General features: G+C 31.3%; 2 protein-coding genes across 2 annotated transcripts; both read right to left on the minus strand.

The window, feature by feature from the left end:
- Positions 1–2438: 2438 nt before the first annotated feature.
- Positions 2439–9090, minus strand: LOC142240008 (uncharacterized). The gene is made up of 4 exons (XM_075311727.1): positions 8832–9090; positions 8535–8706; positions 3460–3494; positions 2439–2733 (listed from the first exon to the last, which is right to left on the minus strand). The coding sequence occupies exons 1-4, from the start codon at positions 9088–9090 to the stop codon at positions 2501–2503; spliced, it is 699 nt and encodes a 232-aa protein (XP_075167842.1). The 3' UTR covers positions 2439–2500.
- Positions 9091–23618: 14528 nt separating this feature from the next.
- Lapsyn (Leucine-rich repeat activity-regulated protein at synapses) lies at positions 23619–100977 on the minus strand. The gene is made up of 7 exons (XM_075311773.1): positions 100412–100977; positions 38429–38615; positions 30159–30302; positions 29599–29809; positions 29344–29529; positions 24894–25049; positions 23619–24808 (listed from the first exon to the last, which is right to left on the minus strand). Exons 2-7 carry the CDS (start codon positions 38612–38614, stop codon positions 24639–24641), a joined length of 1053 nt encoding a protein of 350 aa, XP_075167888.1. The 5' UTR covers position 38615; positions 100412–100977; the 3' UTR covers positions 23619–24638.
- Between the last annotated feature and the right edge of the window lie 14705 nt (positions 100978–115682).

Here is a 115682-nt window from a genome sequence, read left to right on the forward strand (position 1 = left end):
CGCGCGGCACCCATTTTGCACAGAGCTTCCGCATATCCAAATATTGATGAATGATCAATTGATTGATGACCAACACGTTCCTTTGATATCTTTAAGGCCTCTGCTATCTCGATCAACTTCATTTTACGGTCATTCATTCAAAATCATTCTGTGGATTTTTTTTCCACTGCGTTCACCGTCCTCCGTGCTCATTTCACCACGCTTGAATTTTGCATACCAATTAATTATTATTGATTTCCCTGGGGCAGAGTCCGGAAACTCATTATCAAGCCAAGTTTTTGCTTCCACCGTATTTTTTCCCTTCAGAAAATAGTATTTTATCAAAACACGAAATTCCTTTTTTCCATTTTTTTTCACAATAACAAAAGTCGCTCTATCTCACAAACTAATTGACTTATAGACGTCAAATTATGACACGAATTGTTTGAAGGTTGGGACTATATAAAAATAATATGCATTTAATACTAACGACGCCATCTATGTGTCAGACCGGGGACTTATCAGCCAACCTGTTATTTTTGAATATAGTCGATAAATTTGTCCAATAAGTTTCCTTGAAGTCTGCGAAAAAGTTTCGATGACATCGATGATCACTTCGTTCGTTTATGACAAAACTTTGTATAGAAAAAATTTTGTATAGAAATAAAATTTTGGCAAAGTTTTCTATAGAAATAAAATTTTGACAAAATTTTCTATGGACATACAATTTTTGCAAAATGTTCTATGGACATAAAATTTTTGCAAAATGTTCTATGGACATAAATAAATAAAATTTTGACAAAATTTTCCATAGAAATACAATATAGACAAAATTTTCTATAGAAATAAAAATTTGTATAGAAAATTTGAGAAAATTTTGTATAGAAATAAAATTTTGGTAATGTTTTCTATAGAAATAAAATTTTGACAACATTTTCTATAGAAATAAAATTTTTGCCAAAATTTCTTTTCTTTTGTGTATAGATATAAAATTTTTTATAGAAATAAAATTTTGAGAAAATTTTCTATAGAAATACAATTTTGACAAAATAATATAATTTTGACAAAAGAAATAACATTTTGACTAAATTTTCTATAGAAATAAAATTTTGACAAAATTTTCTATAGAAATAAAAAATTGTACAGAAAATTTGACAAAATTTTGTATGGAAATAAAGTTTTGACAAAATTTTCCATAGAAATACAATATAGATAAAATTTTCAATAGAAATAACATTTTGACAAAATTTTCTATAGAAATAAAAATTTGTATAGAAAATTTGAAAAAAATTTTGTATAGAAATAAAATTTTGGTAATGTTTTCTATAGAAATGAAATTTTGACAAAATTTTCTATAGAAATAAAATTTTTGCCAAAATTTCATTTTTTGGTGTATAGATATAAAATTTTTTATAGAAATAAAATTTTGAGAAAATTTTCTATAGAAATAAAATTTTGACAAAATATTCTATAGAAATAACATTTTGACAAAATTTTCTATAAAAATAAAAATTTGTATAGAAAATTTGACATGGAAATAAAATTTTGACAAAAATTTCCATAGAAATACAATATAGACAAAATTTTCTATAGAAATAAAATTTTGACAAAATTTTCTATAGAAATAAAAATTTGTATAGAAAATTTGACAAAATTTTGTATAGAATTAAAATTGTGGTAATGCTTTCTATAGAAATAAAATTTTGACAAAATTTTCTATAGAAATAAAATTTTTGCCAAAATTTCCTTGTTTTTTGTGTATAGATATAAAATTTTTTATAGAAATAAAATTTTTAAAAAAATTTTCTATAGAAATAAAATTTTGACAAAATATTCTATAGAAATAACATTTTGACAAAATTTTCTATAGAAATAAAATTTTGACAAAATTTTCTATAGAAATAAAATTGTGACAAAATTTTCTATAGAAATAGAAATAAAATGTTGACAATATTTTCTACAGAAATAAAATTTTGTATGGAAATAAAATTTTGACAAATAAAATTTTCTATAGAAATAAAATTTTTGCAAAATTAGTTTGGAAAGACAATTTTGACAAAATTTTCTTTTCATTGTGCCTTAAATGAATACATTCACTTTATAATTATTTTTGTCTATTGTTTCCTTTAAAATTATAATATTTTCTCTTAATTCTTTAATTGTATTTTCAGATTGTTTTTTGCCTTTCTTTATTTATTTGAACCTAAGGTAACTTTTCACTAAATTACTAAGAGGAAATACCTTTTAATCAAAATTCCTGTACAGTAAATATAAGTCGTAAGTCTTGTTGTGCAGGATAAATAAATAAATAAAATGTTGACAAAATCTTCTATAGAAATAAAATTTTGAAAATTTTCTTAATTGATTACATTTTCAACTTCAATCATCCTTTTGATTGGAAATATGTTGGTGATATATTTTTTTGTGTACATTGTAAATAGTTTTGTTTTTTTCCTTCTTCAATATTTTAGTTTATTAAATTTTTATGGTCTGTAAATATATGTCTATAAGCCATCATCATTTATTCTATATCCATATCATCTAGACGAGATCGTACACGATTTTTTCTTTTATTCTTCTTAGGTGGCGGTGGTAAAAAGTTCTCTAGAAATTCAATAGTGTTCCGTATGGTCTCTGTACTGATATTGCCTATGTGGTCACGATCGAAGTATACAACGGGCACGGGAGCCTCGGTGGATATTAGATTTGCACATTGACAACGTTGTGGAGCCGAAGTGATCACATCTAAGTTGACTGGAGTAGGTGTTGGTGCTGTAATGGAAACAGAATTATATTAATATTCCTTATACAAGTATAAAAGGACTATGATCACTTCAAATATGTTTCAAGAGCATAATGTTATTTTTGGATTGGGAACATGGAACATTTTTGTCGCAACAGTATTTCCTTGTCACAAAACTTATATTATACTCTTGAAACATATTTAAGATGATTTCATATTCCGTCTCTGGGTGTATGTTAACTTGGTTATTTTGGTAATGGATATGAAATGGAATGGTCATGTCCACCGCGGAATGTGTAATTTTGATATTCACTTCTGGTTCTATGATACTTCATAGAAACCAAATATCAAAATAATATTTTTAATGATTATCTATAATTAAGGAGCCTCTAAAGGTAATGTAGTTTCAATGCACGCAGAGGGATTTTGATTCTAAAAAAAATTATTAAAAATCTTCAACGATATTTCAACAAAATTCCAAATTTCCACCCTATTGTAAACAAATAACAGTTTACTTGAATCCAACTATTTTGACATTCCCCTAAGGATTTTAGTATTTTAGTATTTAGAGCCAAAGATGCGGCTTCTTGAAAATTAAGACATTTTTTCGAAGCTATCAAGCTGTAAATCGAAGTTCAAAATAATTGATATAAACAATTTTACACAATTTTCGCATGGAAATAAAAGCCAGTTTATAAATTCAAATTATAACAGCTGATTAGGTTAGGTTGGCTGACATACATCTAAGTCAGTATTCGGCTTACTGTTCGCTCTAACTCTTTTTATACCCTCCACCATAGGATGGGGGTATATTAACTTTGTCATTCCGTTTGTAACACATCGAAATATTGTTCTAAGACCCCATAAAGTATATATATTCTGGGTCGTGGTGAAATTCTGAGTCGATCTAAGCATGTCCGTCCGTCTGTTGAAATCACGCTAACTTCCGAACGAAACAAGCTATCGACTTGAAACTTGGCACAAGTAGTTGTTATTGATGTAAGTCGGATGGTATTGCAAATGCGCCATATTGGTCCACTTTTACGTATAGCCCTCAGATTTGGCTTGTGGAGCCTCTAAGAAGCATATTTCATCCGATCTGGCTGGACGCTAAAATTCGTCCACATCGGTTCATAATTATATATATATATATATATATATATATATATATATATATATATATATATATATATATATATATATATATATATATATATATATATATATATATATATATATATATATATATATATATATATATATATATATATATATATATATATATATATATAGCCCCCATATAAACCGATCCCCAGATTTGGCTTGCGGAGCCTCAAAGAGAAGCAAATTTCATGCGATTCGCCTGAAATTTGGTACATGATGTTGGTATATGGTGTCTAACAACCGTGCAAAAATTGGTCCACATCGGTTAATAATTATATATAGCTCCCATATAAACCGATCCCCAGATTTGGCTTGCGAAATCTCCAAGAGAAGCAAATTTCATCAAATCCGGTTTTAATTTGGAGCATAGTGTTAGTATATGATGTTTAACAACCGTGCCAGAATTGGTCCATATCGGTCCATAATTATATATAGCCCCCATATAAAACGTTCTCCAGATTTGACCTCCGGAGCCTCTTGGAAGAGCAAAATTCATCCGATTCGGTTCAAATTTGGAACGTAGTGTTAGTATATGGCCGCTAACAACCATACCAAAATTGGTCCATATCGGTCTATAGTTATATATAGCTGATCTCCAACTACACAAAAATTGGTCCATATCGGTTCATAATCATGGTTGCCACTCGAGCCAAAAATAATCTACCAAAATTTTATTTCTATGGAAAATTTTGTCACAATTTTATTTCTACAGAAAATTTTGTCAAAATTTTATTTCTATAGAAAATTTTGTTAAAATATTATTTCTATAGAAAATTTTGTTAAAATATTATTTCTATAGAAAATTTTGTCAAAATTTTATGTCTATAGAAAATTTTGTCAAACTGAATTATATACGTATTTGATCGATCTTTTTTGATTTAATATATACCACGTAGGGACTTACATACAATTTAGAAGACGGTGTTAGGAGGTTTTAATATACCTTGCCATCGGCAAGCGTTACCGCAACTTAAGTAATTCGATTGTGGATGGCAGTGTTTAGAAGAAGTTTCTACGCAATCCATGGTGGAGGATACATAAGCTTCAGCCTGGCCGAACTTACGGCCGTATATACTTGTTTTGCCGTCATACCCTTCTTTTATTCCAGCAACTCTGTGTATATAACGAATTTCCTAATTTGTTTCCAGGCCCTGTTTCCAAGCTGGATCAGGTCCCAAATAACCACTTCGCGGATATGGTGAACTCTTTGTCTAGTAAAAGCAGGGCAGTGACATAGCTCCTATATATTGCTCCTATTCAGCTTAGATCTGCTCTCAATTCTAGGTGCCCGGAGGACCGTGGGAATAATGAACCACTCCTATAGTAGTTAGTAGGGCAGCGACAAAGGCAGTGTTCCAAGGTCTCATTGTCCTCAAAACACGCCCTATATGCACCAAATCTGCTGCTCCTATTCGGCTTAGATCTGCTTTCAATTCTCTGTGAGAATAATGAACGGAGTACTTTTTTAGTCTTTTTTTATATGGGTCCCATAGTGTTCTAGTCGCCCATTCGTCCAACTCGGAGTTGTCTCTATTGGTTTTGTGTTCTCTAATTTCAATTCCCTATGAGTCCTAGCTCTTATCGCCATTTCATTTGCCTTTACGTTTCCTCTTATTCCGGCATGTCCTGGTAGCCATATGATGCTGATCATGGTGTATTCCTAGTATTTGTTGATAATGCTTTTGTATACAAATACCGTTCGCGATTGAACCGTAATGACCGCTATTGCATTCATTGGACAGGAAAAAATATTTTTTGTCCTCAATCACATTGATTCAATTAATTTTTAATTGAAATGTTTTCAATCACGAAAATGATAGTATCAATCGCCAAATTCAATTAAAAAATTAATTGATACAATTAATTTTGTGATTGATTTTTGTTTCAATCAAAAATTTGTTGAATCAATTAGATTTTTAATTGACTATTTTAAAATTGAATTAAAATTTTACTTGGATTGGATTTTCTGATATTTTTTTTCTTTATGCCCTCCGGCATTCTCTGAAAATGTTCACATTTAGCGTCCACGTGTAATTTCCATTTGTCATTTAAAACATTCTGTTATGGCATGCACTTCTGCCTGCAGGATTGTGCTGTAATTCCCTGTAATCGGAATAGGATCTCGGTGCACATATGCCCACATAGTCCCATCCTCTCATCCGTCTTTGATCCATTAGTGTAGCAGTTATTCTTTCTGGTATCAGTTCTGGGGTCCTATTTTCCGATAACCATCTTACACGGCAGCTATGGTCACCTCAGATATACGGTGGATTGTTGCTGCATCCGACATTTCACCTATCGCCTCCCCTATTATCCTTTGGTAGTTCGTAAAGTTTTGCGTTTCCGTCCATTCTCCCAATATCTTCAATCTAATCGCAGCCGTGGCGGTTTTGCATAAATCCAGTATTGTCTCCAAGGCTCGGGTCGACATGGTCTTCATTGACCCCAAGACAACACGTCCGTTGGACCGTATGTCAAGATTGGCCTTATTGGCCGTTCTCATATATTCAGTGCGTCAACTTTTAATTCACGGCCCATTTAGAGTCCACCGCTCTTCTGCATAGTAATCAACATCTATAGGCTTTCTCTCTCCCTCCTTGACGTGACTCTTCCAATTCAGATTCCTTTCTAAGTTTACACCGAAGTACTGCATTTTATCAGACACTGGTATCGTCATGCCCAAAAAACTATGTTCAATATATTTGCAATTTCAGTCCTTCTAGTGAATAGGCATAATTTTGTCTAAAATTTAGGTTGTATTAACTTTCATATTACATCAATATTTTTCAGTGTAGATATAAAAACTGTCGAACAATGATGCAATCGCTACCAACTAGGCCTATTTTCCAGAGAAGGTCACATTTTGTCAGACGCGTTGGAGGATCGCTGGGGCAATAACATAGAGTTAAAGGACGGAAAAATAATTCGTTCCTTTTCCAATTACTATTTTTTTGTGGTCTCAACACTAATCAGACCATCCTCGCAGTTATATTTTTATACCCTCCACCATAGGATGGGGGTATATTATTATACCCTTCACCGTTTGTAACACATCGAAATATTGCTCTAAGACCCCATAAAGTATATATATTCTGGGTCGTGGTGAAATTCTGAGTCGATCTGAGTATGTCCGTCCGTCCGTCCGTCTGTTGAAATCACGCTAACTTCCGAACGAAACAAGCTATCGACTTGAAACTTGGCACAAGTAGTTATTATTGATGTAGGTCGGATGGTATTGCAAATGGGCCATATCGGTCCACTTTTACGTATAGCCCCCATATAAACGGACCTCCAAATTTGGCTTGTGATTTCTCTAAGAGAAGCAAATTTCATCCGATTCGGCTGAAATTTGGTATATGGTGTTAGTATAAGGTCTCTAACAACCGTGCAAAAATTGGTTCACATCGGTTCATAATTACATATAGCCCCCATATAAACCGATCCCCCGATTTGGTTTCCGGAGCCTCTAAGAGAAGCAAATTTCATCCGATCCAGTTGAAATTTGGTACATGGTGTTAGTATATGTTCTCTAATGACCATGAAAAAAATTGGTTCCCATCGGTCCATAATTATATATAGCCCCCATATAAACCGATCCCCCTATTTGGCTTGCGGAGCCTCTAAGAGAAGCAAATTTCTTCCGATCCGGCTGAAATTTGGTACATGGTGTTAGTATATGGTCTCTAATGACCATGCAAAAATTGGTCCACATCGGTCCATAATTATATATAGGCCCCATATAAACCGATCACCAGATTTGACCTCCGGAGCTTCTTGGAAGACCAAAATCCATCTGATTCAGTTTCGGTACGTGGTGTTAATATATGGCCTCAAACACCCATGCTAAAATTTTTCGAAATCGGTCAATAATTATATATAGGCCCCATATAAACCGATCCCTAGATTTGACCTCTGGTGTCTTTTGGAGAAGCAAAATTCATCCGATCTGGTTGAAATTTGGTACGTGGTGGTAGAATATGACATTTAACAACCATGCCAAAAGTAGTCCATATCAGTCCATAATCATATATAGCCCCCATATAAACCGATCCCGAGATTTGGTTTTGGAGCCTCTTGAAGGAGCAAATTTCATCAGAGTCATTTGAAATTTGGTACATTGTACTAGTATATGGCCGTTAACAACCATGCCTAACTAGGTCCATATCGGTCTATAGTTATTTATAGCCCTCAGATAAATTTGGGGATCGATTTATCTGAGGGCTAAAATTACACAAAAATTATTTGTAGACTTACCTATACATAAATTTTTTATCTAATATATACCACGTATGGACTGACTCACAATTTAGAAAACGATGTTAAGAAGATTGTGGATGACAGTCTTTCGTAGAAGTTTCTACGCAATCCATGGTGGAGGGTACATAAGATTCGGCCTGGCCGAACTTACGGCCGTATATACTTGTTTGAGTTGTTTTTAAATTTTGGGTAACCAAAATTGTCTCGGTATTGACAATTTTTGAAATAAAAGGGATAATATAGGGATAAATAGCCCATTTAAAATAGTGGATAGCTTCAATGAATTTCAGGTTTAATCAGCCTCTAGACTTTCCGATCACTTTACATTTTTTTTTTGATATATATTTTTTTGTATATTTTTTCAATTTAAATTCCAACGACAAATTTTTACTTACAAAATATTGGTCGAAAGCATTCTTTCACTTGTATCCATTTTTGGCAAAATTGCTTTATGAATGAATCATTCTGACTGAATAGAGTCCTGGCAGCAACATCAACGCGATTTTGCATCATGGGCGGTATGAAAGGCCATTTGCCTTTGGCAGCGAAAAAACAAATAATATCTATGTACAAAAACGACAACAACAACAACAGCAAATGCAATCGCAAATGGTAAATGAAACAATGATGTGTGAGTGAATGAAGTTTCCTTGAAAGGGGGGGATATCTCTAGAGCTCAACTGCTTACATGGAACATTGAAAATTTTCAAAAATCCTTTATGTTGATCCAAACGTTGCAATCCATAAATTCCACTATGGCCATCTTCGCCAGATGGACGTTTCAAAGGACTTCCTCGGCTACGATTAATATTACGCATCCTCAGGGCAAAAGGTATTTCCTCAATGCGAACACTATTCATGTAGGCCGAGCAATAGAGCATTTCATTGACCACAGCCACCAGATAAAATGGTGCAATGAACGACACAAGTTTGGTTTTTAACAACATTGTAGTCGTTTTGTTTTTTTTTTTGTTTACTGTTCCGCTTCTGAATTCAGCTAAACTAAACGGGTTAAGGACTTACAATGGACTAAATATGTGAAATGAAATTTCATATTTAGTCCAGGGGAAAATATTCTGAAGGATATGTTAGTGTAATGTTAATAGGTTTTTATGTTGGCTTCTGTTTACCTGCATATACATACGGGTATTTATAAATTGCATGACAAATTCTATTTTGATTTATGCAAATGACATTAAAAGGCTTTTAAAATAACGATACATAATTCATAGACGTAGCAGTTGTAAAGAGGATTAAGGCGAATAAAATATATAACTTAATAACAATCAAAACTATAATTATAAGCAAAAGAAAATAATAAATAAATTACGTCATACCATAAATAAGGAGATTGAACTGATAAATATTTAGCTTAAAACTTGACTCAGCATACATTTATTATACCCTAAACCACATAGTGGTCAGGGTATAATAAGTTTGTTCGGCCAAAAAATGTGCCTACCAGAAATATTGATTTTAGACCCCATAAAATATATACCGATCGACTCAGAATCACCTCCTGAGTCGATCTAGCGCTTGGTGTCCGTCCGTCCGTCCGTCTTTCCATGTATTTGTTGTTCACAGGATTCCGGTCGCAATTATTAACCGATTTTGATGAAATTTGGTATAGGGAGTTTTTTGGGCACAAGGACAAACGCTCTTGAATTTGGAAGAAATCGGATCAAATTTAGATATAGCTCCCATATATATGTATCGCCCGATTTCGACAAATGGGGTCACGTTGCGCGTTGTTTCAAACGGATCGTCACCAAATTTGGCAAAAGGTAATCTTTTGCATCGCCCTTCAAGTCTGCAAAATTTTATCCAAATCGGTTCAGATTTAGATATAGCTCCCATATATATGTATCGCCCGATTTCCCCAAATTTGGCCACAAAACCTTTATTTATCAACCGATCTTACTCAAAGTTGGCTAAATATAATCTTCTATAGCACTAACTATATGTGCAAAAAATCATCGAAATCGGTTCAGATTTAGCTATAGCTCCCATATATATGTACCGCCCGATTTTTCTAAATTTGGCAATAAAACCCTTATTTATAGACCGATCTTAACCAAATTTGGCTAAATGTAGTCTTCTATAGCACTAACTATATGTGCAAAAAATCGTCTAAATCGGTTCAGATTTAGATATAGCTCCCATATATATGTATAGCCCGATTTTCCCAAATTTGACCATATAACCCTTATTTATTAACCGATCTTACTAAAAGTTGGCTAGATCCAGTCCTCTATAGTACTAACTATATGTGGAAAATTTCATCGAAATCGGTTCACATTTAGATATAGCTCCCATATATGTATCGCCCGATTTTGAAAAATTCGCCCTTATAACCTTATGTTTGACCATACAGGCCTCATTTCGTAACTGATCTTACTCAAATCTTGCACAAGGTAACCTTTTGTGGTATTAATCAAACCCGCAAAATATTATGCAAATTGGTTCAGATTTAGATATAGCTTCCATATATATGCATCGCTCGATTTTCCCAAATTTGGCCATAGTACTCTTATTTATTAACCAATGTTACTCAAATTTCAAATTTTGATGTAGTAGCCGATCGTACTTATACGTACTTGTAGCTCTTACATAAGAATATTGCTCGAATTTTACAAATTTGTATTTATTACCCACACTAATTTAACGATTTTCTCTTTTTTAATAATGGGCTCAATATTAGTGGCATACTAACTCCGTAGGCGCAATATCAACACAGCCAGTGTTGCTAGAAGTATGGGAAATTCCCTATATGTAGGGTTTTTCTAATATTTAGCGTCTTGTAGGGACGTAGGGCCACAATGTAGGACATTTTCACTCAACACAATTTGTAATAATTTTTACATTTTGGTGGCTCTAGAGGAGAAAATTAGAAGCAGGCAAGGCTTGATCTTTAACAATGTGTGGTAAACTTTATTCCTGTAGAAAATTTTGTCAACATTTTATTTCTATAGAACATTTTGTCAAAATTGTATTTCTGTGGAATTTTTTCTCAAAATTTTATTTCTATAGAATTTATTGTCAAAATTTTATTTCTATAGAAAAATTTCTCACAAAAATTTGTTTATAGAAACTTTTTCCAAAATTTTATTTTTATAGAGATTTAACAAAAAAGATTACTAATTTGGGTAGAATTCTACCAACTGTGGCAACCGTGGTAGTTATACAAATTTATATTCTAAGTTATATACGTTGCATATTCATGTTTTAAGATAATAAAGTACTTAGAACCATTTTTGTTTTGTAAATTTTTTTTAATTTAACGAAAAATATAGTAGGGAAAATTGTTTGGGAATGTATGGGAAAGTAGGGAACTTTTTTTGTCCTTGTAGGGTAAACCGAACATTTTCTCTATGAGCTATAGTCAGATTGACACAAAGCAACCATAGACATGTACCCCTTAATTTTCTTAAATATGGAACTGAGGTTTATCTCCCAGACCTATATGGTACCCCACAAATGCTTATGATTACTAATTCTGTAATGGTGGTTTAGGGTATGATATAGTCGGCCCCGCCCGACTTTCTACTTTCCTTACTTGTTTTTTTTTTAACGGAAACCTAATAAGAAATACAAAACAAAACAAGTGAGTAAAGCAGAAAGTCGGGCGGGACCGACTATATCATACTCTAAACCACCCCTACTGAATTAGTAAACATTGTTTGTGGGGTATCAATTAAAAGATTAATTTATTCCATTTTTGTCATCCAAATTTTCACTCGGTGCTTTCAGCTTCTTCAGGGATGGTGTTTTTATTGAATCGATAAAAAAGAAAACAAACACTGAGAGAGTTTCCGTTACCATCAACATGAGTTGCATGCGTCTAATATCCACTTTCTCTCCTTGCTCTACAGGTTATTTTATTATCATCCAAAAACTAAACTAACAGTTCGGTTTTCATGCTCGTACCGTACAGATCGTGTTGTGTGTTATGAAAATTTGCTATTTTTTATAGTGGTGTGTGTGTGTTTTTTTTTTTATTTCTTCTGAAGACTATATAAGTTAACAGTGTTAAAGAACTGTACACATGACAAACATACTCGCCAAATAATTTGAATAAATCCAATTGGGGCTTTACATGTACGTTTGTTTATTGTTCAAAGTTTTTTAAAATACATAAATTTGTTGTTAATGGAGAAATTCATTTTGTCCAATACATAACTGTTATATCATTTACGTGCTGTATTTTTGTGGAAGTAGTTGTGATGAGTAAGAAATTGTGCGTTATTTACTAGAAAATATCTAGTAGAAATACAACATCAACCATAAGTTGTTCTTGTGGTTGGAAAATAAAATAAGATTTGTATATCTTTACACACACATACAAGCTTGAGCATATATTGCTTGTGGTCTACCGTTCAACTCAATTCAGCATTGCTTAACAGTGTTTACCACAACAATAAAAAATTGTGAGAGAACATAATAGTGAATAAAGTGGAGAATTTACAGACAGTGTTGCCAATTTGGTGCTTTTAGCACCAAATTTAGTGCTTTTTGATTTCTAAAAAGCACCAAATTGCCTTTTTGGTGCCTTTTCAAAAAAAGCACCAACTTGGTGCTTTCTGGCATTTTCATTTAGTGCTTTTGGTGCTTTTTTATTTTGAACAGTATTAAGTTTAATTGATACAAAAATTTTGATTAGACTTTCAAGAGCCGAAGAAACTCAAATTTATTGCCAAATATAGAATTTGATTGTTAGGAAGTTGGTATTAATTATTTTTTAATTAATATTGTTATTTAGGGTATTCTGTAGGAAAGTCGAGCGACGAGTGTCGAATTTTTGAATTTGGTAAAGATTTCATTAAAAACGTTTGTATTAAATTCACAAAAGCACGCACAAATGAAATAAGCAATAGACTCCTTCCATATATTAATATTTTGTAAGGTGAAAAACATCACTGATCAAAATGAATTGGACGAAAGCATTAAAACTGATCAAGGTGTATACTTGAATAGCGGTTCATAATGGTGAGTACTAAGTTTGAGCTTTGCCGCTAAAGTGAAAACTATATCAGTAAAAATGGGCATAAAATTATGCATATTTGCTGCAAATTTTATTATTACTTGATGGGGAATAACCAAAAGCAAATTTTCACAAAGTTTGTATTCCTTAAAATGATTTATTAAAGAAAAGTAATTGTGAAAAAAAATGACTATTTTAGCGGCTAAACTCGATCTAATACCCATCTTAATACGTCTTCGGAAGTTTTTTTTTTTTTTTTTTTTTTTTAGTAGAGCATTTAATTTTCGATTTTGTGGTGGAAGGTGGTATGTTAGAATTTATAATATTTTTTTGGTGCTTTTTGGCCTTGGGGAGTTGGCAACACTGTTTACAGAGCATCAACAACGTTTACAAGGGAAGACCGCCAAAATAAATGAACAATGGTGTTGTGGTCAGGGCTGCCAATAAAATTTCAAGAAGAATCGTCACTTTTTTCGATAAAAATCGTCATAATCGGCACTTGCTTTTTAAAAATCGTCAAAAAATCGGAAATGTAAATAATATTAAAATCAAACATTTTTTTGGGTAAACACAAGACAAAAACAAACAAGAAAATTAATGTACACAACAATGCATATCCATAAAAAAAACATAACGAAGTCAGTTTTGGAGAACAATAAGATCAACATAAAATTCATTTTCTAAAACAAACAAAACAAAATATTTCGTAATTTATGTGTAAAAAAACTATATTTTTCTAAAAAAATTGTTATTAATTCAGTAGCATTTTTATTTAAAAATAAAACATTGTGAAATTCAAGAAAAAGTCCCGTGCTTTCCATAGCAGGTGATTTTTTATGATGTAGGGTTTCCATATGAATAATTTTCAAAAGAGAACTTTAGCTTTACAAAAAGAAAACATTTTAACTAAAACAGAGTTTACAATAAAAAATTCTTTATTAAATAATTATTTTTTGATCTTAAATTTAATTTGATGTTAAAATTAAAATAATAATAGTTTCTAATGATAGAAACAACGAAATAAATATATAATAAAACAATAAAAAACAAAAAGAATCACATTTTCTTAAAAAATAAACAAAATAAATTGACGACGACAACGTATTGGCGTATTTACGTCGTACGTTCAATTACATCTATTTCTAATTTTTACGCCGTACGTCGAAACGTCGCAATTGTGTTCTGGCCTTTAATTTGTCAACAGATTTAACCCAGTAAACAATTAGTGGCGAACAATTGTGGCGAATTCCTATTAAATAAATAAAATTCCATCAATCTAGGATTTTTTTGAAATAGAGTACATAAAGAGCACGGTTGAACATAAAAATACGGCACTAAAAAAGAGAGTGAACAAAAAGATATGAACACAAAAAGATATGAACACAAAAAGAGAACATGTTCTCTTTAAAAGAGATGTAATGGACAGCCTATTATGATGTATCCGATAGATATGTCTATATGTGGTTATTTATTTATTTTTTTTTTGTACTGTACTAGAATTTCATCATAATTAGTAAAAGTTTCTATTGCACATTCTGAGTAAATCATTATCAATTTTGGCATTAAAACAACTTGAATAATTAAATTTTAGGTCATGTTTTGAACAGAATATTCCTTCCAATAAATTATTTTCCAGATATCATCTAATTTTAGTTTACCTGATTAAAAATGTCTACGTTTGCTGTGGAGTGTGGAGGAATCATGATTATTTGTCCGAATTTTGACAAAACTCGTAAAGCCAAAGTAGTCCACGTTTTATTGCCGGATTTTTTTTGTCAACAATTTTTAAATTTATTTTAATATTTTCAAAAATTTCTTCATATGTAAAAAGTTTAACTCCTTAAACTATATGTATTGTCAAAATCGGAAAAAATCGGAGTTCTCCATTTTTTGAGTAAAAAATCGTCAAAATGCCGATAAATCGGCAAAATTGGCAGCCCTGGGTGTGGTTATAAATTTGGAAATATTAATATTTAGAGGGAGTCTATTTCTTATTTCAATTATGAGTGCTTTTGTGAATTTAATACAAAGTTCAGAAATTCTGCACTCGTCGCTAGACTTTTCAAAAGAATACCCTAAATAACAATATTGATTAAAAAAGGATCAATACCACCTTCACAACAGTCAAATTCTATATTTGACAATATAGTGGAGTTTCTTAAACTTTTGACAGCCTAATCTGAATTTTTGTATGAAAAGTTTGTCGTCGAAAAAACCAGAAAGCACCAAGTGCTTTTTTGGAAAAGGCACTAAAAAGGTGCTAAAAGACCAACTTACCCATTACTCTCTTTTTATACCCACCACCATAGAATGGCGGAATATCCAGTCCTTTTGGAAAAGTTCACAAACATTTCTTTTAAAGCGCATCTCGGGATCCCTTATCGATTTTTATACCCACTACCATATAATGGTGACGGGGGTATAATAAGTTTGTCATGCCGTTTGTAACACATCGAAATATCGATTTCCGACTATATAAAGTATATATATTCTTGATCAGGGAGAAATTCTAAGACGATATAAGCATGTCCGTCTGTCTGTTGTAATCATGTTACAGCCTTTAATAATGGGGCTATCCTCCTGACAGATTTGGGACAGATTCGTTTTTTGTTTGCAGGCAGGTCAAGTTCGAAGATGGGCTATATCGGTCTAATTTTTCATATAGTCCCCATATAAACCGACCTCCCGATTTGGGGTGTGAACTTATAAAAACCGTAGTTTTTAACCAATTTGCCTGAAATTGGAAATCTAGAGGTATTTTAGGACCATTAATAAGTGTGGCAAAAATGGGGCGTATGGGTCCATCTTTTGGTGTAGCCCCTATATAGACCGATCTCCCGATTTTATTTCTTGGGCTTCTAGAAACTGTATTTGCTTTTCGATTTGCCTGAAATTGGAAATGAAATAAAAAGGTGTTCCGAAAACGGTGTCTATCGGTCCATGTTTCGATATATTCCCCATATAGACCGATCTCCCGATTTTACTTCTTGGGCTTCCAGAAACTGTATTTACTATCCGATTTGCCTGAAATTTAAAATCTAAAGGTATTTATAAATTGGTGTGTCGAAAATGGGGTGTATCGGTCCATGTTTTGGTATAGCCTCCATATAGACCGATCTCCCGATTTTACTTCTTGGGCTTCCAGAAACTGTATTTACTATCGGTCAATGTTTCGATATATTCCCCATATAGACCGATCACCCGATTTTACTTCTTGGGCTTCCAGAAACTGTATTTACTATCCGATTTGCCTGAAATTAAAAATCATAAGGTATTTATAGATTGGTGTGTCGAAAATGGGGTGTATCGGTCCTTGTTTTGGTATAGCCTCCATATAGACCGATCTCCCGATTTTACTTCTTGGGCTTCTAAAAACCGTATTATCAATCGGATTTACCTGAAATTTGAAATCTAGAGGAAAAATATGTATTTAATAAAAAAGTTTCCGCTGGTCAGATTTGAACAAGTGTTCTTTATTTTTTCATTCATAATAATAAAGAACATCTCAGGAAGTAGTTATAGTGTCATGCCGTGTTGTCATCTTAGGTTCATGTCACAAACATTTGAATAGACGTTTTGATGCATCATGTTCAATGGCGTTTGTGGCTGAATGTGCTAGGGCGTTATGTTATGGTGCCAAGAGACCCAAGTTCAACCCCCGTTGGAAGTTTTCCAATTTGTAAAAATTAGATAATAAGAAAATAAAAGTGTAATAAAAAATATTGATAAAAATAAAAAGTGAAATGGTGGACATTTTTTTGTTGTTGTTTAAATTCCTTAATTAGAATGAACTTCCAAAGAACAACTTCTAAAGAAATACAAAGGATCCAAAAACGAAGTTCTTCCGTCCTATGATAAGTAAAATTCATTGGAGATGATCCAAGTTTGCACTACTTCCGGATCACATGTTCGGGATCCAAACTACTTTTTTGGAAGCTCTGGTTTTGCTGGGAAATTTGTAACACTTCGAAATATCGATTTCCGACTATATAAAGTATATATTCATAGGTTAGGTTAGGTGGCAGCCCGATGTATCAGGCTCACTTAGACTATTCAGTCCAGTGTGATACTTTTCTCTTATCACTGAGTGCTGCCCGATTCCATGTTAAGCTCAATGACAAGGGACCTCCTTTTATACTCGAGTCCGAACGGCGTTCCACATTGCAGTGAAACCACTTAGAGAAGCTTTGAAACCCTCAGAAATGTCACCAGCTTTACTGAGGTGGGATAATCAACCGCTAAAAATTTTTTTGGTGTTCGGTCGAAGCAGGAATCGAACCTACGACCTTGTGTATGTAAGGCGGGCATGAAAACCATTGCACCACGTTGGCTCTTGATCAGGGATAAATTGTAAGACGATATAAGCATGTCCGTCTATCCGTCTGGCCATCTGTCTGTCTATTGTAATCACGCACATATTGTCTTTTGTCTGCACGCAGGCCAAGTTCGAAAAGGGGCTACATCGGGCCAGGTTTAGATATAGCTCCCATATCAACCGATCCCCCGATTTGGGGCCTTGGTCGTCTAGAAACCCTAGTTTTTATTCGATTTGTCTGAAATTGGAAATCTAGGACCACAATGAGGAGTGTCGCAAATGGTGTATAGAGTTCCATGTTTTGGTATAGCCGCCATATTTTACTCTTGGGCTTCTAGAAACCGTAGTTTTTAACCGATTTGCCTGAAATTGGAAATCTAGAGGTATTTTAGGACCACAAATAGGTATGTCGAAAAGTGTCGGTCCATGTTTTGGTATATCCAAAAATTAGTAAAATTTTAATTATTTAATTAGCACAATTTTAATTATTTAATGGAAATCTAATAACAAATACAAAATCAAGAAAGGAAATGAAATTCAGAGATAATTTTACAAGCCCTAAAAGTACCACCAAGATGGACAAAAAAATTAAATTTTTCTCCTGTTTTACAAACTTTTGCAAAAATAACGTTACATTTTCAAAGTTTCAAAATTACAAAAAAAAAAAATAAATTCAGTGATCTTATTTTTATTACAATTCCTCAATTTTTATTACAATTCCTCAAAGTACCACCAAGACGACCAAAAAGGCAAATTTAAATTTAAATAAAAAATTCAACGAATAATGTTAATTTCTAAAGTTTGAAAGTTTTATTTTTATGTATGATAGTTAACAATAAACATAAACTAAAATCGAAAACTCAAACCTCATAAAATTAACAAAAAAAAAAAATACTCCAAAACCAAAATATTTTAAAAATAATTCTAATCAAAGATAGCAGAATTTAATTTCTTGGTTAAATAATATACTCTATAATCAAAAAATTGTGAGAATAGAATAGTTAGAAATTGAGAGATATATTTTTTTGCGTCCTTGGTAAATTATCCTTTTGGGATAGAAAAATCCCAAAACTTTAAAAAATTTTAGTTTGCCCAAATTTATTTTTTTGTTTTAGTTCGAAAACCACCATCAATACCTACACAAAATATTAACTTGGCTAAAATAGAACCATTTGTTCTTTTCCACGTTATTTAACCCCATTTCGACTAAAAAAGTATAAAATTTAAAAATTTTTTTAAATAGTCAATTATAGCAAAATTTTGTTTTTGTATTCGAAGCTCCACATCATAGAAATTAGAATAAATATCGGAGTACATATTTTTTGCAGCTGTCAGAGCACTGTGGCACAGTCCCATTGTGTTGCAGATCAAAGTCTATAGTAATTTATCTATTCACCCCTAGCGATGAGTAGCAGAATATAGTAAATAAGAGGGAAACGCCAGCAGGTGGCATTGTGGTACAGCTTGCGGTTGTAGACTACGCTAAACGATTTTTCAATATGAATCTTCATTGGCTATTAAAGAATAACGAAGAATTCATCATATTCTATACACAAACCAGTGTTGGTGGATGATTTTTCGACCTCCCCAAATCTTAAAAATCGATCCAATTAGTCTAGTTATACCCTCCACCATAAGATGGGGGTATATTAACTTCGTCATTCCGTTTGTAACACATCGAAATATTGCTCTAAGACCCCATATTCTGCGTCGTGGTGAAATTCTGAGTCGGTGTTAATATGGTGTTAATATATGGCCTCAAACACCCATGCAAAAATTGGTCGAAATCGGTCCATAATTATATATAGCCCCCATATAAACCGATCCACAGATTTGACCTCCGGAGCCCCTTGGAAGAGCAAAATTCATCCGATTCGGTTGAAATTTGATACGTGAATTAATATATGATATTTAACAACCATGCTAAAAGTGGCACATATCAGTCCATAATCATATATAGCCCCCATATAAACCGATCCAGAGATTTGGTTTTGGAGTCACTTGGAGGAGCAAATTTCATCCGAGTCAGTTGAAATTTGATATATTTTGCTAGTATATGACCGTTAACAACCATGCCTAACTAGGTCCATATCGGTCTATAGTTATATATAGCCCTCAGATAAATAGATCCCCAATCACACAAAAATTGGTCTATACCAAGTTCATAATTGTATATAGCCCACATATAAGCGACCCCATATTTCAATTCTGGCTCTCTACGTACCGTGCAAATGTCCATATCGATTCGTAATTATTTGTAGACTTACCTATACATAACTTTTTTGTCTAATATATACCACGTATGGACTAACTCACAATTTAGAAAACGATGTTAAGAAGTTTTAAGATACCACAACCCAATTAATTCCATTGTGGATGACAGTCTTTCGTAGAAGTTTCTACGCTATCCATGATGGAGGGTACACAAGATTCGGCCTGGCCGAACTTACGGCCGTATATACTTGTTTTTTTTTATCAAAACCTCCATTAAAAATGTAAATAGGTAGAAAATGGGTTTCCAAATTTGTGAAAAAAAATCCTGAAGTGATGCACTTCAAAAATTCATTCAACAAAAAAATGTAATAGCACAATAACGGTTGGCTGATAAGTCCCCGGTCTGACACATAGATGGCGTCGCTAGTATTAAATACATATTATTTTTATATAGTACCAACCTTCAAATGATTCGTGTCAAAATTTGACGTGTGTAAGTCAATTAGTTTGTGATATAGAGCGTCTTTTGTGAAGCAACTTTTGTTATTGTGAAAAAAAATAGAAAAAAGTAATTTCGTGTTTTGATAAAAATACTGTTTTCTGAAGGGAAAAAAATACGGTGGAAGCAAAAACTTGGCTTGATAATGAGTTTCCGGACTCTGCCCCAGGAAAATCAACAATAATTGATTGGTATGCAAAATTCAAGCGTGGTGAAATGAGCACCGAGGACGGTGAACGCAGTGGACGCCCGAAAGAGGTGGTTACCGACGAAAACATCAAAAAAATCCACAAAATCCACAAAATGATTTTGAATGACCGTAAAATGAAGTTGATCGAGATAGCAGAGGCCTTAAATATATCAAAGGAACGTGTTGGTCATATCATTCATCAATATTTGGATATGCGGAAGCTCTGTGGAAAATGGGTGCCGCGCGAGCTCACATTTGACCAAAAACAACGACGTGTTGATGATTCTGAGCGGTGTTTGCAGCTGTTAACTCGTAATATACCCGAGTTTTCCGTCGATATGTGACAATGGATGAAACATGGCTCCATCACTACACTCCTGAGTCCAATCGACAGTCGGCTGAGTGGACAGCGACCGGTGAATCGTCTCCGAAGCGTGGAAAGACTCAAAAGTCCGCTGGCAAAGTACAGGCCTCTGTTTTTTGGGATGCGCATGGAATAATTTTTATCGATTATATTGAGAAGAATCGATTATCTTAGGAAGAAACCATCAACAGTGACTATTATATGGCGTTATTGGAGCGTTTGAAGGTCGAAATCGCGGCAAAACGGCCCCGTATGTAGAAGAAAAAAGTGTTGTTGCACCAAGACAACGCACTGTGACACAAGTCATTGAGAACGATGGTAAAAATTCATGAATTGGGCTTCGAATTGCTTCCCCACCCACCGTATTCTCCAGATCTGGCACCCAGCGACTTTTTCTTGTTCTCAGACCTCAACATCCTTTCGCAGGGAAAAATTTTGGCTGCAATGAAGAGGTTATCGCCGAAACTGAGGCCTATTTTGAGGCAAAACCGAAGGAGTACTACCAAAATGGTATCAGAAAATTGGAAGGTCGTTATAATTGTTGTATCGCTCTTGATGGGAACTATGTTGAATAATAAAAACGAATTTTGACAAAAAAATGTGTTTTTCTTTGTTAAACCGTGGACCTATCAGCCAACCTGTTATATTTCCCAAATTTCCAAAATTTATTTTATTACCCACACTAATTTAGCGATTTCCACTTTTTTAATAAAGAATAAAAAGAAATTTATATCAGGGAATGACGTAGAACAATCGGTCAAAAGTTTCTCATTATTATTTACACAAAATTTAACATCATTTGCGAGTTTTTAACAAAAAATATTGCAAATTAAAAATGAACGAACGTGTATGTATCGAACACCGTAAATGCAACTTTTGGTATGACGTCGCCCATTTTCCAATCTTCCTTTTCTATTGTTTTTGATTGATACCCTGAAATGTTTACTCAGTACGAGGGCGGTTCGGAAACTTCTTAGCCTATCAATGAAAGAGAATAGTTAGTTTTTCAAAAATATTTTTATTTTTCAATATAATCTCCTGAAACTTCAATACACTTGCTTTTCTAGCAATTCTATCCCTTGATTAAAATAGTTTTCCTCAAGGTCTTCAAAATAGTCGTTTACAACTGTAATTGCATCTTCATTTGAGGTAAAACGCTTGCCAGCAAGGATATTTTTTTTAGATTTGGGAACATGTAAAAGTCACTGGGAGCTAAATCAGGAGAATAAGGTGGGTGGTCAAGTAACTCCTACTTTAATTCGTCGATTTTAGCCATTGTTAGATCACCCCAGCAAAAAATGGAGCACTATTTCAGCATAATTGTAAGGGAGAGAGGCAGTACGAACTGCTTACAATACAACCGAATCAGCGCTGATTTTTGTGGGCGATGTCCCGATTTATAGCAGCTTCAACATAGCGCTGATATAATTGCTCATTTTAATAACAATATTGCTCAGAAGTGAGCAATACTGTTATTGGTATGAAGGAAAACAGCACTACCTTTCGCGCATCTATACTGCATGAATTGGTTGCAATAACGTAAACGAATGATCATAAACTAGTTTGATTACACGTTTACGTTATTGCCGCCGATACATGCAGTGTGGATGCACTGCCCACTTCATTGTATACCAAAAAGCGCAACTAAACTTTACTGCTGAAATATTTTTTGCTGGGACTCTTGTGCGCTGGTGCGTTGTCTTGATGAAAAATTGTTTTTTTTTGTGTTGTAAGCCAGGACATTTTTTCGAATTTGTACACTTAATTGATCCAAAAGATTGCAATAGTACTCTGAATTTATTGTTCTACCCTTTTGCAGATAGTCAATCAATAAAATACCTTTGAAGTCCCAAAAAATCGTTGCCATAACCTTACCAGCCGATTGAATTGTTTTTGCTTTCTTTGGGGGCACTTCTTCCAACTTCAGTCCATTGTTTGGATTGTTCTTTTGTCTCTGGAGTATAGTGGTGGATCCGTGTCTCCTCAACAGTTATGAAACGACGTTTAAAATCCATTTTATTTCGCTTAAAACGATCCAAACAAGCTTGAGAAATATTCATTCTTATGCGTTTCTGATCGACTGTTAACAAATGCGGCGCCCATCTTGTAGAAAGCTTTTTCATCTGTAGTTCTTCATGCAAAATTAAATGGACTCGATCATTTGAGATGCCCATGATATTAGCAATTTCACGCAATTTCATTTAATACCATATCAGGCACTTTGGCTACAATTTCTGTTGTTGTTGGTGTTTTTAGACGTCCACTACGTGGTTCATCTTCAATGCTTGTACGACCACGTTTAAATTTAGCAACCCAATTTTTTACTGTTGCATATGAAGGAGCACTTTCACCTAACACATTCACCATATCATTATGAATTTCTTGTCCCGATAAACCTTTTTTATGTAAATATTTAATGACAGCACGCATTTCTAATTTTTCCATTGTAAAAAAATTGCGGATGCGTCTTTTTTGAACACCTGTTTCTATATGAAGGAGTTGCCAGATCGAAACAAAATTTAACATGTGTTCATAACAGAGATGGAAGTTTCCAAAACACTTAACTTTTTTTCTGTTTATACGGCGCTTTTTGTGCTAGGCTAAGAAGTTTCCGAACTGCCCTCGTAGTGGTGGTTTAGTCGGTCCCGCCCAACTTTCTACTTTACTCACTTGATTATTATAATTTCCCCCCTCTTAACCTACGCCTTAGCCAGACAGAATATTCTAGATTTGCGATTAGCTTGTAACAACAGCAATTAAGGACATTGAACTGTTTATAGATGGCACACATTGGCATATACATATGTATGTACATGTGTCTACATATATGGCAAATACACGTAAACGTAAGGGAATATGTATGTAGTCCAAAAGGAATGTAAAAATCATAAAGTAAAAGAAAAAACATTAGGTTTATATTTTATATTAAATTTTTATTGTCTGGTTCTCTATCAGGACCTTTTTTCTTGTTGAATATTATTTTCGAAAATTATCGGTTACTGGGAACGGAAAAGAAGACTTATACTAAAGATATTTACATACATTATTTTAACACATTCAAGTATATACAAAAATATATGCATGTGATGTTGTTACATTTTGGTTTTTGTAAAAAAAAACATAAATGATAAATAATTAAATTACTTAGATAAGGCACCTTTACGATTGGCTTTCATTTTGTATTTTTTATACAAAACTTGGTTATAGACTATAATTATTTTTATTTAATCTATGGTTTTGTTTTATTTAAAATTTATTTGTCATCGTCAAAAAATCACTATTTTCTCTGGCACATTTATATAAAACTAAAATTTCATTAATAATACTACTTATAGTCTCTTATTTGATGTCTTAATTCTAAGATAATAGCAAATCATTGCAAAAAAAAAAATAAATAAAAATATACTAAAACTAGTTTCTATTAAACAGTAATTTAATATTTGAGGCACTTGTTGAAAAGACTCCCACAGATCGAAAATATTTCTAAGTTTTTGTATAAACATTTTTTGGTTCGTTAAAATGTAATTAATGGAACGAATTCATAATTATAATGTAAGTTTTCAAAAAATATGATGAATTTAATGCTGTTAATGAAAAATGTTTTAATGAAAATATTTCATTGAAAATCCACCACATTCTTATTTCGAATGTCGTTATCTATTTTTGTTTTTAAGACATGACATCTTGGTGTGTATAGTAACCCCTGCGAGGTTTTCATATTCGATGGATATTTTAGACAGACTTCTGTGTCGATGATCGCCTATTGTAGACATTTTCAAATTCAATTAATATGACACTTGAACAAAAAAATGTTACGATTTTTTCTATGTATACAACATGATCTGGGGTCCTTCATTCTTATATCCTAAGCGTAAGACTAGACTTTAGTAGACAAAGTCCTGTTTTTTTCGCTTTTATGTGCAGGTTTTTTTTTAGGCAGTATCACAGCACAATAGTTCATCGTTTTGATTATAATGGAATTCTTTGTCTCCCTTATTTATGGCATTTTTCGGTGATATCACCAGGGTCTTACGACGCATAGCGGTTTCACGTAATTTCTTATTACGTCTTTTACGTTTTCGATGTATACAATACCAGGCCACTATAGAAATTTTAAGAAAAAAAAAAACAATTTACAAGGTTATTGAAAAGTTCATCTGATTACATTTGATGATTATGGAACTTACATAGAAGTACTACGAGTATACCACCGGCACATCCAGCTATAAATATCCACAAACTTCGTGCCTCCGCTTTGGCTACCGATGTTTTGCATGTTTGAAATGTTTCCGAATCGATGGTTAAATTATATGGCAGTGGACAAATGGAGGGATCGAAAGTCTCTGAAATTTAGGACAATATTTAATGATTAATTAGTTGTAAAGGATGAAGAGGATATATGAAGGATATTAGGTAGATTTTTTACTGTATTTTGGTAGATTTTGCAAAATATTTCTCTCCAACAAAGAAGTATTTCACAATTTTTTATAGAAGTAATTTTCTACAGAAATAACATTTTGACAAAATTTTCTATAGAAATAAAATTTGGACAAAATTTTCTGTGCGAATAACATTTTGACAAAATTCTCTATAGAAATGAAATTTTAAAAAAATTTTCTATAGAAATGAAATTTTAACAAAATTTTCTATAGAAATAAAATGTTGACAAAATTTTCTATAGAAATAAAATTTTGACAAAGTTTTCTATAGAAATAAAATTTTGACAAAATTTTCTATAGAAATAAAATTTTGACAAAATTTTCTATAGAAATAAAATTTTGACAAAATTTTCTATAGAAAAAAAATTTTGACAAAATTTTCTATGGAAATAAAATTTTGACAAAATTTTCTATAGAAATAAAATTTTGACAAAATTTTCTATAGAAATAAAATGTTGACAAAATTTTCTATAGAAATAAAATGTTAACAAAATTTTCTATAGAAATGAAATATTAACAAAATTTTCCATAGAAATAAAATTTTGACAAAATTTTAATGAAAACAAAAATTTTGACAAAATTTTCTATAGAAATAAAATTTTGACAAAATTTTCTATAGACATAAAATTTTAATGAAAACAAAAATTTTGACAAAATTTTCTATAGAAATAAAATTTTGACAAAATTTTCTATAGACATAAAATTTTGACAAAATTTTTTATAGAAATAAAATTTTGACAAAATTTTCTATAGAAATAAAATTTTGACAAATTTTTCTATAGAAATAAAATTTGGACAAAATTTTCTGTGGGAATAAAATTTTGAGAAAATTTTCTATAGAAATGAAATTTTAACAAAATTTTCCATAGAAATAGAGTGTTGACAAAATTTTCTTTAGAAATAAAATTTTGACAAAATTTTCTATAGAAATAAAATGTTGACAAAATTTGGTATAGAAATAAAATTTTGACAAAATGTTTATGGAAACAAAAATTTTGACAAAATTGTCTATAGAAATAAAATGTTGACAAAATTTTCTATAGGAATTAAATGTGGACAAAATTTTCTGTAGAAATTAAATTTTAACAAAATTTTCTACAGAAATAAAATTTGACAAAATGTTTATGGAAACAAAAATTTTGCCAAAATTGTCTATAGAAATAAAATGTGACAAAATTTTCTATAGAAATAAAATGTTGACAAAATTTGGTATAGAAATAAAATTTTGACAAAATGTTTATGGAAACAAAAATTTTGACAAAATTGTCTATAGAAATAAAATGTTGACAAAATTTTCTATAGGAATTAAATGTGGACAAAATTTTCTGTAGAAATGAAATTTTAACAAAATTTTCTATAGAAACAAAATTTTGACAAAATTTTCTACAGAAATAAAATTTTAACAAAATTTTAATGAAAACAAAAATTTTGACAAAATTTTCCATAGAAATCAAATTTGGACAAAATTTTCCATAGAAACAGAGTGTAGACAAAATTTTCTTTAGAAATACAATTTTAACAAAATTTTGTATAGAAATAAAATTTGGACAACATTTTCTACAGAAATTAAATTTGACAAAATGTTTATGGAAACAAAAATTTTGCCAAAATTGTCTATAGAAATAAAATGTTGACAAAATTTTCTATAGAAATAAAATGTGGACAAAATTTTCTGTAGAAATGAAATTTTAACAAAATTTGCTATAGAAACAAAATTTTGACAAAATTTTCTACAGAACTAAAATTTTAACAAAATTTTAATGAAAACAAAAATTTTGACAAAATTTTCCATAGAAATAAAATTTGGACAAAATTTTCCATAGAAATAAAATTTTGACAAAATTTTCCATAGAAATAAAATTTGGACAAAATTTTCCATAGAAACAGAGTGTAGACAAAATTTTCTTTAGAAATACAATTTTAACAAAATTTTGTATAGAAATAAAATTTTGACAAAATTTACTACCGAAATTAAATTTGACAAAATGTTTATGGAAACAAAAATTTTGACAAAATTTTCTATGGAAATAAAATTTTGGCAAAATTTTCTATAGAAATAAAATTTTGACAAAATTTTCTGTAGAAATAAAATTTTGACAAAATTTTCTATAGAAATAAAATTTTAACAAAATTTTCTGCAAAAACTCTAGAATTAAAATTTAAATCGGCTAACGCCCTGGGATGAAACACAATGTTAGTAAAAAATATGGGAAATATGAAGCGATAGAAATTTTAATGCAATTGTACAAAAGAGATTTATGATTTTTCAGACGATACATATGTATTCGAGACACTGAAAAAACAGTGAACCCACCAGGAAGAAAAGTTTCGGTTAATTTTAGAAAATTTTGAACATTTGTAGAAAATTTTAACTGAACAGTATTACAAACGTTGGCATCACGCCGATGTCATAAAAATAAGTAAATATTTTTCGACAAATTCAAGAAAATTTATTAGACACAACTAAGTTTTTTCACTTGTTAAAGAAAATTTTGTAGTTTGAAGGAAAAACTTGGAGTTCAAAATTGCAAGAATGTCTTTAGTGATATACGAAGTTCATGATGGACGCATTTTTGGTAAAATTTACAAATTTAAAGAAATTCTGAACTATTTTGTGGAAGGTACGAATTTAGTTAATCATTATGCTTCATTTGAGTTCATTTTTTTCCTCGGTTTTAGTTAATTTAACTAACGTAAACAAAAAATTATTAGAGTAAAGGAAACTTTCTCCAAACATAATAATTCCATGAACTAAAATAAATTGGCTTTATTGAAATAGAGAGTTCACTTTTTTTTGAGTGGATATAGGACAATTTGAGTAATATTTACAATTTTTGCTACTCAGCAGTGGCGATTTTACAAGGTTAGATCTCGCCAAGATATGTGGTCAAGTGTGGGTTGTGATATATTATTTGGTCTAGTCGGGCGACTTTGAGCCTTATTTAAAACTCATCCGTTCTGTGGAAATTTTGGCATTGCAGTGTGTAGGATATGGCTAAGATATGGGAAAATCATCACAGAATTTTGTGTAAAGTGTGAGAATTTTGGCCATATTTGTATTCTCTGAGGAATCTATCCAGTCAATTGGAGGAAAATCCCATTGAAAATGGGTCTAAAATATGAAACAGTCGACCATATTTCCCCAACTCTGGTGTACGTATATATGGGAGCTATGTACAATCTGAACCAATTTTGACTAAATTTGACATGCATAGTTAGTATAATAATTCTGCTATCTATGCGAAATTTCACGTAAATGGGAGTATAACTTTGGTCCTTCTGGTCATATGAGTGCAAATCGGACGCGAGATATATATGTGAGCCATATCTAAATCTGAACCGATTTCAACCAAATTTGCCACAATTACCTATACTACTAAACGTACTCCTTGTGCGAAATTTGAAGTAAATCACGGCGAAACCCTGGATTTTGAGGCCATATAAGTTCAAATCGGACAAAATATATATGGGAGCTATATCCAAATCTGAATCGATTTTGACCATATTTGGCACATACAATAGTATCGTTAAAAGTATCGCTTGTGTAAAATTTGAAGTAAGTCAGGGCAAAACTCTGGCTTTTGTGGCCTTATAAGTTCAAATCGGACGAAAGATATATATATGGGAGCTATATCTAAATTTGAACCGATTTCAATCAAATTTACCAAGCATTGGTAGAATGTCAATACTACCCTCTGTGCAAAATTTCACGAAGATCGGTAGTAAACTTTGGCCTCTGTGGTCATATGAGCCTAAATCGGACGAAATATATATATGGGAGCTATATCTAAATCTGAACCAATTTGGCTGATATTTCGCAAGATTTTCCATATTTGGATGTACGGAATTTCAAGAAAATCGGTTGATAAACACGCTAACTATGACCACATCGGGGATAAATATATATGGCAGCTATATCTAAATCTGAACCGATTTTTTCCAAAACCAATAGCGATTGTCTCTGTCCCAAGAAAGGGCCCTATGCCAAATTTGAGGACGATCGGACTTAAATTGCGAGCTGTACTTTGTGCACAAAATTACATATACAGGCAGACGGACGGACAGACAGACAGACGGACATCGCTAAAAGGTGGGTCTATGACCACTATTTCTTGGCGTTACATACAAATGCACAAACTTATTATACCCTGTACCACAGTAGTGGTGAAGGGTATAATTATTACCGATTTGAACTTACCTAAACAAACGGGAACAAATTTCGTTTTGGCCGATATCGCCCTTAAATGATTATTAACCTGTTGACATTGACACTGGGTCAATTTGGTTTGTGTTAAATCGATACTTTTTAAATTGCACATATTTGCAAAACGATCGATACTAAAATCCATCAAGGGATTCATGGAGGCATTTATGTGCCATAGTTCTGAAAGAGATTTAAGTTTTTTATAAAAAATATTGAAAAAAATCCATTTAAAATTCCCATTGAACTTACTTGGTAATATACCAAAATCAGGTAGATCTTGCAAGCCACAGTCAGCCACATTGATATATTCTAAGGGTGCCTTAATAGGTGTCTCTAAAGCCTCCAGATCACGTTCCAAATGTTGCAGATCATTACTGTCAATATAGAGATTTCTTAATGAAGGTAACTGTAATAACTCCAGAGGTATTGTCAAAAGGCCATTATTCGAGAGATCAATTTCCTATAAAAAATTAAAAATAGATCATAAGAGATTATTCATGGTATTGTAAACGTGATTAAATTGATTCGTGCGAATCATTAATGAGAATTGTGGCTAAATGAATGAATGGCTCGTGTAATTAATGTCAAAAGTGTCATATTCATTGTAAAGTTATACTAGCGTGTAACTTCAATTGTCAATGTGACAATTGCATGTTCTACAATGATTTGTTAATAATTTTTTTCCTAAAACAATACAATGAATGCGTGAGTAAATTAATTTTCCATAGATATTAGGCTATTATTCAATATTAGAGATGCTATGATAGGTTAATGGATATTTAGCGTTACTTCAATTACTTGAGACTTACCTGTAATGATCTGAGATCCGAAAAAGTTCCCGGTTCAACGGACTGTATCATATTATCATAGAGCAATAGGAATTTGATACTTTTGTAAGGTTGAAATGAGCTGCGTTTAAGTTTCCTAATGCGATTGTACGATAAATCTAAAACCTGAAAGAAGAGGAAGGAGAAATATTGGGGATTAGAAAATATAATGTAAAAATTTGGAATCGTTTAATATCTGGAAAATATGGATATTTTGCATTGGAATAGATTGAGAAGAGGAAATGCATTCCAGCAACTTTTGTTGGTCAACATATAATAAGGCCAAGATACTTCCGCAGCTTTGGGAGGAACGGCAGGTCGTATTCCTAGCTGGCGGATATAGTGATGGCTGCACTATTTCCCTAGCCGGATACGGGAGTGTCATTTACCGTCAGGCACAAAAACTAGTAGATGGAGATTATGTCCTTTCTCCCTTGGAAGGGAGGTAGAGAGGAATTGTAGAAAAAGACAATTCCGAAGGCGACGATGCTCCGAGAGAGAAGCTTGAGACTCCACGGGACCGAGGAGGTAGAGATTTGGTATGTCCACATCTATGTGTACAGGGAATCTGATGGCTGCAGATTAAAATGTCACGAAATCATCGAGGAATATCTGCGAAATGTCGAAGAACTCCTGTACGTAAATGTCAATAGGTGTCTGTAGTCGTAGGAAATGCTACTTGCCAAGGGACCAAAGGAGCAAAATTTTGAAATCCCCATATTCCAATATACTGCAACCCCAAATGCTGCACCCAAATATTTTAAACGAAAGCGTTAATATTATCATATTGGCGAGATAAAAGTATGTCGTGGTCAATAATATGGAACATAAGGGCAACGGAGGTAGAGAGGAATTGTCGAAAATGACAATTCCGAAGGCGACGACGCTCCAAGAGAGAAGCTTGAGACTCCACGGGACCGAGGAGGTAGAGATTTGGTATGTCCACCTCTATGTCTACAGGGAATCTGATGGCTGCAGATTAAAATGTCACGAAATCATCGAGGAATACCTGCGAAATGTCGAGGGACTCCTGTACGTAAATGTCAATAGGTGTTTGTAGTCGTAGGAAATGCTACTTTCCAAGGGACCAAAGGAGCAAAATTTTGAAATCCCCATATTCCAATATACTGTAACCCCAAACACTGCATCCAAATATTTCAAACAAAAGCGTTAATATTATCATATTGGCGAGATAAATGTATGTCGTGGTCAATAATATGGAACATAAGGGCAACGGAGGTAAAGAGGAATTGTTGAAAACGACAATTCCGAAGGCGACGGCGCTCCGAGAGAGAAGCTTGAGACTCCACGGGACAAAGGAGGTAGGTATTTGGTATGTCCACCTCTATGTGTACAGGGAATCTGATGGCTGCAGATTAAAATGTCACGAAATCATCGAGGAATACCTGCGAAATGTCGAGGGACTCTTGTACGTAAATGTCAATAGGTGTTTGTAGTCGTAGGAAATGCTACTTTCCAAGGGACCAAAGGAGCAAAATTTTGAAATCCCCATATTCCAATATACTGTAACCCCAAACACTGCATCCAAATATTTCAAACGAAAGCGTTAATATTATCATCTTGGCGAGATCAAAGTATGTCGTGGTCAATAATATGGAACATAAGGGCAACGTTAACATTTATACATAAAAAGGCGGAAATTCTCATCGGTACAGAAATTGGAGGTAAAAAGATTGAAATGACGATTAAGAGCTCCGAATAATAAGCTGGGGTCTCTTTCCGAAGAGCAGAATTTTGAAATGCACAAGCCAAATGCTGCCCCCAATAGAGTCTCAAATAAACGAATTTCGTAGTAAGATCGGATCATCCGATCCGATCATTTAAGGCAAAACCTTCTGCAAGGAGGGAGAAGATGGATGGACAGACATAAAACTTTCTTTCCAAGAAATAGCAGAGAGACTCCTTAGGAGTAATTCAAGTCAGAAGGTAGTTGTTGGAGCCAGTGGGAGACAAGAAAATCAACGAGTCGTACTAATTGCACTACATGAAGTAAAATGGAATCGGGCAGCACTCAGTTATAATATAGACGTTCATCAATATGGTATCACTATGGACTGAATAGTGTAAGTGTGCCTTAAATATCGGGCTGCCACCTAACCTAACATGGTCCAAGTTATCCATCTTGGTCCTAGTTGGGAAGAAGGATTGGAAAATAATTGGGTAACTCGTTAAGAGTACCAAAACTAAAAGAAGTGTACAATGAAAAGGGTTTTGAGCGCATAACAATCCGCATAATGGTTTAGATGTGTGGTCATATCTTCCACTAAGGTGCTCATATTCGGTCAGCTATAATTCAAAATATCCACAATCATCATGAGATATCTGCAGGACCATGTTGCAGTTCAGCAGTAGATACGCGATATCGAGCTCTGTGTCCAATATACCAGTCATATGTTAGCAAATTTTGGACTCTATCACCCTTCCTTACGAAAACAACGAAAATCCCTCAACGAGATGACTGAACAGTTGTACAGTCACATAATATGGGTACCTGTCCATAATACATATAAGGGAATTTCAAAACGGATTGGTAATTAAGATTGAGAAGAAATTTGAATTTTTCAGAGGAACTAAAATCTGTGGATTACTGTAGAATAGGTGGCGAGAAACATACGGAATATTTACTTAAAAGAATTTAAAATAAAATGACTGTTGAGTATGATGTCACGATGCAGACGAAAACAAATTGATGGATATTTACTTAAGGACATACTAATGGCAACTGCTATGGTTTTTGGAACTATCAAGATTGTCCCACTTAGAAGCCAATCATGACGTCATTGCCCAAGTCACATTTTATCCCCTTTAACCTTTCATAAACTACACATAAATTCATCTTTTATGGATCACAGCGTATGTGTCTGGCAGCTTCTGGTATATACCATCAATAACTTCTCTTCTCATTTCGTCTGGCAAAGTTCAAAACAAATGAAATTGGACATTAGTTACTCTCTACTCTACCAGTATCCTTCATATGTGGACATTATTTATCAATTAAGACCAATTGAGCTTCATTTGTGGCCTCGCCATGTACATTTCAACCAAGGCTGTGACTGAACTTCATCTCCTGCATTGTAATTCATAGAAATGCGAATGAACAGCAAGCAGTAGCACACCATCAATTGAAAAAATCTCCCAAAACAAGAAACCACAACAAAACCTCGGAAATTTCGAAAGAATGCACGTCACATCATATTTAGTTTCATTGGAATAAATTGACGATGACCACGATGTGGTATTGTATGTTGGGATATATATGCGTGTGGTATATCAGAGGTCGAGAATATTCTATGATTCTCATATTTCTGTTAAGTCCTTAGATATAAACGTTCTTATGCGAATGTGGGAGGTCATGAAATTCTAATTGAGTGAGGACATATCAGCATCTAGGGAGAGAAGGTGGTATATTGGCTATAATGCCGCTTTGCATACAAAGGGGTCATTAGTTCAATCCCAGCTTCGACCAAACAGTTTTTCAGCGGTTGATTTGTCGCTCTCATTAATGCTCGTGACATCTCTGAATGGCCCGTTCAAGGAACAATCATACAGAACATTTTTTTAATTAGATGAGGGACCAACACTTTGGAAAGTTATATAAACTCTCCTAAACTTCCATGCGCATGCTGTGAGATGGATATAATTATGTTAGTTCAAAATTGAGGGCTGCCATGGAACCTGCGGTGGCGTCCAGGTGATGCGAATCGCCATTATCTTGGGTTTCCAATTCAATTAAAGTTCATATATTATTATCTGGTATTGCTCTCATACTCATTCGGAAGTCTGTGAATATATTCACCATCATCGGGATTGTGTTTGTACTGAGTGAGTCATAAAAATTCCGCTATTGGTCGGAACTCCGATCAATTCCACAATATTGAACACAAATCTTGGTGTTTGAGACTATCACCAATCCCGTCCTCTCCCCTATGCTTCGTGGTATATCATTTGGTGTTCTGTTGTTCCGCTAGTCCATACATGTTTTTCTTCTTGATTATATGGTCCTGTAATTCTGCCGTTCTATTACCAGAGTTTCATCTGATGGATCGTCCTCCAGCTACTGGGACAGTCTTTCTGCAGAATTTTGGTTAATTTTTTTCTTGTTAATAAAGATATTTCCGCCTTTAGCTGAAACAATCATACACAATTTTTAAGCCTCACTCAGATATTCTAAAAAGCAATTTAATATCCGCTTCCAACAGGCGCAAGTCTCTCGTCGGTCGGTATAGCATTGCGATGATGCCATTTAGCTTTAATCTGAACTGGCGTGTTTTTCTTAATTGCATTATTTCAATTTAGCGCAATCGGTACTTATTACGAATTTCAAGTGGTAGGTCACAACCTTGCATCGAAATTCAACGTCATCCAGGGATGACGGGGGCCACCGTGGTGCAATGGTTAGCATGCCCGCCTTGCATACACAAGGTTGTGGGTTCGATTCCTGCCTCGACCGAACACCAAAAAGTTTTTCAGCGGTGGATTGTCCCACCTCAGTAATGCTGGTGACATTTCTGAGGGTTTCAAAGATTCTCTAAGTGTTTTAACTGCTTCTCTAAGTGTTTTATAGCCGAGTCCGAACGGCGTTCCACGGACTCGGCTATAAAAAGAAGGTCCGTTGTCATTGAGCTTAACATGGAATCGGGCAGCACTCAGTGATAAGAGAGAAGTTCACCAATGTGGTACCACAATGGACTGAATAGTCTAAGTGAGCCTGATGCATCGGGCTGCCACCTAACCTAACCTAACGTCATCCACTGGTCTGCCAACTTCAGGGCCCAGTGTACGAGTTTCGACTGAAGTTCACAATTTGGGCAATGACTAAGAGTAAGGCCCCTTAGTCGACAGACTGCGACAGCTCCTTGGAAAGTCGAACATTTCCTAAGTTAACGACTTCGAAAGGTGGTAATCACTAAAGAAAGAGGTTTAAGGGACGCAAAATGCGTTGTGTATCATGAAGAAATTAGGATCAGTCAATCCAAGCGCAATGACGACTATGCAAAACAGTTCCTTAAAATGGGCGCAATGAATTCTCGAAGCCGGCAGAAAGGAACGATCGTCAGATAAGTTACCAGCTTATATGAATTCTCGAAGCCGGCAGAAAGGAACGATCGTCAGATAAGTTACCAGCTTATAGAATGAAAGATCGTTTGCCTTAGTTGGAAATGACAGACTTGTGATGGCTATCATTATCAGGAAACAATGGACAGAATAATTCCAAAGGTCAAATATGGGGAAATTGTGAATACATTTTCTGCCATCTACTCTCAGGTTTTAGAAAATTTTCTTGGTCCAAATCCTCGACACAAAGAAGCTGGTTGGTACCAAGAACCGTTTAAGCTAAAGGGTGATACGGTCAAAATTTGGTCAATATAAACTTGACGTATTTCTTTCAATTTTGCATTTAAAAAACCCCTCATTTTGAATGTGTGTGTGTGTAGAATGTTGCTTCTATTTTGATTTTGGAATTCACTCTTCAGTTGTCAAAATGCCGTCCAAGCAAGAAGAGCAGTGTATCAAAATTTTGCTCGCGCATCGCGAAAATCCGGAAGCCGCTGAGACGACAAAGAGAGTTGCCGGTAGTTTCAAGCGAAACCCTAACCTCTCTCTCCGAGATGCCGAGATGTCTCTCGTCTACAACCGTGCATCGAGCCAAAAAACGAGCCGGACTATCGAGTTACAAGAAGGTAGTGACTCCAAATCGCGATGATAAACAAAATACGACGGCCAAAGCGCGATCCCGGAGGCTGTACACGACGATGCTGACGAAGTTTGACTGCGTGGTAATGGACGACGAAACTTACGTCAAAGCCGACTACAAGCAGCTTCCGGGACAGGAGTTTTATACGGCAAAAGGAAGGGGAAAGGTAGCAGATATTTTCAAGCACATAAAACTATCAAAGTTCGCAAAGAAATATCTGGTTTGTCAAGCCATCTGTACCAGTGGCTTGAAAAGCAGCATTTTCATAGCTTCCGGGACTGTCAACCAAGAAATTTACGTGAAAGAGTGTTTGAATAAACGTCTGCTGCCTTTCCTGAAGAAACACGGTTGTTCCGTACTGTTTTGGCCGGATTTGGAATCTTGCCATTACGGTAAAAAGGTCATGGAGTGGTACGCCGCCAACAACGTGCAGGTGGTTCCCAAGGACAAGAACCCTCCCAACACGCCAGAGCTCCGCCCAAATGAGAAATACTGGACTATTGTCAAGCGGAACCTAAAGAAGACCAAAAAACTGCTAAGGACGAGCAGCAGTTCAAGGTAAACTGACTTTCTGCGGCGAAGAAGGTGGATAAGGTGGCTGTACAAAATCTGATGGCAGGTGTCAAGCGTGAGGCCCGGCAATTCGGATTTGGAAAAGCGAAAGCCTAACTGAATATTTTTCCTGAATTTTATACTAATTGAATTTGAAAAAGAAATTTAATTTGATTTTTTAAATAAACGATTTCACCGATTTACACGCGTTTTCCCTTGACCAAATTTCGACCGTATCACCCTTTAATAGCATTTGCAGACCAGAGGTCTATGGACTGTTTTAATACTGCGTTGATGAAGTTTGCGAAGGAGCCGCTCTGGAATTAGTCGAAACATACCGGCTAAACCTGGAGCATATGCATGGATACTTGCAAACTATCCCTCATTCTAAATTTATATTAAACAGACTAGGGGAATGTAATTTAGATCTTCCAATACCCGATTAGAAGGTTGTCGTTTGGATAAGGTGGATGGACCATGCCGTCGGTATAGCTGCGATGTTTATATTGAACATTCAGTCTTTGGAGCATCTGTACTTTACTGACCCTCACATAAATTTCAAGTATGTGAAACGGATAAGCCTACATCTTTGTCAGAGATGAACAGGTCTTCTTCCAAGTGGCAACGCAAATAGTAGTCTTTTCACCATGAAAACGCAACGGTTAATACCTCCAGCGTTGCCTAAGCAAAATTTGTTAAATTGGACCAAGTAGAGCTGCCCAGACTTTTGTTTCCGAACTTAGAACTATCACTCGCAAATGTCAGTTGGATTTTATGGTTTTTGTCGCTATGACCGCCTTTAGTCTTTGGTTCACCGTGGTGATATATAGTTAATTTGTTCATCTATTTCCAATAATTCGTACACCCAGAGAAGGAATATGATCACCTCAAACATGTTTTAAGAGCAAAATGTTATTTTTGGGTGGTGACCATGTAACATGGTTTTCGTGACCATGTAACATGGTTTTCGCAACCATGTTATTTTCTCGGAAATCATGTATCCGATTTCGGCAAGCAGGTTATATTTGACGAGAAAATAACATTTTAGTGACAAACATGTTACATGGTCACCATACAAAAATAACATTTTGCTCTTGAAACATGTTTGAGGTGATCATATTCCTTCTCTGCGTGTATTGCGTGTACTTGACATCACTGTCATCTACTACAAACAGTTGTCTTTTGTTCAAGAATGGGAAAGGCCTTTCGTCCCGTTTCATTAGAGGAACTTTTTCTTTTATATCGTTCTTTCGTCCCATTTTGCTCATTTCAATAACCTAAAACCGGTGGATCATCGCGTAGACCACGTATCGTATGAAAAATCCTAGACGTGTTGTAGTGCAAAGCAAATGTCTTGTAAAAAAATCCATCATCCGAACCCTGATATACCACGAGCATTGAAACAATTTACACTCAAAATAAAAATAAAAAAAAACAATCTTTGAAACATTACCACAAATGAACATGCTGCATAACTTGTGTGTGTGTGATTTTGGTGACATGCTATATTCTTTTCATTTAATTAATATGTAAATCTACAACAAATAGTCATGGAAATTAGGGAGGAGTTCCCCCGCATAGATTGTCTGCTATATAAATATCGATGCAGTCTAAACTAGCGAGAAATGTATTCGAGCATCGACAACAATAAAAATCAAGTTCACCAGAGTTAACAGCCACTTAAATTGAGCATAATAACCATAATTGAATATCATTCAATAGACGACAACAATGACAATATACTGAAGTGCATAGCATAGTTGAAATTCTACACCCACTCGAAGAATTCAATTAGCGTTCTGGATATTCATATGAGTAGCATTTACTCGTAGATAGAGAATCTATTAAAGCCATATCATTGATTGATCCAAATGTGTAATGATAATTTAATCTTATCTATCCTTTATTTATGGATTTTATTTTAATAATAAAAAAATAAATAGATTTGAGCCACTGTTTTTCACGTAACTATGTCTCGACTTACCTCCACTGATGACTTTAAATATTGCGGCACTTCCCTTAGATTCATGTCATAGCATCGTATCTTTAATAATTTCTCCACACGCAGATATTTACACTTCCGCTCTTCAGGACCAACAAAGCCGAATGCCAACATTTTGGCAAAAATAATGAGAAAGGATATTTGCAAGATCACCGAACTGAGTTCCATACTGAAATGAGAGAGATGCAAAGAACAGGATATAATTTTGGGGAATTCAAAACATTTGTCGAATATGATGAAATATTTGAATGTATTTACACAATAAGCCTGTGAACAGTGGTGCGAAATCGAATTTCTATGACAAAAGAAAAAAAAAAAAAAACACCAATGGTTACCATTTGGGCCTTGCATACAAAGAGTAGGGGGTTGAATCCCATTTCGAACTCCAAAAAGTAGTTTCACCGCAATGTGAAGCGCCATGCTGCCTCGGTTATAAAAACGACGTACCTTGTCATTGAGATAAAACATAGCAGAGCCGCACTCACTCATTGATAAGAGAAGAATTTGTGGTATAACAATGGACCCAATAGTCTAATTGAGCCTAAAAAAAACGGGCTATACTAACTTAATCTAAGTGCACATCTTCCAAATATGGACAACATTTAGGTGGAGGTGTGCCCGTGAGTAATATTTTACTCACGCACACTCACGATGAAAAAATCTTACTCACGCACAATATTGTTTGGTAGGACTCACGCACACTCACGAAAAGAAAATTTGTATTCACACACGAAAATGTCGTGACTCACGAAAAATGCCGTGATTCACGAAAAATATCGTGACTCACGAAAAATGTCGTGACTCACGAATAATTTTATGAGTAATTTACCTTAGGGACGTGTAAAAAAACACTCACGAAAAGAAAATTTGTATTCACACACGAAAATGTCGTGACTCACGAAAAATGCCGTGATTCACGAAAAATATCGTGACTCACGAATAATTTTATGAGTAATTTACCTTAGGGACGTGTCAGAAAACATGAGCATGATTAATATCGTGAGCGTTATTAAACTCTTAATATCGTAGGTAATATCATTATGTCTGTGAGTAGGATTATTTTCGTGAGCTTATTTGTCCGAAATTCGTTACTCACGCACACTCATGAAGAAATAATTTTCGTGACTTCCTCACACGCACGACATTTGATTTGTTAATCACGCACACTCACGTCGTTGCCATCAGTGTGAGTCACGATGGCACGTGCACAACTCTACATTTAGGTGACCGTGTCCACTTCCACCGATATATTTCACGGTATATCGAAATTTATGACACTGAAACACTGTGCGACTTATATAAATACAATATCCTGTTAGTAGATATGATGTGTGAGTTAGTTCTTGACTCAACATAGTACTTAGCGATCACTTCAGCAAGTGCTTTAAACATTAGGGTGGAATACGGAGAGAGTTAATAAAATAATTAATACAGAGGGACTACATCTCAAAGGAGGCCAATTGCTATGAGACGTTTTCTGTACAAAATTAATCTTAAGTTATAAACTTCACTGAAACAAATATTGACCTAATATGAAAAATTCTACGACCTAAATTTTAGGAAACGTAATTTACATAATATTTTAGAAAAATTGTTATACCCTGCGCCACACTGTGGACCAGGGTATTATAAGTTAGTGCATATGTTTGCAACACCCAGAAGGAGACGAGATAGACATATGGTGGCTTTGGCAATAAATATTGCTCAGGGCCGGCCCTTGAGTCGATCTAGCCATGTCCGTCCGTCCGGCTGTCTGTGAATACATTTATGTAATCCAAGTCTACACCCTCAAAAAAAAAACGCTTCTTAACATATACCACAAATACATTCTGCTTCAAGAATATATATTTTCAGGATTGGTCCAAACAAAATATTGTTTATATAGTTCAAACATATTATGTTTCACTTTGAGCATACACTGGTAGAAAAGTATTTTAATGAAATTTTCTTTGTGTATATATATGCAGCATACCCTCTAGGTCTCTCTCTAAACACATATATGTTTATAGCAGAGCTTCCCAACCCAATTTGCTTCGCGACCCCCAAAAATGTATCAATTTCGTTGCGCCCTCCCAACCTAAAACAAATTTTGTTTACCCAAACAAGCAGAAATAAATACTAACAAAAGCTATATGATTAACAATAATTAATTAAATAATTAAAAATAAAAATGTTAATGAATATTAATATAAAAGAGATTATCAAATAGTGGGAAATTTGGCTATTGTTCCTTTCATTAGCTAGATTTTTAATATTGGGTACTATTACTGAAAAAGTACGTCTTAATTCAGTTTCAACATGAAGGCAAGACAGATATTTTGACTTTATGTCTAAAAGTGACGAAAATGGTTTCATTTCTGATATTTTAGCTTAGAAATTTAGCCGTTGCAAATAAAGTGAACGACTAATAACGGAAAACCTACAACAAGTTATAGAATTGCATGTAACTTATTTTCTTTTCTCACTGTGGTTATAAATTAACATATCGAAATGTACGAATGGTATGCTCTTTTGTGGTATATTATTGATGTTTTGTTGAACTTAACAATTAGTGTTGATTTAACAAATTTAATGATACAAAACCTGCTCAACCAAAAATGACGCTACGCCCCCCCCCCCTGGAACCTCGTGGTGCCCCCCTATGGGGGCACGCCCCCCATTTGGGAAGCTCTGGTTTATAGGCTATTTCTAAATTAATTTATGTCCCAAATATAATATGTTCTAACATATTAACATACATGTCCCAAACATGTTATGCTAGTTTATGAACATTATATGCTTGCACTTAAAAATATTATGTTAAAAATTTGAGTTCCAAATATATAATGTTTACACCCAAACATATGAAAAACCCCCTTTATCGTCCGTGTAGGTCGGAATTTTAGTCCAATCGACTTCAAATTTGGCACAAGTATGTGCTTTAATTTTGGAAGAAATCGATTCAGTTTTAGATATAGCTCCCATATATATTTTTCGGCCGATGTGGACTTATATCGCCCCAGAAGCCAGAGTTTTAGCCTAATTTGCATGAAATTTGGCTCAAGGAGTACAATTAGTAGTATCGTCAAGTGTGCTAAATTTGATTGAAATCGGTTTTAGATATAGCTCACATATACATCTTTCGTCCGATTTACACTCATATGACTACAGATGTCAACTTTGTAATCCGATTTAAGTGAAATTTTGCACAGGGAGTAGAATTAACATTGTAACTATATATGCCAAAGTTGAAATCGGTTCAGATTTAGATATAGCTCCCAAATACATGTTTTTCATATCGGTAAATATGGGGAAAAATACCAACATTTCCTTTGTAAAACCGCCACTGCTAAGTCTACTATATACAGTATATATATTCTTGATCAGGGAGAAATTCTAAGACGATATAGCCATGTTCGTATGTCCGTCTGTCTGTCTGTCTGTCTGTAATCACGCTACAGTCTTCAATAATAAAGCAATCGTGATGGAATTTCGCACAAACTCGTCTTTTTTCTGCAGGCAGGTCAAGTTCGAAGATGGGCTATATCGGTCCAAGTTTTGATATAGTCCCCATATAAACCGACCTCCCGATTTGGGGTCTTGGGCTTATAAAAACCTTAGTTTCTATCCAATTTACCTGAAATTGGAAATCTAGAGGTATTTTATGACCACAAAGAGGTTTGCCAAAAATGGTGAGTATCGGTCCATGTTTTGGTATAGCCCCCATATAGACCGATCTCCCGATTATATTTCTAGGGCTTCTAGAATCGATAGTTTCTATCCAATTCGCCTGAAATTGGAAATCTAGAGGCATTTTAGCGTCATAAAGAGGTGTGCTAAAAATGGTGAGTATCGGTCCAGGTTTTAGTATATCCCCATATAGACCGATCTCCCGATTTGGGGTCTTGGGCTTATAGAATCCGTAATTGTTGTCCACTTTGCCTGAAATCGAAAATCTGGAGGTTTTTAGGAATACAAATAAGTGTGCAAGAAATGATTTTATTTTTTAGGCTTCTAGAATCCGTAGTTTTTATCTAATTTGCCTGAAATGAGAAATCTACAGGTATTTTAGGACCTTAAATATGAGAGCCGAAAATGGCGTGTATTGGTCCATGTTTTGGTTTATCTCCCAAATAGACCGATCTCCCGATTTTACTTCTTGGGCTTTTAGAAACCATAGTTTTTATCAAATTTGCATGAAATTTTAAATCTAGAAGTATTTTAGGAATATAAAGAGGTGTGCCGAAAATGGTGAATATCGGCCCATGTGCACTGATAATAAAAATTGCTTGAAACTGAATTATAGTTTCCAGATTTTACTTCTGGTAATAATTTAAATAATGGGGGTAAAAATCTACAGATGTTAGATTTTAAATCAAGGTGTTATTTCATTTTCATTTCAATTTCTTGCACACTTGCACACGATGTTTATGATTCCTCTAAAACTCAAACAAATATGGTTCCTATAAATCCAGAATCTGATCTAGTCTTCGTAGGTAAAATCTTTGAATTTATCTTCGGGAAGTGTACTGGTTGAACTGATCTGCTTGTCACCAAATCCCCCTGAAATTTTCACAGGAAACTATAATATTTATTCATGGTGGTGGGTATTTAAGATTCGGCCAGGCCGAACTTACTGCTTTATATAGTTGTTTAATAACATTTTGTTCCACCCCAGGACATTAGCCGACTTAAATTTTAAGTCTATAGATTCAGTAGAAGTCTTAACAAATTTTGTCCAGATCGAGTCAGATTTAACTGTGTGTATATGGGAACAAACTCCTTTATATACATCACACAGCACATTTGACGGATTTTATCTGGTATCGAAAATGTGGATCTACATAGTGGTGCAGGGTATAATAAAGTCGGTCCCGACTTTAGACTTTCCTTACTTGTTTTTTTTTTCATTATAATTTTCATTATAAAATTTAAAGTAAATGAAATATATGCTTCAAAAGGACACCTCTCATGTATATTATCGTCAGCACATCGAAAACGAATATGGTCCTAATATGACAGATTATATTATACATGCAATTTTAAGGACATATTTCTTTAAAATTAAGAAATTTTGATGAAAACAAAATTTATAATCTTTACATTAATTTTTTTGTATTAAATTTAGAAAATCTTACGATGTTTCGTCCTTCAAATAACGTCGTATGTCTTGTGAGTGTATGCCTTCTAATTTAAGATCTCCTTGGTTATCTTGAAAGAAATTCTATTTTTTATTGCAAATAATATTGGTGGTCGATCCTATTAAAAACAAATCTAAAGTACACAGTGTAAACAAAAAATATTATTACGACATAGGTAGCATCTTGAGGCCGAAAGGGAATTGCAGACATATAAAATTTTCATTTGATTGTTATATTAAATTGAACCAGCATTTTTTAAACGTCGGCTACTGTAAATACCACACATTCAATCCTTATATGATCTGGTTGGTGTCAATAGCAATTCTGATTATTATCGTTTAGGTTTTGTGAATGAGTTTTACATTGAATTGGATTTGCATTGAAATTTGATATCCTGCTTATGTCTGTGCCGAATAATAGTCCATTAAATTATTGTCTGCGATTTAGAATGCGGTTGCTATGGTTCAATATGGATATACATAGAGAATTATTTGATTGAAATGCTGGCATGGAAGTGAAGAAAGAAGAAAAATATCATATTTTGAAAAATATTTATAAAATTTCGAAAGGTAGTTTGGTGTTGCATACACTGAAAAAATATTTACGTGATATTAAAGATTACGCAACCTAAATTTTAGGATGCGAAATTTACAAAATATTAAAGACAAAGTTCTTTAAAATAATGAAATTTTAATTAAAACAAGTATATACGGCAGTAAGTTCGGCCAGGCCGAATCTTATGTACCCTCCACCATAGATTGCGTAGAAACTTCTACGAAAGACTGTCATCCTCAATCGAATTACTTAGGTTGTGGTAATAATTAAAAATGGTTGTTAACGGTCATATACTAGCACAATGTACCAAATTTCAACTGACTCGGATGAAATTTGCTACTCCAAGAGGCTCCAAAACCAAATCTCGGGATCGGTTTATATGGGGGATATATATAATTATGGACGAATATGGACCAATACCTGCATGGTTGTGAGAGACCATATACTACACCACGTACTAAATTTCAATCAGATCGGATGAATTTAGCTTCTCCAAAAGGCACCGGAGGTCAAATCTGGGGATCGGTTTATATAATTATAGACCGATTTCGACCAATTTTTGGATGGGTTTTTGAGGCCATATATTAACACCACGTGCCAAATTTAAATTGAATCGGATGAATTTTACTCTTCCAAGGGGCTCCGGAGGTCAAATTTGGGTATCGATTTATATGGAGGCTATATATAATTATGGACCGATTTCGACCAATTTTTGGATGAGTCTTTGAGGCCATATATTAACACCACGTACCACATTTCAACTGAATCAGATGAATTTTGCTCTCCCAAGAGGCTCCGGAGGTTAAATCTGGGGGTCGGTTTATACACGCAGAGAAGAAACATGATTGTCACAATCATATTCGAAGAGGAAAATAATATGATAGCATCTATTTTTGCGGCGACCGTGTAACATTTTAACCTGCAACCATGTTGGCTCAGTGAACATGGTTCTAAAAAAAATATAATTGTCCTCATCTAAAATGTTATTATATTGATGAAAAGAATTTTGTTTGAATGAAAAGACAATGTTCACGATTTAAAATGTTATGGTATTCATTAAAAATGTTTTTCTCCTAGTTAAAAGAACATGGTCACAACCTAAAATGTTTTGATCTTTATGAAAAAACTTTTTTCGTCGTCGAAAAAGGACGCCACTTGAGAAAAGAAAACACAAAATTAACTTTATTTATTTGTTTTTATTTATTTATAAACTAATTCATTGTTTATTTGTATTTATAATGTCGTGCAAGCAAACATCAAATGTAAGCCCATCAAATGTACAAACGCAGGCATCATGTAACTGCAAATGAAAATAAATTATACCATATGCAAAATGCAGAACAAAAACCAGGTAAATTTTTTCAATTACAGTTTCCTTTTTTGTGTTCACATAAAACCACGTGCCACTTCTGAATAAATAAATTAACACAAAACACAGTAAATCCGTATTCTCCAAGAAACAATCAACACACGACTGACGCGCTAAATGAAAATCGTGTGTACCTGCTCAATGTTTTTATAAAATTCTTTTCGCTGCAAAAAAGTTAAAAAATTAAATGATCACGAAAAAAAGTTTCAATGGTCTTTATGGCCATGTAATGGTTCTAGACATGTCTATACTTAACCTATAAAAATGCTTTTTTCCCTGTAAAAAAGTAAAAAAATTGAATGGTCAGGTACATGATTTTCCCAACCATTTAATGGTCTCAAATTCTATCATTTAAATGATAGAACATGTTTGCGGTATTTGAGAACCATTCAAATGCTTATTGCCACCATACATTTTTCTCCGCTCGAAATCTATTTTTACAAAGACAAAATACATGGTTTTCGCGGCAATTACATGCTCTAGGTAAGCATTAAATGGATGCGGCAACCATGTCCAAACATGGTTTTTCTGTGCGTGTATGGTGGCTACATATAATTATGGACCGATATGGACCAATTCCTGCATGGTAGTTAGGGACAATATACTAACATCACGTACCAAATTTCAACCGAATCGGATGAATTTTGTTCTTCCACGAGGCTCCGGAGGTCAAATCTGGGGATAGGTTTACATGGGGGCTATATATAATTATGGACAGATTTTTGCATGGTTGTTAGAGACCATATCCTAACACCATGTACCAAATTTCAGCCGGATCGGATGAAATTTGCTTCTCTTAGAGGCTCCGCAAGCCAAATCTGGGGATCGGTTTATATCGGGACTATATATAATTATGGACCGATGTAGACCAATTTTTGCATCGTTGTTAGACACCATATACTACCACCATGTATCAAATTTCAGCCGGATCAGATGAAATTTGCTTCTCTTAGAGGCTTCGCAAGCCAAATCAGGGAATCGGTTTATATGATGGCTATACTTAAAAGTGGACCGATATAGCCCATTTGCAATACCATCCGACCTACATCAATAACAACTACTTGTGCCAAGTTTCAAGTCGATAGCTTGTTTCGTTCGGAAGTTAGCGTGATTTCAACAGACGGACGGACGGACGGACCATCTTAGATCGACTCAGAATTTCACCACGACCCAGAATATATATACTTTATGGGGTCTTAGAGCAATATTTCGATGTGTTACAAACGGAATGACAAAGTTAATATACCCCCATTCTATGGTGAAGGGTATAATAAAGTTTATAATCTTTGCTTCAAATATTTTTTTAATTAAATTTAGGACACAAATTTTATAAATTTGCGTCCCTCCGCATGTCACATGTCTTTGAACTAAAGCTAATTTTCCTTAAAGTAAAGAAACACATTTTTGATTTAAAGAAATTGTCCTTAAATTAACTGAAATATTGAAACTTTAGATTTAAGATAAAAACGCTTCAAATATAGGCTAAGACTTATTTTGAGGATTTAGTGTCATTGGTTTAAAGTTTTTTTTGGAATTAAGAAAAATTTTTTTACTTTGAAGTATCCGTTATAATTTGGATTTTTAAACTGGCATTTGTTTGTACGTGAGTGCCTTTATTAATTAACCGCGAAAGGAGAATGAAAATTTGATAAATGGGATATGTATCCTAATTTTAATTTTATTGATCCTAGATTTAAAGCCAGATAGGTCGCTAAAAAATCTCTTTATTTTAACCCTTTCACTACCGATGTCCACCTAGAAGGACATTCGAAAACGACACCAAACTCTATTTCCCCATTTAATTTCGATTTATTTCTCTATGTTGTTTTAAAGTAGAGGCTTTAATCTAAATAAGCTATAAATATTTTCCATATTGGTGAGCACTAAAATGCATTTTTATAAACTTCTTTTACAATAAACGAAAAATACGAAATTTTAAGTCCATTTTTTCTATTGTATGTCTCTGGTAATTGGACATTCGACAAAAACTATAACTGATAATTTTTCGGGTTCTTTTTCGTATTTTTTCTCACACTTCGATAGATATAATAGGTCAAGTAGCGCTTATTTTCATAGAGCTATTTGGTCACAATTCAAGAGTCAAGTTTTCAGAACAAACTCATATAGCTCTTGAAGTAAATAATTGAGGTAGGTCCTCAGAATTAAAATTTTTATTCTACATGCTGTTAATACAAGTAAAAACAGAAGAAAAATTAATGTTTGTAACTTTAGCTTTATTGCGGTAGTGAAAGGGTTAAAGAAACCACATCTTTGGGTCGGAATCAATACCAAAATCCTTAAGGGAAGGTCAAAATCTTTGGATCCAAGTAAACTTTTTTTTAGTGTAGGACACGTTAAATTTTTACCACGAAACATCAAACTTTTTGGACTGTGAGTTTGGAATAAAATGTTTTGTTTTTTATTGCAAAAATAAAAATTTTGTAATTATTTTTGGTGATGAAAGTTTGCATTTCCGAAGAAAATCAAAAACTGTAAGAAAAGTAAACCGTTTGCGTTTTTTCAAACGTTTTTTTTTTCTTGTGCGTAGGAATTATGATTTTAATAAGAATAAATAATCGACATTCAACTTATGACGGCGCGACTTTCACTTTTTGGCCTTTTATCACTATAAAAATTCGATTAGTCGATTTTCAAAAATATCAAAAGTCGATTAGTGGAAAATTCGACTTTCGTATCACTAATTTTAACACTAAGATTTAATATTAATTAAATCAAAAACAAAATCAATCTTTTTAAAATGTTTCACTAATATAGTTTTACAGATATATATTCTTGTCTAGTAAACATTGAACGATACCCTTCCCGAGAAGAACCAAATAAAATTTATAAAGAAATTAATTCAATAGGATTTGTAGAAAATTTAATTTGTCATATATCTAAAAAATCGACTGATACATTTGTATAGTCTTCATTTATTTTTGTACTGCAATTTACAAATAAATAAACAAATTAATACATTTTATTGAGTGAAATACTGTTCGCCTTTTTTTGAAGTTCAACAACGTTTATGGCCTATCATTGTTGATATTGGGTACAATTTATTTTCCAATGCTATATTATATGATTTTCATTCATGCTTATCGCCGCTTTTCTATCGATTCAATAATGATTTTCATGTTAGCAATTTTTTGTTTTGTGACGGTAACAATAAAATGCGTACCCAATAATAGACCAATAATTTATTTACCTAGTCTACAGAGAGAGAGCGATAGAAATCACTTCATACAGAAGCAGAATCAATCAAATTAGAATGCCACAAATTAACAACATAGTAAAAATGTCATCGGTCTAATTTATCACAGAAAAAAAAACATAAAAACACACCAAAATCAAAAATTATTCGCTTGAACTCATTTGAAGATCGTGTAACGTAAATTCACCGAAACTCAAGTTCAAATTTAATCAAACTGCCAATCAATCCACCATCACCACCCCCTTTTGGGTGAGATCGCATACAAAACCATAAACGCAATCAACAACAACAATAAGATCAACAGATTTGAGGTGTGTTTATTTCCACCATCATGTGTGTACACAGTGGGTGGATAGAAGATGGTCATAAACATAGGTTGGTTTACCAGATATTTATCTCAGAGGTAATAAAAATTGACAATTATGGTTTTCTCATTACAATTGAGCAATTATGACAGGGATAGTCTCTGTGGGGGGTACTCAAATAAGAAGAGCGCAAGAACGATAATAATGAGTAAACTCAGTCAGTGAAAGGGTAGTAAACTGAAATAAAAATTGAACAAAATTTTCTATAGAAATAAAATTTTAACAAAATTTTCTATAGAAATAAAATTTTGACAAAATTTTTTTATAGAAATAATATGTTGACAAAATTTTCTATAAAAATCAAATATTGACAAAATTTTCTATAAAAATAAAATGTTGACAAAAATATATAGAAATAAAATTTTTACAAAATTTTCTATACAAATAAAATATTGACAAACTTTTTTAAAGAAATAAAATTAAGACAAAATTTTCTATAGAAATAAAATTTTGACAAAATTTGCTATAGAAATAAAATTTTGACAAAATTTTCTATAGAAATAATATGTTGACAAAATTTTCTATAAAAATAAAATTTTGACAAAATTTTCTTACAAATAAAATTTTGACAAAAATTTTTATAGAAATAAAATTTTGATAAAATTTTTTATAGAAATAAAATTTTGACAACATTTTCTTTAGAAATAAAATTTTGACAAAATTTTCTACAGAAATAAAATTTTGCAAAATTTTCTATAGAAATATAATTTTGACAAAATTTTCTATAGAAATAAAATTTTGACAAAATTTTCTATAGAAATAAAATGTTGACAAAATTTTCTATAAAAATAAAATTTTGACAAAATTTTCTTACAAATAAAATTTTGACAAAATTTTTTATAGAAATAAAATTTTCACAAAATTTTTTATAGAAATAAAATTTTGACAAAATTTTTTATAGAAATAAAATTTTGACAAAATTTTCTATAGAAATAATATGTTGACAAAATTTTCTATAAAAATAAAATTTTGACAAAATTTTCTTACAAATAAAATTTTGACAAATTTTTTTATAGAAATAAAATTTTGACAAAATTTTTTATAGAAATAAAATTTTGACAAAATTTTTTATAGAAATAAAATTTTGACAAAATTTTCTTTAGAAATAAAATTTTGACAACATTTTCTATAGAAATAAAATTTTGCAAAATTCTATAGAAATATAATTTTGACAAAATTTTCTATAGAAATAAAATTTTGACAAAATTTTCTATAAAAATAAAATGTTGACAAAATTTTCTATAGAAATAAAATTTTGACAAAATTTGCTATAGAAATAAATGTTGACAAAATTTTCTATAGAAATAAAATTTTGACAAAATTTCCTGTAGAAATAAAATTTTGCCAAAATTTTCTACAGAAGTAAAATTTTGAGAAAATTTTCTATAGAAGTAAAATTTTGAGAAAATTTCCTATAGAAATAAAATTTTGACAAACATTTCTATAGAAATAAAATTTTGATAAAATCGTCTATAGAAGTAAAATTTTTACAAAATTTTCAATAAAAATAAAATTTTGACAACATTTTTTATAGAAATAAAATGTTGACAAAATTTTTTTATAGAAATAAAATTTTGACAAATTTTTTTATAGAAATAAAGTTTTGACAAAATTTTTTATAGAAATAAAATTTTGACAAAATTTTCTATAGAAATAAAATTTTGACAAAAATTTCTATAGAAATAAAATTTTGACAAAATTTTCTATAGAAATAAAATTTTGCAAAATTTTCTATTGAAATATAATTTTGACAAAATTTCCTATAGAAATAAAATGTTGACAAAATTTTCTATAGAAATAAAATTTTGACCAAATGTGCTATAGAAATAAAATTTTGACAAAATTTTCTATAGAAATAAAATTTTGCCCAAATTTTCTATAGAAATAAAATGTTGACCAAATTTTCTATAGAAATAAAATTTTTCAAAATTTTTTATAGAAATAAAATGTTGACAAAATTTCTATAGAAATAAAATGTTGACAAAATTTTCTATAGAAATAAAATGTTGACAAAATTGTCTATAGAAATAAAATTTTGCCAAAATTTTCCACAGAAACAAAATTTGAACACAATTTTCTATAGAAGTAAAAGTTTGAGAAAATTTCCTATAGAAGTAAAATTTTGAGAAAATTTCCTATAGAAATAAAATTTTGACAAAATTCTCAATAGAAATAAAATTTTGAAAAAATTTTCTATAGAAATAAAATTTGACAAAATTTTCTATAGAAATAAAATTTTGACAAAATTTTCCATAGAAATAAAATTTAGACAAAATTTTTTATGGAAAAAAAATAGACAAAATTTTCTGTAGAAATAAAATTTTGACAAAATTTCTATAGAAATAAATTTTTGACAAAATTTTTTACAGAAATAAAATTTGAACAAAATTTTTTACAGAAATAAAATTTGAACAAAATTTTTTATAGAAATAAAATTTTGGGAAAATTTCCTATAGAAATAAAATTTTACAAAATTTTCTATAGAAATAAAATTTTGACAAAATTTTCTATAGAAATAAAATTTTGATAAAATTTTCTATAGAAACAAATTTTTGACAAAATTTTCTAAAGAAATAAAATTTTTAAAAACATGTTCTATAGAAATAAAATTTTGACAAAATTCTCAATAGAAATAAAATTTTGCAAAATTTTCTATAGAAAAAAAAAATTTTGACAAAATTTTCTATAGAAACAAAATTTTGACAAAATTTTCTAAAGAAATAAAATTTTTAAAAACATGTTCTATAGAAATAAAATTTTGACAAAATTCTCAATAGAAATAAAATTTTGGCAAAATTTTCTATAGAAAAAATGTTGACCAAACTTTCTATAGAAATAAAATTTTGACAAAATTTTTTTCTAAATCGTCTCAGAATTTAATTCTAAGACGATCGGTAGTCTAAACGATGAGACTGCTCCTTCTTGGCGTTACATACAAATACACAAACTTATTGTACCCAGTCCAAAAGTAGTGGTGAAGGGTATAAAAACATGTTTCAAGAACATAATGTTACTTGGCCCACTGGGAGCCACCGTGGTGCAATGGTTAGCATGCCCGCCTTGCATACACAAGGTCGTGGGTTCGATTCCTGTTTCGACCGAACACCAAAAAGTTTTTCAGCGGTGGATTATCCCACCTCAGTAATGCTGGTGACATTTCTGAGGGTTTCAAAGCTTCTCTAAGTGGTTTCACTGCAGAGTGGGACGCCGTTCGGACTCGGCTATAAAAAGGAGGTCCCTTGTCATTGAGCTTAACATGGAATCGGGCAGCAGTCAGTGATAAGAGAGAAGTACACCATTGAGGTATCATACATCGGACTGCCACCTAACCTAACCTAACGTACTGGGCCCACTGTGCTAACAATTTTCATCACCTAAACTAATTTAGCCCATAAATACGTATCAAAGATTTGACCTCAGACGATAGGCACACATACACTTTTTATTCAATCAAAATAATGGCTTTTCGACTGGAAAATACCCCCATCTCATTGACTGATTACGGTTTCCAAATGACCTAGTAACCGTCGGTGTTCTAGGCCATTGATGGAATGGGGTAGAGTGTTGGCTAAAGTCACATATTATGTTTATGATGCATCCCCATTAGAAATGATTATATGTGCACAATTGGAAGCTCTGAAATATCTCAGTATCTAAACAACTTTCATTAAATTGCTTTTTGCAAAAAGAAAAAACTGCCATAAATTAATTACAAATTGCAGATTCTAAATTTCTAATGAGTTATAGGTGCTTATATAGAAAATAAGCGGGAATATTGATAGGTATCACTGTGGGTCTGAAGTGAGGAGTATAAATTCTTAGCTTATATAGTTTTGGATATTGATACATGTATTTATTTCTAATAAAATAGACTATCTATTATTATTTTAAATATTGATCGACACTAGATTGATCATCCTCTTGGCATGATTTGATTGATGAAAATTTGAAAAAGTGAATGTCTGCATTGAAATTCAAAGTGGAGAGATCATTGGGCTCGCAATTCCCAAAAGTACTTACATTAGACTAGGTACAAAATTTTATTTTAAAATTTGACTTTTGGAACTTTATTAACCCATGGTGCCAACCCTCTCGCCTTGTATTTATTCCAAACTTTATTATCTTTTTTTATATTTAACCCATTTCTCAATAATCTTATTTAAAAATCCTTTCCCTAGAACAAAAATATAACTGACCTTAGAGTTTCATCTCATTTTGTCATTTGAACAAATTCTTGAACAAAATAATAAATTACACTATTTTCAAGTTGTAAAAATTTTATTAATCACTTTTTGGAGACAAATTTTTGCTTTCATAAATTTGTGAAAATTCCCCGCCGACAACAACAACCTTCTCCTCCCTCTTTTGCATGGAAAAGTTTATCACCAAAGGAAAAATTTTCTAGCCGGCATGTAATGTTTTTTATGTCTTATGTTTGTTTTTTGTTTTCTTTTTTAGAAATGCATGTAGTTGTTTGTTTCTTGTTAGGTCTTTGGTTTATTTTATTTTCATGTAAACGTAAATTTTTTTAGGTGATTAACATTTTTTATGTTTTGAAGGTGGAAAATTATGATAAAAAAATGGAAAATTAAATATGTCACTTTGGTATGATGCATAAAATATCACACATCATAATTTTATAGAATATTAACGCCTACAACCACATCAATAGACACTATGGGTCATTTCCAGTTTGAGATGTTTATGGCATCGCACAGACAGGGCAGATGTCGTCCGATTTAAGGTCAGTTAGATGGAATAAACAAATCTCTCTATTTGAACATGAGACACAGAAAAAATTTCATTCAATCACGAAATTAATTTATCCAATTATTTTTTTAATGGAATTGCTTCAATCACGAAAATCATAGTATCAATCGCAGAATTAATTGGAAATAAAAAATCAAGTGTATTGATTACAAAATTAATTGATTTCCTCTTTAAATTATTTTTTCAAATTGGTTCAAATAAAAATTTAATTGATATTGATCATAAAACTCTAATAATTTTAATTTTGTAATTGACTCAATCAACTAAATATTTTAATTATTTTTGTTTTAATTAGTATGCTTCAATCACGAAAATAATAGTATCAATCGCAGAATTAATTGGAAATAAAAAAATACACTTGATTACAAAATTAATTGATTTCCTCTTTAAATTATTTTTTTCACATTGGTTCAAATAAAAATTTAATTGATATTGATCACAAAACTCTAAAAATTTTAATTTTGTAATTGACTCAATCAACTATATATTTTAATTATTTTTTTTTTGTTTAATAATTGGTTAGCACTTTATTTAGTTTACCAACAAAAACGTTCCTATTTTACAATCGTATGTGTTAAATTTGACAAAAATTATAAAGCTTTCCAAAGCAAGAGTTTGAAATTTACTTCAATCCACGCTATTTACGAATGTGATACAAGGTCCAAGGTGGAATGACCAAAGTGACCGGCAAGGAAAAGTTTCTCAGCAGATGAAACTTTTTTGGTTGGTGGTGAAATAACCGATTGGCAACGTCGCGAGCCAATAAACCAGCAGCGGATTTTTACTTTCACGGTTTGGAAGTCAAGTCAAATTTATAATTATTTCAAATAATTTATTTATAATTAGACGATATAATTTTTTTATACCCACCACCATAGAATGGATATAATAAGTTTGTCATCGAAATATCGATTTCCGACTTTATAAAGTATATATAAATATTTTTGATCAGGGAGAAATTGTAAGACAATATAGACATGTCCGTCTGCCTGTCTGTAATCATGCTATTTAGCACAGATTCGTCTTTTGTCTGTACGCAGGCTAAATTCAAAGATGGGTTATATCGGTTCAGGTTTTGATATAGCTCCCATATAAACCAATCCCCCGATTTGGGGTCCTAGGCTACTAGAAATTTTAGTTTTTATCCGATTTGTCTGTAATTAGAAATCTGGAGGTATTGTAGGACCACAAATAGGTGTCGCAAAAATTATGAGTATCGGTTCACATTTTGGTATAACTCCCATATAGACCGATCTCACGATTTTACTTCTAGGGATTCTAGAAACCATATTCTCTATCTATGGATATCTAGAGGTATTTTATGACCACAAATAGACATGGTGAAGATGTGCTCTATCGGTCCATGTTTGGGTATAGCCCCCGTATAGACCGATCTTCCGATTTTACTTCTTGGGCTTCTAGAAACCGTATTTTCAATCCGATTTCCCTGAAATTGGAAATCTAGAGGTATTTTATGGCCGCAAATAGGTGTGTCGAAAATGGAGTGTATCGGTCCATGTCTGTACGCAGGCTAAATTCGAAGATGGGTTAAATCGGTCTAGGTTTTGATATAGCTCCTATATAAACCGATCCCCTGATTTGGGGTCCTGGGCTTCTAGAAATTTTAGCTTTTATCCAATTTGTCTGTAATTAGAAAACTGGAGGTATTTTAGGACCACAAATAGGTGTCGCAAAAATTATGAGTATCGGTTCACATTTTGGTATAACTCCCATATCGACCGATCTCACGATTTTACTTCTAGGGATTCTAGAAACCATAGTCTCTATCTATGGATATCTAGAGGTATTTTATGACCACAAATAGGCATGGTGAAGATGTGCTGTATCGGTCCATGTTTGGGTATAGCCCCCGTATAGACCGATCTTCCGATTTTACTTCTTGGGCTTCTAGAAACCGTATTTTCAATCCGATTTCCCTGCAATTGGAAATCTAGAGGAATTTTATGACCGCAAATAGGTGTGTCGAAAATGGAGTGTATCGGTCCATGTCTGTACGCAGGCTAAATTCGAAGATGGGTTTTGATATAGCTCCCATATAAACCGATCCCCCGTTTTGGGGTCTTGGCCTTCTAGAAATCTTAGTTTTTATCCGATTTGTCTGAAATTATAAATCTGGAGGTATTTTAGGACCACAAATAGGTGTCGCAAAAATTATGAGTATCTGTTCACATTTTGGTATAACTCCCATATCGACCGATCTCACGATTTTACTTCTAGGGATTCTAGAAACCATAGTCTCTATCTGATTTCCCTGAAATTGGAAATCTAGAGGTATTTTATGACCACAAAAAGGCATGGTGAAGATGTGCTGTATCGGTCCATGTTTGGGTATAGCCCCCGCATAGACCGATCTTCCGATTTTATTTTTGGGCTTCTAGAAACCGTATTTTCAATCCGATTTCCCTGCAATTGGAAATCTAGAGGTATTTTATGACCGCAAATAGGTGTGTCGAAAATGGAGTGTATCGGTCCATGTTTGGGTATAGCCCCCGTATAGACTGATCTTCCGATTTTACTTCTTGGGCTTCTAGAAACCGTATTTCCCACCCGATTAGCCTTGAATTTGAAATCTAGAGGTATTTTAGGACCACAAATAGGTATGTTGAGTATCGGTCCTCATTTTGGTGTAGGTCCCAAGTGGAACGATATCCCGATTTTATTTCTTTGGTTTCTAGAAACCGTATTTTCAATTCGATTTACTTGTAATTTTAAATCTAGAGGTATTTTAGGACCACAAATAGATGTGTGGGGTACATCGGTCCATGTTTTTGTATAGCCCCCATATAGACTGATCTCCCGATTTTACTTCTTGAGCTTCTAGAAACCATAGTTTCTAGAAGAATTTTATGACCACACATATCAGGTTGGCTGATAAGTCCCCGGTCTAACAAAGAAAAACACATTTTTTTGTCAAAATTCGTTTTTAGTATTCAACATAGTTCCCTTCAAGAGCGATACAACGATTATAACGACCTTCCAATTTTTTGATACCATTTTGGTAGTACTCCTTCGGTTTTGCCTCAAAATAGGCCTCAGTTTCGGCGATCACCTCTTCATTGCAGCCAAATTTTTTTCCTGCGAGCATCCTTTTGAGGTCTGAGAACAAGAAAAAGTCGCTGGGGGCCAGATCTGGAGAATACGGTGGTTGGCGAAGCAATTCGAAGCCCAATTCATGAATTTTTGCCATCGTTCTCAATGACTTGTGGCACGGTGCGTTGTCTTGGTGAAACAACACTTTTTTCTTCTTCATATGGGGCCGTTTTGTCGCGATTTCGACCTTCAAACGCTCCAATAACGCCATATAATAGTCACTTCTCAAGATAATCGATAAAAATTATTCCATGCGCATCCCAAAAAACAGAGGCCATTACTTGGCCAGCGGACTTTTGAGTCTTTCCACGCTTCGGAGACGGTTCACCGGTCGCTGTCCACTCAGCCGACTGTCGATTGGACTCAGGGGTGTAGTGATGGAGCCATGCTTCATCCATTCTCACATATCGACGGAAAAACTCGGGTGTATTACGAGTTAACAGCTGCAAACACCGCTCAGAATCATCAACACGTTGTTGTTTTTGGTCAAATGTGAGCACGCGCGGCACCCATTTTGCACGGAGCTTCCGTTCCTTTACGTTCCTTTGATATCTTTAAGGCCTCTGCTATCTCGATCAACTTCATTTTACGGTCATTCAAAATCATTTTGTGGATTTTTTTTATGTTTTCGTTGGTAACCACCTCTTTCGGGCGTCCACTGCGTTCACCGTTTTCCGTGTTCATTTCACCACGCTTGAATTTTGCATACCAATCAATTATTGTTGATTTCCCTGGGGAGAGTCCGGAAAATCATTATCAAGCCAAGTTTTTGCTTCCACCGTATTTTTTCCCTTCAGAAAACAGTATTTTATCAAAACACGAAATTCCTTCTTTTTCCATTTTTTTCACAATAACAAAAGTTGCTTCACAAAAGACGCTCTATCTCACAAACTAATTGACTTACAGACGTCAAATTTTGACACGAATCATTTGAAGGTTGGTACTATATAAAAATAATATGCATTTAATACTAACGACGCCATCTATGTGTCAGACCGGGGACTTATCAGCCAACCTGTTATGTATGCCGGAAATGGTGCCTATCGGTACATGTTTTGGTATATCCTCAATATAGAACGATCTCCCGATTTTTCTTCTTGGTCTTCTAGAGACCAAAAACACAACAGTTTTTACATTTCAAAACAAGGCATTATTTAATCATTTTCTTGCACACTTACACGAGATGTTTATGATTCATCTAAAACTCAAACAAAACTGGTTTTTATACAAGCAGAATCTGATCTAGTCTTTATAGGTAGAATCTTGAAAGTTATCTTCGGGAAGCGTATTGGTTGAACTGATCTGCTTAAGAGAATATCTGTCATCAAACCCCTTGAAATTCTATATATTATCAAGTAACTCGCTACGACGAAGAGTTTTCCATGGAAACTATTATATTTTATTCATGGTGGTGGATATTTATGATTCGGTCCGGCCAAACTTACTGCTGTATATACTTTTCATTTTATAAGTTATGTATTTTCCAATAATAGTCGGATATTTCTTGGGATTTGTCTCAAAATATAATGACCCAATGAATGTAGGTACACAGAAAAAATATCAATTATATTTTTCAATTAAAATGAATTTGAATCGATTGAATTCGAATTTTTTTCAATTAAAAACTTAATTATTTTGTTTTTGAAATCAACACAAAATTCAATTACAAAAAATACTTGAATTGGATTACAAAAATTATCTTAATTGGATGAATTAATTTTTTAGTTGGTATATGTTATTATTTCTACAATTGAATGGATAACGATTCAAAATTAATTGGATTAATTAATTTATGATTAAAAACTAAAAATATTTTTTGTAGCCTCCATTAAAGGTGGCCGAATAATCAAATGGCCATCATTAAGCAATTAATCATAGAATTATGGCTTACCCTATATGAATACCCTATTCTTATAATCTTCTTATTAAATCGTGTCACATTCCTGCGTAGAATTCTGATAAAAAAATTCCATCATTCTTTTGTTACAAAAAAATCTTATCAAAACAAAATATAAGTCTTATTACTCCTATCAGCCCTGAAATGATTGTGAAATGTTTGAGATATTTTTTTATTTGGTTTATTTTTCTATTCTCTTATCATTGATTTCGAAAGAATGAAAAATGAGCAACTTTAATTTGTCGGATATGGCCACGTTTTGTTTTTACCTGCTTATGGCACCTTTTACGACGTAGGCAATTTGATTCGATCAATGATGTTTCTCCATTTTTGCCCTCTGTCATATTGCCTTACTGTTTACAAATATTGTAATGGCCAATATCAGAGTATTATTGCGAAATTGAAAAATGAAATAGGACTCTGTTCTCATTATTACGGAAAATTAAAAAATAAAACTTTTTTTATTTTGATAACAAAAAGAAACAAAATGTTGCAAAAAATACTATGACTTTATCGAATGACTTTATTGCGTTCATTGCAATGTTAAATTTGTGGATTGTATAAAATTGTACACTCAAAGAAAATTGTTCTATGGGAAATTTAAACAACAACTGAGGTTGTGGTCTAGTAAAATGAAATTTCGAAATTCTACCTAATTTATGGCATTTAACTATCATCCAAAAATTTCAATTATTTACTTAAGAAAATAATTTGAAATAACTTTTACTTTACAAAAATTGTTTATCCGCTTTAGAGTTTCGTTTATTCGTGGCCAATCGATTTATGGAATTTGTTTGCAATACTGCATAAATTGTATGTACACAATCTTTCATATTAATTTTTTCAGTGTAAATGCCTTCGATTAAAAGTTCATTATGTTTTCGTTGCGAAAACACCGCAGTCATTGCATAAGATCTATTCGTTTTAATTTTCAAAAATTAACCAACATTTTCCTTTCTGGTGGGTTCCTTGTTTTTTTGGGTGTATGCGCACGCAGAGAAGGAATATGATCACCTCAACCATGTTTCGAGAGCAAAATGTTATTTTTGGACGGTGACCATGGAGTTTTTTGTCGCAAAAATGTTGTTTTCTCGGCAAACATATACATGGTTGCCGGAGTCTGACATAGGCTTTGTGAGAAAATAACATGTTTGCCGCAAACATGTTACATGTTTTCCGTCCAAAAATAACATTTTGCTCTCGAAGCATGGTTGAGGTGATCATATTCCTTCTCTGCGTGCGGCAAACCCAAAAACAGTGAACCCAAGACTCGTCTTAAAGAGTCTGAATGTAGTTTAAGTTTAAGTTTTCCTTTAAACATTTTTAAAGGACTTTGATAACACATAAAGAAAAAAAGCCGAAAAATCGATACATTCAAATATGTTTCATACAGTGAACCCATCAGTAAGAACAAGTATATACGGTCGTAAGCTCGGCCAGGCCGAATTTTATGTACACTCCACCAGGGCTGTGGAGCCGGAGTCGGAGTCGTTGTCTTGGAGTCGGAGTCTTGGAGTCGGAGTCTTGGAGTCGGAGTCTGAAGATTTTGCTGGAGTCGGAGTCGTAAAAATTTTGCTCGACTCCGGCTAAACCAATTTTTTTAAAACACTTTTGTAACTAAGCAAGTTTTTTCGCAAATTAGTTTACATTGCGTTATTCATTCGATCAATGTACAGCATAATTGTAAATGAAAATCAACTTCCAATTACGGCTATCTTTTTATATTTCCTAGAATGTTAGACTAGCAGATGGGCTGGATCGATCCATTTTAATGCCCATATCAATTTATTTGAAATATTTCGAACAACCGATACTATTTTTATTTTAATTTTATTTTAAGGCCATATACATATGTGGAATATTGACAGAAAATTTTTTCAAAGTTGTTTTTTTATAGAAAATTTTGTCAAAATGTTATTTCTATAAAAAGTTTTGTCAAAATTTTATTTCTAGAGCAAATTTTATCAAAATTTTATTTCTATAAAAAATTTATTCAAAATTTTATTACTATAGAAATATTTTTTTCTATAGAAAATTTAGTCAAAATTTTATTTCTATAGAAAATTGAGACAAAATTTTGTTTCTATAGAATATTTTGCAAAATTTTATTTCTATAGAAAATTTTGCAAAATTTTGTTTGTTACACAAAAATTTTTTCAAAATTTTATTTCTATTGATAATTTTATTTCTATAAAAATTTAAGTCACAATTTTATTTCTATAAAAAATTTTGCCAAAACTTTATAGTAATAGATTTTTTTTATTAGAAAATTTTGTCAAAATTTTATTTCTATAGAAAATTTTGTCAAAATTTTATTTCTATAGAAAATTTTGTCAAAATTTTATTTCTATAGAAAATTTTGTCAAAATTTTGTTTCTGTAGAATATTTTGCAGAATATTATTTACTACACAAACATTTTTCTAAAATTGTATTTTTATTGAAAATTTTTCAAAATTTTATTTCTATAAGAAAAAATTGTCAAATTTTATTTTTATAGCAAATTTTCTAAACATTTTTTTCTTACTGATGCTCACTGATACTCACTGCTATAAAAAATGTATTCAAAATTTTATTACTATGGAAAGATTTTTTCTATATAAAATTTAGTCAAAATTTTATTTCTATAGAAAATTTAGTCAAAATTTTGTTTCTATAGAAAATTTAGTCAAAATTTTGTTTCTATAGAATATTTTGCAAAATTTTATTTCTATAGAAAATTTTGCAAAATTTTGTTTGCTACACAATTTTTTTTTAAATTGTATATCTATTGATAATTTTTTCAAACTTTTATTTCTATAAAAATTTTGCCACATTTTATTTCTATAAAAATTTTATTCAAAATTTTATTTCTATATATTTGGTCAAAATTTGATTCTATAGAAAATTTTGCCAAAATTTTATTTCTATAGAAAATTTAGTCAAAATTTTGTTTCTGTAGAAAATTTTCCAACATTTTATTTACTAGACAAAATTTTTTCCAAAATTGTATTCAGTGAGCACACGCAGAGAAGGAATATGATCACCTCAACCATGCTTCGAGAGCAAAATGTTATTTTTGGACGGAGAACATGTAACATGTTTGCGGCAAACATGTTATTTTCTCACAAAGCCTATGTCAGACTCCGGCAACCATGTATATGTTTGCCGAGAAAACAACATTTTTGCGACAAAAAAACTCCATGGTCGCCGTCCAAAAATAACATTTTGCTCTCGAAACATGGTTGAGGTGATCATATTCCTTCTCTGCGTGTATCAGGGATGGAAAATACAATTTTTAAGAAAGTACAAAAAAGGTATTTTTTGAGCGGAAAGGTACTTTTTACAAAAATTTCACTGGAAAATTATTGTCAAGTGACTAAATTTTAAAGAAAATAAAATTTTGACAAAATTTTCTATATAATAAAATTTTGACAAAATTTTCTATATAAATAAAATTTTGCAAAAATTTTCTATAGAAATAAAATTTTGCAAAAAAATTCTGTAGAAAAAAAATGTTGCAAAATTTTTTCTACAGAAATAAAATTTTGCAAAAATTTCCTATAGAAATAAAATTTTTACAAAATTTTCAATTGAAATAAAATTTTGACAACATTTTCTACCGAAAAAAATATATAATATAGAATCGCATTCTTTTTTCGACTAAAACATTCTTGAAGATCAATAAAATCCTGTTTTTGACTATGTCTTTTACAAAACCGAGATTTTCTTTCCACATGAACATGTCTGTTTTGCCATATTTGTAAAAGACTATTAGCAAATAAGGTTGATAAAGACTTTCTCAAAATATTAAAGTATTTTGTCAAAGATATTGTACCATAAATCTGATATCGACTCAAAAATGTCTACACAAAAGGTACTAAATCATTCGCGGGGGTACTACGGTACTGACCGGGATGAAAAAGTATTGAAAAAAGTACTATAGTACTGCATTTTCCATCCCTGGCGTGTATACAATTTTGGAAAAATTGCTGCTAAGTCGATAACTTGTAGAAATGACTCAAATTTTCAATTTTTTTCAATGAATGAATCATAAATGCATTTTTGCGAAATTGTCTAAACAATTATAAATATTTCCCAAATATTGCCCGAGTTTTGTAGAAGTCTGATTTGAGATTTTATCAAAATGTAGATCTAAATACAAAGTTGTGCAGAGTATGTTATATTATAAGCGGCCCGCCCGACTTTAGACCTTCCTTGCATTTTTATTTTTCGTTAAAATTGTGTTACGTCCCATAACGTTAGATTTAAATTTTAAGTACATAGATTTTGTAGAAGTATATACAATTGTGTCTAAATCGATTCAGATTCAAATTCATGCATATGAAAATATAAACCTTTATATAGCTCGCAACAAATTTAAAGGATTTGAGATAGTATCAATAATTTTGGTCCACAAATACATATACTGTTGGTATCTTCTCATATTATGTTATGATGGGTATTTATATCATTATTTTATTTATTAAACATTGCCCTAAATTTGAAATATAGAGTACTTTATATCGATCCACTTACGGTACCCCCACAATAGAACTACAAATTAGTGGTATTAAAATGAGATTTAGTTATATTACCCGGATGAAAAATGCTGGAGTCGGAGTCGAGCAAAATTGGCTCGACTCCACAGCCCTGCCCTCCACCATGCATTGCGTAGAAACTTCTACTAAAGACTGTCATCCACAATCGAATTACTTGGGTTGCGGCAACACTTGCCGATGGCAAGCTATCTTAAAACTTCCTTAACACCATCGTCTAAATTTTAAGTTAAATTTTTCACAAAATTTTCTATAGAAATAAAATTTTGAAAAATTTTTCTATAGAAATAAAATTTTGACAAAATTGTCTATAGAAATAAAATTTTGACAAATTTTTCTATAGAAATAAAATTTTGACAAAATTTTCTATAGAAATAATTTTTGACAAGCATACTTTTCCTCTGTTGGTTAAGCTACACTTGTAGTTTAGTCAATGCATGGCTTTAAGCTGAGATAAAAAAAAACAACAATGACGATTGAAGAGAAGCCAACAATAACAAACAAAACGAATAGAAATAAAATTTTGACAAAATTTTCTATAGAAATAAAATTTTAACAAAAATTTCTATAGAAATAAAATTTTGACAAAATTTTCTATAGAAATATTTTTTTTGTTTTCTTTGCGTGTATGGATATTTGTTAGCATTGGCACAATTTTAATAATCATTCGTCTTGATGACGTTGTTATCAAAACTTTCAATTGGATCGCAAAACAGTACATATTGAGAAAACAAATGCAACAGAAATATGTATCAAAACACATAGTCATACTTACTTCCCGTGATAACAAAATTATATCACAAAAAAAAATTATTTTCACTATCGAAAATTTCTAGCATAATCACTAATTATATATAGTAATAGTTGTATACGAGCGAAGAATTAACACTAAAAATTAGTCATGGCATCAAATGAATTTTATCATCGAAAAAAAAGGAAATTGATTAAATCTTTGGAACAGTCATAATTATTAAAGATATTTTTTGCTAGTAGGGTTTTCATTTCCTTTTCAAAATGACATCAAAATTTTCATAAGTCTCAATGAATAAATGAATACGGTTAATAATTTTCTTTAACGATTGAATCGATAATAAAAAAATCCCCATAACGAACATGCAAATTGTTAATAATATATACTGAAATTTAATGATATTAGCATATTACACGGTTTAGTGTAATAGTTCAAAATGTCTATAAATGTCATTTCGAAAAATGTAATAGCCCACAAAATTATGCACTTTAAACATCATGTACTAGAAGCTTGATTTTTAATTTATTTTGTGTGTACGACATCTCGATAACATCCAAATGCACTAAAAATATATTGATTGAATAAGAAAGAAAGTTTAGTTATGTGGCCTTTATAATAGAATACCAATTTTAAAATATATAGCAACGACAATTAACAAAATATAATAATAATAATAATAATGAAATCAAGAAATGTTAATGGAAAGAGGCTTTATTATTATACACAGAAAAAAATTTCCGTAGTTAAACTAAAAATTTCCGTAGTTAAAGTATGTCTCAAAAATTCTATGAACTAAACATGAGTATAAAGTTCAATGACCGTACACATAGGTTCAATATGAACTAAAGCAAAAGAAGATTTTCGTACGATTCCCAAAAATGGTATGGTTAAAATGGTCATGATTTGGCGCCAATGATTTTCTTCCTTAATTTTAGTTAATTATTTCTTCTATGAGATGATGTAATTTCGTGAACTGCAGTTAAAAAGTACAACAGGGCATTAAAATTTCCTGGTTTTAACAAAGCTTTGTGGAAATCTCAAAATGTGGAGTAAAATTTAGTTCAATTTGCGTGCGACGTAGTTCATTCTTCCTATAAAACAGTTCACTTTTTTCGGTGTACACTCAAAAAAAGTTTACTTGGATCCAAAGATTTTGACCTTCCCTTAAAGATCTTGGTATTGATTCCGAGCCAAAGATGCGGCTTATTTAAAATAAAGGCATTTTTTAGCTACCTATGTTGCTTTAAATCTAGAATCAATAAAATTAAAATTAAGATAGAGATTCCATTTATCGAATTTTTATTCTCTTTTCGCGGTATATTCATAAAGCTATTCACGTGCAAACAAATGACACTTTAAAAATCCGAATTATAAAGGATACATCAACGTACAAAATGTTTTTTTAATTCCAAAAAAAGCTTTAAACCAATGATGCTAAATCCTCAAGTCTTAGTCTTAGCCTCTATTTGAAGCGCTTTTATCTTAAATTTAAAGATTCAATATTTCAGTTAATTTAAGGACGATTTCTTTAAATAAAAAATGTATTTCTTTACTTTAAGGAAAATTGGCCTTAGTTTAAAGACATACGACTTGGCTAGTTTAAAGACATACGACCAAATTTATTGAAACAATGTTTGAAGAAAAGACTATAAATATTCATTTAATTAAAATGTCATTGTTTTAAAGAAATTTGTCTTCAGTATTGTGTAAATTGCGAGTCCTGTACTTTAGGTTGCATACTCGTTCATATTAGGTCAATTATGCACAAATCAAGCATAAAGATTGATTAATTTAGTACTTCCCACAAAATAGTTCCGAATTTCTTAACATTTGTAAATTTTACCACAAATACGGTCATATTGAATACGGTCATAGACATCCTTCCAACTACGAAATTTTCTTTAACAAGTTAAAAAAAAAGTTAATCGTGTCCAATAAATGCTGTTGCTGTCAAAAAAAAAAACTAGTTGAATTGGACGAAAAATATTTCTTTGTTTTTGTGATATTGTCAAAATTTTATTTCATTGGAAAATTTTATCAAATTTTTATTTCTATTGAAGAATTTGTCAAAATTTTATTTCAATAGAAAATTTTGTGAAAATTTTATTTCTATAGAAAATTTTGACAACATTTTATTTCTATTGGACATTTTGTCAAAATTTTATTTCAATAGAGAATTTTGTGAAAATGTTATTTCTATAGAAAATTTGTGTACCTCTTACTTGAAGAGGAATATTTTGCAAAAGCTACCAAAAAATTAAGGATACTACCAATCTACCTAACAGTAAAAACCGTGGTTGCATTGCGACCACCAAAAAGAAGTCAGCTGAAAATATACACCTTCGATTGGCCACCGGAACCAGCGTTACCGTTGGGAATTTTCAAAAAGTGGCAAACGTCGAAAAAAGGGGCACAATTATTTTTGAAAAGTGGCACAAAAAGTGGCATATTCTTTTTATTAACTTATACAAAAAAACTTAAGAAATAAATACTGCTATGAGGTCAAGTTAAAATATATTTTGCGAATTCATACAAATTGGTGAACAAATCCTATTTAAAATTATTTTTTAAGCGTCTATAAAATAATCAGGCCTTTCAATTATATCTTTAAATTTATTTACGATATCAAAATAATTTATATCATCATTGGTTTTTAAGTAATGTGGAACCCCCTTTTCTTCAGTTTTTTGTCATTCATGTCAATTCATGGTAAAATTTGTCCACGACTTTCGGATTGTGATGTCGTTTTGTGACCTATCTATATTGTTTTAATGTTTTTAATACACAAAGAATTTTTATAGTCGATATCTGCTAAATCACGTTTTTACAAACTTTCTTACAAAATTTATGTATATTTGTAATAGAATATTTTTGTTAAATATAATTAATAAACAATTTAAGGTAAGCACTATGTTCGATTTTCGAGTTGAAATTTTCGCGGTTACTTTACTAAAACAGTTCAATATAAAGCAGATAAATTAACTCAATAACTCAATCATTTATAATTTTGATTATTTTAGGAAAAGTAATCGCGAAAATAAAGTGATTTTCAACTCGAAAACCGAACATAGTACTCACGTTTAGGAGGATTCGCTTTGGAATATTTTGTTAACGGTATTCATACTTTATTCATACTAAAAATTTAAGATAAATCTGTGGTATTTGAAAGTGTATTTTGGATCTTTAACATATACTTTCTCTAATTTCTTAGGACACTTTTCTTTCAATTTTTCTCTAATGAGGTAATGCTTCAATACTGTCCACTGTTCCAGCATTCATTTTGAGGAATATAGTAGAATTGGAACAATCTGTCTCAAAGGGCGATTGCAATTTTTTCTAACTGGGTCCTTATGGGATCCATCATCAATTATTTCCTGCGGTCGTAATACAACCTTAAACATTTTCATATTTATCCTGATATTTCATGCCACAATAAATTTGGCATATTCAAAGTACGGTTTACCAAATAACTTGAATCGTAACTGTTCACGTAATAAGAATTAATGAGCGAAGGCTGTGCACAATATTAAATTTTCTTAATAACACATCTATGTGATAACTACCCATAATATTTAAACTTTTGAAAAAGTGGCACGAATTATTGGAAAAGTGGCACAAAATCGTAAAAAGTATCACATTTAGTGGCACAAACAAAAAGTGGCGCAAAAGTGGCACCGCCCAAGAAAAGTGGCAAATTTGCCACTAAAGTGGCACAACGGTAACGCTGACCGGAACTAACGTCATTTTCCTTCCTGGTGGTTTCACTTCTTTTGAGTGTGTTTGAGGCAAGGTCACCTAAATATAAACCTGGTTAGACATACAACCCATCTATGAGTTCTTTGACCGATCACAGTGAAATTTGGCATACACTGTAAAAAATATTGACCTAATATTAAAGATTATGCAGCCTACGCAATTTATTATATTAAAGGCAACTTTCTTCAAAATAAAAAAAAATAATAATAATAAAATATTAAAAAATGATAGAGGCGTTAATATTTTATTTTCATTAAATTTATTACGCGAATTTTTAAAATTTAAGTCCTTCCATTAACGTCGTATATCTTTAAATCAAGGCAAATATTTGTTAAAGAAAGAAAACCATTTTTGATTGAAACTGAGATGTTGAATATTTGGATTAAAGGTAAAAAGCTTAAAACAAAAGATTTTTTTGTGGATATTGCATCTTTGATTTAAAGTTTTTGGAAATTATGAAAACGTCTTTTATATAATAGTATAAATGAGACCTAGATCCTAATTTTAACATTATAAAGCCTTGAGTTTAAACTAAATAGTTCTATTAAAATATGTTAACATCTGGCATCTTTGGCTCGGAACAAGTATCAAAATCATCAAGGGAAGGTCAAAAAATTATGTGGCTCATGTAGTATTATAATTATGAGCTGGAAAATTAAATTTACTTAACATATCCAAAGCTCCAATCAAATAATGTTTGTAGTGAATCTCGATTGTTGATGAACTGTCCCATGCAACCAGTGTCAATATAACGTATTTCATTTTGCCTCGATACCAACCTGGAAGAAATAAATATAGCATTCTTATTAATATGAATTGTCAAAGGTAATTATTGAAACTAAATTAAAATATTCTTGTGTCTATATCTTCCAAAGATCATGAGTTGTACGAAATGGATATGAGAAATGTACGTTTTGTAACTGTAATAAAAAGGCTTATTTATTATAATAATTGAAATCACCAGTATATCCAATAAATGGAACTAAATAAAAGTTATTATAAAAATTTAACAAAACAAGTTCTAAGATATTTTCTAATACTTCTGATCACATATGTAGTTTTGTTTCATAAATACCAAAGTTTAATCTAAATTCAAATAACAATTTACCCAATTAAAATATTGTGTTAATTTTTACAAATTTAAAATTTGACAATTATTTCAATTAGAAATTGATTCCAAATACAAAACTATAGTCTATAACATATGCAGCTTCCATAGAATAATTGCATTGCAATATTTATAACACACAATATTCTATTAATTTAACAATTTATTTCTAACATTCATCATCAAAGAAATAGGCATGAGATGAAATTTAACTTAATGAAGTGGAAAATTGGTTCTATATTTATTCTTGTGAAGCATAAACCCAAACTCAGCCATTTATTTATTTCTTTTGAAAGACATTATCACACAAAATTGGCCTAGAATATAGGCTAATTGACTACGAGCTCCCAGGAAATTTAAAAGTACCAATGGGTGAGAAAGACCAAGTAGTGCTAAGAATATCTTGCCACATTTGTTGCTAAATTTAGTCATAATATTCTCTTTAACAACTTCTTGCAAAAACATATGACCCACAATCATTAGACACTTGGGCAGTAGTGTTCTGCGGCATAACTATAAAAAGTCATTTCTATTTATTTTTGGAATAAATAAACAGAAAAAAGTAAAAAACAAAAATCAAAAATCACAATCATATATTCAGTGACAATAAAAATAGAATTTTCAAATAAATCGCAGTTCTACCATTTTTTAGTACTTTAAAATAGAATTTTTTTAAGAAATTGTTTTTTTTTTACAAAATTCTGTTTGATATTCCTAACTAATTGAATTAGTACTATGTACAAAAATTTGTTGGGAGATTTTGAAAATATTGTTCGATATTTTAAGATGATTGAATTATCAATTAATGTTATTAATTTATTAAATTTTAATTGAATTATATTTAAATCACATTAAAAAATATTAATAAACTAAACTTACTTCTATTCCAACTACAAAATATTTTTCACCAGCAGTTAAACTAGCGATAAAAAAATCGAAATCGGATTTTAAACTACACTAATTTTGGCTAAAAACATAAAGTCGATGTCACATATCGAGTGACTATAAAAGTAGTTCTATAATGTACATTTTTTAGGAAATTTGGAAATAGCGGTTAAAAACCATTGAATAATTATTAATTATATACTGAATTATTAATTAATATTATTAATTTGATAAAATTGAATTTAATTAAAATTAAATAATATAAACGAAATACATCAATTTGAATTAAATTTAAATCAAAACATGTATATACGGCCGTAAGTTCGGCCAGGCCGAAGCTGATGTACCCTTCACCATGGATTGCGTAGAAGCTTCTACTACCGACTGTCGTCCACAATAGAATTACTTGCCGATGGCAAGGTAACTCAAAACCTCCTAACACCGTCTTTTAAATTGTAAGTAAGTCCATACGTGGTATATATTAAATTAAAAAAGATCGATTAAATACAATTCAGTTTGACAAAATTTTGTATAGAAATTACATTTTAACAAAATTTTCTATAGAAATAAAATTTTGGCATAAGTTTCTATAGAAATAAAATTTTGACAAAATTTTCTATAGAAATAAAACTTTTGGTAGATTATTTTTGGCTCGAGTGGCAACCATGATTATGAACCAATATGGACCAATTTTTGTGTGATTGGGGATCGGCTATATATAACTATAGACCGATATGGACCAATTTTGGAATGGTTATTAGCGGCCATATACTAACACCACGTTCCAAATTTGAACCGGATCGGATGTTAGAGACCATATGCCAACATCGTGCACCAAATTTCAGCCGGATCGGATGAAATTTGTTTCTCTTTTGGGGCTATATATAATTATGGACCGATGTGGACCAATTTTTGCATGGTTGTTAGAGACCATATACCAACACCATGTACCAAATTTCAGCAGGATTGGATGAAATTTGCTTCTCTTTGAGGCTGCGCCAGCCAAATCTGGCGATCGGTTTATATGGGGGCTATACATAATTATGGACCGATATGGACCAATTTTTGCATGGTTAGCGTGATTTCAACAGACGGACGGATGGACGGACATGCTTAGATCGACTCAGAATTTCACCACGACCCAGAATATATATACTTTATGGGGGCAATATTTCGATGTGTTACAAACGGAATGACAAAGTTAATATACCCCCCATCCTATAGTGGAGGGTATAAAAAAGTTATTGACAGTTTATAGAAGGAATTTATACGGTAAAAGTACACAGAAAAAAAAATCCCAAAATATTTCTACTTAAAATTTTAATTGCATTTTCAAACATAATCAATTAAAAATTTAAATGCTTCAACAATTTTTTTAATAAAAAGAAGCGAGGCAATACACTAACGACACGTTTAAGGCGAAATTCACTTCTAAATGTAGGCTCGTCGTACTTAATACTAGGACAAAAATTTTAATTTATTAGTTTTTTTCTCTTTGTTTTCGTCATTTTATATTTAAGTCCTTCATTAACCACAAATTTAAATCCAAATTCGTTTTCAAGTATAATTTAAATATGTAATTTTTCAAGTAAAACTCTTATTAAAAATAAAGTTTTGAAAGGAAAGAAATTTTTCTTTGGGTGCATAAACTCGACGATTTTTAAGACAACTTCATTAATTCTGAAGTTAGTTTACTTTTGGTCAAGTAAAATATCTTTGTATCCGAGAAATGCGTTTTCTACACACAAAAAAAAATTATCAGCAAAATGTTTCCATTAAAAATTTTAATTGAATTCTAAAAATTGTCAATTAAAAATTTAATTGGTTCAACATTTTTTTTAATTGAAACAAAAATCAATCACAGAAATTAATATTATCAATTAAATTTTTAATTGAATAAATTAATTTTTTAATTTACATTGGTGATTAATTATATCATTTCTGTGATTGAAGAAATTTCAATTAAAAATGAATTGGATCAATTAATTTCGTGATTAAAGACAAAAATATTTTTTCTGTGTTGCTACGAAATTGTTAAACCGGTATTTTTTTCAGTGTTGTTCAACTAGGGATACAAAAATCAAAATTAATTTTTTGTCAAAAATCAAAATGAATTTTTTTGTCGAAAAGTCTACGTCAGCTTTTGTAAACTTCAAAACCGATTGATTGACTTTTGTTGTGCTATTTTGATGATGAAAATTCATCAAAAGCTCGAATGTCTCTACATAAAAAGTAGACTTTTCAAAAATCGATTCAAACAAAAACTTCGTTGGTTATAGTTTCGTTTTCCATAAAAGAAATTAGTTTATCGCATACAACTGCAAAGATCTTTGTAGTGCCACACTGAAAGAAGAATTTCATTTTCTTTTGACACCAAAATGCAAAAGAATACATTAGCGACAATCGTTTGTCATAACTTCGGGTTTATTTGCTCTATACAGAAAATTTCCTTTGTTTAAATTTCGTTGAGTATTTTTCTTTGGGAGCACTTAAAGTATTACATTGTGTCAAATTTGAAGAAGATCGCTCAGTATATAACGATATTGGACCAGATTTTTACAAATCGAATAATATCCAGTAGGATGTCACCAATCAATATATGAAAAGACGGATGAATGGACAGCAAGGACTGAGGTAGACAAATTTTCACGCAACTGAAAATTAGTATGTACTTACCATTTTAGCGTCATTTCAAAGGGTGACACATCGCGTTAGCTACCCTGTATTATATTACACTTAATATATTGCCATTTTGTTATTGATCGCCAGTCCGGAAAGTCCAATCTCAACGATTGGTCTGCTTATTAAGCCTTATGGAGCCATATGTTATTGTTATGAAATATTAATTGATTGGAAACCGCAGCCCATCCCCCCGGAGAAAACGTCCATAACCAAAAAAAAAAAATAACGCTAATACATTAAAGACGCATTAAAACCCCCCAATGAAAGATCGATGGCTGGAACGATATGGTTATAGATACGCTGGATGATTTGAGTGATTTCGTGTTATTTTTATTTATCTAGAAAATGTCTTCTTGTTATGAAGCGATTAGAAATAACATAAATAAACATCTGTTTCACCTAGCCTAGCGATTACATTTCTTATACACAAATGTAGCCATATACTAGCTGTCCAATAGTGTCTTTTCATAATTTCGTTTATATAGATTTATAGTTTTCGATAAATCCGTCCGTCGGACAGTTTGTATATCTGCAATGCCATCAATTTTTCCCCATCCTATTGCATTCTGTTTATATTGGAAGTGGAGAAAAATCCACTCATATTGGAAAATATTTATTTTAAATTGCCTTGTCTTTTGCTTTTCCTTTAACACATTCGAATTGAATTCACAAAAAAAAACGAAAGAAAAAATCCATACAAATCTCTCTGTTCTGCTTACGTAGGTGGTTTTTTGGCTCTTTAGGATTAGATACAGAATCTCGTTTTTTTTTTACTTTGGCCGCAATATGTCTACATGGACGAGGCAGTATGGCTCATAAATTTTCATAAATTTTTTTTCCTCTCTAGTTCCTGGTGCTAGTGGACATGGTACACACGCCGTTAGCATTTGTTGCATATCTTCTCCCCTTTATTTTTTATCATTTCCGCATAAAAGATGATGCGTCGTTTTTTTCAGAAAAGGAAATTTTGTGTTTTTTGTTGGAATTATTGGAATTTCTATGGGTTATATGTGGCATTTCTTTTATGTGAAACATGTTAAAAATCGATGGAAATAATTTTCAAAAAAAAAAAAATTTTAATTGCATTGAATTTCTAACGATTTTGTGTGAGAGTAAACGCCGATAAAAAATATTTTCACTAAACTAATCACTTTCAATTGCAATTGGGTAAATTAAAGGGTGATTTTTAAGAGCTATAATAAAATTAAAAAAAAATACAGAACAATTCATGAAATCTTTATTTGAATCGATAGTGCAGCCATACACTTAAAAAAGGCATGTCCGGTTCCAAGGTTAGGTGGCAGCTCGATGTATCAGGCTCACTTAGACTATTCAGTCCATTGTGATACCACATTGGTGAACTTCTCTCTTATCACTGCCCAGCAAAAAATTTGGAAGTTCTTCCAAAGGCACAACTTTAAAAGCACTTCCAGAAGATGCACTCCCAATAATGTTCTTTATTTTAACTACCCAGGAAGTGCTTTTAATTCAATTTTTTATAACTTGTTTTTTTCATACTTTTAATGCGTAATTTAAACTTTTTTTGTTTCAAATACGTTAAAAACCGAGTAAGAATTCATAAAATGGTAGAAATCATTTAAATTTTGTCAAAAAAAGATGAATCCAATCTGAAAAAATTGTGAATTTTAGAAAATATTTGAGGTCAAACATTTCCGACAAGCGTTAGAAACCATTAAAAATTATAAAAAAATATGAAAATTATTTATTTGACTAAATACCACAGAATTTTTAAATTTAAAAATTAGCAGTGATGAAAATTCAGTGCAACGGCTGTTGAAGTGGAGGACTTCCGTCCTATGACAAGCCCATGTTAAATTCATCGCTTCTGCGTCAATTTTGCACCACTTCCGGATCCAAAAAGAACATTTTCATTACTTTTTTGGCGATGCTTTTTTTGCTGGGTGAGTGCTGCCCGATTCCTTTTTATAGCCGTGTCCGAACGGCGTTCCAAATTGCAGTGAAACCACTTAGAAAAGCTTTGAAACCCTCAGAAATGTCACCAGCATTATTGAGGTGGGATAATCCACCGTTGAAAAAATTTTTGATGTTCGGTCGAAGCAGGAATCGAACCCACGACCTTGTGTATGCAAGGCGCGCATGCTATCCCTCTAAGTGGTTTCACTGCAAGGTGGAACGCCGTTCGGACTCGGCTATAAAAAGGAGGTCCCTTGTCATTGAGTTTAACATGGAATCGGGCAGCACTCAGTGATAAGAGAGATGTTCACCATTGCGGTATCACAATGGACTGAATAGTCTAAGTGAGCCTGATACATCGGGCTGCCACCTAACCTAACCTAACCGAATCGGATGAATTTTGCTCTTCCAAGGGGCTCCGTAGGTCAAATCTGGGGATCGGTTTATATATAATTAATGACCGATTTCGACCAATTTTTGCATGGGTGTTTGAGGCCATATATTAGCACCACGTACCAAATTTCAACTGAATCTGATGGTCTTCCAAGAGGCTCCGGAGGTAAAATCTGGTGATCGGTTTATATGGGGGCTATATATAATTATGGACCGATGTGGACCAATTTTTGCATGTTCATTAGAGAACATATACTAACATCATATACCAAATTTCAGCCGGATCGGATGAAATTTGCTTCTTTTACAGGCTCCGCAAGCCAAATCGGGGGATCGGTTTATATGGGGCTATATATAATTATGGACCGATGTGGATCAATTTTTGCATGGTTGTTAGAGACCATATACTAACACCATGTACCAAATTTCAGCCGGATCGGATGAGATTTGCTTCTCTTAGAGGCTCCGCAAGCCAATTTTGGGGGTCCGTTTATATGGGGTTTACGTATAGCCCCCATATATAGTGAATCGATATGTCCCATTTGCAATACCATCCGACCTACAACAATAACAACTACTTGTGCCAAGTTTCAAGTCAATAGCTTGTTTCGTTCGGAAGTTAGCGTGATTTCAACAGACGGACGGACGTGCTCAGATCGACTCAGAATTTCACCACGACCCATATGGGGTCTTAGAGCAATATTTCGATGTGTTACAAACGGAATGACAAAGTTAATATACCCCCATCCTATGGTGGAGGGTATAAAAATACTTGATTAAAAAATTAATTGATTTCATAAGCAAATTTCATCAGCAAATTTTATTTGATTCATAGTGGTGGGTATTTAAGATTCGGCCCGGCCGAACTTACTGCTGTATATACTTGCTTTGTTTTAAACAGGTTAAACTGATTAAGAATAAATAAAATGGTAAATATTATTAGAATTTTGTCGAAAAAAATTCTAAATCCATTCCGCTTTTTCTGCTTTGGTAGCTTCCGATTTAGCCATTTTTAATATTTTTCATAATTTTTTTCTACTTGTAATTTAGTAATTCTGTTCTAATTCAATTTCCGCACTTGCATTTTATGTCATTGGGAAAAATTGTTTTTCAAAATTCTATTCTTAGCGGATAATTCATTTGATGCCAATAACATTCCTTCTTTAAATACTTGTGGTCAATGCCATAAGCCATGGAATTTTGTAATATAATTTTTACAAATGTTTTTCTTGTTCTGTCATTTGCCAGCAATATTTTAGTTATTAATAAATTTCCAAAAAAAAAAAACAAACAAAACAAAAATATGTACCTATCGCCTAAACACACTTTCCTGGTCAAGGCAAGGAAACGTGGATGTCACTTCACTCGTTGGTAATGAGTGAAAAATATTTCAATAATTTGGTTTTGTATTTTGGAAACACTAAACATTGAAAAGGGCAGATTTTACACACAGAAAAATTATATGCAGCAAAATATCTATTGACCTGTTATGAAAATTTTGTACACCCACAGAAACAACACTTCACTTCGGAACGAAATTTAAGACAAACAAAATTTGAATTTTGCAAAGATTTTCTCTAATACGGTCGTAAGTTCGGCCAGGCCTAATCTTATGTAACCTCCACCATTGATTGCGTAGAAACTTCTACTAAAGACTGTCATCCACAATCGAATTACTTGGGTTGCGGTAAATCTTGCCGATGGCAACGTATCTTAAAACTTCTTAACACCGTCTTCTAAATTGTAAGTTAGTCCATACGTGGTATTAGACAAAAAGGTAAATATAGGTATATTATTAAACAAAAAAGTATATAATTCAGTTTGACAAAATTTACTATAGAAATAACATTTTGACAAAAATTTCTATAGAAATACAATTTTGACAAAATTTTCTATATAAATAAAATTTTGATAAAATTTTCTATAGAAATACAATTTTGCAAAATTTTCTATAGAAATAAAATTTTGATAAAATTTTCTATAGAAATAAATTTTTGACAAAATTTTCAATTTCTATAGAAATACAATTTTGACAAAATTTTCTATAGAAATAAAATTTTGATAAAATTTTCTATAGAAATACAATTTTGCAAAATTTTCTATAGAAATAAAATTTTGATAAAATTTTCTATAGAAATATATTTTTGACAAAATTTTCAATAGAAATAAAATTGTTACAAAATTTTCTATAGTAATAACATTTCGACAAAATTTTCTATAGAAATACAATTTTGACAAAATTTCCAATAGAAATAAAATTTTGATAAAATTTTCTATAGAAATAAAATTTTGCAAAATTTTCTATAGAAATAACATTTTGATAAAATTTTCTATAGAAATAAATTTTTGACAAAATTTTCAATAGAAAAGGTCGAGGGTTCGATTCCTGCTTCGACCGAACACCAACAAGTTTTTCAGCGGTGGATTATCCCACCTCAGTAATGCTGGTGGCATTTCTGAGGTTTTTAAAGCTCCTCTAAGTGGTTTCACTGTAATGTGGAACGCCGTTCGGACTCGGCTATAAAACGAAGGTCCCTTCTCATTGAGCTTAACATGGAATCGGGCAGCCCTCAGTGATATCACAATGGACTGAATAGTGAGCCTGATACATCGGGCTGCCACCTAACCTATGGTTATTAAAGACCATATACTTACACGACGTACCAAATTTTAACCGGATCGGATGAATTTTGCTTCTCCGAGAGGCTGTGGAGTTCAAATCTGGGGATCGGTTTTTTTGGGGCTATATATAATTATGGACCTATATGGACCAATTTTGGCATGGTTGTTAGATACCATATACTTACAACTCGTACCAAATTTCAACCAGATCGGATGAATTTTGCTCCTCCAAGAGGCTCCGGAGGTCAAATCTGGGGATCGGTTTATATGGGGGCTATATATAATTATGGACCGATATGGACCAAGTTTTGCATGGTTATTAGATACCATATAATTACACCACGTACCAAATTTCAAGCGGATCGGATGAAATTTGCTTTTCTTAGAGGCTTCGCAAGCCAAATCTGGGGATCGGTTTATATGATGGCTATACGTAAAAGTGGACCGATATGGCCCATTTGCAATACCATCCGACCTACATCAATAACAACTACTTGTGCCATGTTTCAAGTCGATAGCTTGTTTCGTTCGGAAGTTAGCGTGATTTCAACAGACGGACGGCTCAGAATTTCACCACAACCCAGAATATATACATTTTATGGGGTCTTAGAACAATATTTCGATGTGTTACAAATGGAATGACAAAGTTAATATACCCCCATCCTATGGTGGAGGGTAGAAAAAAGGGGATTAGCGCTATCCTTTTTTTGAGTATTATTTTAGTTCATGGAGATAAGTTGATTTTAGTTAAATTTTGCCCTATGTGAGCAAATGTTCCTTATATGAATAATTTTTAACACAGGTCTCAAAAATGAGTAAATATTACTAAAATTGTACTTGTCTTGAACTTCGTACAGTGCTAAAAAATTATATAAATAAAAACATTTTAACAATTTTTAAATCCAATTTTTCATATGAAATTTTACATATGAAATTTTCTTAAACAACATAAAAAAAATATTATTTTTAAAAAATTTCTTCAATTTGATAAAAACTATTAACTTGTTTGTAACAAGATGCAATTTTTTTAGTTACAATTTTATAAACTTAACCTACATTTTCTTTCATTGTGGGTTCACTTTGTTTTCGGGTGAAATATTTTTTTTTGCGTCAAGAAGAAACTTCGCTTGTCTAAAATTTCCGCAGAAACGACAATTCTTCTTTCAATGTATTATTTCCTTGAATACAATGAATTTTAATTATAATGCGTAAACTTTCTTTAATGATTTATGTGATTCATTCTATCCCTTTTCCATTTTATTTACGACACACCAGTCGTCAAGTATCTGAAATGTTTTCACCAAAATATTTCCAAATGATAATCGGTCAGGAGGGCAACCCTTTCAAGGATGGGGAAAAGAAAGATCAGAAATTCATTTTCATCATTAACAGGTGTTTTTCAAATTAGCCCTCCGTCTGCCATTTCATTTAGCCACCCTCCAGCAACCAACCATTTCAAATGAAGGCAAAAATGAAAACATTTTTAAATCACCAATATGCATTTTAGAATCAGATGTGTAGGCATAACCTCCACCACAATGGTCTGGCTATATTTTATTAAAAAACAAATTTATTATATTTGTTTTTGTCTTTCGCTTTGCTTTGAAGAAGATTTACATAGAATTCCTATATGGAGATTTATAAAAATGATATCTATTGATTTATACAATGGCCGATTAGCCGATTGTTTCCGATTATACTAGGTGGCAGACAGAATTAAATCTCCACCCACGGGAGTAATAGAATTTTCAATAAATTAATCAAGGGATTTACACAAGCATTTGGAAAATTTGAATCTAGTCATTCGGGAATCATAGATATTTCAATAGGTCTACAAATTTATAACCCTCCCTCTGTGGGGAAATAGCATTTGTCAATGCTTAGATAATTGGAATAAATGTCCAATAGGAGATGTCAGCATACGAAAATTGAAAATTGTGTTGGCTACTCGTCTCCATATTCTACACGTAAAAAAATAATTAGTTTCCCATTTGCTTTTCTCTGTAAGGAAGTTTATATACTTTTTGTGATTACCGTTGATTCTTTTAAAGAATGTAAAAACAATTTCATAAAGACTAACTCAAAAACAAAATTTCTTTTCTGGCTAATTGCTTCTTCCCTCACATCTTTCTCACGTCCACGAGGCATTTTAGTTCTTACGGCGCACCCTCACAAAAAAAAATCGCTTCTCTAACATATACCCCAAACACATTTTGCTTCAAGCATATATATATTCAGGATTTGTCCAAACAAAATATTGTTTGTATTGTTCAAACATATTATGTTTCACCTTAGGGCATACACTGGTAGAAAAAAATTTTAATGAAATTTTCTTTGTGTGTATATATTTTTAAGGCGCCGATTGGTTACTTCCATTCTTTTACGTGCAGCATACTCTCTAGGTCTCCCTTTCTGAACACATATATGTTTGCAGCATATTTCTAAATTAATATATGTTTGCAGCGAAACATATTATATTTACAAGAGTTTTATGTCCCAAACATAATATGTTCTAACATATTAACATATATGTCGCAAACATGTTATGCTAATTTATGAACATTGTATGCTTGCACTTAAAAATATTGTGTTAAAAAATTCGAGTTCCAAACATATAATTTTTATATCCAAACATATGAAAAACAGTCTTTTTCGTCCGTGTATGGTCACACTGGGCAAATATTTAACAGAAATCAAAAAAAGAATTCCTAGCCACAGCCAAACCAGGAAATATTTTTCTTTCATTACATTACATCACCATGAGAATATTTTCCAAAAACTGTATCGAGATATTTTGAAAGTGCTCCTGGAAAAATGTTTGACACTCAGTTTGGGTAAATATTTGCCTTGTGTGTCCATACACTTAGCACCTTTTTCTGTAATACAAATGATCCGTTTTTATATATTTATTTAAACTTTACCTTTCGCCTGGACGGAGAATCATACAGTTTGTAAGCCATCAACAGACAATTATCGCTATAGCCAACAACGCATAAGCAGTGCAAAGAGTCAAACAGTTATGTTAATATAGCATAGTTTTGGGCGACCACGAGCCGATCTAAAGAAACTTTATTTAAAAGAAACATACATTTAGTTGGCCACCGTGGAGCAATGGTTAGCATGCCCGCGTTGCATACAAAGGGTAGTGGGTTCAATCCCTGTTTCGACAAAAATGTTCGGAAGATTCCGAAAAGATGTTCGGCATTACATACTACTATATTAAATTTTTACTATGAAACCTCAATATATGAATTATTAAAGTCAGAACAGTGTTCGATATAAACGAGATGGACTGTGTTTTTGGATTGAAAATGTTTTTATTGCAAAAATAAAAAATTTGTAACAAAGTTTGCAATTTCCGAAGAAATTCAAAAAATCCTAACAAAAGGAAAAAGTTTTTCAAACGTTTTTTCTTTGCGTGTATGGAACGGTTTTTATTTCATAAAACATAATCCGGTACATAAAAAGCTTCAATTTTGTCACCGCGAATTCTTGTAAAAATGAAAAAAAAATTGAAAGGTAAATGGCTCAGAAAATACCAATCGAATGGAGAGGTCATTGTCATTACCAGAGATTTGGGTTTTCTACTATCAGGTAGCCTTTCAACTGATGGAAAAAGTTTGAGCATCACTGGTTCAAGTGTATCGGCTTTAAAGAAGACTATATTGAAAAAAATCGCTACATTTCCTAAATGTCTGAACTTTTTTTTATAGCCTAAGTACTTATTTGACCATCCTCTTATTTATATACCAGCTTATTATAACACATTTTTTATCTAGGTTACAAAAGACATTGCAATCAAATAACCTAAAAGGGGAACACTGTTTTTTCATCTCCACAACTCAAAATCTACCTTGTATTTGTTCCATACCCTATATGTTGGTATTGTAAATTGATTGTAAGTTGATTATAAGTCAACATCACTGGCAAGAGATGTTCTTTTGCCGGCTTCCCTTACATTCAACATAAATGGAATTTTGAATCAACAAGTGGTAGTGGCTTTTGCTGTTATTGTTCCATTGTGATGTTTACTCAGTATTTAAGAGGAAAACAAATAAAGTTACGCACACATGTACACGCATATTCTTCCAAATGCCCCCTACAACTACATTCTCACGTTATGTTGGATAGTGGAAAATGGGGTTTAAAACACACACACCAAGAATGGAGCTAATCATAATGATACGAATATCTCAGAGAGGGAGAGTGCAACAGTATGAGATTCCCCTCATTCACACACACATGCCGATTGATAAATGACCGTTAATTGATTTAAATTGATAGTAAAAAAGAGTGTGAGAGTAAGTCAAAAGATAAAAAAACGTCTACAGCATTATCGATATGAAAATAAACTAAATTGAAAAATACAACATAAAAAGTGATACATTTTTGAAGTTAAGAAAAAATATTTGTTATCTTTTGAAATTAGTGGGTCATACATTTTATTGAGTTTATAGTTGGGATTATTTAGCAAATTATAGTAAAAAAATCACATTTCAAGCCTTTATTTAATTTATCACACTGAAAAAAAAGTGAACCCACCAGGAAAGATAACTTTCGATTAATTTTAGAAAATTTGGAACTTTTTTAGAAAATTTTAACTAAACGGTATTACAAGTGCTGGCATCACTCCGATATGGCAAAAATAAGTAAATATTTTTCGACAAATTCAAGAAAATTTATTGGACATAACTAAATTTTTTCAGTAGTTAAAGAAAATTTTGTAGTTTTAAGAGAAATCTTGGAGTTCAAAATTGCAAGAATGTCTTTAGTTACATACGAAGTTCATGATGGACACATTTTTGGTAAAATTTACAAATTTAAAGAAATAATGAACTATTTTGTAAGAAATACGAAATTAGGAAATCTTTATGCTTTATTTGTGTATAACTTTTTCCCGTTTTTTAGTTCATTTAACTAACATACGCAAAAAATTATTTGACTAAAATAAACTTTTTACAAACATAATGATTCTATGAACTAATATAAAGTTAATATGGCTTTAGTGAAATAGAGAGTTCACTTTTTTTGAGTGCAATAGCCATATTAAAAAAATTATCCAAAATATTAGTATATTTTGACTATTACAATATTACACTTGGCGACGTGATACAAATGAGTTAATAATTTTAGTTAAGCTGAAGAGATATTACTACATTAAAAAAAGTTTACCTAGTTCCAAAAATATTGTCCTTACTTAAATTATTTTGGTGTTGATTCCGAGGTAAAGACGGAATCAATACCAAAATTCAAGTCAACAACAGTAAAATGCAAACTCTGCTCTTCAGGTCAATTGCAGCACTCTTGTTTGTCGACAGTACTCAAAATCCTCTCAATTTACCTCTGTGCACAGAAATAATATTTACGTGATATTAATGATAACGCAACCTCAATTTTAGGATGCGCAACTTACAAAATATTAAGGAAAAGTTTCTTTAAAATTATGAAATTGTAATGAAAATAAAGTTTATAATCTTTGCTTCAAATTTTTTTAAATAAATTTAGGACAAAAATTTGCGTCCCTCCGGTAAAGTCGTATGTCACTGAAGTAAAGCAAATTCTTAAAGTAAAGAAACACATTTTTGATTTAAAGAAATCGTCCTTAAATTAACTGAAATATCGAATTTTAAGATAAAAAAACGCTTCAAATATAGACTAAGACTTATTTTGAGGATTTTCATCTTTGGTTTAGTTTTTTTTTTTCGAATTAAGAAAATATTTTTTACTTTGAAATACCCTTAAAACTTGGATTTTTAAACTGGCCTATATTTGTACGTGAATATCTTCATTAATATACCGCGAAAAGAGAACGAAAATTTGGTAAATGAGATCTGTATCCTAATTTTAATTTTATTTATCCTAGATTGAAAGCCTGATAGACCACTAAAAATTACTTTATTTTAATGAAGCCGGATCTTTGGCTCGGAATCAGCACCAAAAAAGAAAAGGTCAAAATATTTGGATCCAATTAAATATTTTATGAGTGTGTGTGGCATAGTTTTCACAATAAAATTAATTTTAATTGCTTCAATCACGAAAATTGATAATATCAATCAGAGAATTAATTGAAAACAAGTATATACGGCCGTAAGTTCGGCCAGGCCGAATCTTATGTACCCTCCACCATGGATTGCGTAGAAACTTCTACGAAAGACTGTCATCCACAATCGAATTACTTGGGTTGCGATAACACTTGCCGATGGCAAGGTATCGTAAAACTTTTTAACACTGTCTTCTAAATTGTAAGTTAGCCCATATGGGGTATATATTAAACAAAAAAAGGCCGATTAAATACGTGTATAATCTAGTTTGACAAAATTTTCTATAGAAATAAAATTTTGACAAAATTTTCTATAGAAATGAAACCTTGACAAAATTTTCTATAGAAATAAAATTTTGACAAAATTTTCTATAGAAATAAAAATTTGACAAAATTTTCTATAGAAATAAAAACTTGACAAAATTTTCTATAGAAATAAAATGTTGACAAAATTTTCTATGGAAGTAAAATGTTGACAAAATTTTCTATAGCAATACAATTTTGACAAAAATTTCTATAGAAATAAAATGTTGACAAAATATTGTATAGAAATAAAATTTTGACAAAATTTTGTATAGAAATAAAATGTTGACAAAATTTTCTACAGAAATAAATTTTTTACAAAATTTTCTATAGAAATAAAATTTTGACAAACATTTCTATAGAAATAAACTTTTGACAAAACTTTCTATAGAAATGAAATTTTAACAAAACTTTCTATAGTAATAAAATTTGACAAAATTTTCTATGGAAATAAAGTTTAGGTAGATTACAAAATTTTCTATAGAAATAAAATTTTGACAAAATTTTCTATGGAAATAAAATTTTGACAATCATTTGTATAGAAATAAACTTTTGACAAAACTTTCTATAGAAATGAAATTTTGACAAAACTTTCTATAGTAATAAAATTTGACAAAATTTTCTATGGAAATAAAGTTTTGGTAGATTATTTTTGGCGATATGGACCAAATTTTGTGTAATAAGTCATGTATATATAACTACAGACCGATATGGACCAATTTTTACATGGCTGTTAGAGGCCATATATTGACAAAATGTACCAAATTTCAACCGTATCGGATGACTTTTGCTCCTCCAAGAGGTTCCGGACGTCAAATCTGGGGACGGTTTATATGGGAACTATATATAATTATGGACCGATATGGACCAATTTTTGCATGGTTGTTAGAGACCATATACTAACACCATGTACCAAATTTCAACTGGATCGGATGAATTTTGCTCTTCCAAGAGGCTCCGGAGTTCAAATCTGGGGATCGGTTTATATGGGGGCTATATATAATTATGGACCGATATGGACCAATTTTTGTATGGTTATGAGAGGCCGTAAACTAACATCGGGTACCAAATTTCAACCGGATCGGATGAATTTTGCCCCTCCAAGAGGCTCCGGAGGTCAAATCTGGGGATCGGTTTATATGGGGGCTATATATAATTATGGACCGATATGGACCAATTTTTGCATGGTTGTTAAAAACAGTATACTAAGACCACGTACTAAATTTCAACCGGATCGGATGAATTTTGCTCCTCCAAGAGGCTCCGGTGGTTAAATCTGGGGATCGGTTTATATGGGAGCTATATATAATTATGGACCGATATGAACCAATTTTTGCATGGTTGTTAGAGGCCGTATACTAACATCAGGTACCAAATTTCAACCGGATCGGATGAATTTTGCCCCTCCAAAAGTCTCCGGAGGTCAAATCTGGGGATCGGTTTATATGGGGGCTATATATAATTATGGACCGATATGGACCAATTTTTGCATGGTTGTTAGAGACCACATACTAACATCAGGTACCAAATATCAATCGGATCGGATGAATTTTGCCCCTCCAAGAGGCTCCGGAGGTCAAATCTGGGGATCGGTTTATATGGGGGCTATATATAATTATGGACCGATATGGACCAATTTTTGCATGGTTGTTAGAGACCGTATACTAAGACCACGTACCAAATTTCAACCGGATCGGATGAATTTTGCTGCTCCGGGAGGCTCCCCAAGCCAAATTTGGGGATCGGTTTATATGGGGGCTATACGTAAACGTGGTCCGATATGGCCCATTTTCAATACCATCCGACCTACATCAATAATAACTACTTGTGCCAAGTTTCAAGTCGATAGCTTGTTTCGTTCGGAAGTTAGCGTGATTTCCACAGACGGACGGACAGCCGGACAGACGGACAGACGGACAGACGGACAGACGGACGGACGGACGGACATGCTTAGATCGACTCAGAATTTCACCACGACCCAGAATATATATACTTTATGGGGTCTTAGAGCAATATTTCGATGTGTTACAAACGGAATGACAAAGTTAATATACCCCCATCCTATGGTGGAGGGTATAAAAATATATCAATAATTGATTTCTTCGGAACACTAAAAAAAAATATTTACGTGATATTAAATATTACGCAACCTAAATATTAGGATGCGAAATTTACAAAATATTAAGGATAAATTTATTTAAAATAATGAAAATTTAATTAAAATAAAGTTAATAATCTTTGCTTCAAAAATTTGTTTCATTAAAATAGGATACAATTTTTATAAATTTGCGTACCTCCGCTAAAGTTCCATGTCTTTGAACTAAGGCTAATTTTACTTAAAGTAAAAAAAACACATTTTTGATTTAAAGAAATTGTCCTTAAATTACTTAAATATTGAAACTTTAGATTTAAGAAAAAACAACGCTTCAAATATAGGGCAATACTTATTTTAAGGATTTAGCGTCTTTGGTTTAAAGTTTTTTTGGAATTAAGAAAATATTTTTTACTTTGAAGTATCCATTATAATTTGGATGTTTAAACTGGCATTTGCTTGTACGTGAGTACCTTTATTAATAAACCGCGAAAAGAGAATGAAAATTTGATAAATGATATCTGTATTCTAATTTTAATTTTATTGGTCGTAGATATAAAGCCAGATAGGTCGCTAAAAAATTTCTTTATTTTAAAGAAGCTGTATTTTTGGCTCGGAATCAATACCAAAACCCTTAAGGGAAGGTCAAAATGTTTGGATCCAAGTAAACTTTTTTTTGAGTGCACTATAATTTGTTTTTAATGATTTAATTTAAAATTTAATTACATTGAATTGCAAAATGCAATTAACATTATAATTTAGGCAATCATTTTTTTAAGGCATTTTTATTTATTTATAATTAATTCACTTTTAGATGCAATAAACAATATTTCGTAAGTTTATAAGACTCTATTACTTCCGATTATAATTATAGTTGGATTTCAGTTAAAATTTAACGAACCAATAGATAGTACACAGAAAAAACTTTTTTTTGTGTACACTCACGAAATTATTTTATACAATTAATTTTTAATTGAAACTTCTTCAATCACAAAATCACATTCACCAACGTCAGTTAAAAATTTTATTAATTGATATTACTAATTTTTATGATTGATTTTTCTAGTATGGTAATTGTCCCAGTATGAAGTTTGAAACTCTTCTCGTGTCAGCTACCCTTTAAATATATTCAATATTGTTTATTGAATATTACACATTCGACAGAAGAGCAATGAACCCTTGCTAAACTCAGCCTCATATCCATATTAGCATTGAAATTCAGTTTTTTTTAGGATTTTGAGTAATCCCACAGGAAATATGGTTATAATTCTTAATCCATACACTCATTTTCAAATTCGTTTAAATTATCCTAATCTACAATCCATTCACCCATATAAATCTACAAATACTTTTCTTTACGCCTGATAAAAACCTAATGGTTCGTCATACTATTAAGCTACGCGACACCGTTCCATTCATTGTTCTTCTCTGAAAATTTTTTACACAGACATTTCTTTGTAAGTTCTATAGAAGAATCATAGGCAGGTGGGCAATGTAGCAGTAAACAATAAAATGTGTCGTATAACACAAAATGCCTCGGTAGTATTATGGACTTATCTATGTTTAAGGTCCATTTTCAAGGCATCTTCTATATATCAACAGAACTCGAAATGTAATTCAATCAACACACAACATAGGAGACAGACAAAACAACAATAAAAATAAATTCAAAATTGTATTTATCATATGGGGGAGGTTTCTATATTGAAACAAAGATTTTTCAACGTGGAAATGCACATACATAGGCAAAGTAATGACTAAACTAAATATAAAACATTTAGTTGACATTCCAATATTAGGCATGTTTTTGTCTTAATGATGAAACCATATAAAAAACAGATAAAATGAAAACAGAGTTTTTTGGAGGCTTTATACAATTATGAACCGATATGGATCAATTCTTGTGTGATTGGGGATAGGTTTATCTGAGGGCTATATATAACTATCGACCGACATGTTAGTTAGGCATGGTTGTTAGCGGCCATATACTAGTACAATGTACCAAATCTCAACTAAATCGGATGAAATTTACTCCTCCAAGAGGCTCCAAAACCAAATCTGGGGATCGGTTTATATGGGGGCTATACATAATTATGGATCGATATGGACCAATTTTTGCATGGTTGTTAAAGACTATATACGTACACCACGTACCAAATTTCAACCGGATCGGATGAATTTTGCTCCTCCAAGAGGCTCCGGAGGTTAAATCTGCGGATCGGTTTATATGGAGGCTATATATAATTATGGACCAATATGGACCAATTTGTGCATGGTTGTTAAAGACTATATACGTACCCCACGTACCAAATTTTAACCGGATCAGATGAATTTTGCTCCTCCAAGAGGCTCCGGAGGTCAAATCTGGGGATCGGTTTATATGGGGGCTATATATAATTATGGACCAATGTGGACCAATTTTTGCATGGTTATTATAGACTATATACGTACTCCACGTACCAAATTTTAACCGGATCGGATGAATTTTGCTCCTCCAAGAGGCTCCAAAACCAAATCTGGGGATCGGTTTATATGGGGGCTATATATAATTATGGATCGATATGGACCACTTTTTGCATGGTTGTTAAAGACTACATACGTACACCACGTACCAAATTTCAACCAGATCGGATGAATTTTGCTCCTCCAAAAGGCTCCGGAGTTCAAATCTGGGGATCGGTTTATATGGGGGCTATATATAATTATGGACCAAAATTTGCTTCTCTAAGATCCTCCACAATCCAAATCTGGGGGTCGGCCCATTTATAAGGATTATAAACTTTGTGAAAAGATGCTTTGGGGTATTCCCCTTCAATTTTTAAAATAATACTCACCTTTAAATGCAAAAGATATATAATATGCAAAATGATAAAACAAGAAAATCCGCATATCACTGTTTTCAAAAAAAACTGTATTTGTTTTTTTTTTAATAAATAGTGGTTCTATCCTAAAAAGTACAGTACGCATTAAACTAAGTTTTTATTTACAAAAAAAAAAAAAACAAGTTGATTTAAAGAGAGAATAAAATACAAATATTTTTACACTATACAGTTTTTTACCAACATTACTTTCAAATCTGGTAATTATTATTTAACTTCAAATTTGATTTTCAATTTTGACTGCAGATTTCTCAGAAGTACTACAAATTTTCCGAAAACAACATATTTTTAGAAAAAATTTTAGAAATGATGTCTTAAATGCAATAAACTTGATTTCATAGAATTCGGTCAAATTTTTACAATGTAAAAATTTTTTTCTGCTTGAATCTTAAAAGTTACAGTGTGCATTTAAGGGTTAACTGATACAATTAGCTTCTTAATCAAATTAAAAAATATAGTTAATTAAGAAATATATTGAAAATTTTTACTTCTTTTTAATTATACCATTTATCATTGTAATTAAATGAACAAATATTTCGAATTTAAAATATAATTGAAAATGTTGTTCAAAAAGAATTAGTTTTATACTATTCATTGGTGCATTAAATTTTGACTTAAATCCCAAAAAAACAATCCAACTATAATTATAATTAAAATAATATAAGAAAGTTTAAACTCTTATAAAATTACAAAAAATTCATCTAAAAAAATAATTTAAAAAAAAAAACTAAATAATAAAAGAAATTGTCTAAATTTAAACAGTAATTGAGTAATTGAGTTGAGACCAAAATCAATTACATTTTTAGTTTAACCAATTAAAAGATTATTTGAAAGTGACAAAGAAATCAACCAATTTTTTAATCAAGTATATTTGTTTTCTAATTAATTTTGCAATTAATATTAATGATTGAAGCAATGTCAATTAAAAAGTTAATGGGATCAATAAATTTCGTACTTTAATCAGAATTTTTTTCGGTGTACTTTGACCTATACGAAGATAAAGATCCCAAATTTCATCCAAACTTCAATCTGAAAATACCAAAATATTTGCACTGATATGCTCTCCATAATAGAACTATGCTGTTCTATTTATTATGGAGAGCAAAGATATTCTGTACAGTTCCAGCAAACTTTGTATCTGCTATAAAAGAAAAACTGTACTAATATTGAAATGAAAACATTTTTAAATTTAAAAGAATAGACAGATACCTGATGTTTCTTGTTGTAAACTAGACAAAAGATAAAATTCTTTTAAAAGACACAAAATGACTTGAAGTTTTATTGGCATCACAGGTAGATGTGATTTTTCCTATGTGTATCATGATATGAGGTGCTCTTATCTTTACCATATGAACGTCTGTACCCATTTCTCTCTGTACATAGGTGGAACAATGATAAAAGCGAGTGATAAAAGAAATAAATATATTCTCAAAATTAAATATACACCCAAAGAAATTTTTTAGTAGACATAAGAACACAAAAATCTGCTATTTTTTTGTGTCTCAGCATTTCAGGGGGTCCACGTTTGCGAGGTGTCGCTGTACATGTGTAAAATATTAGTACCTCGAGGTATCTTTAATATAAATATCCAATATTTCTATTGGCATACCCCCGTGTTGAATACGACTTCGATTCAAAGCTGACTTTTTCCAAATGTAAAAAAAAGACGAAAATCGATTTTTTTAATTTTGGAAACATTCGAAAAGTCGCCTTTTTGATTTCCATTACAATTCGTAGAACATTTTTATATCCTCCACCATAGGATGGGGGTATATTAACTTTGTCATTCCGTTTGTAACACATCGAAATATTGCTCTAAGACCCCATAAAGTATATATATTCTGGGTCGTGGTGAAATTCTAAGTCGACCTGAGCATGTCCGTCCGTCCGTCCGTCTGTTGAAATCACGCTAACTTCCGAACGAAACAAGCTATCGACTTGAAACTTGGCACAAGTAGTTGTTATTGATGTAGGATGGTATTGCAAATGGGCCATATCGGTCCACTTTTACGTATAGCCCCCATATAAACGGACCCCCAAATTTGGCTTGCGATTGCTCTAAGAGAAGCAAATTTCATCCGATCCGGCTGAAATTTTGTATATAGTGTTACTATATGGTATCTAACATCCATGCGAAAATTGGTCCATATAGGTCCACTTTTATGTATAGCCCCCATATAAACGGACCCCCAAATTTGGCTTGCGATTGCTCTAAGAGAAGCAAATTTCATCCGATCCGGCTGAAATTTGGTACATGGTGTTAGTATATGGTCTCTAAAAACCATGCAAAAATTGGTCTATATCGGTCCACTCTTACGTATATCCCCCATATAAACGGACCCCCAAATTTGGCTTGCGATTGCTCTAAGAGAAGCAAATTTCATCATATCCGGCTGAAATTTGGTACAAAGTGTTAGTATATGGTCTCTAATAACCATGCAGAAATTGGTCCATATCGGTCCATAATTATATATAGCCCCCATATAAACCGATCCCCCGATTTGGCTTGCAGAGCCTCTAAGAGAAGCAAATTTCATCCGATCCGGCTGAAATTTGGTACATGATGTTGGTATATGTTCTCTAATGACCATTGAAAAATTGGTTCATATCGGTCCATAATTATATATAGCCTCCATATAAACCGATTCCCCGATTTGGCTTGCGGAGCCTCTAAGAGAAGCAAATTTCATCCGATCCGGCTGAAATTTGGTACATGGTGTTGGTATATGTTCTCTAATGACCATGCAAAAATTGGTCCATATCGGCCCATAATTATATATAGCCCCCATATAAACCGATCCCCAGATTTGACCTCCGGAGCCTCCTAGACGAGCAAAAGTCATCCGATCCGATTGAAATTTGGTGTTAGTATATTGTCTCTAACAAGCATGCCAAAATTGGTCCATATCGGTCCATAATTATATATAGCCCCCATATAAGCCGATCCCCAGATTTGACCTCCGGAGCCTCTTAGAGGAGCAAAATTCATCCGATTCGGTTGAAATTTGGTACGTGGTGTTAGTATATGGTATCCAACAACCATGCAGGAATTGGTCCATATCGGTCCATAATTATATATAGCCCCCATATAAATCGATCCCCAGATTTGGCTTGCGGAGCCTCTAAGAGAAGCAAATTTCATCCGATCCGGTTGAAATTTGGTACATGGTGGAAGCATATGATATCGGTTCATAATCATGGTTACCACTCGAACCAAAAATAATCTACCAAAGTTTTATTTTTATAGAAAACATTGTCAAAATGTTATTTCTATAGAAAATTTTGTTAAAATTGTATTTCTATAGAAACTTTTGTCAACATTTTATTTCTATAGAAAATTTTGTCAAAATTTTATTTCTATAGCAAATTTTGTCAAAATTTTATTTCTATAGAAAATGTTGTCAAAATTTTATTTCTATAGAAAATGTTGTCAAAATTTTATTTCTATAGAAAATTTGTTCCAAATTTTATTTCTATAGAATTTTTTTTCTAAATTTTCTCCTATAGAAAATGTTGTCAAAATTTTATTTCTATAGAAACTTTAAACTTAATTATATACGTATTTAATCGGCCTTTTTTAGTTTAATATATACCACGTATGGACTATGTGGTATATATTACGGTGTTAGGAAGTTTTAAGATACCTTGCCATCGGCAAGTGTTACCGCAACCCAAGTAATTCGATTGTGGATGACAGCCTTCAGTAGAAGTTTCTACGCAATCCATGGTGGAGGGTACATAAGCTTCGGCCTGGCCAAACTTACGGCCGTATATCCTTGTTTAATTTTATAGTAACAAAATCGGAAATATGATCAAATTATAGAAACACTTTAGATTTGTTCGAATTGTCTACCTTTGGCACGAATTATGGCCGACAAAGCCATCATACACTGCACGAAAGTGGCTTTGCGGTATTTTGACCAATTCTTGGCGAAACGCCGCGTTTAGATGATGGACACTTTGGTATTTTTTTTAGAGTCAAGATTACTGTCCAAAATGACCCAGACGCAAAAGTCCAATGGATTGTGTGAGATTGAGATGAGTTCATATCTACTCAAAGAACATCTTTTCTGGTGATGAATCTTGTTGAAATGAAAATGTCTTCGGTCGAAATGTTTGTCTGCCCAGGTCTTCACTGTTATTTTTAAGACATTTTCCCGATAATATTCGGCATTTATTTTGACCCCACGGTCGATAAATACGAGCGGTTGTAGAAAACTTTACCGCTCACTTAGACTATTCAGTCCATTGTGTTACCACATTGGTAAACTTCTCTCTTATCACTGAGTGCTGCCCGATTCCATGTTAAGGTCAATGACAAGGGACCTCCTTTTTATAGCCGAGTCCGAACACCGTTCCACATTGCAGTGAAACCACTTAGAGAAGCTCACTCAGAAATAGCAAAATGTTTAGCATAGAAATGCGTCTTCTATGCTAAGCAAAAAACACATTCGTACACCCAGAGAAGTAATATGATCACCTCAAACATGTTTCAAGAGCATTTTTATTGCAACTATGTTATTTTCTCGGAAATTCTGTATCTGTTTTCGGAATGCATTTTATGTTTGGCGTGAAAACAAAATTTTTGCGATAGACATGTTACATGGTCATCATTGAAAAATAACATTTTGCTCTTGAAACATGGTTGAGGTGATCATATTCCTTCTCTGCGTGTATTTGAAGGAAATGAAATCGTTGGCCTCACGACAATATTTTTTTTTTCAGTGAATAGAAATAGAATAAGTTTTTATCTAAATCTTGTAAAAAAATAATTTCTTTTCTTTGCACTATACGATTAATCGAAAAGTCAATTTATTTTTCTCTAGTTCAAGAATTTCATATAAATGTTATAAATCATATAAATTTTAATTAAATTTACATGAAATTTTTTTTATGGTAAATAAATGAAATGAAAATGACCAATATGATGCGCGCACTTCGTAAGTGATACTTCTAAAAAGATTGTATTGATGATGAATCGAGATCCATTACGCTTTCAAAAATGATTTCTTCTTAAATCACTTGACCTCCAATAACAATTTCAATATACGAAGAATCGACTGGTGAAATTAATTGAATTCGATATTACAGCATTGAAACTGTAACGTTTTATTGAGAGTATGTTATGGTATCTGTCTGACTATTGGCCAATAAATATTTTTCCATTATGCATCACATCTAATATGCTCCACACAACATTTCCGTGGTATTTTTATGCCACAATTGTATATTCAGTCCCTGCACCCCACCAGGGTCATTTCAATACAAAACCCCATACGATATGTATGAATTTCTTAAAGAATGCCCCCCACCATACAATACAAACTGCCGGAGAATCTATCTGTGTAGGTTCCTTAATTGTTTTTAATTGAAATAAACTACTTTTACGAGACTTTAGTTAGTTTGATGTGATAAATAAATTTTTTGGCGATACATGGTGGATACTTTCGTCGTTACTAAAAAATGAATTTTTTCCCCCTATCCCCATTGAGTCATGATATGAAGGGTATATGAACTTTTATTTTTGGAGGAAAAAACATAAGTAACGTGTAGTTTGTGGTTAATTGATAACAAGTAAATAAATTAAATATTTTAGTTAATCAGCAAATTTTTAAACCATGAAATATATATAAAAGGAGAAGTTGCAAATGTTACCCAACATATATTGAGGTTTGGGTACAAAATTCAATTGGGTTTGTTTCGTTGCCGTGAAATGAACAGGAACCAAGGTCTTTACCCTCAGAGAAAAAAATCAGCGACATTTTCTATAAGCCATTAAATTTTATTTCAGGTTATGAAATTAGTTGATTTTATTTAAATTTTTATCAAATGTGAGTAAATTTTCCTTATTTTAATTATGTTTTGCTCATTTTAATGGCATGAACTAAAAATGGGGAAAAAGTTGTATTATACACGTGATGTTACATTACTTTGTTATTTTATATTTATATACCCTCCGCCATAGAATGGGGGGTATATTAACTTTGTCATTCCGTTTGTAACACATCGAAATATTGCTCTAAGACCCCATAAAGTATATATATTCTGGGTCGTGGTGAAATTCTGAGTCGATCTGAGCCTGTCCGTCCGTCCGTCCGTCTGTTGAAATCACGCTAACTTCCGAACGAAACAAGCTATCGAGTTGAAACTTGGCACAAGTAGTTGTTATTGATGTAGGTCGGATGGTATTGCAAATGGGCCATATCGGACCACTTTTACGTATAGCCCCCATATAAACCGACGCTCAGATTTGGCTTGCGGAGCCTCTTGGAGGAGCAAGATTCATCCGATCCGGTTAACATCCCAGCAAAAAAATTTGGAAGTTCTTCCACAGGCACAACTTTAAAAGCACTTCCAGAAGATGCACTCCCAATGGTGTTCTTTATTTTAACTTCCCAGGAAGTTCTATTAATTCAATTTTTTATAACTTGTTTTTTTTCATACTTTTATGGGTAATTTTAACTTTTTTTGGTTCAAATGGGTTAAAAACAGAGTAAGAATTCATAAAATGGTACAAATCATTTAAATTTTGTCGAAAAAAAATGCTAATTCCAATTTGAAAAAATTTTGAATTTTTGAAAATATTTGAGGTCAAACGTTTCCGACAAGCGTTAGAATCCATTAAAAATTATAAAAGTTATTTATTTGAGAAAATAACACAGAATTTTTTAATTTACATCCAAAATATTGAATTCGGATCACACCTACAGAAGTGATGCAAATTCAGTGCAACGGCTGTTGAAATGGAGGACTTCCGTCCTTTGACAAGCCCATGTTAAATTCATCGCTTCTGCGTCAATTTTGCACCACTTCCGGATACAAAAAGAACATTTTCATTACTTTTTTGGCGACACTTTTTTTGCTGGGATTTGGTACATGGTTTAAGTATATGGTCTCTAACAAGCATGCAAAAATTGGTCCACATCGGTCCATATTTATACATAGCCCCCAAAGAGAAGCAAATTTCATCCGATCCGGTTAAAATTAGGTACATAGTGTTAGTATATGGTCTCTAACAACTATGCTAAAATTGGTCCACATCAGTCCATAATTACATAGAGCCCCCATATAAACCGATCCCCAGATTTGGCTTGCGGAGCCTCTAAGAGAAGCTAATTTCATCCAATCCGGCTGAAATTTGGTACATGGTGTACACGCAAAAAAATAATTCTTTCCTCCCAAACGAAATTTTAGACAAACAAAGTTCGTTTCTCATTTGCTTTTCGTTGAAAGGAAGTGTATTTGGAAGAAAAGTATATACTTTTTGTGATAAACGTTTATTCTTTTCCAGGATGTAAAAACAATTTCATAAAGACTAACTGAAAAAAATTTTTTCTGGCTAATTGCATTTTCCCTCACATCTTTCTCACTTCCACGAAGTTTTTTAGTTCTTTAGCACCTTTTTCTGTAATACAAACAATGTAGAAGAAATTATACGATTTTATAAATTTTAAATTTTTTTTTACCTTTCGCCTGGACGGAGAATCGAACCGCGGACCATGTAATTTGTAAGCCAACACACTACCCACTGAGCTATGTAGCCGTTATTGTCATCAATAGACAATTACCCATATAAGTTATATTTATATAGCATAGCTTGCGGCGCCCACGAGCCGATTAAACAAAGTTTATTTCACAGAAAAATACATTTAGTTGGGCACCATGGAGCAGTGGTTGCTACGTCTGACTTGCATGCCAAGGGTCGTGGGTTCGATCCCTGCTTCGACCAAAGTTTTTTTTTTTTTTTTTTTTTTACATATATTCTATTCTATGTTAGGAAGATTCCGAAAAAAATTTCAACATTACATTGTAGTATATTAAATTTTGAACTGTAAAATGTGTCTTATTAAAGACCTAAAGTCAGAAAAGAACAGTGTTTGATATAAACGAAATGGACTGTGTTTTTGGTTCAAAAATAACTTTTTTTATTAAAAAAATTAACATTTTGTAACAAACGAATTTTTTTTGGTGATAAAAGTGTATACTTTTCGAAGCAATTCAAAAAACTCTAACAAAAGAAAAACGTTTTCGGTACACGTTTTCCAAACGTTTTTTTTCTTTGCGTGTAAGTATATGGTCTCTAACAACTATGCAAAAATTGGTTCACATCGTTCCATAATTAAATATAGCCCCCATATAAACCGATCCCCAGATTTGACCTCCGGAGTATCATGGATGAGCAAAATTCATCCGATTCGGTTGAAATTTGGTACGTGGTGTTAGTATATGGTCTCTAACAACCATTCAGGAATTGGTGCATATCGGTCCATAATTATATGTAGCCCCCATATAAACCGATCCCCAGATTTGACCTCCGGAGACCCTTGGAAGAGCAAAATTCACCCGATCTGGTTGAAATTTGTTACGTGGTGTTAGTATATGGTCTCTAACAACCACGCAAAATTTGGTCCATACCGGTCTTAATTATATATAACCCCCATTTAAACCGATCCCCAGACCTCTGGAGCTCTTGGAGGAGCAAAATTCATCCGATCCGGTTGAAATTTGGTACATGCGCTAGTATATGGCCGCTAACAACCATGCCAAAATTGGTCCATATCGGTCTATAGTTATATATAGCAAAAATAATCTACCAAAATTTTATTACTATAGAAAATTTTGTCAAAATTTTATTACCATAGAAAATCTTGTCAAAATGTTATTTCTATAGAAAAATTTGTCAAGATTTTATTTCTATAGAAAAATTTGTCAAAATTTTATTTCTATAGAAAATTTTGTCAAAATTTTATTACTATACAATATTTTGTCAAAAAAAAATTTTTTTCAATAGAAAATTTTGTCCAAAAAAATTTGTTAATAGAAAATTTTGTCAACATTTTATTACTATACAAAATTATATACGTACTTAATCGGAAGAAGTTTTAAGATACCGCAACCCAAGTAATTCGATTGTGGATGACAGTCTTTCGTAGAAGTTTCTATGTAATCCATGGTGGAGGGTACATAAGTTTCGGCCTGGCCGAACTTACGGCCGTATATACTTGTTTCTAAACATAAACCGATACATAAATTGTATTTATAATTAGTACATGTTATTTAAATTATACCTACACTTGCCCGGTTCCAAAGATTTTGTTTGGTTTGATTCCTAGCCAAAAAAGCGCTGGATTGGAGTATAGATCGAGGTTGCCTCTCGAGCAAAAATAATCCACCAAATTTGTAGGAAAATGTTACCAAAAAACTACCAAATAGGAAAACCTTATTTCGCAACGTTTGATCAAATTTTTGTGATTATTAGTTTTGTCAAATTTTTATTTGTATAGAAAATTTGGTTAAATTTTTATTTCTATAGAAAATTTTGTCAAAATTTTATTTCTATAAAAAAAAATTTGTCAAAATTGTATTTCTATGAAAAATTTTGTCACATTTTGTTTCGATAAAAATTTTTGTCAAAATTATATTTCTATAAACAATTTTGTCAAAATTTTATTTCAACAGAAAATTTTGTCAACTTTTTATTTCTATAGACATTTTATTTCTATAGAAAATTTTGTCAACATTGTATTTCTATAGAAAATTTTGTCAAAATTTAGTTGGCGAGGAATATTTTGCAAAATCTACCAAAACATCAAAAATTCTGCAAATCTACCAAACAGTATAAAATCTAAATTTTTGGTAGAATTCTACCAACTGTGGCAAATTTTACCAAAAAACTACCAAACAAAAATATTATTTTGCTATATTTTATTTCTATAGAAAGTTTTGTCAGAATTATTTTTATTGAGTGTATCTTGAAATTTCTATTAACAATTTTTAACTTCAATTTTTTCTTTCAACCAACTGTGGCAACCGTGGTTGCCACTCGAGCCAAATAAAAAAATCTACCAAAAATTTGGAGAAAATTTTACCAAAAAAACTACCAAACAAAATCTTATTTTGCAAAATTTTATTTCTATAAAAATTTTTTAAAAATTTTATTTCTATAGAAAATTTTGTGAACATTTTATTTCCATAGAAAATTTTGTCAAAATTATATTTATTGAGTGTATCTTGAAATTTAACATGTTTTAACTTCATTTTTTTTCATTATAAAAAAAAATTAAACAAAAAAAATATTATTTATAATTTTTTTTCAAATTGACAAAACTATTACCTTATGGGACAATTAACATATTCTTTCATGGTGGGTTCACATTTTTTGTTGGGTAGAAAGAATAACGTATGCTAAAAAAAGCTTCCCCAGTTCCAAAGATTTTTCACTTACTTTTGGTATTTTGGTATTGATTCCGAGGCAAAGAAGAGAGGAATTCCTCTAATGAAATTTGTAAGGTGCATTGTATTTCCAAATCTAGGTTTTATTATTGAAAAGCAAATCTTTTCCATCTCAAACGATTTGAGGGCAGCCAAAGGCGCTTCAAAGTAAATAGTTAAAGCTTAGGGCAGAGAAAATTTAATTAATTGTGTTTCTTTTAAAATATTAATTGAATTTGCAAAATGTCTATTAAAAAACTTAATTGATTCTATCACATAAATTTATTACATCAATTAAATTTTAGTGGGATTAATTAATAGTTAAATTTGGCGATATGAAAATGGGCCCCAGAAAAATGAGCCCCAAAACCTAAATGAAACAGGACCACAAATGTGAGCGACGCTTCCTAATGAATAGGAGCCCCTAAAAAATGTAATTGAAGCATGACAATCTACCTTAAAATAAAATTAATTCAAATCACTTTTGAATTAAAGGACTGTGTGAAAATGAACCCTACTTGATGGAAATATGTGAAGTTTTATGAAAAAAAAATTAAATAAGTCTTATGCCCGGCCAAATGCCGGCCTCGCAAAACATAAATCCGATTCGATACAATGCTAATGAGGAACAAAAGTGTGCATAGATGCCTTCTTTTTCAAATCCTAGAAAGCGAAAAATAGCCCCGAAAAATAGGTTTTGGGCCTAATTTTCATAGGGTCCATATTCATAGTGCCGTTTAATTTTTGTGATTGAAACAAATGGCTCTATTAATTTCATAGAAGCCAAAAGATATTTTTTCTGTGACCACGCAAATGTAAACTAAGAAATTGGCTAAGCCTGGGAATGAAAAAAATGGCGTTAAAATATTTACTTTTTGTTTGTTTAAATTTTCATTGATATTCTATTTTTTTAATCCTTTTTTTATTAATTGGAAACACATCCTTGGACTAAGTCTAAAAGAACTTTCTAGAAAGTGAAAAAAAGAAAAATGGAATAGATCCAAACTTAATTGTATTAATTTATTTTGTAATTGAAGATGGAAACTATTTTTCCTGAATTTCAAAATTCGATTTTCATACCATTCTATACTGAAACGTCTGTCAGTACAAGGCTATTGATGAGAGGAATTAAAAGGGATGAATCATTTATTTATTTAATGACTTGTCCGAAGACACCATAGATTCATCATCCTTGTGACTGGGAATCACAAATCCTCGCATTTGCTCTATATCAACATCACATAGAATTTTCATCAAATATTTCTTCATATAAAAAAACGATCAAAATGACATTTTCTTCCAACAGTTTAATCATGTAATCCGTTGTTTTTATTTCGTTCCAAGGCATAGAATTTATCACATACTCTTACCTTTAGTGTGATGCAATGGCTAGTAAATATTCAGCAAATAATCCAATTCAAATAAATGATAATCCCAATGATAAGGTCATGTTTGTTGTAGAAATAAAATTGTGTATGTGTGTTTGTGTACACCTATAAATTTCGTTTTAGTATTTTTATTACTTAAATCACAAAACTAACACAAAAAATAATAAATAAATCCACTTTAGAGATTATTGTTGTTTTCCATCAAGAAAATCACGTTTCAATCATTAATAAAATATTTATAAAACGATTAAAATTTCATCAAAAATTTTAAATATATTTTTTATATTGCTGCAAACAATTTGATTTTTTCAGCAATTTATGCAGCATTCTTCATTAATTATTACAATTTTTATTATATTTTCTTTATTTAAAATATTTTTTTTTTCAATCACCAAAATATCTTCAAGCTCTTTTTCGTATATTTTTCTTCTTCCATTTAAATTAACGTTTTTCTAATAAGGGAAAAAACGCGCGCATTTGATCGCTACTAACATCAACCGTTCGTCCGTACAACACCGATTCGTATATTAAACGCTGATCTTTGCCGTAAGAATATTTCTACTGTGCTGTGTATTTCCCTAGTGTTCGCTCTCAATGCAGGCCAATCAACGGAAACAAACTCACACACATGCACAGCCATACAAAAGCAAAACATACAACAAGTGGGAAATTATATGGCAATGGTGAGAGTATTAGATTATTTTCACTAAGAGATCATGGAAAGAGAACACGCACATATATACAATTCTTTATATTCTCTGGTAAGCATGTGTTAACTGTGATAGTTTACTTAACAGGTAGGTGTCTATAAAGAGAAAAAATGCAGCAATACAGTTTGAAAGTCATTATTGGTAGCCTACGATAAGTTAACATGACTTCATGTTTGTATGGGAAAGCATTGAAGAAAATCTGATACCTTTTTTTTTAATAGAAGAGAGGCAATGTAAACGCAGAGATAAAGGCAGGCGAGTTTGTATTGGAATTTGTGTTTTAATAAATTAGAGTAAATTCATTGCCTTTTGAGTTATGTGCTGCCTTGATTTTTGACAATTTTTTGATTTTGATAAGAAATAATTTCAACATTTATAGTTTTGGCTATAGCAGCAACATAAGTAGCGATAATAGACTGATTATTCCTGGTGAAACAATAACAACATTTAGTCTTTGATCTTTTTTCCAGTCAATTTTTTGTCAATTTTTTTTTATTTTACTGATAAACGCATTACATTACATTGAAAGTGCACAGTGGTTCGTAGATAAACAAATTGTTTTATATAAAGCAAAAAGAAGAAAACTGAAAATAACTACAAGTTCGAAGACGTCTCTCAAAATAAAAATTTAACAGAAAGAAAAGTCTGTTGCTAACTGAATTAACTTATTTTTATTGAAAAAAAATATGTATTATGTTTTAGTTTATTTTTACCACAGCCCAATGAAATTTTTCTCAAAATAAAAATTTAACAGAAAGAAAAGTCTGTTGCTAACTGAATTAACTTATGTTTATTGAAAAAAAAATATATTATGTTTTAGTTTATTTTTACCCCAGCCCAATGAAATTTTTCTTTATTCTAAGTTTGTCTCAAAAATATTATAAACTAAACATGGTTATACATTTCAATTACCGTACAAAAGTTCAATGTCGAAGACATTTTTCGTATAGATCTCAAAAATAATAAGAATAAACTAAAGCGTAGTTAATATTGTGATGATTTGTCTCCAATGATTTTTTATTTACATTTGGTTCAGTTTTTATTTTATGAAAAGAAACAATTTTGTAAATGGTAGTTAAACATCCAAAAATTTCAGTAAATTGTCGTTATTTAAACAATGCATTATGGAAATCTCAAAAATTAATTTCAATTTTCGCAAGATGTAGTTCATTTTTTCTTTCATAATATAGATTTTTTTTGTGTACATGATATTTAGTTTATTACAGTTTATTTATAAAAACACGTGATATATTTCGTTGAATTCGAACATTCTCTCACACCGAAAAAAAGTGAACTGTTTTATAGGAAGAATGAACTACCTCGCACGACAATTGAACTAAATTTTACTCCACATTTTGAGATTTCCACATGGCGTTGTTAAAACCAGGAAAATTTAATACCCTGTTGTACTTTTTAACTGCAGTTCACGAAATTACATCCTCTGATAGAAGAAAAAATGATCTAAATGTAAAGAAGAAAATCATTGGCGCCAAATCATCATCATTTTAACCATACAGTAGTTCATTCTTACTATTTTTGGGAATTGTACGAAAATCTTCATTTTCTTTAGTTCATATTGAACTTATGTGTACGGTCATTGAACTTTATACCTGTACCTGTAGAAAATTTCGAAAAAAATAATAAAATTTAACTACTAGCAAATAATTTTTTTCCAATAAAAATAAGTTAAATTTAGCGTTAGTTTAACTACTGAAATTCTGTGCACCGAACCATTGCGGGTGTTTTTCAGTTTTTTTTGGACTATCAACAAGGCGTTAGGCAATTATGGTTCGATATACAAAGATTTGGTGAAAATTTAGGTGTTTAAGCTGCATTGAAATAATATTGTCCTGATGCCAAATATTTCTTGTCCTTAATTCACGAATGCGTTTCTCTGATATAATTTTTTTTCCTTGCCCAAATATTGATGAAGTTTTGACGTAAAAATGGGTATCTTAACATGAAAGATTTTTTTTCTTGGCTCTTTGGTTTAGAAAATTTACAAAGTTTTCTCTAAACTATAAGATAAACGACGATATGATAGAAATAAGGAAATATTTTTCAACAAGTTAAAGATAATTTAATAGCCACAATTATTATACAAAAAGGTTTAGTTAGATTAATAAAAAATGTCCTTAACTACATACAAACTTCAAGATAGGCATATTTTTGGTCACATATAGAATTTTCGTATGTAGACAAATATAGCACTACACGGATGAAAAAGACTGTTTTTCATATGTTTGGCTATAAACATTATATGTTTGGAACACAAATTTTTAAACACAATATTTTTGAGTGCAAGCATATAATGTTCATAAACTAGCATAACATGTTTGGGACATATATGTTAATATGTTAGAACATATTATGTTTGGGACATAAAATGTTTGTAAATATAATATGCTTGGATGCAAACATATATTAATTTAGAAATAGCCTATAAACATATATGTGTTTAGTAGCTTGGAGCGTTATTTAACAGGGAGCGATATTGAATTAAGTTGGTGGTTGTTGCTTGTTATTACAAAATTAACATTTTATTTTTCCTTGGGCAATTGATCAGCTAAACTAAGCTAAACAAACTGTGTGGTCCGCTGTTCGAATCCCCGTCCGGCAAAAGGTAAAATTAAAATTAAAAAAAAATCATACAATTGAATAGTTTCTTCTACAATGTTTGTATTACAGAAAAAGGTGCTAAGAACTAAAAAATCTGGTGGAAGTGAGAAAGATGTGGGGGAATATACAATTGGGCAGAAACAAAATTTTGAGCATTCAGGTCGAAAACCTATGTTGTTAGCACCTATATTACCTTTTTATTTTCATAATTCATTATGATTGTAAATATATAAATAAATAAATAAAATTTTGAGCACAATATTGTTTGAGAGAATTTTTTTAAGCATATAATATTTTTGGGTGCAAAATGCTTCCAAACATATTATATGTTCACATAATAACATATTGTTTTTTGGAAGACAACATTATTGAATTTGGATGCAAAAATACAAAATGTTTGGAACTTCGACTACCCAAACATATATTGTTTAGACCAATATGCTTTCAAACATATTATATATTGGAAGAGATCAAACATATAAATGTTTGGGCAATACCCAAAAATGTATATGCTTGAAGCAAAATATGTTTGGGAGTATATGTTACAGAAGCGATTTTTTGTGAGCGTGTACGAACTTGGCAACCCTTCGTATCGACAACCATTTTTAAAAAATATATATATTTTGTTTGCATTTCCAGTATTTTGAGAGATAATTAATTAAAAAAATAAACAAAAACTATTTAAATAAAATATTTAGAGTCGTTAGACGTCCTGATTGTAATTTCGTACACTCAAAAAAGGTAGCGCTAATGCCAAACTTACCTTTATTTTAGTTTTGAAAATTTGTTGTTTTAGTTAAATTTTGCCCAGTGTAAAGGTTCCTTATTTTAATAATTTTTTGCTTACTTTAATGACGTGAACTAAAAATAAGAAAAAAACTTGTATACAAAATTAGAACACAAATTCACTAAAAAATAAAATAGTTCATATTTTCCTAAAATAGAAATTGGGAGCCACCGTGGTGCAATGGTTAGCATGCCCGCCTTGCATACACAAGGTCGTGGGTTCAATTCCTGCTTCGACCGAACACCAAAAATTTTTCAGCGGTGGATTATCCCACCTCAGTAATGCTGTTGACATTTCTGAGGGTTTCAAAGCTTCTCTAAGTGGTTTCACTGCTATGTGGAACGCCGTTCGGACTCGGCTATAAAAAGGAGGTACCTTGTCATTGAGCTTAACACGGAATCGGGCAGCACCCAGTGATAAGAGAGAAGTTCACCAATGTGGTATCACAATGGACTGAATAGTCTAAGTGAGCCTGATACATCGGGCTGCCACCTAACCTAAAATAGAAGATTTTTGCATAAATTGAGTTCATAAGTCTCTCAAATGAATAAATTTTACCTATATTGTACCTGTCTGGTACTTCGTACGGCGCTTAAGATATTTTAACCAATTTTTTCCTTCAAGATATGAAATTTTCTTAAACGACTGCAAAAAATTATTATTTTTAATAAATTTTGTTTAATTTGACAAAAAGTATCAAGTTATTTGTAAGATGTTGCGCAACTAGTTTAGCTAAAATTTTCTGAAATAAACCTATATTTATTTTCATGGTGAATTGATTTTTTTTTCTTTTTTTGGTGTATACTAAAAAAAGTGTATTTTTCTTTTTTAACTTTAGCTAAATGAAAAAACTAATAAATAAATTAATCTTTTTCATTTTGGGGAAATTTTAACTAAAATATAATAGTTTCCATGAACTAAAATAAACTTAAATTGGATTTAGTGTCCCCTTTTGCATTATTCTCATCAGTTATTTATGCACATTGACAACTTCTGTTCTCTGTTCACAATTAACAGGTTGGCTGATAAGTCCCCGGTCTAACAAAGAAAAACACATTTTTTTGTCAAAATTCGTTTTTATTATTCATCATAGTTCCCTTCAAGAGCGATACAACGATTATAACGACCTTCCAATTTTTTGATACCATTTTGGTAGTACTCCTTCGGTTTTGCCTCAAAATAGGCCTCAGTTTCGGCGATCACCTCTTCATTGCAGCCAATTTTTTTCCCTGCGAGCATCCTTTTGAGGTCTGAGAACAAGAAAAGGTCGCTGGGCCAGATCTGGAGAATACGGTGGGTGGGGAAGCAATTCGAAGCCCAATTCATGAATTTTTGCCATCGTTCTCAATGACTTGTGGCACGGTGCGTTGTCTTGGTGGAACAACACTTTTTTCTTCTTCATATGGGGCCGTTTTGCCCCAATTTCGACCTTCAAACGCTCCAATAACGCCATATAATAGTCACTGTTGATGGGTTTTCCCCTCCTCAAGATAATCGATAAAAATTATACCATGCGCATCCCAAAAAACAGAGGCCATTACTTTGCCAGCGGACTTTTGAGTCTTTCCACGCTTCGGAGACGGTTCACCGGTCGCTGTCCACTCAGCCGACTGTCGATTGGACTCAGGAGTGTAGTGATGGAGCCATGTTTCATCCATTGTCACACATCGACGGAAAAACTCGGGTGTATTACGAGTTAACAGCTGCAAACACCGCTCAGAATCATCAACACGTTCTTGTTTTTGGTCAAATGTGAGCTCGCGCGGCACCCATTTTGCACAGAGCTTCCGCATATCCAAATATTGATGAATGATCAATTGATTGATGACCAACACGTTCCTTTGATATCTTTAAGGCCTCTGCTATCTCGATCAACTTCATTTTACGGTCATTCAAAATCATTTTGTGGATTTTTTTGATGTTTTCGTCGGTAACCACCCCTTTTGGGCAACCACTGCGTTCACCGTCCTCCGTGCTCATTTCACCACGCTTGAATTTTGCATACCAATCAATTGTTGTTGATTTCCCTGGGGCAGAGTCCGGAAACTCATTATCAAGCCAAGTTTTTGCTTCCACCGTATTTTTCCCTTCAGAAAACAGTATTTTATCAAAACACGAAATTCCGTTTTTTCAATTTTTTCACAATAATTCACAATTTTCTCACAAACTAATTGACTTACAGACGTCAAATTTGTCACGAGTCATTTGAAGGTTGGTACTATATAAAAATAATATGGATTTAATACTAGCGACGCCATCTATGTGTCAGACCGGGGACTTATCAACCAACCTGTATATCTATGGATTCACAATTATTTCTAATGATGCATGAACTATTTTCCGAATAAAAATCTTTTTGTGCCCACTGTGCTCAGCTCAAGGAACATTTGTAAGGCTATTACATCTTCATTGTACAATTCATACACATAATTTTCCATTAACAAATTGTCGTTAATCATTACATTGCATTGTTTTCGCTATTTTTTCTTAACAACAAAATACACTTATATTTGTTGTTGTTCTCAACTGTTTTGCCATACGATTTAAGAGTGAACATTTGCCGACTGATTACAACTTTTTTTGAGTCAGCAGCACTTGAATGTAAATAAACAGCAGCAACAACAAGACTACCAAGTATGACTATCATTACAGCCGTTGTTTTTGTTTTCATTCATCATCTGAAAATGAAGAGTGACGAAATAGATGATAATCGAAAACAAAAATAAAAGTATCTTCTTTGGTAACTCGTCATTTTGTCACACAATTGTTGTTGTTTACATTTTATTCTTTTGATGCTCTTATAAGAGTATATATCACCATGTGTGTGTGTGTGGGTGAGTAAGTAAGAGAAGTGCTAATAACTGTAGCACGTTATATTTTCATTAGCATTAAACATGCACTCTACACTCTCCTAGTAGAGAGATAATGTTTGCATCTTCTGTTGGATGCTATGTAATCATAAATACACTCATCTCTTCCGGTGTGTATTGACAGCACACATCATTATCAGCTATTGGGAATTTTGTAAAAGTATCAGATTTTCCTACAAAGACAGTAATTGTCAAGGTCATAAATGTCGTAATATTTAAGAGGCGATGCATTAGTTGTCTATTTTTGGTTCATGTATTTTGGGATTCTGGGGAAATGTGTTAAAATGTTTATCTCTTCTTCGATTCGATACTCTGCTACCACACCATTCCTGTGGAAAACGCAACTCTGATACGAATTTCTTTGGGCTTCATCTTTAGACTACAGATGATTTAACTGAACCCCTTATTTCTAATATAGGGTATTATTGAATGGAACCGATAACCAATTCAATCTCATTTAACACCTATTTGCTTACTTGGTTTCTTTAAACTGAAGTGATTATCACATGGAATTTAGAACGGCATATTCAAAAAGCCACAATATGGTTCGATTAGTCAGAATTATATGTTTTGCTAATGCTGTCTTTGTTAATGAAAACACTTATTTTAATATAATAAAAAATATAATGATCGACTTTTCTATAATCGCACAAATAGGAGTCGTTATTCCCAAAGTGGAAAAACTACTTTTCCGTGTTTTTCAAAGTTGAAAAAAATACTTTTCCAATTTTCGATAATTGGAAAAGCCGACTTTGCCAAATTTTGTCGAAAAGTCCACTTTGAATTTTTCAATTTTTTAAATAATAAAAATATAAATAGAAGATATAGAAAATTTTCTCAAAATTTTATTTCCATACATAATTTTGTCAAAATTTTATTTCTATACACAATTTTCTCAAAATTTTATTTCTATACACAATTTTCTCAAAATTTTATTTCTATAGAAAATTTTGTCAAAATTTTTTTTCTATAGAAAATTGTGTCAACATTTTATTTCTGTAGGAAATTTTGTCAAAATTTTATTTCTATAGAAAATTTTGTCAAAATTTTATCAAAATTTTATTTCTATAGAAAACTTTGTCAAAATTTTATTTCAATAGAAAATCTTGTCAAAATTTTATTTCTATAGAAAATTTTCTCAAAACGTTATTTCAATAGAAAATTTTGTTAAAAATTTATTTCAATAGAACATTTTGTCAAAATTTTATTTCTATAGAAAATTTTGTTTCTATATAAAATTTTGTCAAAATTTTATTTCTACAGAAAATGTTCTCAAAATTTTATTTATATAGAAAATTTTCTCAATATTTTATTACTATAGAAAATGCTGTCAAAATTATATTTCTATAGAAAATTGTATAAAAAATTGTATTTCTTTAGATTTTTTTTTTTTAATTTTATTTCCATAGAAAAATTTTTTTTCAAAAATTTACTTCAATTATTTCTATAGACAATTTTGTAAAAATTTAATTTTACAGAAAATTTTGTCAAAATTTTATTTCTATAGAAAATTTTGTCAAAATCTTATAAATAAATATAAATTTTCTTAAAATTGTATTTCTATAGAAAATTTTGTGAAAATTTTATTTCTATATAAAATTTTCTCAAATTTTATTTCTATAGAAAATTTTGTCCAAACTTTATTTCTATAGAAAATTTTGTCAACATTTTTTTTTCTATAGAAAATTTTCTCAAATGTTTATTTCTATAGAAATTTTTCTCAAATGTTTATTTCTATAGAAAATGTTCTCAAAATTGTATTTCTTCTACCAGTTTACCGAAAAGTAAGAAAATCTACCATTTTTGGTAGTATTCTAAAAATTTTGCAACCGTGTAGATAATGCAATAATATCAGAAGGTTCTCTAAATTACTCCAGAAGCCAGATTATATATAGAAATCACAAACAATTGTTACAAATTTTGTTAAATGGGCATAATTCCTTTGTCGCTCTACAACTCAACCCTACATCCTTATGAGCAGATTAAATACCACTACAATGATCAAATCCAATAGAAAGAGGTAGTAATTCAGCTAATGTTTCAATTTTTGAAATAATAAAAATATAAATAGAAAATATAGAAAATTTTCTCAAAATTTTATTTCTATAGAAATTTTTCTCAAAATTTTATTTCTATTGAAAATTTTCTCAATATTTTATTTCTATAGAAAATTGTGTCAAAATTGTATTTCTGTAGAAAATTTTATCAAAATTTTATTTCTGTAGAAAATTTTGTCAAAATTTTATTTCTATAGAAAATGTTATCAAAATTTTATTTCTATAGAAAATGTTATCAAAATTTTATTTCTAAAGAAAACTTTTGTCAAAATTTTATTTCTATAGAAATTTTTCTCAAAACTTAATTTCTATAGAAAATTTTTTCAAAATTTTATTTCTATAGAACATTTTCTCAAAATTTTATTTCTATAGAAAATTTTGTTTCTATAGAAAATTTTGTCAAAATTTTATTTCTACAGAAAATGTTCTCAAAATTTTATTTCTATTGAAAATTTTCTCAATATTTTATTTCTATAGAAAATTGTGTCAAAATTGTATTGCTGTAGAAAATTTTATCAAAATTTTATTTCTGTAGAAAATTTTGTCAAAATTTTATTTCTACAGAAAATGTTCTCAAAATTTTATTTCTATTGAAAATTTTCTCAATATTTTATTTCTATAGAAAATTTTCTCAAAATTTTATTTCTATAGCAAATTTTGTCAAAATTTTATTTCTATAGAAAATTGTGTCAAAATTTTATTTCTGTATAAAATTTTGTCAAAATTTTATTTCTATAGAAAATGTTACCAAAATTTTATTTCTATAGAAAATTTTGTCAAAATTTTTTTTTCTATAGAAAATTTTTTCAAAATTTTATTTCTATAGAAAATTTTCTCAAAACATAATTTCTATAGAAAAATTTTTCAAAATTTTATTTCTATAGAAATTTTTCTCAAAATTTTATTTCTATAGAAAATTTTGTCAAAATTTTATTTCTACAGAAAATGTTCTCAAAATTTTATTTCCATTGAAAATTTTCTCAATATTTTATTTCTATAGAACATTTTCTCAAAATTTTATTTCTATAGAAAATTTTGTCAAAACTTTTTTTTCTTCAGATTTTTTTTTTTTTAATTTTATTTATGTAGAAACTTTTGTTAAAATTTTTTTCTATAGAAAATGTTCGATAGAAATAAAATTTTGACAAAATTGTATTTCTATAGAAATTTTTATAAAATATTTTATTTCTTTAGATTTTTTTTTTCAAAATTTTATTTCTATAGAATTTCTATAGACAATTTTGTACAAATTTTATTTTTATAGAAAATGTTGTCAAAATGTTATTTCTATAGAAAATTTTGTCAAAATGTTATTTCTATAGAAAATTTTCTTAAAATTGTATTTCTATAGAAAAATTTGTCAAAATTTTATTTCTATAGAAAATTGTGTCAAAATTTTATTTCTGTAGAAAATTTTGTAAAAATTTTATTTCTATAGAAAATTTTATTTCTATAGAAAATTTTATAAAAAATTGTATTTCTTTAGATTTTTTTTTTCAAAATTTTATTTCCATAGAAAATTTTTTTCAAAATTTTACTTCAATTATTTCTATAGAGAATTTTGTAAAAATTTTATTTCTATAGAAAATTTTGTCAAAATTTTATTTCTATAGAAAATTTTCTCAACTTTTATTTCTATAGAAAATGTTGTCCAAATTTTATTTCTATAGAAAATTTTCTCAACTTTTATTTCTATAGAAAATTTTGTCAAAATGTTATTTCTATAGAAAATTTTGTCAAAAATTTATTTCTATAGAAAATTTTTATTTCTATAGAAAATTTTGTCAAAATTTTATTTCTATAGAAAATTTTATTTCTATAGAAAATTTTCTCAAAAATTTATTTCTATAGAAATTCTTCTCAAATTTTTATTTCTATAGAAAATTTTCTCAAAATTGTATTTCTGTAGAAGTTCTAGTCAAAATTTTATTTCAAAAATGTTATTTCTATAGAAAATTTTGTCAAAATTTTATTTCTATAGAAAATATTCTCAAATTTTATTTCTATAGAAAATTTTGTCAACATTTTTTTTTTCTACAGAAAATTTTGTCCAAATTTTATTTCTAAATAAAATTATATTTCTATAGAAAATTTCATTTCTATAGAAAATTTTCTCAACTTTTATTTCTATAGAAAATTTTGTCAAAAATTTATTTCTATAGAAAATTTTTATTTCTATAGAAAATTTTGTCCAAATTTTATTTCTATAGAAAATTTTATTTCCATAGAAAATTTTCTCAAAAATTTATTTCTATAGAAATTCTTCTCAAATTTTTATTTCTATAGAAAATTTTCTCAAAATTGTATTTCTGTAGAAGTTCTTGTCAAAATTTTATTTCAAAAATATTATTTCTATAGAAAATTTTCTTAAAATTTTATCTGTATAGAAAATTTTGTCAAAATTTTATTTCTATAGAAAATTTTCTCAAATTTTATTTCTATAGAAAATTTTGTCAACATTTTTTTTCTACAGAAAATTTTCTCAAAATTTTATTTCTATAGAAATTTTTCTCAATTTGTTTATTTCTATAGACAATTTTCTCAGAATTGTATTTCTATAGAAGTTCTTGTCAAAATTTTATTTCAAAAATATATTTTGCAAAATCTACCAAAGCATCGAGAATTCTACCAGTTTGCCGAAAAGTAAAAAAATTTACAATTTTTGGTAGAATTCTACCAACTGTGGCAACAGTGTAGATAATGCAATAATATCCTAAGGTTCTCTAAATTACTCCAGAAGCTAGATTATAAATAGTAATCCCAACTAATTGTTATAAATTTTGTTAAATGACCATCATTTCTTTGTCGTCCTACAACTCAACCCTACAGCCTTATGAGCAGATTAAACACCATTACAATGATCAAATCCAATAGAAAGAGGTAGTAATTCAGCTAATGTTTCTTAAATACATTTTGACACGAATTTAAATTTTCTGGATTTCTATTTGTAGGCATCTGTGAAAGGTCAACTACCTGTGTGGGCAGTGTAACCTCATAGATTCTGTTTGGTGATGCAGCATCTTTTCATCTGTTGCATGTGGCACAAAGTCATGGTATTTGTTTATGTGGTGGTGGTTGTTTGGTGTAAAACCTTTCTTTATGCTTTTGTAAAAGAAAAAAGGGCAACTACCTGGTGATGGATTTTTTATGATGCTATTTTCCTATGGATTTTCGGTTGATGGTCTTTTCAAACAATATAAATTATAACATACCAAACCTCACACAATATATACACTTAGAGAAATGATGTAGTTAGTATAACTTTCAATAGAAATAACTTGCACCCATTTGCAAGGAAACTTTCTCATATTGGAGAAATTTTAACTAAAACATAATAATTTCCATGAACTAAAATAGAATTCAATTCGCTTTAGTGCCCTAGAGGGTTCACTTTTTATGGGCTACGACGAACTGCTGACCCACCCAGCGCATTCTGCTGAGTTGGTATCGTGCAACTCATTTTCTTTTCTCATTAAAACAAAAAGTCCTTCAGTGAACACCAATATCGCATCATTCTAATTTATATTTATATTGGAAAATCTTTTCTATTATTTTTATTGCAGTGTAAATTGTGGAATGGAACATGTGTTTCTTCATTGTTCAATGAAATGAATTTGCAAAGTTCTAGTTTGTATATATACAAATATAAATATATTTATATTTTCATATCAATAAAAAGATTGAGATTTTTATGTCATTGCTAATCAATAGGCATTTTTTTCATAAAATATTATTGTAAACACAACATTGAAAATGCATTTTAATGTCACCATTAATATTTTCTTTTTTTCAATCAATAAAAAATGATATGATCCCACAGTAGTGGGAAGAAAGGTAAAATTCATGATGTTACCTTCATTTCATACAGAAATATTAGTTTTGTAGAACTTTAACACAAGATAAATATTAATGGATATTGGCAAAAAATTGCTAAAACAGAAGAAAGTCTGCTGAGAAATTGAAAGCAGTCACTGTTTGCTGAAATAAAAAAAAAACTGCTATTTGTTAAACTCGATTCCCTATAAACTGCCATAGAATGGGTATGACAGGGTCATTCCGTTTGTAACCTATCGATATATAGGTCTTGGACTCCATTAAGTATTTTCATTCTGAGTCGAGGTGAAATACTGAGTTCATCTAGCGATCTCTGTCCGTTGAAATTACGCTAATTTGCGATTGATACAAGCTGTCAACTTGAAACTTTATACAAGTAGTAACCTCTTGGAAGAGAAAATTTAGTTCGATCCGGTTGAAATTTCATACGCGATGTAACTATAGCACTGTAACAACCGTTCAAAAATTGGTCGATGGCGATTCATAGTTATATATAGGGCCCTTATAAACCGTTTCCCAGATTTAATTTCCGGAGCCTCTTGGAAAAGAAAATTTCATCTAATCCGGTTGCAATTTGGTGTGCGATGTGAGTATATGCCCTCTAAGAACCATACAAAAATTGGTCCATAACGGTCCATAATTATATATACACTCAAAAAAAAGTGAACTCTCTATTTCACTAAAGCCAATTTAATTTTATTTTAGTTCATGGAATTATTATGTTTGGAGAAAGTTTTCTTTACTCTAATAATTTTTTGCGTACGTTAGTTAAATTAACTAAAAAATGCGAAAAAAATTATACACAAATTAAGCATAAAGATTTACTAAATTCGTAAATAGTTCATTATTTCTTTAAATTTGTAAATTTTACGTCCATCATGAACTTCGTATGTCACTAAAGACATTCTTGCAATTTTTAACTCCAATTTTTTCCTTCAGACTACAAAATTTTCTTCAACAAGTGAAAAAAATTATTTATGTCTAATAATTTTTCTTGAATTTGTCGAAAAATATTTACTTATTTTTGTGATATCGGCATGATGCCAGCGTTTGTAATACTGTTTAGTTAAAATTTTCTAAAATTAACCCAAAGTTTTCTTCCTGGTGGGTTCACTGTTTTTTCAGTATAGCCCCCATAAAAACCGATCCCCAGATTTGATTTATGGAGCCTCTAGAAGAAGAAATTTAGTCCGATCCGGTTGAAATTTGGTACTTGATGTTAGTATATGCCCTCTAACAACCATGTCCAAAAATACATAATATAATCGAATCTGTTCTGGAACACACGTGTTCGTTACGTCTTCTAATATTTCCTGGCGTATATCTCGAAATTACGCTTTGGACTACAATTTTTTCGTGCCACAAATTAAAAAGAAAACAAAAAACTAAACGGAAAGGAAAGAAGAGTTTTCTTTTCTGAGTCTTGTACTAGCTAAAAAATTGGAATATTTCTCAAATAAAATGATGTTTGCAGATTGCATTTATGAACTTTTAAAGGTATTGCAATAGTTGTAGAATTCTACCAAAAATGATCGATTTGATACTGTTTTGTAGATTTTGAAAAATATTCCTATCCAACATTCCTATTTCAGTTTTCGAAATGAGAAACTTTTCTATAGAAATAAAATTTTGAGAAACTTTTCTATAGAAATAAAATTTTGACATTTTCCACAGAAACAACATTTTGACAAAATTTTCTACAGAAATAAAATTTTGACAAAATTTTCTATAAAAATAAAATTTTGAGAAAATTTTCGATAGAAACAAAATTTTGACAAAATTTTCTATAGAAATAAAATTTTCTGTAGAAATAAAATTTTGAGAAAATTTTCTACAGCAATAAAATTTTGACAAATTTTTCTATAGAAATAAAATTTTTACAAAATTTTCTATACAAATAAAATTTTTACAAAATTTTTTATAGAAATAAATTTTTTACAAAATTTTCTATAGAAATAAAATTTTGACAACATTTTCTATAGAAATAAAATTTTGAGAAAATTTTCTATAGAAATAAAATTTTGAGAAATTTTTCTATAGAAATAAAATTTTGAGAAAATTTTCTATAGAAATAAAATTTTGAGAAAATTTTCTATAGAAAAAAAAAAATTTGAAAAAAATTTCTATAGAAATAACATGTTGACAAAATTTTCTATAGAAATGAAATTTTGAGAAAATTTTCTATAGAAATAAATTTTTGAGAAAATTTTCTATAGAAATAAAATTTTCTATAGAAAAAAAATTTTATATAGAAAAAAAATTTTGAGAAAAATTTCTATAGAAATAAAATTTTGAGAAAATTTTCTATAGAAATAAAATTTTTACAAAATTTTCTATAGAAATAAAATTTTAACAAAATTTTCTATAGAAATAAAA

The sequence above is a fragment of the Haematobia irritans genome, chromosome 5, assembly GCF_050003625.1.
Source record: "Haematobia irritans isolate KBUSLIRL chromosome 5, ASM5000362v1, whole genome shotgun sequence".
Classification (NCBI taxonomy): domain Eukaryota; kingdom Metazoa; phylum Arthropoda; class Insecta; order Diptera; family Muscidae; genus Haematobia; species Haematobia irritans.

Coding starts and splice junctions, on each gene's coding strand:
- LOC142240008 (XM_075311727.1), bottom strand. CDS start 9,090: ATGTTGTTAAAAACCAAACTTGTGTCGTTCATTGCACCATTTTATCTG. Junction 8,707..8,831: donor GAAAATTTTCAATGTTCCAT/GTAAGCAGTTGA, acceptor TTTTGTACATAG/ATATTATTTGTTTTTTCGCT. Junction 2,734..3,459: donor GAATACTGACTTAGATGTAT/GTCAGCCAACCT, acceptor CACCTACTCCAG/TCAACTTAGATGTGATCACT.
- Lapsyn (XM_075311773.1), bottom strand. CDS start 38,614: ATGGAACTCAGTTCGGTGATCTTGCAAATATCCTTTCTCATTATTTTT. Junction 25,050..29,343: donor ATTTGTTCCCGTTTGTTTAG/GTAAGTTCAAAT, acceptor CCTAAATTTCAG/AGACTTTCGATCCCTCCATT. Junction 24,809..24,893: donor TATACTCGTAGTACTTCTAT/GTAAGTTCCATA, acceptor AAATTTCTATAG/TGGCCTGGTATTGTATACAT.